At 44.3% G+C, this 124495-nt stretch overlaps 3 protein-coding genes across 6 annotated transcripts; all 3 read left to right on the top strand.

Annotated features, from left to right (window-relative positions):
- The first annotated feature begins 5875 nt into the window (after positions 1 to 5875).
- Positions 5876 to 6931, top strand: LOC139536891 (NADH dehydrogenase [ubiquinone] 1 alpha subcomplex subunit 2-like). The gene is made up of 3 exons (XM_071337595.1): positions 5876 to 6033; positions 6516 to 6622; positions 6738 to 6931. The coding sequence occupies exons 1-3, from the start codon at positions 5930 to 5932 to the stop codon at positions 6827 to 6829; spliced, it is 303 nt and encodes a 100-aa protein (XP_071193696.1). The 5' UTR covers positions 5876 to 5929; the 3' UTR covers positions 6830 to 6931.
- A 5731-nt stretch (positions 6932 to 12662) lies between these two features.
- LOC139536890 (arylsulfatase I-like) lies at positions 12663 to 18648 on the top strand. Its single transcript, XM_071337594.1, has 2 exons — positions 12663 to 13305; positions 15815 to 18648. The coding sequence occupies exons 1-2, from the start codon at positions 12998 to 13000 to the stop codon at positions 17223 to 17225; spliced, it is 1719 nt and encodes a 572-aa protein (XP_071193695.1). The 5' UTR covers positions 12663 to 12997; the 3' UTR covers positions 17226 to 18648.
- Positions 18649 to 46564: 27916 nt separating this feature from the next.
- Positions 46565 to 124116, top strand: LOC139538049 (calcium/calmodulin-dependent protein kinase type II subunit alpha). Of its 4 annotated transcripts, none has more exons than XM_071339968.1 (19): positions 46565 to 46770; positions 52593 to 52687; positions 75808 to 75867; positions 86000 to 86054; positions 89493 to 89558; positions 90563 to 90635; positions 93186 to 93288; positions 99131 to 99214; positions 101645 to 101739; positions 102504 to 102626; positions 102748 to 102831; positions 103494 to 103536; positions 106118 to 106155; positions 107528 to 107560; positions 108069 to 108117; positions 113233 to 113308; positions 114764 to 114858; positions 121566 to 121807; positions 122041 to 124116. In XM_071339968.1, the coding sequence occupies exons 1-18, from the start codon at positions 46709 to 46711 to the stop codon at positions 121796 to 121798; spliced, it is 1467 nt and encodes a 488-aa protein (XP_071196069.1). In that variant the 5' UTR covers positions 46565 to 46708; the 3' UTR covers positions 121799 to 121807; positions 122041 to 124116. The 4 variants fall into 4 exon arrangements, with proteins under 4 accessions (XP_071196069.1, XP_071196067.1, XP_071196071.1 ...); XM_071339966.1 differs by having other exon boundaries at positions 46567 to 46770; positions 121566 to 121794; XM_071339970.1 differs by lacking the exon at positions 107528 to 107560 and having other exon boundaries at positions 46567 to 46770.
- The last annotated feature ends 379 nt before the right edge of the window (positions 124117 to 124495 follow it).

The raw sequence follows: 124495 nt of genomic DNA, 5'->3' as shown, positions 1-124495 counted from the left end.
GCCTCAATACACACTATAACTCTTCTGAAGTCAAATCTTGTATACCCAAATATGTCTCTGCAGCTGCCACAACAATATATATTCTCTGTGATTTGCATTCCATTTCTGCGGTACACTTGATAACCATTGCTATGAACGCTAAGAAGCCAACCTTACAAAAGCATAACTCATTCATTGCCCTATCCCTCTGTGCTGGCACAAATCTACTACTCACTGGGATCCTCACAGGATTACTCACCCTTGACCCATCCTCCACTTTCTTCACTGACTCAGTATATGACACCCTCTTTCTGCCGTGGTCTGACTCTGGCCACTCTCGCACTGGACACTTCCGATCCCCAGCAACATGAGCACCCCTACAGTTGACACACACAACTTTATCCACCGAATCTACACCATTCTCTGTCCCATGCACACTTCCCACATCTTGGAATTTCCGTCCTACACACTGCTGCAACATGACCATAAATGTTGATCTATCAAAATAACTGATCTATCCTAACATGCTTTGTCTGGTACAGACGCGGACTCCAAAAGGACTGACAATGACTCCTCTGTTTCACCACGCTCCCCACCGGGTCGACTTCACATCAAATGGTGGGCGTCTCAAACACCAGGAATTTTCAACTTCAATTGCTCCACCTCCGCACTTAACGCTACCCCAGAAATCCCTGCTTTCAATGGTAACATTTTCCTATGACCAAAGCAAGAAACACAGGTCGCCTGCTCCCTCTGGTCAGAAGAAACACAAACATATCACAAAGTCCACTACAGGTTAGAGAAAGTGTTTTACCATAGTACCAGTAATAAAACTATTGTGGTTAGATTCTGTTATATAAAGACATTCTCACTGTAAAGGTTTTCTTCCTGGGGTGAAGGAGAGGACCAAAATGCAGCGTAGCCAGTGCTCAACATGTTTAATTATAAGAACAAGTGAACACTACAAACTTACAAAATAACAAACGTGCAAAACCGATACAGACCTATCTGGTGCAGAACACAAACACAGAGACAGGTAACAACCACCCACAACGAACACAGTGAAACAACCTACCTAAATATGACTCTTAATTAGAGGAACGCAAAACACCTGCCTCTAATTAAGAGCCATACCAGGCAACCCTAAACCAACATAGAAACACACAACATAGAATGCCCACCCAAAACTCACGCCCTGACCATCACACACATACAAAACAACAGAAAACAGGTCAGGAACGTGACAGAACCCCCCCCTCAAGGTGCGAACGCCGGGCGCACCAGCACAAAGTCCAGGGGAGGGTCTGGGTGGGCATCTGACCACGGTGGTGGCTCAGGCTCCGGACGCTGTCCCCACACCACCATAGTCACTCCCCGCTTCTGTATCCCCCTCCCAATGACCACCCTCCAACTAAAACCACCTAAATGAAGGGGCAGCACCGGGATAAGGGGCAGCACCGGGATAAGGGGCAGCACCGGGATAAGGGGCGGCAGGTCCTGGCTGAGGGACTCTGGCAGGTCCTGGCTGAGGGACTCTGGCAGGTCCTGGCTGAGGGACTCTGGCAGGTCCGGGCTGAGGGACTCTGGCAGGTCCGGGCTGAGGGACTCTGGCAGGTCCGGGCTGAGGGACTCTGGCAGGTCCGGGCGGAAGGCTCTGGCAGGTCCGGTCTGGCGGAAGGCTCTGGCTGATCCGGTCTGGCGGAAGGCTCTGGCTGATCCGGTCTGGCGGAAGGCTCTGGCTGATCCGGTCTGGCGGAAGGCTCTGGCTGATCCGGTCTGGCGGAAGGCTCTGGCTGATCCGGTCTGGCGGAAGGCTCTGGCTGATCCGGTCTGGCGGAAGGCTCTGGCTGATCCGGTCTGGCGGAAGGCTCTAGCGGCTCCTGTCTGGCGGACGGCTCTAGCGGCTCCTGTCTGGCGGACGGCTCTGTAGGCTCATGGCAGACGGGCGGCTTTGCAGGCTCATGGCAGACGGGCGGCTTTGCAGGCTCATGGCAGACGGACAGTTCAGACGGCGTAGGGCAGACGGGCAGTTCAGACGCCGCTGGGCAGACGGGCAGTTCAGGCGCCGCTGGGCAGACGGGCAGTTCAGGCGCCGCTGGGCAGACGGGCAGTTCAGGCGCCGCTGGGCAGACGGGCAGTTCAGGCGCCGCTGGGCAGACGGCAGACTCTGGCCGGCTGAGACGCACTGTAGGCCTGGTGCGTGGTACCGGAACTGGAGGTACCGGGCTAAGGACACGCACCTTCAGGCTAGTGCGGGGAACAACAACAGGGCACACTGGACTCTCGTGGCGCACTCTAGGCCTGGTGCGTGGTACCGGAACTGGAGGTACCGGGCTGAGGGCACGCACCTCAGGGCGAGTGCGGGGAGAAGGAACAGTGCGTACAGGGCTCTGGAGACGCACAGGAGGCTTGGTGCGTGGTGCTGGAACTGGAGGCACTGGGCTGGAGACACGCACCATAGGGAGAGTGCGTGGAGGAGGAACAGGGCTCTGGAGATGCACTGGAAGCCTGGTGCGTGGTGTAGGCACTGGTGGTACTGAGCTGGGGTGGGAAGGTGGCGCCGGATATACCGGACCGTGAAGGAGGACACGTGCTCTTGAGCACCGAGCCTCCCCAACCTTACCAGGTTGAATGGTCCCCGTAGCCCTGCCAGTGCGGCGAGGTGGAATAGCCCGCACTGGGCTATGCAGGCGAACCGGGGACACCACCTGTAAGGCTGGTGCCATGTACGCCGGCCCGAGGAGACGTACTGGAGACCAGATACGTTGGGCCGGCTTCATGGCACTCGGCTCGATGTCCAACCTAGCCCTCCCAGTGCGGCAAGGTGGAATAGCCCGCACTGGGCTAAGCACGCGTACTGGGGACACCGTGCGCTTTACCGCATAACACGGTGTCTGACCAGTACGACGCTCTCTCACTCCACGGCAAGCCCGGGGAGTTGGCTCAGGTATCCAACCCGGCTTCGCCACACTCCCCTTTAGCCCCCCCCCCCCCCCCCCCAAGAAATTTTTGGGTGAGCCTCTCGGGCTTCCAGCCTCTCTTACGTGCTGCCTCCTCAATCCACCGCTCCTGGGCTGTGGCTGCCTCCTTCACCTCCCGAGAGCGGCGATTCTCTCCAACCCTTCCCCAGGGTCCTTTTCCGTCCATGATCTCCCAAGACCATTCCTCCTGTGTCCAGTAGTCCTGTGTACTGGGCCGCTGCTGGTACCCGTTGCTACGCTGCTTGGTCCTGGTTTGGTGGGTGGTTCTGTAAAGGTTTTCTTCCTGGGGTGAAGGAGAGGACCAAAATGCAGCGTAGCCAGTGCTCAACATGTTTAATTATAAGAACAAGTGAACACTACAAACAACTTACAAAATAACAAACGTGCAAAACCGATACAGACCTATCTGGTGCAGAACACAAACACAGAGACAGGTAACAACCACCCACAACGAACACAGTGAAACAACCTACCTAAATATGACTCTTAATTAGAGGAACGCAAAACACCTGCCTCTAATTAAGAGCCATACCAGGCAACCCTAAACCAACATAGAAACACACAACATAGAATGCCCACCCAAAACTCACGCCCTGACCATCACACACATACAAAACAACAGAAAACAGGTCAGGAACGTGACACTCACAGAGAGGCGAATGCAGTTTCAGGTTTGGCTTTGCCTCAAATACTATCCGCTGGAGCCAAAATGACCCCTGTGAGTCTGTAACAATAATTCCACATTGGCAGGGCTGCTGAGGTAGTGAGGCTGCTCTGGGTGCCAGATCATACCATGCTGTAGCCTATTCATAGACCCTAGGTAACTATCTTCTGTCCGGGGGAGTTTTGTTAAGAGCCCAGAGGCTCGGTCTGAACATTAAAACGCATCGCTTGCGGTAGTTTTGTAAACACAAGTACCTTATCTTTCATATCAGCGATAAATTATTTTCCAAAATCAGAAGGATAAATTACTAGAACGTTTATAAGGTTAGGGTTCCCACATGGCCATATTTCCATGTGACAAGAGCATGGTGTAGTTAATTAGCTTGTTAATTGTTTACACATGTTGACTGCAGTGGCTGGCCAAAAATAACTCGTTTGAAAGTTGGATCATCTTATCCTTTGAGGCTTTAAAAGTGTTCTTAAACTATGATTTTGAACCTTCAAAGCAACTGTTTTGAGCCAGGAAATGTGAATCCAAATATAGGCAGTGAACATTGCATGAGTAATTCAACTCTTATACACAACGTGATTCAGGAACATTAGCTAACGTAAACTCACCCCATTCCGTACAAATGTGTGCAACCGCAACATTCAAACGAGGCTACAAAGAAAACTAATGGGACTGTAGCGACTGTGTTGACTTCAAAATCGGGGGTGTGAACTAGGTTTCTATTCAAGCGTTGATCGACATGGTAATGGCTCTATAGTATTGGAGAAAAGTTGAAGAAACGGACCCTCTGTTACATCGTGGCGTGTCATGTTGTAACGTACAGCACGCATAAAGCAACTATTTCTGTCTTACAATCTCTCTCCACCAGGTGTAGCACTTCTCTCATCCTTTAAAAACAAGAAATGGACAGTGACGGGGGTAAGGGGGGATACCTAGTAATTTTTTGCGTCATCATTGCATAAGATCATCATTCTCAAAGCCGCTGTTTACTTCTAAGATCACTTTAGCACCGCCCTAAAAACCCGATTCAAATTCGACACAAACCTTCGAATAGGTATGTAATCACACATTATATAAACTCTTTATAGTGTTTTATTTACATTTTAGAGGCGATAAGGTGATAAGTTGGACAGATCGAGTGAAAAAAAGCAATTTTCCCACACGACATCTCTCCTTCTCACTATCACGCATTAGTTTCACTTCCCCACCCGCCATTTTTAAAAAGACCCGACGGGGCTCATTGCCTGCTTGAATTACGCAGAAACGGGCAGTGTTTAGGTCATGTAATTGATTCTGTTGGAAAGGGGTGAAATTGTGCTTTACAGTGGTATTGACATTACAGTTGATCTGGAAGTATTACGTTTTTGGGGCGCTAAAATAAGGGCAATTGTACGGACCAAGGCGATGTACGAGTTTACGTTAGCTACTAATGCTAGTAGTAGGTCAGATGGTTAGCTAACCAGTGTAAAATTAAGTAAATACTACGTAAGTAATTTTTGGGGGTATCTGTACTTTACTTTACTATTTGTATTTTTTTTTACCTTTACTTTACTACATTCCTAAAGAAAAGTATGTACTTTTTACTCCATACATTTTCCTTGACACACAAAAGTACTCATAATTTTTTGAATGCCTAGCAAATATATATTTTTAATGGTTTGCTTAATATAAGTAATTTGAAATTATTTATACTTTTACTTTTAATACTTAAGTATATTTGAGCAATTACATGTACTTTAATTATTATTATTATTTTTTTTAAATGTGGGTGACTTTCTGCTTTACTTGAATAATTTTCTATTTATGTATCTTTACTTTTTCCACCACTGTAACGTTAGTTAACTAGCTATAAACAAGCGCCTAAACTAGCTAATGTATAACCACAGACAGAACAATGAGAACATATTTGGTATAACGTTAGCTCAAACAAATCCAAAATAAATGTAATGTAGCTTCTCTCTCGTTCTCCTCGTTCTCGTTTGGGCATTTTGAAATAAATTGGATCACACTCAAGTAACATATCAAGTTTGTGATCAACTGTTACATAATAGTTAGCATGTAGTTACATTTATAATCGCGGCTAGATTAATTTTGATGACCGAAATGACAATTGCTGCTCTGTGGCTTTGTGGCAATCTTCATCGATTGTTATTGGCTTGATGTTCTTCCTGGCCTGAATTTTACGTTCATCTTGAACGTGGAAAGTAATTGGTTCGAATTACAACACTTCTTTTAAGTGATTTGTTGTTGAGAGTGGGCGGGTTCAGGAATATTCACCCAAAGCAGAAAAACCATCATGGCCGCGGCCGTAGTACGAGGCATTGGCTCTAACCTTGCTAAAAACCTTCGAGAGATTCGTCTACATTTGTGTCAGACATCGCCTGCGAGTCAAGGAGCAAGGTAATTTCTCAAATGTGACGATAGTTATATGTTCACGGAATAGAAATGTGTTAACCAATATTAGCATTTTCACCATAGCTATGTTAGGTACTTCGCTAGCGGTCACCGCGAGACTCATATAACGTTAACTAGCACAAGCTACTGGACTGCCAGACAGGCGTTAACGTTACATATACACATAGTAGGTTAGCAAACAATTGCAATCAGCTCAACTGAAATAATTTTCAGATCACGCACCTATCTAGCTAAATACAGCTCTACAACATCCTTTTATATGATTTATTGTGATATTAATTCAACAGTATACATCTAAATGATACCGCTTTATCAGTCAGCTGCATTGCCCTTTCCCTTTACCAGTGAGATGGATTGTCTCTTGTTTAATAGCTAGCTATTTCACTACAATGGAATAGTATGTGGATAGTAACTAGTAATATGAAATGGTGAAATAACTATTTCACTGTTTATTCCATGTTCTTCAGGGATTTTGTGGAGCAGCACTATGTGGAACTGAAGAAGGCAAACCCCACATTTCCCATCCTCATCAGGGAGTGCTCGGGTGTTCAGCCTAAGCTTTGGGCAAGATATGGTGAGAGAATTGTTTCAGTAGCTAGGTGATTAACATGTTTCACTGTATGCCAATTCAACTGCAATGTTTATGGCCATGTGTTCATGTGGATCTTTCAAATGTACCTGTTTTGCAGATTTTGGTAAAGAGAGCAGTGTGGCCCTTGACCATATGAATGCTGACCAAGTGGCTAAAGCGTTGGAGACAGTTGTGAAATCAAAAGCATGACCAGTCCAGCTGCCCTGAAGACAGTGTTGATTTGGGAATTACATGTGTATCACATACATCTCTATTGCTGTTTTAATAAATCTGAGTACTGACTTGTGACAAGCTGCTGCATTGATGTGTTCATTGTTTGTGTTTTCATGTGAATTTCATTCCATTCATAGTCATGTGAAGCTTGTAGGAGTGCTGATATTGGTAAGTAAATGATTTGATGTGCACCCAATACCCTGTTCTATAGCCCTGTTCTATGTACCCAATGGTCTGAGACAATTGCAGTGCAAGGTTCATACACAAGTGTCTGTCAACAATGTAATTTTATATTCATGCTATAGATATAAACACTTCAGTAATTAGCTTTTGAGTAAAGAAACCAGATTAAAAGAGAACCATGTTCATCATTATCAATAAACGTTTCAATAATTAGCTTTTGGGTAAAGAAACCAGATTAAAAGAATCATGTTCATCATTATAAAGGTTAAACAAATATATATATCAATGAACAGTCAGAAATGACAAATGGGAGAGGAGTTCATTGTTTTCACAAGAATGTGACCAAAGTATTTTAATCCCTTTTCTTCCACAGAAAGTTGTGGAAGTGTTCATAGCTTAAAGACCAGAAAATTAAACTTGCAAGAGTACTACACTGATAATGTTATCTAGATAATGTTATCTAGCCATACTAAACCCAGCCTATATTAATACCAAAAGCATTTTAGAATTAGTTAAAACTTTGCAAACCCCATCTTCAGTGTATTTGCCAACTTCCAGGCAGTGCAAATGTGTTAGTTACTATATCCTTACTTTACTGTACCCAATTCGATCAACACTTCGAATAGGATGGTATGACTATTTTGCCTTTCCATGTCAACACATGCCTGGTTTAGCAAGGTTACTACATGTATAAAATATATGGTTAAAATGTATGTTGGACGTATCACAATACAGATGTTTCCTAAAACAAAGTGTGGGGGATCCAGGACCGAGTTTGGGGAAACCCTGCCCTAAAATGCATGTATAGAACCATAAGTACGTACATGTAGAGGACAGAACTCATTGGACTTGAATGCCCAAACACTGACTTCATGAAAAGTAGAGAACTGTATACAAAGATGGCTTGTACTAGTGAATATACTCTCTTTACCTTTAACGTTCTAATGCAGCTGTTTTTTTAAATATCAATATCAAATCATTTCAGGTTAATTAAGTACCTTACTGTGATTGTTTTAAAATAAAATTGTTAAAAAGAGACAAAAATAGCTTCTTAGCAAAGAGTAATTTTTCAAGCAAGAATTTTGCTTGGACTGTTTGCCTGCACTGGATTTTAATTATATGTGGTGAGCTTTCAGCACTGTGTGGCAGCAGTAATGTTAGCATCACCCAAGTGGGTGATACACAGAGTTATTGGAGAGGAGTAGCTAGCTAGTTAGCTAACCATCAAGCTACTAAGCCCGGAGCAAGGACGTTGGAGACAGGACAGCGAGGTGAGCTGCTGAGGCTGCGGACATGACTGTCACTGACTCTGACCGGTTCCCTCCTCCGTGACCATCCATGCCTGAAGTTCCTCTTAATGCCATCATAACCGCTTCAATTCGTCATTCATTCTTCCAGTCCCTAACTTCCCTACTGTGTTACAATGTTATTGTTTTGTAATGTGCTTTTGTATACGCAATTCAGATTTTAGCTGCCATGTATACAAAATAAAACTAAACAAGAACAACTAATCACAGAACACATGTTCTATTCTGATGTCATACCTGGCGTCTGGCTCCGGTAAAGAATAGATATGGTCTAAATCAACCCAACCAAACAACAGACTCTCAAACTCTGGTTCATGTGACTAGAAATATCTTCTCATACTAAACCATATCGCTATGATTGTCAATGAACCATTAATACAAATTTTGTCTTATTTACTCTCTGTATGTATATCGTGACAAAACCGTCAGATAATGCTGGAACAGATGTGTGAGTTTCAGTGAGTAGAGTAAATATGAACGCTAACCACATGGGCATAGTCTTGTGCTTTTCATGTCGGACACATGACACGTTTTCCTGTTGCCCTCCTCCTCTATTTTCCTTCCACCAATGCCAACTGCTCATTCCTCTGGCCCCACCATTTTAAATATAGGAAGATCTTCTAACATGAATGATCATTGGCAGATCATTGTCTGCCATTCAGTAAAAATGATATTGGATCTCAAATACTGTGAGTGTCACAACTACACTCCCTCTCAAAGCAGGTCTTTGCATTGAGGATGTTTGCACCGTCTCCTGTGACTTCATACACACTTCAACCACCGAGGACGATTAATCCATCAATTCAATAGAAAATCAGTAGCACTTTCATACTCTCTGTTTTGTTGGAACATTCCCTTTCACAAAGCTGTACAGTTTCAAAGTTGTTAATGCTACGTCTCCTTACAAATATCTATTTCCTTTTTCAGTGTGGGAGGAAAGGACTTTGAAGGACAGAAGGCAAAAACAGAACGTTTCAAAAACCTCAGTCACGAAACTATGGAAGACAGCTCTTATGAGCTAAGGTAAATAATCGGAGGCACTTCCCTCTCCAGTGGAAAACAGAGAGAGAAAATCAATGTTTCAATGGTGGAATGCTACAGAGCGGTAAAAGAAACCACTGTCTGTTTCCCAATGCCCAGGTGGACCATAAATATCCAGTTGCAGCCAAGTTAAACACTAACACTGGAGCTAACGCTAACTCCATGGCAGCAGAGACCCTCCTCTGCACTGGGGCTGGTCAACAAGGTTATCCTAGGTACACAGGCATACTTCCTATTCAAAAAAAGAAAACAGTTGATAAAGAAAACATTTGCAGGCATAGATCAGGCAACGTTGGTGGATTCTTGACACTTGACATTGTGCTATGACCCCTTTTTGGTGGTGGCGTAGCGGTGAGGCAGCAAAATCATTGCTTTGTGTTGAGTGAAATGGGATGAACTTTTGGCACACTTTAGTTGCACTGTAAAGGTAATATTGTGCCTAGGGCCATAGAGGGAAGAGGGATGTACTTGTTAGGGAGTGGTGAAAAAAGTATCCAATTGTCATATTTGAGTAAAAGTAGATATACCTTAATAGAAAATGACTCAAGTGAAAGTCACCCAGTAAAATACTACTTGAGTAAGTCTAAAAGTATTTGGTTTTAAATATATTTAAGTATCAAAAGTAAATGCAATTGCTAAACTAATACATAAGTATCAAAAGTAAAAGTATAAATCATTTCAAATTCCCTATATTAATACAACCAGATAGCACATTTTTGTTTTTTACATTTATGGATAGCCAGGAGCACACTCCAACACCCATACATAATTTACAAATTAAGTATTTGGAACATGACACATTTCCCTGTTGCCTACCATCTCTATTTTCCGCTAGATCAGAGACAGTAGTGATGACCAGGGATGTTCTCTTTTATAAGTGTGTGAATTGGACCATTTTCCTGTCCTGTTAAGCATAACAATTTTTACTTTTGGGTGTCAAGGAAAATGTATGGAGTAAAAAGTACATTATCTTCTATAGTAATGTAGTGGAGTAAAAGTAAAAGTTGTCAAAAATATAAATAGTCAAGTAAAGTACAGATACCCCAAAAACTACTTAAGTAGAACTTTAAAGTATTTTACTTAAGTACTTTACACCACTGTTGTTAGTGTGTGTGTGTTTGATTTGACAGCAGGAAGCGTACCATGTGAACACACAAGTATATTGCAGGGGCCTCTAAAAGTGACAGGTAAATCTGATTCTCCATCAACCTTACATATACAGTTGAAGTTGGAAGTTTACATATACCTTAGCCAAATACATTTAAACTCTTGTTTTTCAATTCCTGACATTTAATCCGAGTAAAAAGTCCCTGTTTTAGGTCAGTTAGGATCACCACTTTATTTTAAGAATGTGAAATGTCAGAATAATAGTAGAGAGAATTATTTATTTCAGCTTTTATTTCATTCATCACATTCCCAGTGGGTTTACATACACTCAATTAGTATTGGTAGCATTGCCTTTAAATTGTTTAACTTGGGTCAAATGTTTCGGGTAGCCTTCCACAAGCTTCCCACAATAAGTTGGGTGGATTTTGGCCCATTCCTCCTGACAGAGCTGGTGTAACTGAGTCAGGTTTATAGGCCTCCTTGCCTACACGCTTTTTCAGTTCTGCCCACAAAGTTTCTAAAGGATTGAGGTCCGGGCTTTAACTTCATGACTGATGTCTTGAGATGTTGCTTCAATATATCCACATAATTTCCCTTCCTCATGATGCCATCTATTTTGTGAAGTGCACCAGTCCCTCCTGAAGCAAAGAACCCCCAGAACATGATGCTGCCACCCCCGGGCTTCACGGTTGGGATGGTGTTCTTCGGCTTGCAAGCCTCCCCCTTTTTCCTCCAAACATAGTGATGGTCATTATGGCTAAACAGTTCTATTTTTGTTTCATCAGACCAGAGGACATTTCTCCAAAAAGTATGATCTTTGTCCCCATGTGCAGTTGCAAACCGTAGTCTGGCTTTTTTATGGCGGTTTTGGAGCAGTGGGTTCTTCCTTGCTGAGCGGCCTTTCAGGTTATGTCGATATAGGACTCGTTTTACTGTGGATATAGATACTTTTGTACCTGTTTCCTCCAGCATCTTCACATGGTCCTTTGCTGTTGTTCTGGGATTGATTTGCACCTTTCGCACCAAAGTGCGTTAATCTCTAGGAGACAGAACGCGTCTCCTTCCTGAGCGGTATGACGGCTGCGTGGTCCCATGGTGTTTATACTTGGCTGACTTGTTTTGATTTTCCCATGATGTCAAGCAAAGTTTGAAGGTAGGCCTTAAAATACATCCACAGGTACACCTCCAATTGACTCAAATGATGTCAACTAGCCCATCAGAAGCTTCCAAAGCCATGACATCATTTTCTGGAATTTTCCAAGCTGTTTAAAGGCACAGTCAGCTTAGTGTATGTAAACTTCTGACCCACTGGAATTGCGATACAGTGATTTATAGGTGAAGTAATCTGTCTGTAAACGATTGTTGGAAAAATGACTTGTGTCATGCACAAAGTAGATGTCCTAACCGACTTGCCAAAACTATAGTTTGTTAACCAGAAATTTGTGGAGTGGTTGAAAAACGAGTTTTAATGACTCCAACCTAAGTGTATGTAAACTTCCGACTTCAACTGTACCTTCTCTTTGTAGCCGCATCCTAGCCGAGGGCATGGAGTCTATAAAGGGATATATAATGTAGTGCTAGATTACTGCACACATAGACTGATTAGGAGGTAGACGTCCTGGTTCATGATTCTCCTCTCTAAAGGGCAGGGTCCATCACACAACCTTTGGAATACAGCAGTAGCCACAACATACGCCTACATGTAGGCTGACTGAAGCCTGCCTACTCCCATTCTGACTTTAAATATTAGAGTTATCATCATATCATGAAATATAAAGTCTGTCGTAGAACTTTTGAAATGCAGACAGGCTACTTAAATAACATGGGCATACTTGAGCACAAGAAAGGCCTAATTGTAGTGTGTTCACTTTAGCCTACTCCCATTCTAACTTTAATAATAAAGTGATTCTACCCATAATCCGAGATTTTTGATTTATGTTCGTTTAAAAAAACTTGTTGCGTAAAATAAATGATTTTATTTCAATGCAGGGTCTAGGCAACTTTCCTTGAGATGAGCCGCACCGGGCTTTTCTTGTACCAGGGGCAGTGGGTGGGTCCATGAAGGGGTCTTGTTTCATGTTCGGTGATGAGACGCGGGCGGAGTTAACAACCACTGAGAGGAGAAATAGTGGAAAAGATAGGCTAATGTGGGCTACTGTAAATATCAAACCATACTTGGCCGGCCAGTGTTTAGTGAGGACTAGGGAATGGTTATCAGCGTGCCTGGAAACGATGCAACTTTATAATGTGCAGTAGTAGCTTTCAAAGTTTAGAGGCCAAGTTTACAGAAGAGAAGCTTGGACGTTGTAAACGCAGAAGACCGTCGTGATGACGAATGAGAATCTGCGGCAGAAACAATGTTTCCACTCTGCATCCTAGGATCATCAATTACGCGCGTGTGTATACGTATTATTTCAAGAATGTGTGTAATACAAAAAGAAAAACCAGAGACTAGAGTGCGAGTACCCTAACGACTCTGTCCAAGTACACTCTAAAATCAGTAAAAATGCACGCAGTTACCAGCCTCTCAATGGTCAGTCTGTTAAGTTTTGGCTACCTATCCATGGACTGGATCAAGCCGAATCAAGTGGAGGAGCACACTCAAAACGATGCCTCTATTACGTTTGAGCCAAAGCAACCACCACACATTATATTCATACTGACGGATGACCAAGGCTTCAATGACATAGGTTATCACAACCCGGACATTCGGACTCCAACTCTGGACAAACTGGCCGCGGAGGGGGTGAAGCTGGAGAATTACTATGTTCAACCTATCTGCACTCCGTCACGCAGTCAGTTGATCACGGGCAGGTAAGCATAAAAGCCTCAGCATCCGGCGTTTTGACACGGATATCCTTGAAGATGTGCTTGTAATTGGTTCTCTTGATCACAGATTAAACATAACACGAATTGTTTTATGTGGGCAACATTATCGGCAATGACAGTGTACAGCCAGGTGAGTAATTACAAGTATAGAGAAACCACAAAACGTTATAATGCATCATCTCCTGATCAAGATGCTGGTTGCGTTTGGTGATAAATATGTGCATGCATGGTACAATGCATTCCTTTGTTAGCCAACTTGTGTGCCCCTTAGGGCCTAAGAGTCCCTAAGACTCAGAGTCCCTAAAAATCTCTCATTCTGCCCCTGAACAAGGCAGTTAACCCACTGTTCCTAGGCTGTCATTGTAAATAAAAATGTGTTCTTAACTGACTTTCCTAGTTAAATGAAGGTTAAAAAATAAATTTAAAAAAGACTGAACTATGCAGTGCCCTAACATATGTAGAGTACTTTGAAGTGTCTCATTCAGCACTGAAAACAACTGTTAAATGTTTGCACTAATGGTGTGTCCCTTGAGCTGACTCATCCAGAGCAACCGTAACATTTACTGGAAGTACTACTGCTGGCATCGACAGTATGTCATAACAGATGAGTTAGAGGATCATTCACAAGGTTCGGAATTCTCAGCGAATGAAGGCGAGTCGGGAAAGCGAAACAAAATTGCTTAGTTTTCCCACAGACATTGAACAGAGATTGAATACATCTACAATAGAGGTCAGGGATACTGTCATTTGCCAAATAGTCACTTATTTTACTATAACTTACCAGGAAAGAGCTGTACACTGTTGGGGGAGATCAATGCTCTAGTAGATACCTCTGTTTCTACCCAGGGTACATGAGTAGAAACATCTGCTGTTGAGAGCAACGTGGAGAGCTGCAGGATGAGGCCAGTAATTGTGAAACAATGGATGAGGGCTGTTAAAGACTGGATAAACACAACCATATGAGCGCCAGGGTAGGAAAATAATTGAAAGGGAACGACACAAATGCTTGGATGGAGTCCTTGCCTCCTCAAAGTTGTGTGTCTGAAACAAACACGGGCTATATTCCCTCTATCATAGTACTCCGAGTAGGTTGTACTTGTTGATATGTCCTAACATCTCTTCAAGTTCACAACTTGGGGGAGGTCTTACCAGGACAATGTACGTTTGTGGAAACATTTTGTGAAAATGGATTGCCAGGAACTTTTTTCATTGCAGGGTTTGCTTGACCGACTGTTCTTGAGTGGTGAAGTTGACATACCACACAGCTGCTGCACTGCATCCTGAACAATATCTGTGGGGCCGTCAGAGCACTTTGTCTGTGTGTGTGTGTGTGTGTGTGTTTGTGTGCACGTGTGTGTGTAATGGGGTTGGTTGGTAGCCTGTCACTAGGGGATCTCTCTTGCAAAGAAACAGTTCACCCCAGAGTCTGAATCTCCACAGTGTTTCTAAGAAGAATTGAATTAGCTGTTTTCTCCCCAGCAACTCTCAGCTAATGAACAACCCACAGGGGAGGGTGATGAACAGGAGCAAGACAGTTGTTTTTTTGGGCTGAGGAGTGAGGACATGACACACTCACTATGTGCCTGAAAGAGATGTGGACAGAAGGCCAAGGCCTAATAACCATCCTATTGACTGTTAAAGCTATGAGGAATGAAGAGAGAAAAAAGAGCCATGGAATGTTTCTGTATAGGTGTGTGTATATCTGTACTGCGTCACCCATTACATGAACTCTCAGTGGACTCTCTCTCACCACATGCTCATTTTGGACTTGGTGTGGGTCGTGGGAGGAAGGGACTTGTCTGAAGGAAGTGGAGTGTGTCTGCTTACTGCAGTGTAGACCACCCAGATATCAGACCACGCTAAGAACCTGGGTGGCCAGACAAACGTTATATAGGGACAAGGTGCAAGTGTTTTCATGTGGTACAATGTAACTGAAGTGCTACACGGTGATATAAATAGGTACGTGTTCAGGACTGATGAAAACTTCAATATCTCTTCTTTTACCTGGAATGTTTTGGTATTTCTGTTAGTGGCCGCAGCACCTTTTCAACATCAGTGTTTACTATAGTTCAATAGGGGGATATACTCGTTCTTCTGATTCCTGCAACATTCCTTTGCTCGCTCACCCATATCCTTGCAAAGTATCCCAACAGTACCCTTCTCCTTCCCTGGTGGGTGACAAGCTGTTGCACACTTCTGGCCGAAAACAGATGCTAATGTTTAGAAGAGTTTCCTTCAAGACTAATTGACTTAATGAATTGCCTTTAATGTCTTGAAAGCTGCAGTCAGGCTGTAAAACAAGCTTTGCCAACCACATAGTAATTTAATGGTTGGTAGAGCACAGCATACTTATCTGTGAGGAAAGTGTATCTTCAATAAGAGTGTTCTCAGCATCATGACTCTATTGATCAGCTCCAGCATTGAATGGGTTTATTTTACACAATGAATGAAGATGAATAAGATTAGCTGTTGGAAATTATTTCTCCCTACACAGATACCAGATCCACACAGGCCTCCAGCACTCCATCATCCGGCCTCGACAGCCCAACTGCCTCCCCCTGGACATGACCACACTCCCACAGCGGCTGCAGGAAGCAGGGTACGCTACTCACATGGTGGGCAAATGGCACCTTGGCTTCTACAGGAAGGAGTGTCTGCCCACGCGCCGAGGCTTCCACAGCTACTTTGGCTCTCTGACGGGCAGTGTGGACTACTACACGTATGGCTCCTGTGACGGACCAGGCCTGTGTGGCTACGACCTCCATGAGGGGGAGACCGTGGCCTGGGGCCGTGGAGGCAAGTTCTCCACCCACCTCTACACGCAGAGGGTACGCAAGATCCTGTCCACTCACGACCCGTCCCGCCAGCCCCTGTTCATGTTCCTCTCTCTCCAGGCTGTGCACACACCCCTGCAGTCGCCCAAGGCCTACATCTACCCCTACCGCGGGATGGGGAACGTAGCCAGAAGGAAGTACGCAGCCTTGGTGTCCATCGTCGACGAGGCTGTACGCAATGTCACCTACGCTCTGCGCAAGTACGGCTACTACCGCAACAGTGTGCTCATCTTCTCCACTGACAACGGTGCCCAGCCGTTCACTGGGGGGAGTAACTGGCCCCTACGGGGGCGTAAGGGGACCTACTGGGAGGGAGGGGTCCGTGGGGTGGGCTTCGTACACAGCCCCCTGCTGCGTCACAAGCGGAGGGTTTCCAAGGCCCTCCTGCACATCACTGACTGGTACCCAACCCTGGTTGGTCTGGCTGGGGGTAACGTGTCACTGACTGAGGGTCTTGACGGCTACAATGTATGGCCAACCATCAGTGAGGGCAGAGAGTCCCCACGCCTGGAGATCCTCCATAACATTGACCCACTCCACCGGCGCTCTGGCCTGGCGTCTGCGTCTGGACAGGAGGCCCAGCATGTGTGGGACACCTCGGTCCAAGCTGCCATCCGGGTGGGGGACTGGAAGCTGCTGACAGGGGACCCGGGCCATGGAGACTGGGTCCCACCACAGGTACTGGCCAACTTCCCAGGCAGCTGGTGGAACCTGGAGCGGAACACTGAGGCAACAGGGAAGTCTGTGTGGCTCTTCAACATCACAGGAGACCCCTATGAACGCAGTGACATGGCTGTGCAGAGGCCTGATGTGGTCAAGAATCTGCTAGCACGTCTGGCCTACTACAACTGCACTGCCGTCCCTGTTAGGTTCCCCACCGACGATCCCCGGGCCAATCCAGACCGCAACGGGGGGGCCTGGGTACCCTGGGTTGGGGGGGACGAGGACGAGCCGAAATGGAACGGGGTCTATAAGAAAGGGAGGAATAAAAAGAAGAAGAAATGCAAGCTGTGCAAACTGAGATCCTTTTTCAAGAAACTGAATACAAGGATAATGTCCAATAGAATATGAGGTGGGAAAGTCAATGACACTCAGTCACAAGTAGCCTATACATTTTACACTGCAAGAATAATCTGAGCCAGCAAACACTTTGTGTGTGTGTGACAATGGAAAATGATGTTTACTATACTGCATCTCGTTGAGTGTGCTTTCATATGGTTTTTGGATGTCGGACTATTGGGTTCTATTGTGTTTATTACATTTTCTATTTGATCCATTTGTAGTGTGTAGCTAAGTGAATTCAACATGTTTATGTTGACCTACTCACTCGGGGTTGTTTCAGCAGTAATGACATGAACTGACCTGTTTTTTTCTATATTTTTGAAAATATCTAAGTAAAGAAACAACTGTTCTAATTAAACAGAAGCTAATGGGTGATTCCTCATGAAATTAGAACAACACAAGCCCATGATTTTGGCGATTTTCATATCATTTAATCGATAGAAGAGTCCTTTGGAGGAAGGATTGTTGACGTGTATTTGACATTTGTATCTTTTTGGCCTTACCTGGGCCTCTTTTTAAAGCTGTGATCCGCGATAGGCAAAACAGAGCCATTGGCCGCCCCAAGCGCATTCGTTTTGGTTTGAAGAAACTAGCGTCAAGAATTGTGGTAAAAAAAAAAATCGTTAGTACATACTATACTTTTCTATCGCGCGTGCAATGATATGCTGAGGGAAAAAACAGTGTTCGTTGTTTTAAAACATCTTTGCTATTGTAATATTGCAAATGGACAATGGACCGATCGCAGCTTTAAGACTCGATAGTGTTTTACAGCTTGCTCTGCAAATATGAGTAGTATTTGGAGTTAAATTATAATTGTCTTACATTAATTAATGCATTTTGGAAAATATAGACATGTAAAATGTACCATTTTTGATTTGGCAAATGTTTCTATTGTTGAACATAATATGTTCAATGGGCATATCTAAGTTCCAGAGTGGGATCTTTTGCTCGTTTTAAAGTAATGATTCATTTTAAAGAGCAATATGTGCATGTTAGGCAGGTTTCCATTTAAGTTTATACTACAAAGCAAAAGCTATGTCGCAAAATAACACTGCAACATGTGTAATGGAAACTGCAGCTATAGGATAAATGTCCTAAAGATCAACAAAATGTTTATCCATTCGACAGGGGTGGGTTTTTTCTTTTGTCTTTCTTTGTTTATTGCGACAAATGATGTAACCTGTGTTTTTACGAATAAATGATGATTGCCGAATAATTTCGAAGGTACGTGGGGCATGTGATGTCATCACATAACTACAGTATCTTCAGAAATGATTCATCACACACTTTGACTAAATGTTACAGCCTGAATTAAAAATTTATAAAATGTCGATTTTTTTTGTCACTGGCCTACACACAATACCCCATAATGTCAAAGTGGAATTATGTTTTTCTAAATGTTTACAAATAAAGGAAAAATAAAATCCCGAAATGTCTTGAGTCAATACGTAATCTTTGCCTTTGTTATGGCAAACCTAAATAATTTCAGGAGTAAAAATTCACAGAAGTTGCATGTACTCCCTCTGTGTGCAATAATAGTGTTTAACATGTTTTTTTTATGACTAGCTCATCTCTGTAACCCACACAAACAATTATCTGTAAGGTCCCTCAGTCGAGCAGTGAATTTCAAACATAGATTCAACCACAAAGACCACTGAGGTTTTTCACCATCTAGCAAAAAAGGGCACCTACTGTTTTGTTACATGGGTAAAAATACAAATATATATCCGTTTGACCATGGTAAAGTTAATAATTACACTTTATATTGTCGTATCAATACACCCAGTGAAAACAAAGATACAGGCGTCCTTCCTAACTCAATTGCCAGAGAGGAAGGAAACCGCTCAGGGATTTCACCATGAGGCCAAGGTTGACTTTAAAACGTTACAGAGTTTAATGGCTGTGATAGGAGAGAAGTTAGGATGCATCAACAACATTGTAGTTACTCCACAATACTAACCTAATTGAAAGAGTGAAAAGAAGGAGGCCTGTACAGAATTAAAATATTCCAAAACATGCATTCTGTTTGCAACAAGGCACTAAAGTAATCTACACTGGAGTTGCTTACCAAGAAGACAGTGAATGTTCCTGAGTGGCCTGGTTACAGTTTTGACTTAAATCGGCTTGAAATTCTATGGCAAGACTTGAAAATGGCTGTTTAGCAATGATCAACAACCAATTTGACAGAACTTAAAGAATTTTGAAAAGGATAATGGGCAAATATTGTACTTTCCAAGTGTGCAAAGCTCTTAGACACTTACCCAGAAAGACTCCCTGCTGTAATCGCTGCCAAAGCTGATTCTAATACGAATTGAGTCAGGGGTGTGAATACTTATGTAAATGAGATATTTCTGTATTTCATTTTCAAGAAATGTGCAAATATTTCAAAAAACACTTTAAAACTTTTTCTTTATGGGTTATTGTGTGTAGATGTGTGATTTAATCCATTTTGAATTCAGGCTGTAATACGACAAAATGTGGAATAAGTCAAGGGGTAGGAATACTTTCTGAAGGCACTGTATAAAGCTCCACTCCACATATGTAAATGCCTACTGCTTGCTAAATCTATTTTTCAACTATAAAAAAATGATGTTTCTTTGCAGGACAAGGATTGTCTTGATTTTCAAGAATGCCAGAATTGTTCGCCTTGCTTTTCTGGTTGGCTGGATGCAATTTTCACCATCCAATTATTTCAGATATACAGGAGAGCAAGTCTCACCTTGGCACGGACCATGGCAATAGGCTAATTTGACACATGAGAATTATTAGAATACGGCAAATATTAGTCTACTCTTGCATTCTGTCCATGCTGACTTGTGTGTGCTACCAGAGACATGAAACAAATAGGTGGGAAGGCATACAGGCTGTCACAAATGGGATAATTTGTCTATAAGTAGCAGAGATCCACTCCAGAACGTTGATATGCATGTAGAGTGTATTATGGTCAACAATATATTGAAAAATTAGTCAGATACATTTTTTGTATATTTTTTCAATATTTATAAATGTATGTAAGAAAATACTACTCATATTACATAGCAAGTGGTGAAGCTTCATATGAGACCAATTTCTGCTTTGTAGCACCTACAGATGAAACATTATGGAGTCTTAACGGACTTAACAGACATTTAGGTAAGGCCAAAATATCACAAACATTCCAACTTCAATTAATTATTTCCCAATTATGCTTTAAGATACAAATGTCAAATATATGTCAACAATCCTTCCTCCAAAGGACTCTTCTCTGGATAACATTTTGTGAATATCCCCAAAATCATGATCTTGTTTTGTTCTAGTTTTCACACTAATGTCATATTCCTCTTCACTTCTTTGTGAAAACCACAGACATCCTCACCTTGACAACAGACACAGACCATTGGTCGCTTCTTATACAAGTCACTTCCTTGAATGTACTGTATGTCATCCTACACCAGCTGATAGGCCAGCCTGGTCTCATAGACTAGACGTAACATAGTAAATGTCAGTACAGGACACTGAAATTAGTATGATATGTTACGTTTGGTGTGGTTAAATAAGACAGATGGATACTTAAGGCAAAGGAAAACTTAAAAGAAGAGTGTTGGTAAAATACTTAGTCCGTAGTTATTATTTTCTGATTGCTCTCTTAATGTCACAACCGTCTGGAAAAAGTTGTTAAGGGTGCTGTGCTGATAGTGTCTTGTCTCCAATGGAAACCATTAAACTCTGTAGTTAAAGATGCACTATGCAGAAATCTCTCAGCCATTTCCTGGTTGGAACAGATCTACCACTTCAAAGCTGCAATATGTAACTTTTTGGGCGACAAAAACAAATTTACATAGAAATGTTGTCTAATTGAAAGCAAGTCTAAGAAGCAGTAGATCTGTTCTATGTGCACTATTTCTATGCTTCCCGTTCTTAAGTTTTGTTTTTGAGTCTTTTACGTTCGGTTTTGTTCACCAGCTTCAAACAGCTGAAAATACTATCTTTTTTGTTTATGTAAAATATATTTCACAGCGGGTTTAGATGGTACAAAGATTCTCTGCACTATACTTGCTTGTTTTGTCACATAAACTGAAATTAGGTGAACTATTAAAATTTTAGCAACCAGGAAATGGCGGAGTGATTTCTGCATAGTGCATCTTTAATGATTTATTCAGAAGTCTACCAAGAAAGTACTGTAAGTGGAGCTCTTAGCATGGGTGGAATGTTATTAATATTTTTCAGAATTAATAAACTTCTTTTTTTTTAACACAGAAAATCTGGTGTTTCTATGTCAAACGCTTTTGTTATATTTCAGTCTTCTGTAATGTATATAAAGTGTAATATTGGGATGCAAACTCAAAATGGAATATATTTCAACTCTATATCTGACATGGTACAAGGTGTCTTCTTTTTTCTAAGCCCATAACCATGTGTGTGAAGTGTATACTTTTCTTTCAAAGTAGATTTGTTTAAGACCCTGATTTAGCCCACTGCAGCAAAAGGTTAAAGGCAGCTGGGGACTACTTCTTCTACACACTATAAATCATGTTTTCACCAAAACACTACAGTTTTAGACTGACTCTGCTCTCCGCCTTCCAATTTCCCAGAGAACAGCTTGACACAAGCTTTCAGGAAGCTAACCAAGAAAACAACTTAACTGTAGTAGAAAGTCAAAGTATTTACTGTGGCTTTCAAAAAGACTAAAGATCGTTAGAGGAGTGAATACAGAAAGACTCATCCAAACGTAATTACCGGTATCTCCTGACCTAATCGTAGGCGTCCAAGAAAAACAAAATGTCCAGGAAAAATACTCGGGCCATTATCTCTTATCTGCAACTGTTCAGTAAACTAGATGTAAATTGATAGCTGACAACATGCTTGGCAACTTAAGAAATATTGAATCTGGCAACTTAAGAAATATTTTTGGTTTTTCTAACAGAAATTGATTTATCCATTTAATATCATTGGGCTCATGCCCAGAAAAGATATACATTATGTTTTGGAACAGATTAATCACACTAAAAAGTTTCTCTAGATTATTGTTGTTTCTTAAAAGTCTTCCCTCTCCCTAACTTTGGCTAAAAGGTTTATTATTTCTGTCACAAATCAAAACATTTCGAAAATGCATGCTAATTTAGAGCTTGTCACAAAGACATAGTTTGTAACCGAATGTCACGCCCTGGCCTTAGTATTCTTTGTTTTCTTTATTATTTTAGTTAGGTCAGGGTGTGACATGGGTATTTATGTGGGTTTTGTAGTGTCCAGGGTGATTGTAAGGTTTAGGGGGTTTATTTAGAGTAGTTGGCTTTATGTTTAGTATAGTTGTCTAGCTGTGTCTATGTTGTGTGTAGTTGTCTAGGAAAGTCTATGGTTGCCTGAATGGGTTCCCAATTAGAGACAGCTGGTTTCTGTTGTCTCTGATTGGGAGCCATATTTAAGGTAGCCATAGGCTTTAGTTTGTTGTGGGGAATTGTCTTGTTTAACGTTTGTTGCTGTTCTGTGCACTTGCGTTATTTAGCTTCACGATCATTTGTTGTTTTTTGTTTGTTTGTATAGTGTTTTCGTTTTATGTTCATCTTCGTTCATTTATTAAAAGAAGATGGCTTATTTTCCTCATGCTGCGTTTTGGTCCGTCTCTCCTCCACACGATCGTGACAGAATTCCCCACCACAACAGGATCAAGCAGCATGATCGGAACCAACAACAGCGGCAAAGTAAACAGGACTCATGGACATGGGAGGAGATCCTGGACGGCAAAGGACCCTGGACTCAGCCAGGGGAATATCGCCGTCCCGGAGCTGGAGGCAGCGAAAGCGGAGAGGCGGTTTTATGAGGCAAAGGCAAGGCAGAGTGGCTGGAAGCCCGTGAGTAACACCCAAAAATTTATTGGGGGGGGGATAAAGGGGAGTGTGGCGAAGCCGGGTTGGATACCTGAGCCAACTCCCCGGGCTTGCCGTGGAGTAAGAGGGCGTCGTACTGGTCAGACACCGTGTTATGCGGTAAAGCGCACGGTGTCCCCAGTACGCGTGCTTAGCCCAGTGCGGGCTATTCCACCTTGCCGCACTGGGAGGGCTAGGTTGGGCATCGAGCCGAGTGCCATGAAGCCGGCCCAACGTATCTGGTCTCCAGTACGTCTCCTCGGGCCGGCGTACATGGCACCAGCCTTACAGGTGGTGTCCCCGGTTCGCCTGCATAGCCCAGTGCGGGCTATTCCACCTCGCCGCACTGGCAGGGCTACGGGGACCATTCAACCTGGTAAGGTTGGGGAGGCTCGGTGCTCAAGAGCACGTGTCCTCCTTCACGGTCCGGTATATCCGGCGCCACCTTCCCACCCCAGCTCAGTACCACCAGTGCCTACACCACGCACCAGGCTTCCAGTGCATCTCCAGAGCCCTGTTCCTCCTCCACGCACTCTCCCTATGGTGCGTGTCTCCAGCCCAGTGCCTCCAGTTCCGGCACCACGCACCAAGCCTCCTGTGCGTCTCCAGAGCCCTGTGCGCACTGTTCCTTCTCCCCGCACTCGCCCTGAGGTGCGTGCCCTCAGCCCGGTACCTCCAGTTCCGGTACCACGCACCAGGCCTAGAGTGCGCCACGAGAGTCCAGTGTGCCCTGTTGTTGTTCCCCGCACTAGCCTGAAGGTGCGTGTCCTTAGCCCGGTACCTCCAGTTCCGGTACCACGCACCAGGCCTACAGTGCGTCTCAGCCGGCCAGAGTCTGCCGTCTGCCCAGCGGCGCCTGAACTGCCCGTCTGCCCAGCGGCGCCTGAACTGCCCGTCTGCCCAGCGGCGCCTGAACTGCCCGTCTGCCCAGCGGCGCCTGAACTGCCCGTCTGCCCAGCGGCGCCTGAACTGCCCGTCTGCCCAGCGGCGCCTGAACTGCCCGTCTGCCCAGCGGCGCCTGAACTGCCCGTCTGCCCTACGCCGTCTGAACTGTCCGTCTGCCATGAGCCTGCAAAGCCGCCCGTCTGCCATGAGCCTGCAAAGCCGCCCGTCTGCCATGAGCCTACAGAGCCGTCCGCCAGACAGGAGCCGCTAGAGCCGTCCGCCAGACAGGAGCCGCTAGAGCCGTCCGCCAGACAGGAGCCGCTAGAGCCTTCCGCCAGACCGGATCAGCCAGAGCCTTCCGCCAGACCGGATCAGCCAGAGCCTTCCGCCAGACCGGATCAGCCAGAGCCTTCCGCCAGACCGGATCAGCCAGAGCCGTCAGCGAGCCATGACCAGCCAGAGCCGTCAGCGAGCCATGACCAGCCAGAGCCGTCAGCCAGCCATGACCAGCCAGAGCCGTCAGCCAGCCATGACCAGCCAGAGCCGTCAGCCAGCCATGACCAGCCAGAGCCGTCAGCCAGCCATGACCAGCCAGAGCCGTCAGCCAGCCATGACCAGCCAGAGCCGTCAGCCAGCCATGACCAGCCAGAGCCGTCAGCCAGCCATGACCAGCCAGAGCCGTCAGCCAGCCATGACCAGCCAGAGCCGTCAGCCAGCCAGGATCCGCCAGCCAGCCAGGATCCGCCGTCCCTCAGCCCGGAGCTGCCGTCCCTCAGCCCGGAGCTGCCGTCCCTCAGCCCGGAGCTGCCGTCCCTCATCCCGGTGTTGCCCCTTATCCCGGTGCTGCCCCTTGTGTCGATGTTACCCAAAAGATTAAGTGGGGGTAATATGAGGGTGGTCATTTGTAGGGGGAGATATAAGCTGGGATTGACTATGGTGGGGTGGGGACCTCGCCCTGAGCCTGAGCCACCACCGTGGTCAGATGCCCACCCAGGCCCTCCCCTAGACTTTGTGCTGGTGCGCCCGGAGTTCGCACCTTAAGGGGGGGGCTATGTCACGCCCTGGCCTTAGTATTCTTTGTTTTCTTTATTATTTTAGTTAGGTCAGGGTGTGACATGGGTATTTATGTGGGTTTTGTAGTGTCCAGGGTGATTGTAAGGTTTAGGGGGTTTATTTAGAGTAGTTGGCTTTATGTTTAGTATAGTTGTCTAGCTGTGTCTATGTTGTGTGTAGTTGTCTAGGAAAGTCTATGGTTGCCTGAATGGGTTCCCAATTAGAGACAGCTGGTTTCTGTTGTCTCTGATTGGGAGCCATATTTAAGGTAGCCATAGGCTTTAGTTTGTTGTGGGGAATTGTCTTGTTTAACGTTTGTTGCTGTTCTGTGCACTTGCGTTATTTAGCTTCACGATCATTTGTTGTTTTTTGTTTGTATAGTGTTTTCGTTTTATGTTCATCTTCGTTCATTTATTAAAAGAAGATGGCTTATTTTCCTCATGCTGCGTTTTGGTCCGTCTCTCCTCCACACGGTCGTGACACCGAAAGGACAGTTCATATCAAAGTTTTTTTGTGTGACTGATAATAGAGACATCTGCCATTGGAGACCTCTCCAGTTGACAGCGAGTTGAAGAAGTGTTTGTTTGCACTTTGAAGAAGGTGGCATGGAGCAACACACAGTCAGGCATTTTTTTTTTTTTGCAATGGATGCATCTCAATCCACCACATCCATTGTACACAATTTCACGTGTACAACATCTACAAAATTGGGTTAATTCCTTTTTACTGGCCAACTAGACAAGATGTAATGCAACAGACGATTGTAGTCTACAACAAGGTGTGAAAAGGAGAATACCATTTAAATGTATTCAGCTCTTCTAGAGTACAAGTAGCCTAGGGAGGGTAGGACCGCTAGGGCATACATTTACAATAAATACTGTTATGGTTTCAGCAGAGTTTCCTGGCAGGGGGCCAAGCAGGCATCTGGTTAAGGGTTTTTAATGATATCCCCCTCATCGCTTCCTTCCCAGGGATCTATCTAACACACACAAACACACACAAACAAACAAACAAAAACCTGTATTTGTTAGTTTTGTGCTTACCCAAAAAAGGGGTTAAGTATGTGTAAAAATATATATATATATATTTATTTCCTGAGCTTTCTTATATCTCCTAGATATAGGACAAACACTTCAAAACCTAGTTTCTTATGATTAAAATCTTTACTGTCTTTTTTGCCATTCATGAATGTGTTATTTTTTTATATACATAAAGGGGTCCTGAAATTCAAAATCCATAGTATGACCATCTTAACCCTCCTGCTGTGTTCCGGTTCAATTGGACCGATTTACAAGTTTTCTCTCAGAGAAATGTAGTTAATTTAATCTGATTGTCATAATGTTCCATGACTTTGTCCACACAGGGCATTACATTTTGGGTGTTTTATTTAACTTTTGTACACCTGTGGTGTTCCCGGTCAAAAATGACCGGTCATTTGAAATGAATGGGTGAGACTACAATTAGTGTATAAAATTGAGTTCGGGCACATGCCCATTCATCAGATGGACACACTTCCTCTCCCAGACCCCCACATGCATGTGTGTTTGAGCTCCCAGACCCCCACATGCATGTGTGTTTGAGCACACACACACACACACACACACACACACACACACACACACACACACCTCACTCCCCTTCTTGGCTTCCATGGTAACCCCCCACGGGAACCTTTCCCCAGTAGAATCTTTCACCCACGGGAACCACACCTGTTGGCCTTCTCACAAACAATCGCAACATTGTTTCAATAATATATAGAACTTTTCTCGCAGCTCTGGTATATAAAGCTTTTTTGAGGCCTTGCTCACAATTCATTCTGTGGCAGCAAAATGACCAAACGATATACTGTATGTGAGGCTCTTGATCATATCTTTGATCATGACACTGGTGAGGAGGAGAGAGTCCTTGTTTAACTTTGACACAAAGTAGTCTCTGATAAATAGCAAAACAAAATGTTTCATCTAAGTATTTGTTATAGTGAAAATAATCCATACATTATGCTTTGTTTACTCAAAAACGACTTGTATGAGCTCAGGTCAATGAGACCTACAGGCCATAAATAGCAAGTAGAAGTTCAAAACGTGTAATGTTCACAAAAACTTAAGTTGATAAAAAGATCTAACACAACATCAGGTGATAATATATGTATTATTATGGATTTATAATCAGCTCTAATGGGGCGGTCATTTTGGACCGGGAACACAGAATTAATTAACATGAAACGAACACAACAGGAGGGTTAAAACAATTCCATATGTCATCTTTTACAATGGGAAGAGCTTTTACTATTTGAGCTCTAATCCTCCTGTGACTTTTACCAGTATGAAAATTGGCATGATTCACATAATATTTCAAATTGGCATGATTCACATGTATTTCAGACACTATCTCTTCTGTGGTATCCACTTCCGATTAGGGATGTGTTAGACAGGTATATTTGTACATCTCACCACCTCCTGTTATAATCCCCTCAGAGAAGTCATCTCCATAACGAGACAGTAGTGGCTGTCCCCCATCCAGTGGCATTAAAGAGCGACTGACTTTAAACAGCAACGAATCCCTTTGAATACGGCCTACAGTATGTGGCATCGATATAAGTCAGAAACAGTTATTCTAGTGTCAAAATGTACTACAAAGTGTAAATAGGATCATTTTGGTCATAAAGTCAGTCTCGTCTTAAACAGCGTTTGGAACCCCCAACGGGTAAATTAAGGTTGGTTTTCGATTTGACGATTTGACGATGTCCATTTGCCCACTAACATGGGGTGAACAGCTGCAGTGATTGCTCCCTATCCAATAGCATAGACAGTGAGACATACCTGCCCAGCAGCTCCAACTTCGTTTACACATTTTTTTTAACTTGAGAAATACTGCACCAAACACCTTAGTTGGATGTAAAATTGCGCAACTAAAACATCCGCGGGAAAAACATCAAAAATGAATGACATATTTCTTTAGTTTAGATTCATTCTGGGGGTTTTGAGGAAGTGAAATAGGCTTCTGTGTCTACATTGTCTCATAAGGGACAAACATTGTTAACCAAACGCAGAATCGGTCAGGAAACACACCTCCAAGACTGAAATCTTTTTTTTTCTTCAAATGAGCAACACATAAACACATGTGCCAATCGACGTGTTCAGTGGTTCTTTAAACACCAGCCGTGATGATAATACTCCGTACAGCCCTTTAGAATATCTTCAAGGAAAATGGTTAATTGTTATTGTCAATTCCCTGCTAGGAATATTAGACACATCGAAAGGGAAAGGGATGGACGTGGTAGAGGATTATTTATGATTTATTTCCAGATTGGTGGAACATTTCTATCAGTGAGCTCTCAGAAAATAAGCTTGTCGAAGTCCTCAGCTCAGTGCAGCTCTTAACTTCTCAGCAGACCCACTGAGCACAGACGTCAGTCAATTCAAGGTCTATTCCACGTTGGTTCAACGTGATTCCATTGAAATGACGTGGAAACAACGTTGATTCAACCAGTGTGTGCCCAGTGGGGAGGACTGTGCTGAGTGACTCATGCCTCTTTCACTCTCCATGTTCTTTGTTTAGGACCCTGACTTCCTAGTTCTCATCGTTGTGGTTCGCTCCTTATGACTGTGTCAGATTTCTATCAGGACATTTCAGTCAAGAACAGCTTTTACACGGCTAGCTCATTGCCTGCCAGTTCTCTTTCAGAGCTTGATTCTACGGTATGCTGTAGCCCTGGCTGCACTCACAGGCCCTGCAGACAAACGCAACCTCAAAGTCTCCTAATCTGATCCAGCACTCTGCTGTACTGTCATGCCTCAGTCTCATCTCAGATTACCATGCTTTATTGACTACGACCTGCCAAAGAATGTTCTCCCGTCACTGGTGGTCTGGAGACCTGGTTTGGACTATTAACATTAGTTACACAGTCACATCAACCCGTCTTGCTACCTGTGTACCACTGGCTTCTGACATCCCTCTCCCTCTCGCTCACACACACACACACACACACACACACACACACACACACACACACACACACACACACACACACACACACACACACACACACACACACACACACACACACACACACACACACACACACACACACACACACACACACACAAACTGCCTACACGTTAACATTATATTGGCATGCTGCCTACGTCATCGGTTCAGTTGTCAGTAGGTTTCCTGTCAGTGGTCATAGCTAATGATCTCACCCAGAGGTAATCTAATAATGTGGACTAGCAGATCCTACAGGCACCTAGCTTCTGGATTGGAGTGCGCATCCTGCACACCAGCTGTCAATCATGCGAGTGGCAACATGCAATAGTGGGGGAACAAGGTTATGGTGCACAGCACTGTAGAAACATACAGTACATAACTGAGGCTGTCAACATTGTTGATGTTCATGTGATTTACACTCTTCAGCATCATTAGCATCCTGGAGCCTGGGGGATAGTCAGACTTGACCTTTGCCTTGACTCGCTCTCACGCACCTCTGCTTTTTCCTCTACACAATGCACAGCCTTTCAATCATAGTCAGATTGGGGTGGAAAGATCTGCTCAGACTTGTTAGACCTGAGTTTGACTTCTGTCTACAGAGCATTCCTCGCCAATAATAGTGTAGTAAATCTAGTAAAGAGCCACATACACTTAGTGTACCAAACATTAGGGGCGGCAGGTAGCCTAGTGGGTAGAGCGTTGGGCCAGTAACCGAAAAGATGCTAAGTCGAATCCTGACAAGGTAAAAATCTTTCGTTCTGCACCTGAACAAGGCAGTGAACCCACTGTTCCTAATTGTATATAAGAATTTGTTCTGAACTGACTTGCCTAGTTAAATAAAGGTAAAAAACACCTTTCTAATATTGAGTTGCATCCCCCCTTTTCCCCTCAGAACAGCTTCAATTTGTCGGGGCATGGACTCTACAACGTGGTCGAAAGCGTTCCACAGGGATGCTGGCCCATTTTGACTCCAATGCTTCCCACAGTTGTGTGAAGTTGGCTGGATGTCCTGTGGATGGTGGACCGTTCTTGAGACACACGGGTAACAATTGAGTGTGAAAAACCCAGCAGCTGTGCAGTTCCTGACACAAACCGGTGTGCCTGGCACCTAGTACCATACCCCATTCAAATGCACTTAAATATTTTGTCTTGCCCAGTCTCTGAATGGCAAACATACACAAAATTCTTCTTTAATCTGTCTCCTTCATCTACACTGATTGAAGTGGATTTAACAAGTGACATCAATTAGGGATCATAGATTTCACCTGGGTTCACCTGGTCAGTCTCTGTCATTTTGTATACTCAGTGTATTTCTACTATATGAAATGAAATCTTCATACTTTCTATTCTAAAATCTCCTAATATCTACGTCCACTGTGGCTACAGTGTGACAGCTCTCCATTGAGTTGGCAGTGAGGGAACAAGTCTCCACAGGAGGCCCCGATCAGGAATAAATGTCAGTGGGAAGCTCTCTTGGAGACACTGAGCCTAGCATCGTACCCTGGCAGAGGTACCATTGATGCTGATTCTGTCTGTCAGGTAGCCAAGCTCCACAGGAGCAGAACTGCAGGAAGGGGCCTCGGGACTCCCTGGGGAATGCATGGCATTCAGTTCTAAAACGGGGTGATTAGATAAGCCACTGAATGTCATTAGATTAAAGGGCGGAGGATGTTATTAAGAACTTGTTGTGGGGTTTTGCTCTTGATGCGGGGGAACTGGAAGACTGTTAAAGCAGAGACTGCCGTTATCTGTATAATCACTTGTACACGTGTCAAGCTACAGTCTCTAGTGAATGTCTACACACCCCTTGCACAGTCTTCAGATTTTGCTCTCTTGAAACGAATTCTAAACGGGATTAAAGTTGTTTTCTTACCCACCCGATCTACACAACTGACCGGACATCCTCTGTATTTATCTTCTGTATTCCTCTGTGTTTTCAGGAATGTTGGTGGCAGCATCATGTTATGGGTGTGCTTGTATTAAATATTAAAGAAGCAAATCCCAGGTAAAAAGTTAAAGGAAAACCCACCTGAGTTGTATTTTTCAACCGGACAATTACATAAATGTTAATGCCAAAAGATACATCAGAATGAAGTGTTGTGATGGCTTGGAGGGGAAGGCTGCCGTCTTATCGGCTTTTAACCAACCATGCTATTTTGTTAGTTTTTTCTCGTTGTTTGTAACTTGTTATGTACATAATGTTTCTGCTACCGTCTCTTATGACCGAAAAGAGCTTCTGAACATCAGAACTGCGATTGCTCACCTCAAACTGGATGAAAAGTTTGTCTTCAATGAGTCGGACGGGAGGGATATAATAAAGACACCCGACCAGGTCCAGATCCCCGTTATTCGCTGGAGAAGGAAATGCAGATTTCGCGGAAAGAGATCAGTGTGCCTTGTGAGGAGCAGGAGACGAGTTGCTAATCTGCCGATGCCTTCCGTCCTGCTAGCTAACGTTCAATCTCTGGAAAATAAATGGGACGAACTGAAAGCACATTTATCCTACCAACGGGACATTTAAAAACTGTAATATTTTATGTTTCACCGATTCGTGGCTGAACGACGACATTAAGAACATACAGCTGGCGGGTTATACACTCTATTGGCAGGACAGAACAGCAGCCTCTGGTAAGACACAGGGTGGGGGCCTATGCATTTATGTAAACAACAGCTGGTGCACGATATCTAAGGAAGTCTCGAAGTTTTGCTCGCCTGAGGTAGAGAATCTCATGATAAGCTGTAGACCACACTATCTACCTAGAGAGTTTTCATCTGTATTTTTCGTAGCTGTCTACATACCACCACAGACCGATGTTGGCACTAAGACCGCACTCAATGAGCTGTATACCGCCATAAGCAAACAGGAAAACGTTCATCCAGAGGCAGCGCGCCTAGACTTTAATGCAGGGAAACTTAAATCAGTTTTACCTCATTTCGATCAGCATGTTAAATGTGCAACCAGAGGGAAAAAAATTCAACGGGTCAATGCAAATAGTCCGGTTGGCCATTTGATTAATAATTCAGCAGTCTTATGGCTTGGGGGTACAAGCTGTTTTGGAGCCTTTTGGACCTTGACTTGGCGCTCTGGTACCGCTTGCCGTGCGGTATCAGAGACAACATTCTATGATTTGAGTGACTGGAGTCATTGACAATTTTTTGGGCCTTCCTCTGACACCGCCTAGTACACAGGTGTCAAACTCATTCCACGGGGGGCCGAGTGTCTGTGGGTTTTCGTTCCTCCCTTGTACTTGATTGATAAATTAACATCACTAATTAGTTAGTAACTCCCCACACCTGGTTGTCTAGGGCTTTACTGAAAAGAAAAACCAAAAACCTGCAGACACTAGGCCCTCCGTGGAATGAGTTTGACACCCCTGGCCTAGTATATACTGTAGGTCCTAGATGGCAGGAAGCTTGGCCCCAGTGATGTACTGGGCCGTACGCACTACCCTCTGTATTGACTTACTGTCGGATGCCAAGCAGTTGCCATACCAGGCAGTGATGCATCTGGTCAGAATGCCCTCGATGGTGCAGCTGTAAAACCTTTTGAGGATCGTGGGACCCATGTCTAATCTTTTCAGTCTCCTGAGGGGGAAAAGGCGTTGTTGTGCCCACTTCACGACTGTCTTGGTAGGTTTCGACCATTATAGTTTGTTGGTGATGTTGACACCAAGGAACTTGAAACTCTCGACCTGCTCCACTACAGCCCCGTCAATGTGAATGTTCGGACCTCCTTTTCCTGTCATCCATGACCAGCTCCTTTGTCTTGCTCACGTTGAGGGAGAGGTTGTTGACCTGGTACCACACTGCCAGGTCTCTGACCTTCTCCCTAGAGGCTGTCTTGTCATTGTGGTGATCAAGCCTACCCCCGTTGTGTCGTTAGCAAACTTAATGATGGTGTTGGAGTCGTTCTTGGCCACGCAGTCGTGGGTGAACAGGGAGTACAGGAGGGGACTAAGCACACACCCCTGAGGGGCCCCAGTGTTGAGGATCACCATGGCAGATGTGTGGTTGCCTACCCTTACCACCTGGGGGCGGCCCGTCAGGAAGTCTAGGATACAGTTGTAGAGGGAAGTGTTTAGTCCCAGGGTCCTTAGCTTAGGGATGAGCTTTGTGGGCACTATGGTGTTGAATGCTAGGCTGTAGTAACTGAACAGCATTCTTACATAGCTGTTCCTTTTTTCCAGGTGGGAAAGGGCAGTGTGGAGTGCGATTGAGATTGCGTCATCTGTGGATCTGTTGGGGTGGTATGCAAATTGGAGTAGGTCTACGGTTTCCGGGATGATGGTGTTGATGTGAGCCATGACCAGCCTTTCAAACCACTTCATTGCTACCAATGTGAGTGCTACTGGGTGGTAGTCATTTAGGCAGGTTACCTTTGCTTTCTTGGACACAGGGACTATGGTGGTCTGCTTGAAACTTATTAGGTATTACTCACTCGGTCAGGGAGAGGTTGAAAATGTTAGTGAAGACACTTGCCAGTTGGTCCATGCATGCTCTGAGTACACATCCTCGTAATCCGTCTGGCCCTGTGGTCTTGTGAATGTTGACCTGTTTAAAGGTCTTGCTCACATCGGCTACAGAGAGAGTGGTCATACAGTCGTGCGGAACAGCTAGTGCAGTCACGCATGCTTCAGTGTTGCATGCCTCAAAGTGAACATAAAAGGCATTTAGCCCGTTCGTAAGACTTGTGTTGCTGGGCAGCTCGCGGCTGTGTTTCCCGTTGTAGTCCGTAATTGTTCGCAAGCCCTGCCACATCCGACGAGAGTCAGAGCAAGTGTAGAAGGATTCAATCTTAGTCCTGTATTGACACTTTGCCTATTTGATGGTTCATCTGAGGGCGTAGCGAGATTTCTTATAAGCGTCCGAATGAGTGTCCTGCTCCTTGAAAGAGGCAGCTCTAGCCTTTAGTGCGGATGTTGCCTGTAATCCATGGCTTCTGGTTGGGATATGTATGTCCCAACAGTCACTGTGGGGGCGACGTCGTCGATCCACTTACCGATGAAGCCAGTGACTGAGGTGGTATAATCCTCAATGCCATTGGATGAATCCCGGAACATATTCCAGTCTGTGCTAGCAAAACAATCCTGTAGCGTAGCATCCTCGTCATCTGACCACCTCCGTATTGAGCGAGTCACTTGTACTTCCTGCTTTTGTTTTTGGTTGTAATCAGGAATCAGGATTTGCCAAATGGAGGGTGAAGGAAAGCTTTGTACGCATCTCTGTGTGTGGAGTAAAGGTGGTCTAGAGTGTGACATGCTGGTAGGAATAGGTAAAACGGATTTAAGTTTGTATGCATTAAAGTCCCCGGATTTAAGTTTGTATGCATTAAAGTCCCCGCCGCTTCTGGATCAGCATTTTCTTGTTTGCTTATGGCCTTATACAGCTCATTGAGTGCAATCTTAGTGCCAGCATCGGATTGATGGCTACGAAAAATATAGATGAAAACTCTCTTGGTAGATAGTGTGGTCTACAGTTTATCATGAGGTACTCTTCCTAAGGCAAGCAATACCTCAAGACTTCCTTAATATTAGACCTTGTGCAGCAGCTGTTATTGACAGATAGATACTCACCACCACCCCTCGTCTTACCAGACGTAGCTGTTCTGTCCTGCCGATGCACGAAAACCCAGCCAACTGTATATTATCCGTGGCCTCCCGAGTGGCGCCGCGGTCTAAGGCACTGCATCGCATTGCTTGAGGCGTCACTACAGACACGATCTACAGATTCGATCTCGGGGTGTGTCGCAGCCGTCCTTGCCCGGAGACCCATGAGGCGGTGTACAATTGTTCCAGCACATTCCAGATTAGGGGAGGGTTTGGCCGGCGGAGATGTCCTTGTCCCATTGCGCTATAGCGACTCCTTGTGGCGAGCATGCACGCTGACTTCGGTCGCCAGCTGTATGGTGTTTCCTCTGACACATTGGTGCGGCTGGCTTCCAGGTTAAGAGAGCAGTGTGTCAAGAAGCATTGCGGCTTGGCAGGGTCGTGTTTTGGAGGAATTACGGCTCTCGACCTTCGCCTCTCTCGAGTCCGTACGGGAGATTCAGCGATGGGACAAGACTGTAACTACCAATTGGATATCACAAAACCTGCGGAGAAAAAGGTGTAAAAAATCTGTATAATATCCATTTCATCATTCAGTCACGACTCAGGGGAAACACAAGATATTACATTTTTTAATGTCCCGTTGGTAGGATAGTCTCGAACGGAGCTCATCCAGTTTATTCTCCAGGGATTGCACATTGGCCAATAGAACGGATGGCAGAGGCGGGTTACCCACTCCTGACGTCTTTTTATTTATATTTCTTTAATTTTCTTTCCCTTTGAAAATGTGGAGTAGGTTGTGTAGATCTACAGGAAAAAATTCTAATAGAATCCCTTTTTAGTTTTAATTTCAAACACACACACACACACACACACACACACACACACACCCACACACACACACACACAGACAGAATACATAAACAGAGTAAGAAAGACAGGGAGAGAGAGAGAGAAGGGCCAGCTGTGCTCCAGAGATCAAGTGATGATGACTCATACCTTTGCGTTGCCATGGAGATGTTGGAATTTCTCTGGTAGAGGTACTGAGTGAGTGAAGCATGCGAGCATACAACAATAGCACAACCTGCTAGGAGGCAGCCGAAACACAAACACCTATGTAGGCAAGAGGCGCAGTCACTCATCTCCTTTAGGCAGGCCAAAAATGGGGCACAGAAATGCATCTTCTTTGTTCCTTCCAGGATGGTTATATGATTCACCCTCTATGAGCTCACACTCATAGCAGTCTATGTCCTCACTTTTTTTCTTACCTCTGCTATTATTAAAAGGCAAAACTAGGACAAGTGAGATTATATTGTGTGTATTTAGCAGTTGTAGTTGTATGAGTGGTGTGCAGGACCATGACTCATTTCAGTTCATGTCAATTTGAGTGTACAGGTATTGCCTTGCTCATACATTTTCATCATCATGTCATACTATCAACAAGACACATATTTGGTTTTCTAGATACACTTAGAAAAAAAGGGTCCCAAAAGGGTTCTTCGGCTGTACCCATAGTTAAACCCTTTTTGGTTCCAGGTAGAACCTTTTTTGGTTCCATGTAGAAGAGTTCTACATGGAACCCAAAAGGGTTCTACCTACTACCAAAAAATGGGTTCTACAAAAGATTTTCCTATGGGGACAGCCTAAGAACCCTTTTAGGTTCTAGACAGTACCTTTTTTTCTAGGTGTGTAGACCTTGTGATCTAAAGCTGACTCCGTTTAAATTACAATTACAAAGGCCTAGGAAAACCTGTGATCAAATCAGATATGTGACAATAATTCATTATTCAGTTCGTCTGTATTTGTGAACCATGATTCAACGTATACTGAACAAAAATATAAACACAACATGTAAAGTGTTGGTCCCATGTTTCGTGAGCTGAAATATAATATCCCAGAAATGTTCTGTACGCACGAAAAGCTTAGGAATGTCCTACACAGCTTTTGCCAGATAATTTAATTTTCATTTCTCTACCATATGCCGCCTCCAATGTCATAAAAAAAAAATTGGAAGTACATCTAACCGGACTCACAACCGCAGACCACATGTTTCCACACCAGCCCAGGACCTCCACATCCGGCTTCTTCACCTGCATCATCGTCCAGCTGGTGAAACGGAGTATTTCTGTCTTAATAAAACCCTTTAGGGGTGAAAAACTCATTCCAATTGCCTGGGCTCACCAGTGGGTGTGTCTATGCCCTCCCAGGCGCAACCATGGCTGCGCCCGTGCCCGGTCATGTGAAATCCATAGATTAGGGCCTAGTGAATTAATTTCAATTGACTGATATCCTTCTATGTACCTCAGTAAAATAGTTGAAATTGTTGCATGTTGCATTTACATTTTTGCTCATTATAGATGCAACCCATTGATGTGTGTCATACCGCCTGTAAACACTTGGGGACAGTAATGATCTTGTGTTGTACTCCGCTCCATTAGTGCCTCATTAGTCTTCAAAAGGGGGCAATTATGATGTTTGGTGACTTAATGCAGGGTTTCCCAAACTAGGTCCTAATCCCCCACCCCACCCCCGGTACACATTTTGTAATTGCCTTAGCATAGCTGATTCAAATAACCAACTCATCATCAAGCTTTGATTATTTGAATCAGTTGTGTGGTGCTGGAGGTAAAACCAAAATGTGCACCCAGGGGAGGGGGGGAGGGGGGGGCCCAGGTCCCGAGTTTGGGAAACCCTGACTTAATGCACCTTGAGAGTCCTTGAAAGCCCCTCTTCTCACAACATGAGGCAAATTAGCAGCTCTGTGAGTTGCCTGAATAGACGAATTATATTATAAACGAATATCAACATGAGCAGGTTGCTCTGATTGGGGCGATAGGCCGCCTGCCAGAAACCAACAGTGGATCTGAGTTCATTGAGTAGATTTGCCATGAGGAAATATTCCAAACATTTCCTCTTAATGAAGACTACGAGTAATATGAAATGATTTGATCAAACCCATGCGCATCGCCATAGCCTCTTTATATAAACCTCTTCGATTTGGGGAGGGACGGAAAGAAATATAAAACTTCCCAGTTGCACAATGCCAGAACTCCTGTCCAAAGGAGGAGCTTTGAAAGAGTCTTTGGCACACTCCAAATCTAGGCCTAATGCCTTTGAGACTTGATCTGAGGGACTGAACCTAACATTAATCCCATATGCCCTGGCAAAGGCTGTCAAGAGATTGGGATTTGCAGATGAGGATCAACACTGACCAGCCTGTATCTATCCATCTGTGGGTTAGCTCTGTCCCTAGCTGCACAGATAGAGACGCCGGGTCTGACTTCATCCATAGAGATAGATAGATCTTTGTATCTTTGCTATTATGGCATCTGTTACAGCATGGGCAGTGCCATTAGGCTATCTCCATTTTAAAGTAGTAATTTACAAACCATAGGCAACCCAAATTAAATAAGAAGATAATGCTCTGATCATTGGCTGATTGCTCCCAACTCATTGGAATCCCCACCCAGTTGACTACTTTAGATGGTGACAGCACCTAATAGCAACGTCCCTGCTAAAATATGTTATATCAATCTAGATCAGGGATGGGCAACTCAGGGTCAGAGCTGGTGTCAATCAACGCAGGTGTCAATCAAAGAGGAGATTGATGCCTAACACTAAACCTTCAACCAAAGAACAATATATCTCTGTTTTGGAAAATGTTGGTGATATGGTATATTTCTAGCTGTATAGTCAATATGAATCATCCAGAGTCTTGATATTAAAGACAATAAATAGACTAAATGTACAATACATTTCCATGTCAGTTGAGAACTCTGGACATTAAATTGAACTACAATAAGATACAAAATCAGTAATCATCTGAAATTATAGAACACATATACATTAACAGTGCCTTCAGGAAGTATTCAAACCCCTTGACTTTTTCCACATTTTGCTTAAAAAAAATGTTTTGTCACTGGCTTGCACACAATACCCCATAATGTAAAAGTGGAATTCTATTTTTAGAAATGTTTACAAATGAATAGAAAATGTCAATCTGAAATGTCTTGAGTCAAGAAGTATTCAACCCCTTTGTTAAAACTAAATACACTACATGACCAAAAGTATGTGAACACCTGCTCGTCGAACATCTCATTCCAAAATCATGGGCATCAATATGGAGTTGGTCCCCCATTTGCTGCTATAACAGCCTCCACTCTTCTGGGAAGGCTTTCCACTAGATGTTGGAACATTGCTGCGGGGACTTGCTTCCCAATCAGCCACAACAGCATTACTGGGGTCGGGCACTGATATTGTGCGATTAGGCCTGGCTCGCAGTCGGCGTTCCAATTCATCCCAAAGGTGTTTGATGGGGTTGAAGTCAGGGCTCTGTGCAGGTCAGTCAATTTCTTCCACACCAATCTCAACAAAACATTTCTGTATGGACTCGCTTTGTGCACGGGGCATTGTCATGCTGAAAAAAGAAAGGGCCTTCCCCAAACTGCTGCCATAAAGTTGGATGCACAGAATCTTCTAGAATGTCATTATATGCTGTAGCGTTAAGATTTCCCTTCACTGGAACTAAGGGGCCATGAAAAATAACCCCAGACCATTATTCCTCCTCCACCAAACTTTACAGTTGGCACTATGCATTGGGGCAGGTAGTGTTCTCCTGTCATCCGCCAAACCCAGATTCGTCCGTCGGACTGCCAGATGGTGAAGCAGGATTTATCACTCCAGAGAACGCATTTCCATTGCTCCAGAGTCCAATGGCGGCAAGCTTTACACCACTCCAGCCGACGCTTGGTATTGTGCATGGTGATCTTAGGCTTGTGTGCAGCCGCCCAGCCATGGAAACTCATTTCATGAAGGTCCCGATGACGAGTTCTTATGCTGACGTTGCTGACAGTTTTGAATTTAGTAGTTCAACAGCACATGGCCTACCACTTCACGGCTGAGCCGTTGTTGCTCCTGGAACTTTCCACTTCACAATAACAGCACTTACAGTTGACAGGGGAAGCTCTAGCAGGGCAGAAATTTGATGAACTGACTTGTTGGAAAGGTGGCATCCTATGACTGTGCAACTTTGAAAGTCACTAAGCTCTTCAGAAAGGCCATTCTACTGCAATGTTTGTCTATGGAGAGTGCATGGCTGTGTGCTGATTTTATACACCTGTCAGCAACGGTGTGGCTGAAATAGCCAAATCCACTCATTTGAAGTGGTGTCCACAGACTTTTGTATATATGGCCTAAGTTCAGGAGTAAAAATGTGCTTAACAAGTTACATAATAAGTTGCATGGACTCACTCTGAGTGCAATAGTAGTGTTTACCTTGATTTTTTAATGACTACCCCACACATACAATTATCTCTAAAGTCCCTCAGTCGAGTAGTGAACTTCAAACGCAGATTCAACCACAAAGGCCAGGGAGGTTTTCCCATACGTAACAAAGAAGGGCACCTACTGGTAAATGGGTAATTTTTAAAGCAGACATTGAATATCCCTTTGAGCATGTTGAAGTTATTCATTACACTTTGGATGGTGTATCAATACACCGTCACTACAAAGATACAGGCGTCCTTCCTAACTCAGGTGCCGGAGAGGAAGGAAACTGCTCAGGGATTTCCCCATGAGGCCAATGGTGACTTTAAAACAGTTACAGAGTTTAATTGCTCTGATAGGAGAATACTGAAAATGGATCAACAACATTGCAAGTACTCCACAATACTAACCTAATTGACAGAGTAAAAAGAAGGGAGACTGTACAGAATAAAAACATGTTTGCAACAAGGCACTAAAGTAATATTGCAAATTTTATGTTTGGGGCAAATCCAATACAACATATTACTGAGTAGCACTCTCCATATTTGCAAGCATAGTGGTGGATGCATCATGTTATGGGTATGCTTGTAATCCTTAAGGACTGGGGAGTTTTTCAGGATAGAAAAAAAATGGAATGGAGCTGAGCACAGGCAAAATCCTGGAAAATGAGACAAAGGGCTGTGAGACAAAGGTTTAATCCTAGACACATGGAAAGTGGGATGTATGAGGGTACGGGGCAACAGAAGACGAACAGCGGAGGGACTAAGGACTTTAGAGATGGGGAAGGAACCAATAAAATGGGGGAAAAGTTGTCGAGACTCCACCCGGAGGGGCAGCTCACGGGTGGACAGCCATACCCTCTGCCCGGGCCGATAGCTGGAAGCCGGGGTACGGTGGTGATCCGTCTGTTGCCGATACCTGGAAGTGGTCTTAAAAAGAGCGGACCGGGCTCTCTTCCAGGTAGGCCGACAGCGGCGGACAAACATTTGGGCAGAGGGTATGCTGACCTCTTCCTCTTGCTCAGGAAAGAGCGGGGCCTGGTAACCCAATGAACACTCGAAGGGCGAGAGTCCAGTGGTCAAGCAGGGAAGGTAGTTGCGGGTGTACTCCACCCACACAAGTTGCTGGCTCCAGGTGGTGGGGTTGGCAGAGACGAGACAGCGAAGAGTAGTCTCCAGGTCCTTATTGGCTTGCTCCGATTGTCTGTTAGACTGGGGGGTGAAACACTGGAGGACAGGCTGGCCGATGACCCAATGAGGGTGCAGAAGGCCTTCCAGAACCTGGACGAGAACTGAGGACCCCGATCAGAGACCATGTCGACCAGAAGTTCATGGATCCGGAAGACGTGCTGCACCATAAGCTGGGTCGTCTCCTTGACTGAGGGTAACTTGGGAAGGGGAATGAAATGTGCAGCTTTGGAAAACCTATCCACCACAGTAAGGATGGTGTTGTTGGGAGACCAGTGACAAAGTCCAGGGATATATGGGACCAGGGGCGATGAGGAACAAGGAGTGGTTGAAGGCCGCCAGCTGGAGCTTGTCGCCGAGTCTTGTTCTGTGCACACACAGTGCAGGCAGCGATGAATGCGGAGACTTACAGAACCATGGCGGGCCACCACAAACATTGGCGGATGAAACCCAGTGTCCGACGGAAGCCGGGATGACAGGTGAGTTCAGAGGAATGGGCCCATTCCAGGACCGGGGACCGGGCCGAATCTGGGATGAACATCTGGTTACAAACATCCGGCTGTACCTTCGCGGACCCAGCTCTCAATACCCCAGACTAGACTCCCTACCTCCTGCTAGACAGGAGGTAGGGAGGATGGTCTCAGGGTTAGCTGGTGTAGTAGCGGAACTATACAGGCTTCACATTCTTGGACCCAGGGCGGTAAGCGATGGTAAAATCGAGTGAATAACGCCAACCTCCACCACAAACTGACGGGACGGGTCCAGATAGATTAGGATGGGGGTGAAACGGTGCTTCAGATCCAGAAACGCCCGTTCAGCAGCTGGGGACCACGTGAACAGAACTTTGGGAGAGGTGAGTGCAGAGAGGGGGGAGGCCAGGGTGCTGTAGCCCTGAATAAAGCGTTGGTAGAAATGAGAAAATCCCAGGAAAAGTTGCAGCTGCACTCTGGATGTGGGTTGGGGCCACCGCTCTCACCAGGATCTATCTGAATGTTCCCTGCAGCGATGACAAATCCCAGAAAGGAGATAGTAGAACGATGGAACTCACATTTCTCCGCTTTAACAAATAGCTGGTTCTCCAGGAGGCGCTGGAGAACTTGTCGGACATGGAGAACATGCCCTTGAGCCGACCGAGAAAAGACAAGGATGTCATCGAGATAGAAAAACAAGCCGGTTCAACATGTCACGGAGCACATCATTGACCAGGACCTGGAACACTGCGGGAGTGTTGGTCAGACCAAACAGTATAACCAGGTACTATTAGTGTCCATTAGCCATGTTGAAGGCTGTCTTCCACTCATCTCCTTCCTGTATCCAAACCAGGTGGTAGGCGTTCTGAAGGTTAAACTTTGAAAAGATGGTCGTCCCCTGGAGAGGCTCGAAAGATGAGGAGAAGAGTGGTAGCAGTTAGCGATTTTTACAGGGATGTCATTGAGGCCCTGGTAGTCGATACACGGGAGCAGGGTTTTGTCCTTCTTTTCCACAAAGAAAAACCCTGCGCCGGCAGAGGCAGAAGGACACATGATCCCAGCAGCTAGAGAGTCCTCAATGCATTCCTCCATGGTCCTGGTCTCCATGATTGACAGGGAATAAAGCCAACCTCAAGGTGGTGTGGTGCCCGGGGGGATGTCAATAGCACAATCGTAGGGTCGATGTGGAGGAAGGGATGTGGCGCGATCCTTGTTGAAAACCTCCTGGAGGTCCTGGTACTCTGTGGGAATGACCAGAGGCTTTCCCCAAGCCTGCAGAAGGATGTTCCAGGGCAGGCTGCGCCCCCTTAAGGCAATGTGCGTGGCAGAACGGGCTCCAACCCAGGATAGAATATGTAGCCCAGTCGATCAGGGGGTTGTGCCTCTGGAGCGATGAAAATTTCAAAACCACAGGTGTATGAGGAGATGAAATTAGTAGAAACTGTAAGGACTCACAGTGATTACCTGACACTCGCAGGTTAATGGGAACCGTACTGTGAGTGACCCTGCCGATGGAGCGTCCATCCAAAGCTCTTGCGTCCATGGGAATGGAGAGGAGTTGAGTACCCAGATCAGATACCAGGGTAGCGTCCATGAAGCTCTCATCAGCCCCAGAGTCAATGAGCACCTGGAGAGATTTTGACCGGTCACCACACAGAGGATAGCGTGGAGAGGAGTACGAGTAATGGGGGTTTGGAGACTCCCTGTATGGCCCACCAGCGTAACCGTACCTACTGATAAGCCTGGTCTTTTACTGGACAGGTGGCTATGTAGTGTCATGTATTACCACAATACAGGAAACTGTTGGAGCTCAGCCTGTGTAAATGTTCACTAGGAGACAATCTAGCCCGCCCAGTTGCATGGGCTCAGGAGGAGATGAGTCACCAGTCCCGGATGATCCCTGAGGGTACTCGGGTGATTTTGGATTCTCTCGGGAATGCAGATGTCGGGGACTTCCGGGGTTCTTCGGAGGCGAGGGAGAAACCGTGGACGAGCGAGTGTGGCTGAGAACAGACCTCCACTCTCTCCTGTGTTCCCGTAGGCGCCCATCGATCCTTATAGTCAAGGCTATGAGGGAGCCGAGGTCCCTAGGTAACTAGTTCATCTTTGATTTTCTCCGATAATCCATGGAAGAAGGTGTCGAACAGAGACTCTGGGTTCCAGGCACTCTCGGCGGCCAGCTTACAAAAGTCTACCGCTTAGTCTGCCACACTGTGAGAGTCTTGACGCAGACAAAGTATCTTCCGAGCCATCTCTCTCCCGGACACGGCGGAATTGAACACCTTCCTTACCCCCGCCAAGAAATCCTACTGACTAAGGCAAATGGCGGATTGTTAATCCCACACCGCCGTTGCCCAGGCGAGCACCCTTCCAGACATCAGCGTGGTGGATATCTTCGACCAATCCAAAGGAAACGAAGAGGGCTGCAGCTCAAAGATGAGGGAGCACTGGGAGAGAAATGCCCGGCAGGTTCCAGAATCTCCAGCATAGCACTCCGCAGGAGGTAAGCGGGGTTCTCGGAAAGCATCGCTAGTAGCGAGGTTACTCAGGACAGGCAGAAAGGTCGGGAACCGGAAGACTAGAAAACTTTAGAACTGGTAGCACAAGGAAAAACATGCTGGGACGACTTGACGAGACAAGACGAACTGGCAACAGACAGACAGACAGAATACGCAGGTAAATACACAGAGGATAACAGGGAAAATAGGAAACACCTGGTGGGGGGTGGACACAAGCACAAGACAGGGGAAACAGATCAGGGTGTGACATCCACCAGACACTGGGAAACAAATGCACCTTTCAGCAGGACAATAACCTAAAACACAAGGCCAAATCTACACTGGAGTTGCTTAACAAAACGACATTGAATGTTCCTGAGTGGCTTAGTTACAGATTTGACTTAAATCGGCTTGAAAATCCATGGCAAGACTTGAAAGTGGCTGTTAAGCAATGTTCAACAAGCAACTTGACAGAGCTGAAATAATTTTTATAATAATGTGCAAATATTGTACAATACATGTGCAAAGCTCTTAAAGACTTACCCAGAAAGTCTCACAGCTGTAATTACTGCCAAAACTGATTCTAACAAGCATTGACTCAGAGGTGTGAAAACTTATGTAAATGAGATATTTCTGCATTTAATTTTCAATAAATTAGCAAACATTTCTAAAGACATGTTTTCACTTTGTCATTATCGGGATATTGTGTGTAGATGGGTGAGAAAAATATCTATAATCCTTTTTGAATTCAGGCTGTAACACAACAAAATGTGGAATAAGTCAAGGGGTACGAATACACAGTAAAACGTTCTATCTCAATAATTAACATGGTGTAATACAGTCTCATGCTGTACAACCTCAACCTTCAACCATATGGTTGAAAATTGAGATGGTACAGGTTGAAAGTTGAGATAGTACAGCATGAGACTGTATTCCACCATGTTAATTATTGAGATAGAACGTTTTACTAATGATGCTCACATTATGCGGTTGTTTAAGCTCCCACACATGAAGGCACTTATAGAAGTCTCTCTAGATAAGAGCATCTGCTAATTTACTCCATTGGAAATGTATTTGGAAAGAAGGCCTATCTCTCTTCTCCTACAAGTTATTCCCCCGCTGCCCCCCCCCCCCCCCCTCTCTCTCTCTCAATGTGCCAATCATTCTTGCAATCCCCCGCATTCACTGAATCTCCTCTTATCCAGGGAGAAAATAATGGGAATCATTTTCTCATCATGCTCTCCCCTCCTTCCTTCTCATCCCCTGCTTTCTGAGGAGATGCTCTCCCACCCAGCGGACCGTGAATGCTCAGCCTTGTCCGTGCTCGACAGAAATGCTTTCACTCCAGGCAGGACAACAGAAGGCGGCAGCAGGAGCAAAGCTGTGCTGTTGACGCGTGGCCTGTAACAGAAGTGGTTCACTCACAAAGCCCTGGGCCGGGCGGTCTACTGGAGTAAGAGGAGGGGACTAGGGTGGAACCTTGTTGTTGTAACCCCCCCCCCCCCCCCCCCCAGGGTTCTGTTGAGCTGGAGTGTCAGCATTTTCAATTTTAGCAGACACTCTTATCCAGAGTGACTTACAGTAGAGTGCATACATTTTTCATACTGGTCCCCCATGGGAATTGAATCCACAAACCTGGCATTGCAAGCATCATGCTCTACCAACTGAGCCACTGGACGGAAGAGGGGGGAGGGGGGCTGGGCAGTGATGGAATCATAATGAATCTCCCAACCGTGTCAGAGGCCGACTGTGTATGTCACCAACGAGGAATGGCCTAGGCAAGCTTTTGGTTTTTAATCTGTTCCCTATGGGGTCTGCCGGTTCGCAGTGGCTTTAATGCGTTAGTGGCTCAATAGGTTGTGATTAACAAAGGGGGTATGAAGGAATCATCAATGACAAATGCAGTACTTAAGGTATCTTCTTCATGTATAATTATATACCCTTTATTCTATATGTGACATGGTTTGCACTAGACTAGCGTCTGGTCACTTGGCCATGGTGTGTAATGAAAATAATGGCAAAGCTTTGGAAGAAACGCTGACCCAACAATGAATGAGGATAAGACAGAATAGAGGAATATTCGACAACACTTTAGGAATCATCAATGACTAAAGTGTTGTCGAATATTCCTCTATTCTGTCTTATCCTCATTCATTGTTGGGTCGTAGCGTTTCTTCCAAGCTTTGCCATTATTTTCACGATTGTACACCAGGGAAATATATTCAAGCTGAAGCAATAGAAAGATCAATTATTCCGTAATAAAGTTAATTATTGATATCTTAATATCTTTGGAGCTTGACTAGTTCCGTTGGTGGATTGAAATGGCTGTATATGGAATTGTCGACTGCATTAATATTACAGTATGGTAAGTATTTGTGTGTATGCACATGTGTTTCTATGTGTTTGTGCTCATTTATGTGCTTTCCCATATGTGTGCACTGTTTAGCTGCCTCCTCTCCTCTCCTGCCCGCCTGTCTGTCTGTGAAGTGTGCACTTGGAGAGGATGGGGATGCAGTTGCCATGACAACGGGGCTGTGTATTCAGGAGTGCAGGCAGAGCTGCGATTGGAGGAACCAAGCGAAGCGGGCGGGTGAAATGCTGGAGCAAACCTGTCGGCCAGCATCCCTCATTCACTTCCACTCGGTAGATCAGGAAAAGTGATAGAGACGCTTGGCTCTCATCAAGGCTTCCAACCATCTTCCACAAAACATTTAACTAAAGACAAGGACCACCTGAAACCCACCACCTCAGATCCAGCATGGCCACCATCACCTGCACCCGCTTCACTGAGGAATTCCAGATGTTTGAGGAACTGGGCAAGTAAGTTCCACTGGAGATTTGACCTTTTTTTTTCTAATCCAAAGTGGGTTTTGGAATTGCATTTCAGGCCTGTGTGACAATGAAAGATGACCTCTTTGTTCAGTTTGAGTCAGAGGCATGTGTTTACAGCCAGTGAGGGAGGCATGGTTGATTAAATATCTGGTGGCAGAAATGAATGACATTAGGCTTCTGAGGAATCCCTTTATGGTAGGAGAGGGGAAAGGTCTTTTTAGCTGATGAAATTGAATTTTTAGGAGAGAAAGGAAGAGAAAGAATAAAAAAGAATGATGAAGAGATGAAATAGAGGAGTGAGAGAGAGAGAGAGAGAGAGTGGCTTGGTGCTGAGAGTTTAAGAGGGAACAGGTGGCAGTGGCAAGTCAGGAAGAAAGGTCTCACTTCTGATGGAACAATGTGAAACGGAAGACATTTCCCGCCTGAGAATTATTTCAGAACTCTTGACAAATTCAATTTTGCTTAATGGAGTGCGTCTTGAGAGAGGAGCATCATCAGTCAGAAGACAAAACCGTAGGTAGCTAACTGTTATCGCAGGAAGCTGGATGATGTCACTGAGTGTCTTATTGGAAATTCAGTGGAATGAGGCGAGAAGACGAGACTTTAATATTTTATATCGGTGCTCAGTGGTTCACTTTCATCCCTAACACACGAAACACACATTCTCCTTCTTTCCCATTATCTGCTGCTATGAGACAGCGCAATAATGTCGATCGTCTGATAGTTCTCAAAGAATTTACACCAGGTCAAAGAATTTTGAATTGTTCTCTACCAATCGAGAAAGAAAAGAGGACACATTGAAGTTGCTTATTCTCTGTGTATTGTGTTAATAAAATATAATGTTATTTGTCACATGCGTTGAATACAACAGGTGTAGGTAGACCTTACCCTGAATTGCTTACTTACAAGCCCTTAGCCAACAATGTAGTTTTAAGAAAATAGAGCTAAGAAAATATGTACTAAGTAAAACTAAAGTTGAAACATTTAAAAAAAAAGTAACACAATAAAATAACAATAATGAGGCAATATATAGAGAGTACCGGTACCGAGTCAATGTGCGTGGGTACAGGTTAGTCAAGGTAATTTGTACATGTAAGTAAGGGTAAAGTGACTATGCATAGATAATAAACGGGGGATAGTTCACTATTTCAGATAGTCCTTAGGTATAGGTGTTTGTGTTTGAGATGTTGGATTGTAATGCTTGTTGGTGCTATATGAAATGCTTGATGATGCTATATGTAATGATTGATGGTGCTATATGAAATACTTGATGGTGCTATATGAAATACTTCATGGTGCTATATGAAATGCTTGATGGTGCTATATGTAATGATTGATGGTGCTATATGAAATGCTTGATGGTGCTATATGAAATGCTTGATGGTGCTACATGAAATGCTTGATGGTGCTATATGAAATGCTTGATGGTGCTATATGAAATGCTTGATGGTGCTACATGAAATGCTTGATGGTGCTATATGAAATGCTTGATGGTGCTATATGAAATGCTTGATGGTGCTACATGAAATGCTTGATGGTGCTATATGAAATGCTTGATGGTGCTACATGAAATGCTTGATGGTGCTATATGAAATGCTTGATGGTGCTACATGAAATGCTTGATGGTGCTATATGCAATGATTGATGGTGCTACATGAAATGCTTGATGGTGCTATATGCAATGCTTGATGGTGCTATATGAAATGATTGATGGTGCTATACGAAATGCTTGATGGTGCTATATGTAATGATTGATGGCGCTATATGAAATGCTTGATGGTGCTATATGTAATGATTGATGGTGCTATATGTAACGCTTGATGGTGCTATATGAAATGCTTGATGGTGCTATATGAAATGCTTCATGGTGCTATATGTAATGCTTGATGGTGCTATATGAAATGATTGATGGTGCTATATGGAACGCTTGATGGTGCTATATGAAATGCTTGATGGTGCTATATGAAATGCTTCATGGTGCTATATGTAATGCTTGATGGTGCTATATGAAATAGTTGATGGTGCTATATGAAATACTTGATGGCGCTATATGTAATGATTGATGGTGCTATATGAAATGCTTGATGGTGCTATATGAAATGCTTGATGGTGGTATATGAAATGCTTGATGGTGCTATATGAAATGCTTGATGGTGCTATATTAAATTCTTGATGGTGCTATATGAAATGCTTGATGGTGCTATATGAAATTCTTGATGGTGCTATATGAAATGCTTGATGGTGCTATATGAAATGCTTCATGGTGCTATATGAAATGCTTGATGGTGCTATATGACATGATTGATGGTGCTATATGACATGATTGATGGTGCTATATGTACTGACTGATGGTGCTATATGTAATGCTTGATGGTGCTATATGTAATGCTTGATGGTGCTACATGTAATGATTGATGGTGCTATATGAAATACTTGATGGTGCTATATGTAATGATTGATGGTGCTATATGTAATGATTGATGGTGCTATATGAAATGCTTGATGGTGCTATATGAAATGCTTGATGGTGCTATATGTAATGATTGATGGTGCTATATGAAATGCTTGATGGTGCTATATTAAATGCTTGATGGTGCTATATGAAATGCTTGATGGTGCTATATGAAATGCTTGATGTGCCCCTTGTGTTTAGAGCATTGTACTGTGCTCAACCATCTGAGAGTTGTGACACATCTACAGAAAGGGTCCCCACCCACACCGCTACTCTCTCTCTCTCTCTCTCTCTCTCTCTCTCTCTCTCTCTCTCTCTCTCTCTCTCTCTCTCTCTCTCTCTCTCTCTCTCTCTCTCTCTCTCTCTCTCTAGCACGCACACACACACAAACACGCACGCACACACACACACACACACACACACACACACACACACACACACACACACACACACACACACACACACACACACACACACACACACACACACACACACACACACACACACACACACACACACACACACACACAGGCAGCCAAAGCTGCTTACATAATTTCATTTGGGGGTGGCAATCCAATAGTTTGACATGGACATATTTCATAATACATACAGTACTATACATATAATACTGTTCAAAAGTTTGGGGTCACTTAGAAACGTCATTGTTTTTGAAAGAAAAGCACATTTTCTGGCCATTAAAATAACATCAGATTGATCAGAAATACAGTGTAGACATTGTTAATGTTGTAAATGACTATAGTAGCTGGAAACAGCAGATTTTTAATGGAATATCTACATAGGTGTGCAGAGTCCCATTATCAGCAACCATCACTCCTGTGTTCCAATGGCATGCTGTGTTAGCTAATCCAAGTTTATCATTTTAAAAGGCTAATTGATCATTAGAAAACCCTTTTGCAATTATGTTAGCGCAGCTGAAAACTGTTGTTCTGATTAAAGAAGCAATAAAACTGGCCTTCTTTAGACTAGTTGAGTATCTAGAACATCAGCATTTGTGGGTTCAAAAACAGGCTCAAAATGGCCAGAAACAAATAATTTCTTCTGAAACTCATCAGTCTATTCTTGTTCTGAGAAATGAAAGCTTTTCCATACGAGAAATTGCAAAGAAACTGAAGATCTTGTACAATGCTGTGTACTACTCCCTTCACATAACAGCGCAAACTGGCTCTAACCAGTGTGTGGGAGGTGGGAGTGGGAGGCCCCGGTGCACAACTGAGCAAGAGGACAAGTACATTAGAGTGTCTAGTTTGAGAAACAGATGCCTCACAAGTCCTCAACTGGCAGCTTCATTAAATAGTACCCGCAAAACACCAGTCTCAACGTCAACAGTGAAGAGGCGACTCCGGGCTGCTGGCCTTCTAGGCAGAGTTGCAAAGAAAAAGCCAAATCTCAGACTGGCCAATAAAAAGAAAAGATTCATATGGGCAAAATAACACAGACACTGGACAAAGGAAGACTGGAAGAAGTGTTATGGACAAACAAATCTAAGTTTGAAGTGTTCGGATCACAAAGAAGAACATTTGTGAGATGCAGAAAAAATTTAAAGAAACTGGAGGAGTGCTTGACGCCATCTGTCAAGCATGGTGGCTGCAATGTGATGGTCTGAGGGTGCTTTGGTGGTGGTAAAGTGAGAGATTTGTACAGGATAAAATGGATCTTGTAGAAGGAAGGCTATCACTCCATTTTTCAAGCCATGCCATACCCTGTGGACGGCGCTTAATTGGAGCCAATTTCCTCCTACAACAGGACAATGACCCAAAGCACAGCTCCAAACTGTGCAATAACTATTTAGGCAAGAAGCAGTCTGCTGGTATTGTGTCTATAATGGAGTGGCCAGCACAGTCACTGGATCTCAACCATATTGAGCTGTTGTGGGAGCAGCTTAACCGTATGGTACGTAAGAAGAGCCCTTTAAGCCAATCCAACTTCTGAGAGGTGCTTCAGTAAGCATGGGGTGAAATCTCTTCAGATTACCTCAACAAATTGACAACTAGAATGCCAAAGGTCTGCAAGTCTGTAATTGCTGCAAATGGAGGATTCTTTGACGAAAGCAAAGTTTAAAGGACACAATTATTATTTCAATAAAAAAGTCATTACTTATCACCTTGTCAACGTCTTGACTATGTTTCCTATTCATTTTGCAACTCATTTCAGGTATGTTTTGATGGAAAACAAAGACATTTCTAACTGACCCCAAACTTTTGAACGGCAGTGTATATATATATTTTTTTTGTTAACGCTAAACTCTCACAGGTGATGGTTGTGCTGCGCACACATCATGTCTGATGAATTAGCTGACATTTTGACACCGTGAATGTAATGTGAGTGCAATTTTCCCGGGATCAGAACAGATCTGAACAATGAAAGTGGCAATGATGATTTCGGCACTGAATGATCGATGGCCGTGTCCCTTCTGTTTCCGACCTGTACTGGCCTTTTTCCTGATGTGCACTGACAGTAGTACTGATGAAATAAACGATGGTACAGTGGCCAGGGTGAAGCCCTGTCTCAATCTGGATCCATTATGGTAGGCAGCACACAATCAAGTTCATGTGTCGTTTCGAGACTCACAAGCAATTCCTAACACAGTAACTCAATTAACCAATCCTTCCAGAGCAGAGCCACAGGATTACCATGAGGAAGTGCTGCCGAAAGAAAGAGAGAGAGAGACGATGCTGTCTGTTTCATCTGGTTTGGGCAGAATGAACTGTCTTGTCTGCCCCCCCCCCCCCCCCTCCCCTCCACATACACACAGCCGATCCACAGGGCTCCTTTGATCTACTTGCTGTTTCCCTAAGGCCACTTGAGCTACGCACACAGAGGGAAAAGGCCACAATGGTTGAATAAAAGAGACGGCAGATTAGGTTTGGTTTGGAACAGAAGCTCGGGCTAGCACTGACCTCGTGTCTCTGTCTTCAGTTTGAAAGGTGGTGGTGTCTCAGTCATGTGGATTGCATGTTCTTGAACTCCAACCTGATCTATCTGGGATCGTCGGTCAATGCCTGATTTTGTTGCAATCTTGCTATTGTACAACTCAAAAGTGTTTTGTGCCTCATGGCAAGATGCCGGTTCAAATATCAACCACAGTATTTGTCAAATTTTCCTAAAAGAATGCCCACAGTGCAATTGTCAGGGAATGTATTTTTCCGAGTCAGACTGTGAATGAGTGCCATAGCCTCGGTCTGCATTTAGCTTGCAGTTTAACTTTGACCATGAAATGAATGAGACATTAACCACTTTAGGTGCAAAACCATTACGTTCAAGTTAATTGGAAAACAAAATGAATATTCACCATGACTGTGCAGTTCAATATGCATTTTTGTCTTCTGCTTTTTCCCAGGGGAGCTTTTTCTGTGGTGCGTAGATGCGTCAAGGTCCTCTCAGGGCAAGAGTATGCTGCTAAGATCATCAACACCAAGAAGCTCTCTGCCAGGGGTATGTTTTCTTACCCCACTCCAACTCCCCTAAATATGTTTTAACAGTCCCTATGGCGATTATTGCATTGTTGGGTTTTCAGTTTGCAAGAAAGGCATTTCATTGTACTCGTGCATGTGACATTAAAACTTGAAACGTGAAACTCATTTCATCCTCAGTTTTGCCAGAATCCTTTGTTCGGTACTGACCTGGAAAACGCTGCTGGCTCACATTTTTTAAAATGTTTTGAACTAACTGGATATCTGACTGTGGTTTTCCACGGTTTGATTGGCACATTCCTTTTTCAGTCCCCCCCCCCTCTAGTCCTAAAGAAGGCAGCCCCTTCTTGTGATCATTTGGTCAATGAATTATAGTTGTCACATTCTCTAACGGGATGTCAACTACTGTTGTCGCTTAGTTTAGTCTGTGATCCTACGCTTGACAGCAGGTTTGGAGTAAAACACTTCTCCGTAGACACCAAATTGATATGACCTTTACTCTTAGTATTGCTGGTCCATTGAAATGAACAACCTTGAAACTACTTGAGACAAACAAGTAGCAGTGAGATCATAATACTTCGTAAAAGTTAATAATAGTCAGTGGCACCAAGGTGCCTTAGAGCTGGAATCCTTTTGGGGTATCACAACATCAACATAAGTCACTGCAAACAACGGACACTGTTTTCTTCCCGACGACATCATTGCACGCGCGATAGAACAGCAGAACATGTACCGCAATGCTTGACGCTCGTCACCTCCGTTTCGTCTAACTAAACAAAAACAATAACAAAGTGGCTGAGGGAGGACAGTGGTTCTGTTTCCCCCTAACGCGGATTCCGTCTTTAACATTGATTAACAGGCTGGCGTATACCAAGGCAGTCTGAGGGACCACACAGCAGCCAAAGTATTCTTCTTTTCATTTGAAAAAAAATCGGATTTTCTGGTGCTGTTGAGATGAAAAACCTAGGCTGTGTCTAAAATGGCATCCTATTCACTACTTTTGACCAGGGCCCATAGGGCCCTATATAGGAAATAGGATGACATTTCAGATGCAGCCCTACTGTCCTAACCAGAATGCCCCACAGGTACGCTAGTTATCAGCAACTCACACCTCCTACACAATGTTTATTTGATATACTGTTCATCAATGTATGTACCTTATCATATAAAACAGTAAAAAATCAATATATATCTTGCATAAAAACTAGAGATAATATTCACATGCATGGCACACACACCACACGCGCACTCACTCAAGTCAAAGGAATCCATCCTAACTCAATCAAGACCTATCATGTCTCCTTGGGAAACACTGTAAGGCAGTCTGTAATAATGCATCCACTTGCATTAATTTTTGCGTTGTGCTGAGCTGAATTGGCCTTCAGGGGTCGAGCCTGAGCAGCAGCAGCAGTTGAGTGATAACACTCAACTGAAACATGTTGACATCTCTGCTACAAGGAGACTGTGAAAGAATACACAAGTAGTACAGAGGAATGGCCGGGAGTACGCAGGAATTAGAAAATGCAAATTCAACATTTGCATAATCTTACTGCCACCTATAGTCTTTTGACCTGGTGAGCCGGTATTTTGGGTTTATACTTACAGTAGCTACAGCATAGCATTAGCACTATTGAGGGAAAACCATGGAGTGGTGGTAGACTTAAGCTCCATATAGTGGGCCTTGGCTGTTAGGCTGCTCAATCAATTCAAAGGCGGTATTGGGTGAAATTCATTTCAGATTTGGGTGAATCTCCTTTTACGAGCATGTTACAGAGTGGTGGAGTGCAGGGAGCATGACTCCTCATTGAACTAACCCATGTAGCTGCACTGTATCACTGAGCTGCTGGCGGGCAGACAGGCAGAGAAAGCCCGCTGAACCAGAGGAGTGCACCAGAGAAAGAGACTAAAGACAAGCAGAGCTATTCATAAAATATTTCCTCTCCTCCTCTGTCGGCCTATTGAGAGAGAGAGAGAGAGAGAGAGAGAGAGAGAGAGAGAGAGAGAGAGAGAGAGAGAGAGAGAGAGAGAGAGAGAGAGAGAGAGAGAGAGAGAGAGAGAGAGAGAGAGAGAGGTCTTGTATTAACCGGATGGAGGATATTCTAGCCTGAGGTAACTCCTTACTTCTGAGAATGTAATGAACAATAGATAGGCGATGGAGATTTCCTCCACTTTGCGTCTATCTCTTCACTTAGATCTGTACTGTACCTACAGTTTTATGTGATATATTTCACGTTGCATCACAACATTTCATTATCTATGAGCTTTTTTGTTTTTACTTGAAAACAAAACATATAAAAATATACACTGTTTACATTGCTAACAGCCAGATGAAATTCAAACATCATGGCCGTGTATTGTAAACTGTTAATCTTAATTTGGCAATTTAATTGCTTTCGGGCCGTTCAGATTAACAGAGGAATGTGCTTGTTTTTCATAATTGTATTTCTGTATTTTTTTGTGTTTCCTATGCTCCGCCTTGATTGAAGTATTTATGTCTATAACGTTTGATGTCTAATTGCTGCTGAGCTCCCTTGCAAACGAGACGTTGGTCTCAGTGGGACTCCATGCTAAAATTAAAATAACAATACAAATAAAACAAGCACCTAATCATCGTCAGGATTCCCGAACAGATCACGGCAGCAAGCCCTGATCTCTTGTGACCCCGGGCCAAAATCCATGACTGTTTTAAGTTAGCTAAGTCACCTACTGCTGTAGTCAACAGCTGAACATAAAGTCAATTCAGAGTTGACAAGGTCCTCATCAGTAAGAGCAAAGTGACTGTGTAGCACAGCCACGCACACCCACTCACTGCCTGTGTGTTGACACACAGGACACTGTTGCCTGAGGAGGCATGAAAGTCTCAGCGGCTCCTTTGTATGGCAGCAACTCTCATCTGAAGTCATTAGGCTGTGCCAGACTGGCAGGGAATGGAAGCACAGCCACGACAACAAGTGCAATCTGACAATCTCCCCTAAACATTCCGACAGGCCCCAGGTTCACTCCTCTCATACAAGGGGGCACGGGCTGATCCAGTTTTAATTAGCTAGCTACAATATAAGCAGAATCGACACTGGTTTGAGCATGTTATTGGGTCCTCATCCCCTGGTTAAAGATTGATTCTAACAAAGACAGCTTCCTTGGCCCCCTCACCTGCCTTACAGTGGCGGTCAGTTTTCTTGAGCATGGCCTTATTTCTATTACATTTACATTTACATTTAAGTCATTTAGCAGACGCTCTTATCCAGAGCGACTTACAAATTGGTGCATTCACCTTATGATATCCAGTGGAACAACCACTTTACAATAGTGCATCTAACTCTTTTAAGGGGGGGGGGGGTTAGAAGGATTACTTTATCCTATCCTAGGTATTCCTTAAAGAGGTGGTGTTTCAGGTGTCTCCGGAAGGTGGTGATTGACTCCGCTGACCTGGCGTCGTGAGGGAGTTTGTTCCACCATTGGGGTGCCAGAGCAGCGAACAGTTTTGAGTGGGCTGAGCGGGAACTGTACTTCCTCAGAGGTAGGGAGGCGAGCAGGCCAGAGGTGGATGAACGCAGTGCCCTTGTTTGGGTGTAGGGCCTGATCAGAGCCTGAAGGTACGGAGGTGCCGTTCCCCTCACAGCTCCGTAGGCAAGCACCATGGTCTTGTAGCGGATGCGAGCTTCAACTGGAAGCCAGTGGAGAGAGCGGAGGAGCGGGGTGACGTGAGAGAACTTGGGAAAGTTGAACACCAGACGGGCTGCGGCGTTCTGGATGAGTTGTAGGGGTTTAATGGCACAGGCAGGGAGCCCAGCCAACAGCGAGTTGCAGTAATCCAGACGGGAGATGACAAGTGCCTGGATTAGGACCTGCGCCGCTTCCTGCGTGAGGCAGGGTCGTACTCTGCGAATGTTGTAGAGCATGAACCTACAGGAACGGGTCACCGCCTTGATGTTAGTTGAGAACGACAGGGTGTTGTCCAGGATCACGCCAAGGTTCTTAGCACTCTGGGAGGAGGACACAATGGAGTTGTCAACCGTGATGGCGAGATCATGGAACGGGCAGTCCTTCCCCGGGAGGAAGAGCAGCTCCGTCTTGCCGAGGTTCAGCTTGAGGTGGTGATCCGTCATCCACACTGATATGTCTGCCAGACATGCAGAGATGCGATTCACCACCTGGTTATCAGAGGGGGGAAAGGAGAAGATTAATTGTGTGTCGTCTGCATAGCAATGATAGGAGAGACCATGTGAGGATATGACAGAGCCAAGTGACTTGGTGTATAGCGAGAATAGGAGAGGGCCTAGAACAGAGCCCTGGGGGACACCAGTGGTGAGAGCACGTGGTGCGGAGACAGATTCTCGCCACGCCACCTGGTAGGAGCGACCTGTCAGGTAGGACGCAATCCAAGCGTGGGCCGCGCCGGAGATGCCCAGCTCGGAGAGGGTGGAGAGGAGGATCTGATGGTTCACAGTATCAAAGGCAGCCGATAGGTCTAGAAGGATGAGAGCAGAGGAGAGAGAGTTAGCTTTAGCAGTGCGGAGCGCCTCCGTGACACAGAGAAGAGCAGTCTCAGTTGAATGACTAGTCTTGAAACCTGACTGATTTGGATCAAGAAGGTCATTCTGAGAGAGATAGCAGGAGAGCTGGCCAAGGACGGCACGTTCAAGAGTTATGGAGAGAAAAGAAAGAAGGGATACTGGTCTGTAGTTGTTGACATCGGAGGGATCGAGTGTAGGTTTTTTCAGAAGGGGTGCAACTCTCGCTCTCTTGAAGACGGAAGGGACGTAGCCAGCGGTCAAGGATGAGTTGATGAGCGAGGTGAGGTAAGGGAGAAGGTCTCCGGAAATGGTCTGGAGAAGAGAGGAGGGGATAGGGTCAAGCGGGCAGGTTGTTGGGCGGCCGGCCGTCACAAGACGCGAGATTTCATCTGGAGAGAGAGGGGAGAAAGAGGTCAAAGCACAGGGTAGGGCAGTGTGAGCAGAACCAGCGGTGTCGTTTGACTTAGCAAACGAGGATCGGATGTCGTCGACCTTCTTTTCAAAATGGTTGACGAAGTCATCAGCAGAGAGGGAGGAGGGGGGAGGAGGGGGAGGAGGATTCAGGAGGGAGGAGAAGGTGGCAAAGAGCTTCCTAGGGTATTACAATATTACAGCATATTGGATGACTGTCATTCATATTCCGTTCACCCAGTTCAATCTAACAGCGATAGGTTTAGGCTGCTACATGATACTTGAATTTTCCCTATACCCATCATGAGGTTGCTGCAACCTAGCCTATGAATGACAATTTACAACGTAGGTGCACACAGGTTGAGAGACACATTTGAGGTGACAGACAATGACAGTGACATTCAATACCGCCTTGCACACTCTTGCCTCCATCTAGCTGATATAGGGTAATCTCATTAGTCCAACAGTTGTAAATGAGAGTTTCTATTGGACCAATTCAGGTATGTTTATCCCCGTTTTGCTTACGTTTAAGAAACGTTTTCAACAGAATCAGCGGAATGAATACACAGTTCATTTTCATAGCAGCCACGCTGTATTCCTTCACGCATCTATGCACTCTCCTCCTCTCACCATTTCCCTTCACTTGTGGACTTCAATGTATGTGACCAGGCAAAAAAATAACATTCCAAGCCAAACCACTACATACAGTCTACATCGTTGTCACCATATTAACTAATGTAACATCATAGTCAGCATAGCTAATAGAACTAACACGTTAGTAAACCCGCTACAATCATGCAGTAACGTTACAGTGTACAGTCAGTAAGCAGTCACACCGGTGGGCCCCAGTGGCAATAAATTAGTAAATCCAAAAACTTACCTTGACATGGAAGAGTTCCAGTGTTGTGTTGGAAAGTCATAGCCACCTAGCTAACATAGCATCTCTCTGTTTGAGCAGGGTGTTTGCTAGCTGAGTAACATTAAGTGAAACTGAAAGTGGAAAAGTGTCTATTTCTTCTTCTCCTTCATTTTGGAAGAAATTAGATTGTTCTAAACTGTTCAACTACTGTCTTTCTCTCTCTTTGAGTCAACTACTCACCACATGTTATGCACTGCAGTGCTAGCTATCTGTAGCTTATGCTTTAAGTACTAGATTCATTCTCTGACCCTTTGATTGGTTGGACAACATGTCAGTTCATGCTGCAAGAGCTCTGATAGGTTGGAGGACGTCCTCCGGAAGTTGTCATAATCATAAGTATATGGAAAGGGGTGAGAACCATGAGCCTCCTAGGTTTTGTATTGAAGTTAATGTACCCAGAGGAGGACGGAAGCTAGCTGTCCTCCGGCTACCCCATGGTGCTACCCTACAGAGTGCTGTTGAGGCTAATGTAGACCTTCTTTACAAAATAGTGTGATTTAATAAATTATTTGGTGACGTGATTATATTTAGTATAGTTTTATCTAAAAAGGATAACTATTTATATGAATTTCACTGAGGAGGATGGTCCTGCCCTTCCTTCTCTGAGGAGCCTCCACTGCTGCCTCACCATGTCCCACCTCTGTACTCAGTCTGGTCCCATAGACTAGACGTAACATAGTAAAATGTAAATCCGGGACACTCAAATTAGTATGATATGTTACGTTTGGTATGTTAAATAAGACAGAAGGTTACTTAACACAAAAACTAAAGTAGGGTGGTTGGTCGGGGTGGATGTGTAGGCGTATAAGGCAAATAGCAACCCTAAGGTTGCATGTTTGTATCTCATCACGGACAACTTTAGCATTTTCGCTGATTAGCAACTTTGAAACTACTTGCTACTTTTTTTAGCTACTTTGCAAGTAATTAAAATGTTTGATAAGCCTTCCCCAAACCCTTTAACCTAAACTTAACCCTAAACCTTAACCCTAAACCCCTAACCCTAACCCCTAGCATAGCTAACGTTAGGCACCTAGCTAACATTAGCCACCTAGGTAACATTAGCCACCTAGCTAACATTAGCCACCTAGCTAACATTAGCCACCTAGCTAACATTAGCCACCTAGGTAACATTAGCCACCTAGCTAACATTAGCCACCTAGCTAACATTAGCCACCTAGCTAACATTAGCCACCTAGGTAACATTAGCATGAGCCACCTAGCCACCTAGAAGTAATAGCATATTATATGTTTTGCAAATTCGCAACATATTGTACCAATTGTAATTCGTAACATATCATACAAAATGGATGATGGACATCCACAAATTAATACATATATAATACCAGTCAAAAGTTTGGACACACCTACTTATTCAAGGGTTTTTCATAATATTACTATTTTCTACATTGTAGAATAATAGTGAATACATCAAAACTTTGAAGTAACACATATGGAATCATTTATTAACCAAAAAAGTGTTAAACAAATCAGCATATATTTTATATTTGAGATTCTTCAAAGTAGCCACTCTTTGCCTTGATTACAGCTTTGCACACTCTTGGCATTGTCTCAACCAACTTCACCAACTTCACCTGGACTCTTCGGTCCAACTCATCCCAAACCAACTCAATACGGTTGAGGTCAGGTGATTGTGGAGGTCAGGTCATCTGATGCAGCACTCCATCACTCTCCTTCTTGGTCAAATAGTCCTTACACAGCCTGGAGGTGTGTTGGGTCATTGTCCTGTTGAAAAACAAATGATGGTCCCACTAAACGCAAACCACTTGGGATGGTGTATCGCTGTAAAATACTGTGGTAGCCATGCTGGTTTAGTGTGCCTTGAATTCTAAATAAATCCCTGACAGTGTCACAAGCAGAGCAGCCCCACACCATCACACCTCCTCCTCCATGCTTCACGGTGAGAACCACACATGCGAATATCAAGACAAGGCAGTTGGAACCAAAAATCTCAAATTTGGACTTATCAGACCAAAGGAAAGATTTCCACCGGTCTAATGTCCATTGGTCATGTTTCATGGCCCAAGCTAGTCTCTTCTTCTTATTGGTGTCCTTTAGTAATGGTTTCTTTGCAGCAATTCGACCATGAAGGCCTGATTCACACAGTCTCCCATGAAGCATTTATTTGGGCTGCAATTTCTGAGGTGCAGTTGAACTTATCCTCTGCAGCAAAGGTAACTCTGGGTCTTCCTTTCCTGTGCCGGTCTTCATGAGAGCCAGCTTCATCATAGTTCTTGATTGTTTTTGCGACTGCCCTTGAAGAAACTTTCAAAGTTCTTGACATTTTCCTTATTGACTGACCTTCATGTCTTAATTAAAGTAATGATGGACTGTCATTTCTCTTTGCTTATTTGAGCTGTTCTTGCCATTATATGGACTTGGTCTGTATACCACCCCTATCTTGTCACAACACAACTGATAGGCTCAAATGCATTAAGAAGAACTTCTTAGGGATAGCCCCCTTTTTTAAAATGTTTGCCTAAAATGACATACCCAAATCTAACTGCCTGTAGCTCAGGCCCTGAAGCAAGGATATGCATATTCTTGGTACCATTTGAAAGGAAACTATTTGAAGTTCGTGGTGGAAATGTGAATTGAATGTAGGAGAATATAACACAATAAATCTGGTAGAAGAAAATACAAAGAAAAAAACAACCGTTTTTTTCTTTTTCTTTCTACCACCAGTTTGAAATGCAACAGAAAGGTCCCAAATCTAGCCATCACTCTGGTTGTAATTCCGATGGTGTCCACAAGAGGGCAGCAATGTATGTGCAAAGTTTCATACTGATAACTTGAAGTATGAGCAAGCTACATGACATTTAGTGTGAAGTCACCCAGATACATTTGGGCAAATCGTGAAGGGCACATTTACATTTACATGACATTTTTCTGCAAGAATATTGTCAAATCTGTAAACCTGGACTTTGATTTAGCTTTTCCAGTATTAGTAGCCATATTGTAAGTTCAACATTTGCAAAACACCCAGTTGTCATAACTTCTTAACTCTCCATATTCTTGCAATTTTTGTCCAAAAGGAAAAGGCTTACTGTCGCACAAGGATAGCAGCCAAATTTTGCAACAGATACGGGGTTTCCGCATACTCCCATAAGCCCAGCTCATTGGCTATCTAGCTAGCTTTGACTGGTTGAAACAACGTTTAGGGTTAGATTTAGGTTTAGATTCCTTTCTTTGCAAATTGAACGAGTGGAAATACAAAATCGATCGTGCATGCTATATGGACCTTTTTAGGATACGAAAAAGGATTTTATCTAACAAAACGACACTTCATGTTATCTCTGGGACCCTTTGGATGATAAATCAGAGCATGATTTCAGAATGTAAGTACACATTTCACCTTCAGAGGTGAATTTATCAAACCTATCGCGGTGAAAAAAGTGTTTTGTTGTTAGGAGCTCTCCTCAAACAATAGCATGGCATTTTGTACAGTGCAGTTATATGAACAAGAATTTAAGCTTTCAGCCGATATAAGACACTTATATGTACCGACATTTGTTGTTTCTCTCAAATCTGCGATTGTGACACACAACGCTGCATGATTTACAACTGCTCCTATTGAAAAAGGAAAGAAATTCCACACGTTAACTTTTAACAAGGCACACCTGTAAATTGAAATGCATTCCAGGTACTACCTCATTAAGCTGGTTGAGAGAATGCCAAGAGTGTGCAAAGCTGTCATGAAGGCAAAGGGTGGCTACTTTGAAGAATCTCAAATATAAAATCTATTTTGATTTGTTTAACACTTTTTTGGTTACTACATGATTCCATATGTGTTATTTCATAGTTTTGATGTCTTCACTATTATTCTACAATGTAGAAAATAGTAAAAAATATAGAAAAACCCTTTTAAATGGTACCGTAAACGAACGTGTCTAATTGAACGTCTACCAGTCCAGGTTGCTGTGCTGTATCATCCTCCTCTCCTTTATCCCTGGCACATAACTCCCATTTCACCCGGTTTCCCATCCCTCCTCCGCACAATAGATTCTTCTTTTATCCATTCCTTTTCCACTAAAGCTCAACACACTCAGTCCTATTAGGGGATTTTAAGGGTCAATGTCTGTTCAAGATTGTGCATTTCATGTTGCCATGATTCAAACTTTGTTAAGTGTCATAATGAAGCGTTGACTTTCAACTTGGCTTTCCAGGTCTTTTGCTTCACATTTGTTGAAGTGTTCCTGAACAGCATTAGTCACTAAGGTGAGAGAGTGACACAACTCTATACCTTCTCCGTGGTGGGAGTTTGTGCAAATGTGCACATTCTTTGTAAAACCAAGTCACTTTGTGTCTTGCGGGGGAGACTTTACTGAGAAAGACTGTGATGAATCAAAAGCTCTGATGCATTAATATTAATGAGTTAACAATTCCTGCCTTTGAGATTCATCAAAGGTTTTTCTTCAGTTTGTTGTGATGCAACCCATATAACAACCAACTGAGCTGCAGAAGGAGAGGCTCCTGAGCCAACTGGAAGACAACAACAATACCAACATATTTGCTTAAAATGGTTGAAATGTACTTGTATTGCTAGGAGGAACTTATATTGTATACGGACTCATATTTCCAGAGTCAAAGTATACCTGAGCTACGGCTCTTCCAGATAAGCACCACTTGCTTAATATTTACAATGCCATTTGGTGAGTTTAAATAGATAGTGTTGTGTGTTGTATTGAAGTATCAACATTTCAAAACCATTTTATTGTGTGAGAACTACACTAAATATCTCGTCACCAGAACCACAGCACTGTGACACGGACATTGACCACCAGAAGAGACTGATATTGGCTCGATGTTCCGACCATGTCCTCCTACCGGGCTCTCGTGTGAAGGGCGCGCGGTGACACATCGTTTAAACAACAACGAGAGGCCGTGTTGGACTGCTGGGCGCAGCCTGATTGAAGGGCCCTCAGAGGACCTGGCGTGGGCCTGCTGATTCACCTGAGAGGGAGGAGGCGGAGGGAAGAGAGGAGGGAAGGAGGGAAAAGAGAGGAGCGAGGGGAGGGAGGGAGTGAAGAGAGAGTAGGGAGGAAGGGGAGGTATAGGCAATAGGAAGGGTACGGAGGGGAAGGAGATGGTGGCAGACTGAGCACATGCTGACTCTCTACCTACTGACTCTCTACCTACTGACTCTCTACCTACTGACTCTCTACCTACCATGTTTGACTCTCTATTACTGTTTTTTTTACCACATTCTTGCCTGCATGTGCTTGTTATACCTCCCGTGCACATGCAGCATTGCCGGGGAAAAGTGGTGGTAGTGGTGTGCAGATGCTGGTGGGCGTCTATTTTAATAAATCCATTGAGAGTATACACCATCAAAAATAAATCCATTATTCATTAGTTTAGACAGGTCATAAGAAACAGAAGACTAATAAGATGTATTTTCAAAAGAATAGAATAGCATATTTTGAGTATAATTAGGCCTATGTTACGGGTCTGTGCAGCCATGGCTGCCATCCAAATGAAATCAATAGTTCATTATTTTGTTCATTAACCGGACAAGACACACCTACCCAATCACATTCAACAGACATAGATTTTATAGTAAGAATATAATGGAATATAAAGTAATAAAATACAAATAATATTCTTGATTCAGGCTACATTATTCCATGCTACATTTTTCTGATGAGTGATAGATGAGCAAACGAATAGATGAGTTATATCACCTCCACTTATTTGCCCAGACAGAAACCAATGAAACATATAGCCTATAGAGATGGAGATTCAGTGAAATAAAACCACATTAAGTCACAGGCTTTTGGTCGGGAGTAGGCCTAGGCTACTAAGCGACTAGGAGTAAAATAATCAATTTGTTAAACTACATAATATGGCAAAATGTTGAAATAAATGAGACAACTAGACGAGATGCTCATGAGCAGCACTCACCTCAACCTAGCTAACATTTCACCAGCCTAATTGTAGCCTATAACCAATATCCAAATAGAGATTTAGTGAAAACAGAAATCGGACATTGATTGACTTATCAAGAAGAGTCCCCACGCTTGTCTCAAAGCAGCACGATGAGGCTAATCCAATCATATCATATCGGTGCTGATGTGATTATCATCTCGTTGACCACACGCAGGTAGGCTATTGCTTCAAATGTTTTACAAGGATTGGATGACTTTGGGAGTTTTAGTAAGCAACAATTTGATACATACGTTCAATTGGATTAGCCTACTTTATTCCAGTATTTTCCCTGTTCCATGATATTTATTCCCACAGCAATTCCAGCCTGGTATTTGGGTATTTTTGGAGACTTTGTTCATGTTTAGCCATGGCCCCTATACTGCAGAACAAGCAATGAGGAAGTCTACTGCTGGTGCGGTAAGTTTCTCAAAACCAAATGAAATCGTAAAAAACAAGCTTCTGGACCCTTCTATGACGTCCCTTTTTACATCAAAAATAGAGATTTGGTTAAAAAAAAGAAAAGTCAACCACTCCTTTAATATGACCTCCTCATGCGTTAAATCACAGGTCACAATAATATGATGCACATAATTAAGTTACTGTCTAATGAGTTGGTGTGCCTCTGTAATTGGCTATGGCAGACTTGGCAGACATTTCTTCTTGAGATAATATACATGCAGATGCTATGCTCCAAAATGATTAGTGAGGATTTTACATGTTACTATTTACTTTTTTACACAAAGCCTGCCTCTCTACTTGCTATGTAGACACTGACTTTGGGTTGGGGACCCTCAGGTGTAAGGCTCAGGTGTCAGGCTCAGGTGTAAGGCTCAGGTGTAAGGGTGAACAGAATGGATTGCATGGAGCAGGGAAAGACACTTGGCTGAGTAGCAGAGGAGGCTCATTAGCATTCTGATAATATACTGCTAGGCCAGGAGGAGTTGGTTGGAACATTTAACCCAATTTAGCTGTGAGTGAGCTTTATTTCTGACTTTAGATTTTTAAAAAGGCATCACACCAAAATGTGTATTAGTTATAGTAAAAACAAACTCAAGGCATCACACTATCCAAAAGTGTATTTATTGTGCGTCTACATGGAGACAAACTGCGCAGGTTTTCGTCCAGGGTCAGGTCCATGTTTGCCTAGATATTAACCTTACAGGTTAAAGTCCATGCAGCAAGAGTGCAAAATGAGACCACCCATTGGCATGGTGTCTGTGTCGATGTGTTAATCAATACTGTACATATGTTAAGTTGTAAATCCATCCACTGAACAGTGAACACCAATGATACTGTACAAAGTTCCACTGGTATGGTGTATTGGACATATCATTTTCTACGGCTTATGTAATTTGCTGTTTGACTGTTGTTGGGTAATACATGATTGGGAAACTGTTTTGTAAGGTTCATTGTAGTCTCACACTCTCCTTGTATATTGCCGTTGACCTGTGCTCAGTGTTGTTGAAGTTTTTATTTGAAATCCTCCCCGTTGGAGGATTTATACAGGGTTATAATAACTAAGTTTGCTGTGACTTTTCCCTCTGTAGTTTTTTTCAAACTCATATATCTTATAATTCTATTTCTGGTATATTCCGCAGCGTTGCTTAGCAACACCATTTTCAAAGTCCAGAACATATCTTTGCTTATACCTTACAATGGATACAGTACGGTACAGGAGGGCTGTACGGGGGGGAGATTGTCATACACTTATTAAAACGCTGGTACGGCAGCAAATATTATAGAAGTAAAGAACGAGGGGATATTTGTTTCATATCTCATCTGTCTAATGGTGGAACCACTGAAACATTACTCATTTATAATGACACATGTAGCTGCTACACAGGACTTGGGGTTTTGTGAAGCTTCCGCTCACACAAGAAAAGCCTGGACGATGGAGGAGGCTTGGCTTATCCAATCTCCGATGCGATCATGAACTTGATGAAGAGGGACAATGCCTTTGTACGACTTTAGGGCTGATTACGGGCCTTCTCCGTCCCCGATTGAGCTCTACAGATTGTGCAGACAGTGAAGGGCTGTATTATTAAATAGAGGGGTAGAAATTACGAGGGGAAATGGGGGTCTCCTCTTCCTCATTTGCCAATTTGGATTGCTCATTAATACCACAGAAAGCCCTCCGCTCTCACACAGGAAGGTAGCATTTATTTGGCAAAGCGGCACTGTTATTTCACTGGCTGCCCTCCCCCTCACTTTCATTAGTGAGGAAAGTGGCTCGTGGCGATGTGACCTCTCTCTTTTCCCGAACCTCCTCCTTTGCACCATGCCCATCATCACCCCCTCCCACCCTCCCACCCACACCCTCATTATACATTACCAGCACTGTTAACCATCAGCGTCTACAGTGCCTTCAGAAAGTATTCAACAACCTGAGTCAATACATGTTAGAATCACATATGACAGTGATTACACCTGTGATTCTTTCTGGGTTTGTCTCTTAAGAGCTTTGCACACCTGGATTGTACATTATTATTTTAAACAATTCTTCAAGCTCTGTCAAGTTGGTTGTCTCAGCCATTTTTAAGTCTTGTCATAGATTTTGAAGCCGATTTAAGTCAAACTGTAACTAGGCCAGTCAGGAACATTCAATGTCGTCTTGGTAAGCAAATTCAGTGTATATTTGGTTTTAGGTTATTGCCCTGCTGAAAGGTGAATTTGTCTCCCAGTGTCTGTTGGAAAGCAGACTGAACCAGGTTTTTGCCTGTGCTTAGCTCTAGTCCGTTTATCTTTATCCTAAAAAACTCCCCAGTCCTTGCCAATGAAAAACATTCCCATACCCAGGGCTCCCGAGTGGTGCAGCTGTCTATGGCACTGCCGCTCAGCGCTTGAGGTGTCACTACAGACACCCTGGTTCAAATCCAGGCTGTATCACAACCAGCTGTGATTTGGAGTCCCATAGGGTGGCGCACAATTGGCCCAGGGTCGTCCGGGTTTGGCCGGTGTAGGCTGTCATTGTAAATAAGAATTTGTTGTTGACTGACTTGCCTAGATAAATAAAGGTAAAATGACATGATACAGCCATCACCATGCTTGCAAATATGAAGAGTGTTGTGTTGGATTTGCCGCAAACGTAATGCTTTGTATTCAGGACATAAATGTAATTTCTTTGCCAAATTGTTTGCAGTTTTACTTGAGTGCCATACTGCAAATAGCGTGCATGTTTTGAAATATTTTTATTCTGTACAGGCTTTCTTCTTTTCACTCTGTCATTTAGGGTAGCATTGTGGAGTAACTACAATGTTGTTGATCCATCCTCAGTTTTCTCCTATCACAACCATTAAACTCTGTAGCTTTTTTAAAGTCACCATTGGCATCATGGTGAAATCCCTGAGCTGGTGTATTGATTCACCATCCAACTTTTAATGAATAACTTCAACATGCTCGAAGGGATATTCAATGTCTGCTTCAGATTTTTTTTTACCCATCTACCAATTGGTGCACTTCACTTGCGAGGCATTGGAAAACCTCCCTGGTCTTTGTGGTTGAATCTGTTTGAAATTCACTGCTTGACTGAAGGACCTTACAGATAAGTGTATGTGTGGGGTGAAGAGATGAGGTAGTCATTCAAAAATCATGTTAAACACTATTATTGCGCACAGGCAGAGTCCATGCATCTTATTATGCCACTTGTTAAACAAATACAATTTTCTCCTCCTTTTTAGGCTTGCCAACAAAGGGTTTGAATACTTATTGACTCAAAACATTTCAGATTTTCATTTTTAATTCATTTGTAAACATTTCTCATAACATAATTCCACTTGGATATTATGGGATATTGTGTGTAGGCCAGTGACACAACATCTGAAAGTAATCCATTTTAAATTCAGGCTGTAACACAACAAAATGTGGAAAAAGTAAAGGGGTGTGAATACTTTCTGAAGGCACTGTACAATATTTTTTCCTTCCGTAACATCAACACTGGTATTAATGGTCCAATGTAGCTGTTTTTTTTAATCTACATTTCAAATAATTTCTGGGTAACAATTAAGTACCTTACTGTGATCACCTTCAATTAAAATGGTCAAAAATAAACAAAAATTGCTTCTTAGCGAAAAGCTATTTCTCAAGCAAGAATTTTTCTAGGACTGTGTGGGTGTGGTCTAATTGAAGGAGCATAATGGGAGGGATATGTGTCCTGAAACATAGATGTTATTGGTGGAGAGGTTTGAAACTCCCTTTGTTATTTGTCTATTAACTTAAACCGCCTGGTGACGTCGCCAGGCAGGCCAAAACGCCAACTTGAGAAAATGCTGAAATTTCAGGCCTTCTTTTCAAACATCTCTTAAGGAAAAAGGGTATTAATAATAATATAAGGGTATTATAACAGTATTATTCAGTATTTAGTCATTTATTAGGATCCCCATTAGCTGTTGTCAAAGCAGCAGCTACTCTTCCTGGGGTCCACACAAAACATGAAACATAATACAGAACATTAATAGACAAGAAGATCTCAAGGACAGAACTACATACATTTGCTTTGCTCAGAGGTGTTGCTTTATCTGTTTTTTGAAACCAGGTTTGCTGTTCACTTGAGCAATCTGAGATGGGAGTTCTATGCAATCATGGCTCTATACATTACTATCTGGAGACTGTGTCAGGACTGTGTGTAAGTTTTTATTTTTTATTTTTATTGGATGTATTTATTGGACTGCCAGCCCTCCAACACCATCCGAGACTCCAGGAGGCCCCCCTCCTCAACCATCCGAGACCCCCCCCCACAGCCTCAGAAAATAAATTAATAATAATAATGGAAAATACAAAAATCTGTTCCCCACCCCAAGACCCCCCTGTGCACCAACAACCAACAGAATGAACAAAAGAGAAAAAAAGAGAAAGACAAAGGAAAACAGAAAACAACAATGCAAAAATCAACAGAGACATCAAGGACAACAACAATCATAACAGCAAGGCCAACTGAAAATGTTTGAGTGCATGTATGTCACGTTCCTGACCTGTTTTCTGTTGTTTTGTATGTGTGTGATGGTCAGGGCGTGAGTTTTGGGTGGGCAGTCTATGTTTGCTGTTTCTATGTTGGTTTTGGGTTGCCTGGTATGGCTCTTAATTAGAGGCAGGTGTTTTGCGTTTTCCTCTAATTGAGAGTCATATTAAGGTAGGTTGTTCTCACTGTTTGTTTGTGGGTGATTGTCGCTGTGTCTGTGTTTGTTGCACCACACGGTACTGTCTCGTCTCGGTCGTTCCTGTTCATGTGTTCTTCGTTTCATGTAAGTTCGTAGTTTAGGTCTGTCTAGTTCGTTTTGTTATTTTGTGTATTTAGTCAAGTGTATTTCGTGTCTGTCTTCGTCTTACAATAAAGTCATTATGTATTCATCACCCGCTGCGCCTTGGTCTACTCACTCACCGAAAGAGAGCCGTTACAGAATCACCCACCAAACCCAGATCAAGCAGCGGGTTAACGGACAGCCACGACAGCAGCAGTGGGAGAAGGAGGATTGGACATGGGAAGAGATCCTGGACGGTAAAGGACCCTGGGCAGAGCCAGTGGAGTGTCGCCGCCCCAAAGCGGAGCTGGAGGCAGCGAAAGCGGAGAGGCGACGTTATGAGGAGGCAGCACGGAAGCAAGGCTGGAAGCCCGCAAGTACTACCCTAAAATTTCTTGGAGGGGGGCTAAGAGGTAGTGGGCCGAGGGCAGGTAGGAGACCTGCGCCCACTTCCCAGGCTAACCGTGGAGAGCGGGAGTACGGGCAGACGCCGTGTTACGCAGTAGAGCGCACGGTGTCTCCTGTACGGGTGCATAGCCCAGTGCGGGTTATTCCACCTCCCCGCACTGGTAGGGCTAGATTGAGCATTGAGCCAAGTGCCATGAGGCCGGCTCTACATATCTGGCCACCAGTACGTCTCCTTGGGCCGGCTTACATGGCACCAGCCTTACGCATGGTGTCCCCGGTTCGCCTACATAGCCCGGTGCGGGTTATTCCACCTCCCCGCACTGGTCAGGCGACGGGGAGCATTCAGCCAGGTAAGGTTGGGCAGGCTCAGTGCTCAAGGGAGCCAGTACGCCTACACGGTCCGGTATTTCCGGCGCTACCTCCTCGCCCCAGCCCAGTACCACCAGTTCCGGCACCACGCACTAAGCCACCTGTGCGTCTCCAGAGCCCTGTTCCTCCTCCACGCACTCTCCCTATGGTGAGTGTCTCCAGCCCAGTGCCTCCAGTTCCGGCACCACGCACTAAGCCATCTGTGCGTCTCCAGAGCCCTGTACGCACTGTTCCTTCTCCCCGCACTCGCCCTGAGGTGCGTGCCCTCAGCCCGGTACCTCCAGTTCCGGTACCACGCACCAGGCCTATAGTGCGCTTCGAGAGGTCAGTGTGCCCTGTCCCTGCTCCCCGCACTAGCCTTGAAGTGCGTGCCGTCATCCCGGTACCTCCAGTTCCGGCACCACGCACCAGGCCTACTGTGCACCTCAGCAGGGCAGAGTCGGCCGTCTGCCCAACGCCTTCTGCACTGCCTGTCTGCCCAGCGCCGTCTGAGCCATCTGTCTGCCCAGCGCCGCCTGAGCCATCTGTCTGCCCAGCGCCGCCGGAGCCATCTGTCTGCCCAGCGCCGTCGGAGCCATCTGTCTGCCCAGCGCCGTCGGAGCCATCTGTCTGCCCAGCGCCGTCTGAGCCATCTGTCTGCCCAGCGCCGTCTGAGCCATCTGTCTGCCCAGCGCCGTCTGAGCCATCTGTCTGCCCAGCGCCGTCTGAGCCATCTGTCTGCCCAGCGCCGTCTGAGCCATCTGTCTGCCCAGCGCCGTCTGAGCCATCTGTCTGCCCAGCGCCGTCTGAGCCATCCGTCTGCCCAGCGCCGTCTGAGCCATCCGTCTGCCCAGCGCCTTCTGAGTCATCCGTCTGCCCAGCGCCTTCTGAGCCATCCGTCTGCCCAGCGCCTTCTGAGCCATCCGTCTGCCCAGCGCCTTCTGAGCCATCCGTCTGCCCAGCGCCTTCTGAGCCATCCGTCTGCCCAGCGCCTTCTGAGCCATCCGTCTGCCCAGCGCCTTCTGAGCCATCCGTCTGCCACGAGCCATTAGAGCCGCCCGTCTGTCCCGAGCCATTAGAGCCGTCCGTCAGTCAGGAGCCGCCAGAGCCGCCAGCCAGTCAGGAGCCGCCAGAGCCGCCAGCCAGTCAGGAGCCGCCAGAGCCGCCAGCCAGTCAGGAGCCGCCAGAGCCGCCAGCCAGTCAGGAGCTGCCAGAGCCGCCAGCCAGTCAGGAGCTGCCAGAGCCGCCAGCCAGTCAGGAGCTGCCCTACAGTCATGAGCTGCCCTACAGTCATGAGCTGCCTTACAGTCATGAGCTGCCTTACAGTCATGAGCTGCCCTACAGTCATGAGCTGCCCTACAGTCATGAGCTGCCCTACAGTCATGAGCTGCCCTACAGTCATGAGCTGCCCTACAGTCATGAGCTGCCCTACAGCCCGGACCTGCCAGAGTCCCTCAGCCCGGACCTGCCAGAGTCCCTCAGCCAGGACCTGCCAGAGTCCCTCAGCCAGGACCTGCCAGAGTCCCTCAGCCAGGACCTGCCAGAGTCCCTCAGCCAGGACCTGCCAGAGTTCCTCAGCCAGGACCTGCCGCCCCTTATCCCGGTGCTGCCCCTTATCCCGGTGCTGCCCCTTATCCCGGTGCTGCCCCTTATCCCGGTGCTGCCCCTTCATTTAGGTGGTTTTAGTTGGAGGGTGGTCATTGGGAGGGGGATACAGAAGCGGGGAGTGACTATGGTGGTGTGGGGACAGCGTCCGGAGCCTGAGCCACCACCGTGGTCAGATGCCCACCCAGACCCTCCCCTGGACTTTGTGCTGGTGCGCCCGGCGTTCGCACCTTGAGGGGGGGGGTTCTGTCACGTTCCTGACCTGTTTTCTGTTGTTTTGTATGTGTGTGATGGTCAGGGCGTGAGTTTTGGGTGGGCAGTCTATGTTTGCTGTTTCTATGTTGGTTTTGGGTTGCCTGGTATGGCTCTTAATTAGAGGCAGGTGTTTTGCGTTTTCCTCTAATTGAGAGTCATATTAAGGTAGGTTGTTCTCACTGTTTGTTTGTGGGTGATTGTCGCTGTGTCTGTGTTTGTTGCACCACACGGTACTGTCTCGTCTCGTCTCGTTCATTCGGTCGTTCCTGTTCATGTGTTCTTCGTTTCACGTAAGTTCGTAGTTTAGGTCTGTCTAGTTCGTTTTGTTATTTTGTGTATTTAGTCAAGTGTATTTCGTGTCTGTCTTCGTCTTACAATAAAGTCATTATGTATTCATCACCCGCTGCGCCTTGGTCTACTCACTCACCGAAAGAGAGCCGTTACAATGTACGGCACTGTTTACCTGTGTGTGTGTCCGTGTATGTGCACATGTTGTGCCTTTGAATGAGAGTGTGTGTAAATGCATGTGTACAAACACCTGCACGGCATCAGCCTCAGGCAAACCAGCATTAGCTGTAAAAACACTGCCCCTTAGTGTCATTCAAACGTACTTTTTATTATGTTTTATTTTGACTTAATTTTTTAAAATACTTTTATCTTTAACCGTCATTCTATCCCCCGCCCAACAACTCCACTCCCTCTTATCTCCAATTCCACATCCCAACCCTCAGCTTCCCTCAGCCCCTCCCACCTATCTCTGCTGGCCACCCTCTCCGGGTTTCTACACACCATGCAGTATATCTTTCAACTATGCTGTAATGTTTAACGTATCATTTCAATCTATCTAATCGAATAGAATCTACAGATTGCGAGTTGAAGATAAATACTTTTGCTAAGAGTATTAGTATATTAGTAATTGACTGATCCGGTCTCTCCAGATCTCCCAACAGTACTATTTCTAGGGTCAATTTTAGATCGATGTTCTGCATTTTCAGACATTCCTGAACCTGAGACCAGAAACAGGCTACCTGAGGGCAATTCCAAAATAAATGGTCTGTTGATTCTGTATCCTCACAACAAAATCTGCAGAGCTTCGATGATTGAATGCCCCAAATATTCAAAATTTTGTTGGTGGCAAGAATTCTATATAATAATTTTAACTGAAACGCACGAAGCCTTGCATCTTGCGTTGTTTTACTCATACAACTCATACATCATGTACCATGAAATCGGTACATTAAAAATCTCTTCCCAACTATTTTGCAATCTGTATGGCACAGCTGTCAACATCCTGGTCCTCAAATGAAACTGTCATACCTACCTATTTATGCTATTTTATTCCTTCACCAGTTTTGATCCTTTATATTGGGCAGACAGACCAGTTCCCTACCTCCTCCCGCTTCTTCCTGCCTCCTCCGTTTTTGGGGTTATGCTGTAATCAATTGGTTGTACTCTTGGATTGAGCAGACCTTTCAATACCTTCCCATACAATTCTGATAACTCCATGAAAGACATAATTCTACCGTTCCAATGTACAATATCATTTCAAAACAAAATTCAATTTTCAAACAGCTTTCCCATAAATACAGGTATTTGATCAACCAGCACATTTGAGTCCAGCCATAATATTTGTTCTATCTTTTCAGGGGGATAACATTTGAAATTGTTCCCAGCTCTGCAATGCTTGTTTGAAAAAGAGAGATACTTTGAAGAAAGTATCATTTTCATTTAATCGAAAATGAGACATGGCAATCTGCACAAAGGCAAAAAGGCAATTTTTAAACAATGGATGAGCTTTTCTTAAAAGTAAAAAGTAAAACTTTTGAATGAGTGAAGCTTTTAGAGAGGTTTAGTGCTTTTATATTTAATAATCTCAACCCACCCAGTTCATATTCATTATATAGATAGGCACACTTTCTTTTGTCTGGTTTAGCAACCCAGATAAAGCGAAATATTTTTTGCTCATATTATTTGAAAAACAAATCATCAGGAGTAGGCAGCTCCGTAAGTAAGTGAGTAAACTGAGATATGACTAAGAGATAATCAGGGCAATTTTTCCATAAGTAGACAGGTATTTACCTCTCCATGTTCTCTATTGAAATTCATTGTGGAGAGCTCATTTATATCTTTTGTGATATGAATACCAAGTTTGTCTACTTCACCGTCAGCCCATTTTCTAGGTAAACTGCAGGGTAATGTGAAGTTGTATTTTTTAAAGATCCAATACGTAATATTGTACACTTATAATAATTAGGTTTTAGTCCAGATAGAACAGAAAAGTTATCTAGATCTTCAATGAGACATTGCAGGCATCTAGCTTGCGGACTTAATATAAAACTTGAGTCATTGGCATACATGGACACCTTTGTTTTTAAGCTGTGTGTGAGTTGACTATGCAAACTATTTGGAATTTTCAACACATTAATATTATAAAAAGAAGTGATGCAGTCAGTCTCTCTTCTACTTTTAGCCAAGAGAGACTGGCATGCATAGTATTCATATTAGCTCTCTGATTACAGTGAAGAGCAAGATGTGCTACTCTGTTCTGGGCCAGCTGCAGTTTTTCTAGGTCCTTTTTTGCAGCATCTGACCATGTGACCGGGCAATAATCAAGGTTAGATAAAACTACAGCCTTCAGGACTTGCTTTGTCGAGTGTGGTGTCAAAAAAGCAGAGCATTTCTTTATCACGGACAGACCTCTCCCGAATTTTACAACCATTTAATCAATATGTTTTGACCATGACAGTTTACAATCCAAGGTAACACCAAGTCATTTAGACTCCTCAACTTTCTCAACAGCCACATAATTCATTATCAGATTCAGCTGAGGTCTAGAATGATTTCAGAGTCAGAGTGTTGAATAATCAGATGTACAGAGTTGCAGGTGTTATTGTGGTGTACAGTGAAAATCTTAGGCTTCGAGCTCCAATATGCAGGACAAAGTGAAATAAAAATATGAAAATGGTAATCACGAAACAAACGGATTATGAAAATTTGAGAAAAACACAAAGTAGAAACCATCTATCTGCAGATAACCAGCTCCATAGACAGTCCATCATCAGGCCACAGAGCTGCTGCTCCAGAGCCAGACCAGCTCCATAGACAGTCCATCATCAGGCCACAGAGCTGCTGCTCCAGAGCCAGACCAGCTCCATAGACAGTCCATCATTAGGCCACAGAGCTGCTGCTCCAGAGCCAGACCAGCTCCATAGACAGTCCATCATCAGGCCACAGAGCTGCTGCTCCAGAGCCAGACCAGCTCCATAGACAGTCCATCATCAGGCCACAGAGCTGCTGCTCCAGAGCCAGACCAGCTCCATAGACAGTCCATCATCAGGCCACAGAGCTGCTGCTCCAGAGCCAGACCAGCTCTGGCCTGACAGTTGAATTATTACACAGTTCTGTACATTGTATTTGACATGGAACCTGACAAAGACCCATGTCTGGGAAAGAGACATACTGTATCCTGCATTATGAACCCGTCTGTGTTTTTTCGTTTCAGATCACCAGAAGCTGGACAGAGAGGCCAGGATCTGCCGACTGCTGAAGCACTCAAACATCGGTGAGTTCTTTCGTTTTGGAGGCCAGTCAGGTCATGCTGGCTTCCTCATCCTATTCTCACTCTTTCAGTATATCTCAGAAGCACTGAGATCCATTCAAACATTTTTTGGTTATTCTGTCTCATTGATTGGCTGACTCCACAATAGTTGTTTTCCAATGTGTTACATGATATAAATTATTTCACACTACCTAACATGAAGTAGTTCAGACTGGGACACTTAAAAAAGATACGTCACTAAACTTGGATCAGATTCTTTTGGCAGCATAGTAAACTTATAGTTCACTATTGATTGCGTTGATGTCATCTGCTTCCATTGAGCAGAATCATGCGCCCAGTGAAAGTACGACAGCCATCCAGAGAGACAGACAGCTAGCTGACTGTTATGGTTCTTGTGCGTAAAACCGGGGAACACCACTCTGTGACAGCCTGATGTTATGCTGGTGAATGAGGACCCAAAAGCGACGTAATAGTAACAGAGTCTTTATTCCAGTATTAAACAAATAATGATTCTCCTGGATATTATCAATGGTAAATCCAAAACAGGAAACTGAAATCCTCTCGTCAATAGAGAGGAACGACTGGAGACGCGACCACAGACTGCAGGTCGCTTCAGGAAGGCACTGGCCGTAGCTGACATAGACACCTGCTCACACGCAGCATCTGAAGAAGGCAAAGAACACGACAGGGCGGAACAAGGACACAGGACAGCAAACATCAAACAAGAATCCGACAAGGACAGAAGCGGAAAACAGAGGGAGAAATAGGGACTCTAATCAGAGGGCAAAATAGGGGACAGGTGTGAAAGAGTAAATGAGGTCGTTAGGAGAATGAGAAACAGCTGGGAGCAGGAACGGAACGATAGAGAGAGAGAGCGGGAGAGGGAGAGAGGGAGGAGGAGAGAGAGAGAGAGAAAGAGGGAAAGAACCTAATAAGACCAGCAGAGGGAAGCACAGGGACAAGGCATGATGATCAAAGACAAAACATGACAGTACCCCCCCACTCACCGAGCGCCTCCTGGCGCACTCGAGGAGGAACCCTGGCGGCAACGAAGGAAATCATCAATCAACGAACGGTCCAGCACGTCCCGAGATGGAACCCAACTCCTCTCCTCAGGACCGTAACCCTCCCAATCCACTAAGTACTGGTGACCACGTCCCCGAGAACGCATGTCCATGATCTTCCGTACCTTGTAAATAGGAGCGCCCTCGACAAGGACGGGGGGGGGGGGAGGGAAGACGAACGGGGGCGCGAAGAAAAGGCTTGACACAAGAGACATGGAAGACAGGGTGGACGCGACGAAGATGTCGCGGAAGAAGCAGTCGCACAGCGACAGGATTGACGACCTGAGAGACACGGAACGGACCAATGAACCGCGGAGTCAACTTGCGAGAAGCTGTCGTAAGGGGAAGGTTACGAGTGGAAAGCCACACTCTCTGACCGCGACAATACCTAGGACTCTTAATCCTACGTTTATTGGCGGCTCTCACAGTCTGCGCCCTGTAACGGCAAAGTGCAGACCTGACCCTCCTCCAGGTGCGCTCACAACGTTGGACAAAAGCCTGAGCGGAGGGAACGCTGGACTCGGCGAGCTGGGACGAGAACAGAGGAGGCTGGTACCCAAGACTACTCTGAAACGGGGATAGCCCGGTAGCAGACGAAGGAAGCGAGTTGTGAGCGTACTCAGCCCAGGGGAGCTGTTCTGCCCAAGACGCAGGGTTTCGAAACGAAAGGCTGCGTAATATGCGACCAATCGACTGATTGGCCCTTTCTGCTTGACCGTTAGACTGGGGATGAAACCCGGAAGAGAGACTGACGGAAGCACCAATCAAACGACAGAACTCCCTCCAAAACTGTGACGTGAATTGCGGGCCTCTGTCTGAAACGGCGTCTAACGGGAGGCCATGAATTCTGAACACATTCTCAATGATGATTTGTGCCGTCTCCTTAGCGGAAGGAAGCTTAGCGAGGGGAATGAAATGTGCCGCCTTAGAGAACCTATCGATAACCGTAAGAATCACAGTCTTCCCCGCAGACGAAGGCAGACCGGTAATAAAGTCTAAGGCGATGTGAGACCATGGTCGAGAAGGAATGGGAAGCGGTCTGAGACGACCGGCAGGAGGAGAGTTACCTGACTTAGTCTGCGCGCAGTCCGAACAAGCAGCCACGAAACGGCGCGTGTCCCGCTCCTGAGTAGGCCACCAAAACCGCTGGCGAATAGAAGCAAGCGTACCCCGAACGCCGGGGTGGCCAGCTAACTTGGCAGAGTGAGCCCACTGAAGAACAGCCAGACGAGTAGAGACAGGAACGAACAGAAGGTTACTAGGACAAGCGCGCGGCGACGCAGTGTGAGTGAGTGCTTGCTTTACCTGTCTCTCAATTCCCCAGACAGTCAACCCGACAACACGCCCTTCAGGGAGAATCCCCTCGGGGTCGGTAGAAGCCACAGAAGAACTAAAGAGACGGGATAAGGCATCAGGCTTGGTGTTCTTATTTCCCGGACGATAGGAAATCACGAACTCGAAACGAGCGAAAAACAACGCCCAACGAGCTTGACGTGCATTAAGTCGTTTGGCAGAACGGATGTACTCAAGGTTCTTATGGTCAGTCCAAACGACAAAAGGAACGGTCGCCCCCTCCAACCACTGTCGCCATTCGCCTATGGCTAAGCGGATGGCGAGCAGTTCGCGGTTACCCACATCATAGTTGCGTTCCGATGGCGACAGGCGATGAGAAAAGTAAGCGCAAGGATGGACCTTATCGTCAGACTGGAAGCGCTGAGACAGAATGGCTCCCACGCCCACCTCTGAAGCGTCAACCTCGACAATGAATTGTTTAGTGACGTCAGGAGTAACAAGGATAGGGGCGGATGTAAAACGCTTCTTGAGGAGATCAAAAGCTCCCTGGGCGGAACCGGACCACTTAAAGCAAGTCTTGACAGAAGTCAGAGCTGTGAGAGGGGCAGCCACTTGACCGAAATTACGAATGAAACGCCGATAGAAATTAGCGAAACCGAGAAAGCGCTGCAACTCGACACGTGACTTAGGAACGGGCCAATCGCTGACAGCCTGGACCTTAGCGGGATCCATCTGAATGCCTTCAGCGGAAATAACAGAACCGAGAAATGTGACAGAGGAGACATGAAAGGCGCACTTCTCAGCCTTCACGTAGAGACAATTCTCTAAAAGGCGCTGGAGTACACGTCGAACGTGCTGAACATGAATCTCGAGTGACGGTGAAAAAATCAGGATATCGTCAAGGTAAACGAAAACAAAAATGTTCAGCATGTCTCTCAGTACATCATTAACTAATGCCTGAAAGACAGCTGGAGCATTAGCGAGACCGAACGGCAGAACCCGGTATTCAAAATGCCCTAACGGAGTGTTAAACGCCGTTTTCCACTCGTCCCCCTCTCTGATGCGTACGAGATGGTAAGCGTTACGAAGGTCCAACTTAGTAAAGAACCTGGCTCCCTGCAAAATCTCGAAGGCTGACGACATAAGGGGAAGCGGATAACGATTCTTAACCGTTATGTCATTCAGCCCTCGATAATCCACGCAGGGGCGCAGAGTACCGTCCTTCTTCTTAACAAAGAAAAATCCCGCTCCGGCGGGAGAGGAAGAAGGCACCACGGTACCGGCGTCGAGAGAAACAGACAGATAATCCTCGAGAGCCTTACGTTCGGGAGCCGACAGAGAGTATAGTCTACCCCGAGGGGGAGTGGTCCCCGGAAGGAGATCAATACAACAATCATACGACCGGTGAGGAGGAAGGGAGCTGGCTCTGGACCGACTGAAGACCGTGCGCAGATCATGATATTCCTCCGGCACTCCTGTCAAATCACCAGGTTCCTCCTGAGTAGAGGGGACAGAAGACACAGGAGGGATAGCAGACATTAAACACTTCACATGACAAGAAACGTTCCAGGATAGGATAGAATTACTAGACCAATTAATAGAAGGATTATGACATACTAGCCAGGGATGACCCAAAACAACAGGTGTAAAAGGTGAACGAAAAATCAAAAAGGAAATGGTCTCACTGTGGTTACCAGATACTGTGAGGGTTAAAGGTAGTGTCTCACATCTGATACTGGGGAGAAGACTACCATCTAAGGCGAACATGGGCGTGGGCTTCCCTAACTGTCTGAGAGGAATGTCATGTTTCCGAGCCCATGCTTCGTCCATAAAACAACCCTCAGCCCCAGAGTCTATCAAGGCACTGCAGGAAGCAGCCGAACCGGTCCAGCGTAGATGGACCGACAAGGTAGTACAGGATCTTGATGGAGAGACCTGAGTAGTAGCGCTCACCAGTAGCCCTCCGCTTACTGATGAGCTCTGGCTTTTACTGGACATGACATGACAAAATGTCCAGCAGAACCGCAATAGAGGCAAAGGCGGTTGGTGATTCTCCGTTCCCTCTCCTTAGTCGAGATGCGAATACCTCCCAGCTGCATGGGCTCAGTCTCTGAGCCGGTGGGAGGAGATGGTTGAGATGCGGAGAGGGGAAACACCGTTAACGCGAGCTCTCCTCCACGAGCTCGGTGACGAAGATCTACCCGTCGTTCTATGCGGATGGCGAGTGCAATCAAAGAGTCCACGCTGGAAGGAACCTCCCGGGAGAGAATCTCATCCTTAACCTCAGCGTGGAGTCCCTCCAGAAAACGAGCGAGCAACGCCGGCTCGTTCCAGTCACTGGATGCAGCAAGAGTGCGAAACTCTATAGAGTAATCCGTTATGGATCGATCACCTTGACATAGGGAAGCCAGGGCCCTGGAAGCCTCCTTCCCAAAAACTGAACGATCAAAAACCCGTATCATCTCCTCTTTAAAGTTCTGATAATCGTTAGAACTCTCAGCCCTTGCCTCCCAGATAGCTGTGCCCCACTCCCGAGCCCGACCAGTAAGGAGTGATATGACGTAAGCGATCCGAGCTCTCTCACTTGAGTACGTGTTGGGCTGGAGAGAGAACACAATATCACACTGGGTGAGAAAAGAGCGACACTCAGTGGGCTGCCCAGAGTAACATGGTGGATTATTAACCCTAGGTTCCGGAGACTCGGAAGACCAGGAAGTAGCTGGTGGCACGAGACGAAGACTCTGAAACTGTCCAGAGAGATCGGAGACCTGAGCGGCCAGGGTCTCAACGGCATGACGAGCAGCAAACAATTCCTGCTCGTGTCTGCCGAGCATTGCTCCCTGGAACTCGACGGCAGTGTTGAGAGAATCCATAGTCGCTGGGTCCATCTTGGTCGGATTCTTCTGTTATGCTGGTGAATGAGGACCCAAAAGCGACGTAATAGTAACAGAGTCTTTATTCCAGTATTAAACAAATAATGATTCTCCTGGATATTATCAATGGTAAATCCAAAACAGGAAACTGAAATCCTCTCGTCAATAGAGAGGAACGACTGGAGACGCGACCACAGACTGCAGGTCGCTTCAGGAAGGCACTGGCCGTAGCTGACATAGACACCTGCTCACACGCAGCATCTGAAGAAGGCAAAGAACACGACAGGGCGGAACAAGGACACAGGACAGCAAACATCAAACAAGAATCCGACAAGGACAGAAGCGGAAAACAGAGGGAGAAATAGGGACTCTAATCAGAGGGCAAAATAGGGGACAGGTGTGAAAGAGTAAATGAGGTCGTTAGGAGAATGAGAAACAGCTGGGAGCAGGAACGGAACGATAGAGAGAGAGAGCGGGAGAGGGAGAGAGGGAGGAGGAGAGAGAGAGAGAGAAAGAGGGAAAGAACCTAATAAGACCAGCAGAGGGAAGCACAGGGACAAGGCATGATGATCAAAGACAAAACATGACACCTGAGGCGTGGCACCGTCAGAGCCGGCTCAGGACCACAATGTATAATTTACGAGGGTTCTCCTGATGCTAGGACAGCATAGTCCCTGCCCATCTCACCGAAAACGTCTGAAACCCCACCTATTCAAAAATAATCTTAAATAAGACATCTCAGTCTTATCCACCCCCATACAAAAAAAGCGTTCACTTTTATTTTTCTACGAGCACTGACTTTGCTGATAGCCACTTTATTGAGGAAAAGTGTACTTACTATGACTGTGATATGTGGTTGTCTCACCTAGCTATTTTAAGATGAATACATTCATTGTAAGTTGCTCTGAATAAGAATGTCTGCTAGATGACTACATTGTAAATATAACTGCATTATTAATCTAAAGATGTTTTCAACCGTTTGGTGTGTGTGTGTGTGTGTGTGTGTGTGTGTGTGTGTGTGTGTGTGTGTGTGAGACTTGACTGTACAGCATGTCTAACCCAGCCTCCGAGTGGTCAGAGAGAGAATCAATACGAGTGTGGCCTGTGGATGCCCTCCGATAAGGCTGTGTGCTGTTTTGTGATCTGTCAGGGAAAGAGGAGAGAGAGAGAGGGGGAAGCTGAAACATCCAGCCTTCTATCAACATAAAACTGAATTCCTCCTGCTCCTAAACAGACAGACTGGGAGGAAAGGAATACATTATCTGCTGTCACCTCGCTGAAGATTTGCCCCTGAGGCCGTGTATGCATTTTATAGCCCTTGTGGGAAATTTGCCTGCCACAGACTGCAGCTCAATAGAATAAAGATCACCAGCGTCAAACTCTCCCCTGATAATGTAGTCAAGTTCCCGGGTTCCGTACAGTACAGGCTCTGACGTGAGCTAGCTGCCTTTTTCTGAATCAGCTGGATGGATTGAGACACACTGCCCTCACCCTGTGCTCTCCATCCCTGAGCCTAACCGACCATCACAGGCTATTAAAGAACTGGCCCACATCCAGCGTTTGTCATGTGCTCCTACATCCACCATGCTGGTTGAGACGGTGCAGAGCAGCGGATAAAACCTCCCAATTGACTTTGCAGCCTTCAGATTGACTCGTTTTGTTTATCGGCACATTCTTTACATGGCATCCTTCCTCTGCCGAAACCGGGGGCGGTTATCCGTCAAAAGAGCCAAAGTCCGCCCACATAGATCCAAGAGAGGAGAGAACCAACGTGTTGGATGAATTGGCTCTGATACTCATAATTCAGGCTCATCACGCCAAGGGCTAGGGGCCAGGTTCGGTACGTTTGGTTCCCAATAGAATAGGGCTGTTTTTTTTGTAAGTTGTGTGATTCCCGGGAATGGATTTTTGTAGAAGACCCACTCAAACCCATTACGACAGCGGTTTGGAGATATCCTAAAGGCTCATGCTTATCGTGTTTGGTGGATTGACAGCAGTCCCTACCTATACGATGATGTTGCCACACATGAAGGCATTGTGTTCTGCTAGGGATAATTGGCGTATCAGCGTAGAGGCTCTCAGCCGTGCAATAAAGCTTTCCTCAGTGTGTTGTCATATTGCTCTGTGGGAGAGACAAAGTACTTTAACCATCCCATCCCTATTCAGCTAGAATTCCTTCTTGAAATGCGGTGGTAAATGCTGTCCTTTGACTTTGGCGCCACGTAAAAACAATTTCAAATGACAAACACATGTCAAAGCATACCTTTTCTGTTTTGTTTAGCTGTTATTCAATACGAAGACATATGTACGTCCGTTGTACTGCAAAACATATATTTGTATGCATTGTAGAAACTACAGGGGGCTAGCAAATTGGCTTGTCCCACTGGATGTGTCGAGGTGTAGTGAAATGTTTTTGGGGATTTAGAGAAATCTGTTATTTTGAATGCTAGACAGTAAACAAAAGTATTTAATATATGATATAGATCAATAAAAACAAAGGCTATTCAAATATAGAATGAAATATATCACTTTTGTCAGTTATTTTTAAAGGACTGATGACCGTAGAGTTCTAGAAAATGTACCCAGCATTTCTCATTGGTGTTACTACTTCTAGTGATGGCACAATGTTATCATGAAAATATATATAAAATGCCACCGTAATTCAAGAGCGACCCAAACACATCTATATTCAGATAGCCTAACAACAGCCTGGACAAGTGATTGGTAAAGGGAAGGTTCTTAAAGAGGCTGACATCAAAGATTTCCACCAAGAGCTCTCAGGAAATACACCGTTTGGGACAACCTAGTCACAACCCATAACAGAGGGAAGAGTGTTCTCTCTGCTGATATGGAAAGCCCTGCCAAGGGAACCAAAAGCAGACAGCGACAGGCCAAAAGCACCACCACCGATCGCTAAGTAACACCAGATTGGCCTTTTCCTCTGCTAAAACCCTCTTTGTGAACCAAACAGCAGTTCAGGATCACAAGGCTATCAAAACCGACGAGGACATTTAGAATGTCACTACTTCCATGACTTCTTTTAAAAAGTTCCCTCTCTACACCTCCGTTTGGTATAGGATTTCTGCAGTTTTTGGGAAATAAGACGTACTTTAAGTGTAGACAAAAACTACAAGCAAAACCCCGTAAAAGTAAGTGGCGGGTGTTATTTAGCAATGTTGACAGCGGCGAATGGAAATCAAAGTATTTCCAGGCAACGTTAATCGGAATGAACTGAGATTGCTGTTTCAGGCTTATGCAATGGTGAGACGGTTGCTATGTGTCGGTGTTGGCAGGTGAAGGTATCTAAACTGCAGTCGTCCACTTTGTTCCCCTTTCTATCTCGGCACCCACACACAAACGCACGCGTGTACCTCTCCATCTCTCTCTCTCTCTCTCAGTGCATACACGCCCACACACATGCACACAGAGCAGCATAACACTGCCTGCTGGGGGAGGGGAGGAGTGTGGTGGGTACTGGTGGGTAGAAGAGAGAGAGAGAGAGATTCTCTCCATCGTGGAGATAACATAAGGAGAGCAACAGGACACCAGAAGCACTATCTAAGCTTGACTAAAGTAATTCATGAACAGTATGTACCACATCACTTCAGTCAGGCCTACCTATCATCAAAACCTAGATATTCTCAAAAGAAGTATGTGAACAGCTGCTCCTCGAACGTCTCATTCCAAAATCATGGGCATTAGGGACTTGCTTCCATTCAGCCACAAGAGCGTTGGTGATGTCTGGCACTGATGTTGGGCGATTAGGCCTGGCTCGCAGTCAGCATTCCAATTCATCCCAAGGGTGTTCGATGGGATTGAGGTCAAGTTCTTCCACACCGATCTCGACAAACCATTTCTATATGGACCTTGCTTTGTGCACGGGTCATTGTCATGCTGAAACAGGAAAAGGCCTTCCCCAAACTGTTGCCACAAAGTTGGAAGCACAGAGTAATCTAGAATGTCATTGTATGCTGTAGCATTAAGATTTCCCTTCACTGGAACTAAGGTGCCTAGCCCGTACCATGAAAAACAGCCCCAGAACATTATTCCTCCTCCACCAAACTTTTCAGCTGGCAGTATGCATTCAGGCAGGTACTGTACCGTTCTCCTGGCATCTGGCAAAGATGGTGAAGCGTGATTCATCCTTCCAGAGAATGCATTTCCACAGCTCCAGAGTCCAATAGTGGCGAGCTTTATACCACTTTAGCCAACGCTTGCCATTACGCATAGTGATCTTTGGCTTGGGTCTGGCTGCTTGGCCATGGAAACCCATTTCATGAAGCTCCCGACGAACAGTTATTGTGCCGACGTTGCTCCCAGAGGCAGTTTGGAACTCGGTGAGTATAGCAACCCGAGGACAGACGATTTTTAGGCGCTACGCGCTTCAGCAATCGACTATCCCGTTCTGTGAGCTTGTGTGGCCCACCACTTCGCGGCTGCGCCGTTGTTGCCCCTAGATGTTTCCACTTAACAATAACAGCACTTACAGTTGACCCGGGGAAGCTCTAGCAGGGCAGAATTTTGACGAACTGACTTGTTGGAAAGGGGGCATCCTATGACGGTGCCACATTGAAAGTCCCTGAGTTCTTCAGTATAGGCCATTCTACTGCCAATGTTTGTCTATGGAGATTGCATGACGGTGTGCTCGATTTTATACACCTGTCAGCAATGTCTGTTGCTGAAATAGCCGAATCGACAAATTTGAAGGGGTGTCAACATACTTTTGGCCATATAGTGTATTTTAGGGAATGTGAGACACTGTGATTTGACATATGCAGTGGACTGGGTGATTGAGATGTGTGATTTAGACATTTGAAGGTTATTGACTATGCATTCTAGGTGTGCAATATTAGCGCTTTCAATTCCTGCATACGTTTACTTCTTTTCTCTCTTTTCTCCATCCAGTGCGTCTCCATGACAGCATCTCAGAGGAGGGGCATCACTACCTGATCTTTGACCTGTGAGTAATGCACTGCTGTGAATGTATCTACTGCGTCATTCCGTCTGCTTTCACACACACACAGTGGGGTATGATTGACAGTAATGACACAGCGATGTTTCTAGTTTGGGTGGCAGCCTGATGTGAGTCTTGATGTGTGTCCTACTCACACTTATCAGAGCAGTCCGTATAAGACGGAACCACAGTGAATCACTATCTGCCGTTAATATAAGTAGAGGTCCTGAATTCAATGAGCTCCTCAGTAAGCTATACAGTATAGGCTGTGGTTTGGATCGAACTGCTAGTTATGGCTAAAGAGCTATGTTGTGTTGAGTGTACTCTGTTTGAGTGCACCATAATAGTTCTGTGAAAGTCACCATTATAAGCATTTCAAACACTCAAATGATGTAATACCTTTCAATGCCTTTCAAAGAACTGTTGATTTCAGTCTGCAAAACAGTGATTACAGTCCCCTGGAGGCGTTGGATGCTGTTCATTACATAAACTGGACATTTCAACATTGGTAAAGTCTTACTGTGTTGTAACTTTAAGAGAACTCTTCTTGCATCTGTTACGAGGTGTCTTCTTTTACCTGCCTCTTCCCTGTTAATGTCTCTGAATGAAAAACAGCTTTGTAAGTGTGAGACAGTGAGCAGCAGGACAAAGTGTTGCATGAGAAGAGCTTGATGACAATGCAAGTGATTCTTAACTGATTTGAAACAGCAGGCTATTGTTAATAAGCAGTCCCATGAGCCAACTCCATACAATATATTATCTTTGCTTATTGTGCCCTTATCATTTGCTATAAGGCCAAGTGCAGCCCCCAGTGTTTTATATTTCTACACTATGAGGTTGGAATAATAATGTGAAATTGTGAAAATGATGATAATGCCCTTTTTAGTGTAAGAGCTGTTTGAAGTTTCAGCCTGTTGTGGTGGGATGGAGTTTTGGTCTGCCTGGTGACATCCCCATGCTGTGAATTTGTTAATAGACCAATAAGAAACAGTTCCAAACCTCTCCGCCAATAACAGCTAGTTTTCAGTTTCCCCCTCCCGACTCGGACCACTCCCAGACAGTCCTAGCAGAATTCTTGCTTGAGAAATTGGTCTTGCTAAGAAGCTATTTTTGTTTCTTTTTGACCATTTGACCACAGTAAAATACTTATGTGTTACCCAGAAAGGATTTGATACTGACATAAAAATGCCTGAATTGGGCTTTTAATGCTATGAGATCAGCCACAGATACTTAGTGAAAGTTTCAAAAGGACACAAATGAGAGAATAGGAAAATACAAACTAAATGACCTTGGATAGTCTTTAAAGCTGACACATTTTGGAGCAAACTGCTTTGTCAGAGCCCAATCACTTTGTACTAGCAGGTTTATAAAATAGGCCCACAAATACAGTGCATTCGGAGAGTATTCAGTATTCGCTTTTTCCACATTTTTGTTACATTGCAGCCTTATTCTAAAATGGATTAAATAAAAAACGTTTCCTCATCAATCTACACTCAATACCCCATAATGACAAAGCGAAAACAGGTTTTTATGTAAATAGCTTATTTACATAAGTATTCAGATCCTTTGCAAAGAGACTCAAAATTGAGCTCAGGTGCATCCTGTTTCCATTGATCATCCTTGAGATGTTTCTACAACCTGATTGGAGTCCACCTGTGGTAAATTCAATTGATTGGACATGATTTGGAATGGCACACACCTGTCCCACATTTGATAGAGCATGTCAGAGTTAAAACCGAGCCATGAGGTCGAAGGAATTGTCCTATGAGCGCCGAGACAGGATTGTGTCGAGGCACAGATCTGGGGAAGAGTACCAAAACATTTCTGCAGCATGGAAGGTTCCCAAGAACAAAGTGGCCTCCATCGATACTTACATGGAAGAAGTTTGGAACCACCAAGACTCTTCCTATAGATGGCCTCCCAGCCAAACTGAACAATCGGGGGAGAAGGGCCTTGGTCAGAGAGGTGACCAAGAACCATATGGTCACTCTGACAGAGCTCGAGAGTTCCTCTGTGGAGATGGGAGAAACTTCCAGAAGGACAACCATCTGCTCAGCACTCCACCAATTAGGCCTTTATGGTAGAGTGGCCAGACGGAAGCCACTCCTCAGTAAAAGGCACTTGACAGCCCTCTTGGAGTTTGCCAAAAGGCACCTAAACGACTCTCAGACCATGAGAAACAAGATTATCTGGTCTGATGAAACCAAGATTGAACTCTTTGGCCTGAATGCCAAGCGTCATGTCGTGAGGAAACCTGGCACCATCCCTACGGTGAAGCATGGTGGTGGCAGCATCATGCTGTGGGGATGTTTTTCAGTGGCAGGGACTGGGAGACTAGTCAGGATCTAGGGAAAGATGAACAGAGCAAAGTACAGAGAGATTCTTGAAGAAAACCTGCTCCAGATCGCTCAGGACCTCAGACTGGGGTGAAGGTTCACCTTCCAACAGTACAAAGACCCTAGGCACACAGCCAAGACAATGCAGGAGTGGCGTTGAGGCAAGTCTCTGAATGTTCTTGAGTGGCCCAGCCAGAGCCCGGACTTGAACCCTATCAAACATCTCTGGAGAGACCTGAAAATAGCAGCGACGCTCCCCATCCAATCTGACAGAGCTTGAGAGGATCTGCAGGGAAGAATGGGAGAAACTCCCCAAATACAGGTGTGCCAAGCTTGTAGCGTCATACCGAAGAAGACTCGACTCTGTAATCGCCGCCAAAGGTGCTGCACCAAAGTACTGAGTAAAAGGTCTGAATACTTATGTAAATGTGATATTTCCTTTTCTTTTTTTTTATACATTTGCACAAAAAAAAATCTAAAAACCTGTTTTTGCTTCGTCATCATGGGGTATTGTATGTAGACTGATGAGAAACTTTCCGAATGTACTTTATCTGACTCACCAACAGCAGGAACCAGCTCCCAGGTACAACATTTGTCCCATGCAGCAGCAAGCCAGGCGGGGTGCTCTGCTCTGGAATCCACTCTTTTAGTGGAGGCTGTCTGATAGATGGATGGCCTCACACCCACCTATTAAATGGGAGCATGGACTTCATCATACTGACAAATTGACAAGACAATTTTCCCACACTTTCCCACACTGAAGGCTGCTTTGATCTTTGAAATGTCAGCACCCACGCCCTTGCACTCATTGCAATACATTACACACTGGTATGTGTTGCCCTAAGCCCTGAGAGTGCATATTTTAAAGGATTCATACTCTCATAGTGTGTACTTTGCAACAGTGAGACAACGGCTTGAGTCTTGTCAATGATTTGCCTTTTCTCACATCAGAAATGTACCATTGAGGTGCCTGTTAGGTTCCATGTCAACATGCCTCAGTGGCTGATATGAAGGGTACAGGGAAGGGTGTATTTCTCTCACATTGGCTTCATGCTCCAGTCCACCTGCATCCTTGAAACCGTCAGCCTCACAATCCTCTCTTCCTCAGAGTGACAGGCGGGGAGCTCTTTGAAGACATTGTTGCTCGAGAGTACTACAGCGAGGCCGACGCCAGGTCAGTGGAACCACCTCACAGAGCGCACAGAGTGCCTTGCTCAAAGGAACATCAGGGATTCAAACCAGGGACCTTTCGGTTACTGGCCCAACGCTCTTAACCGCTAGGCTACCTGCCGCACACCGCATACACCCAAGCACAGATACACACCGCATACACCCAAGCACAGATACACACAGCATACACCCAAGCACAGATACGTGAGAATAGCAATGTAGAGATTTCAACGTAATAATTTGAGCTGTAAAATGTATTAAATTAGGTGGATTATACAGAGGTCACCGCACTCCCAATCCAGAGAGATTAGAGAGGACCTAAAGGCATAGATCTAGAACCCTGACATATATTGTCTAAAGCTTTTCATCCCAGGCTATACAACCCTTTTTTGTGATGTAGTCAGTCAGAGGCCTTTCTTTTTTCTCTTTAATTATTGGAGTGTTCATTTGGATTGAACAGCTTTACCTGCATAAGCCCCTTCACAGATAGAGCATTTCCCCACTTCACCTAACCAGTGAAAGCTACTGGCTGAGCCATTGATTTGCAGTGACAGAGCGACAGGGCTACAAAACAAATTAATGAATAGAACCAAATGGAAACAGATGGTTGTGGAGGTGTAGGAGTGACCTCCAATCAATGTACACGTTTCGCTCCGGGCTTAGTGTATCAGTCTCTCTCTCTCTGCGGACCGGGATCTCACTGCTCCACTGCTTGATTGACAGCTGAGTGTAGTGGCTAATTAGCCTCCCACTGACGCCCAGCTCAACATGAAGAAATTCATCAGACAGGCTTTGGCCCATGCTACTGTGTTGATCGACAGCTTTAGGAAAATGAATGGCCAAATCTAACGCCTCGGCGTGTCTTTGTAGGTGCAGAGACCATTTTCACCCCCAAATGATATGTGGATTAATGCTGAAGCAAAGCCCATTTTCAATAGCACTCAATGTAATGCTGCCGAACTCCCAGCCCACTCAGTCGTTCTGTTTTCTCTCTCTCTCTTTTCATAGTCATTGTATTCAGCAGATTCTGGAGGCAGTGCTTCATTGTCATCAGATGGGAGTCGTTCACAGAGACCTCAAGGTAAGATTTAATAAGGAATACATTGAAAGACACAGACGATATTCGGCACAGTCACCGACTGTTTATCCACTGCAATACACTCACTTTGATGACATTGTTGCCATTTGTTTGTGTATCAAAATTCAGTTTATCACATTGGATTTGAATTTAAAGAAAGTATACCCGGAATGTTTAGATTATATATTTTTGAGATATTGTAAGGAATTGAAATACATTTCAACCATTCATTTTAGTCGTCCAGACTCTTTCATTTGAACCTTAGAGCGACAACCAGCAGTCAACAATCAAGCGGGTCTGCTCGCTGCTGTGTCAGTAACAAGCTGACAGAGCTATGGACGCAAGGAGTCACCATCCATGATGTCAAAAGTATAGTTTTAAACATGTTTCGAAGCTACACAGTGTTTGTTTACATTTACTTTGCAAACATTGGAGTCAAACAACCTTATATTTTGGGTTCTGGTGGGGTACGACAGTTGAACTAAGCTCATATGAGGCATTTATCAGTAATATTCTTCAAGAATCAATGCATATCAGTATATCATTCATTTATAAGTCCAAAAATGGATGTAGCAACTGCCGATTACCCCTTTAAGGACACATCTATGTATTCAATGTTTGCTCAGGCTTTAGACAACAGACCATTTGGGCTGGGATTAGAAGCTTTGTTCCTACTGAATGGTTCTGTGAGGACCACCTCTGTGAAATGTGACATAATTGCACTGTGGTTACAGTGGGGAGGGAGCGTGGGATGAGATGGGATGGGATGTTAGCAAATCTGTTTCCAGCCATCACACCCCCACACTGTTCTCACAAAGAGGTCTGACGGGAAGAAGAGGAGGAGGAGGAGGAGGAACTAGTCATAAAACATAAGGTTTAGTCAGCAGCATATGGGACAATAATAACTTTGTCAATACCTCTGCAGTCCTCAAGTCATACTTTATTCAGTTCAGGGACATTTATTTGGGGAGATTCAGCACCACAATGTCATAGCAGGGCAGTCCAGGTGGAGCTGGGACTTGATGGGTGGTTGGTTAGGGAATCCACCTATCACCTCCTCTGGTCCCCACAGTGAGTCAGGTGTTACTGAAGACTCCTGACCTGCCTCGCCTCATGGCTTCATCCTCCTGTGTGTCATAACTCTCTACAGTATCAACTGCATTCTGAAACTGTACTGCTATTTTCTCATGGTGACTTAGTGCTTTATTGATTTATAGTCCAGGCAAATCGTTCGTTAAAAAACGACGTACCACGTGCTGCAGCGGTCAATCAGTATCCACATTTATTTTCTCATCATCATATCCCATTGAGACGGATTTAGCTTGCAGGCCACAATCCTCTGAGATGGCGATTGCAACTCAAAGTCATGACTGGGGTTGTGTGACTCTGACGGCACACCCTCTTCTATCCGCTCCGTTTGGTTCTGTCTGTTCCCGTCTGTCCGGAGTCTGGATGTTACTGCTGACCTGATGGCGACCATTCAACTTCCTTCACACAACACATTGACGTGACAGACAGAGGAATTCGGGCAGTAAGCAAGAGGAGAAGCAGACCTATGTGAACAGAATATCAAAAGCCCAATACAAAACATTCAGGGGACATGCTGCTAAGTCATGTCCTCTGCACACAGTTTGACGATTATAGAATAGGCATTCACTTACAGTGCAACAACCGTCAGTCCATTGTTCTGTTGTCAACTTGTCATGTACAGCACGTGCACTTCATATCTCAATGTCAGCTCGAGGGACCCATAAAAGAATGGGGTTTCTAATTTACAGTAAAAGCGGCAACAAACCCTCACACCGTCTCCATCACATCAGACAGCATTGTGTGTGCTACAGAATCTGCTTTGTTGTTGTGTCAATGGAGGACAGATAAAGCACAGGATTGGTTCCAGTGCTGTCCCATTTATAATCACACATGTCCAAGTGTCGCGATCATAACCCACACACCCTTTCAAAGGTGCCTTTGGCTGCGTTTACACAGGCAGCCCAATTCGGATCTTTTTTCAACTAATTGGTCTTTTGACCATTTCACATCAGATCTTTTCGAATCAGATCTTTTGCAGAGCTGATCTGAAGACCAATTAGTGAAAGAAAGATCACAATTGGGCTGCCTGTGTAAACGCAGCCTTCTTGCTCAATCTTTCAAAGGTACATTTTTTATCTTTCTGACAGACTGCTTCAGCATTCACACTGTTATAAACATATACTAACAAATTCCCGTACAAAGAGATACCCTCCTCCTGCCCCCGAGGGAAGATGGAATTATAAAATTGATTTCTGTGTGTGGGTGTGTGCGTGTGTGGTGTATGTCTGTGTGTATCAGGGGGTAGATAACATCTCATAGCAGTAGCAGAGTGGGGGGGTGTCGTTCCTCCACCTGTGTGGGAGGCGGGATTTATCAGAGCTCTGTAATGCCGCAACCACAAAAGAAACTGAACACTATTCAATCAGGCCCAGAATCATGTCTGTCTGTCACCCTATTCCTGCTTGTGCTCAGGTCTCTTGTCTCTTCTCACTGACTGATTGGCTATTCTCTCTTTGTACCCAGCCTGAGAACCTTCTGCTTGCCTCCAAGTCCAAGGGTGCTGCAGTGAAGCTGGCAGACTTCGGCCTGGCCATCGAAGTTGAGGGGGAACAACAAGCCTGGTTCGGTAATGGCTAATGGCTGATATTAGTCGTAATTACACGCACAGAAAAATAAACAAACAGAAACGCAAATAAGGAATGGCTTCTAAAGAAGGTCTACTTATGCAAGATTTAAGATGTATAATCAGCAGGGAAACTGCATAGGGGGTCACAGAGAGTCATGGAAGAGGAAGAATGAGTTTTCTGAGCACAAAGAATTCCAGTCGTAATTTTCAGAGGGAAATAGATCATTAAAAGACTCCTGTGGAATCCAATCAAAACAACTCTTTGCCTCGAACATCCTCAATAAATAAAAAAAACAGCTACTCTGGAGAAAAAGCAACCACTAAAAACAAAGGGACATATCATTAAAAAGAAACACCATTGAGGTAGGAAAAATGCCTTCCGCAGCACCATACAACAGGGGAAACAGAAAACGGTCTGTTTATTGCTTGTTTTATTTATGAATTGTCATCCAGACGTAGAAATGTCACCACAGCGTCATCCAGACTCATTAGTAGTGAGGCCTGCTGTGTAAAACCGTCTTGTTGGAATAGGTTAGGTACAGCTCATTTTTCATCACTCTGCTCTAACTAACCTAACTGACTGACTGGTGCTGCCTTGGGATTGGTGCCCTTAGGTTCAGAACAGGGCCGTGCACAGACCTTTCCACACTTATTTATTTTTCATACAATTTATTTTTTGCACAGTTCTATTTTATTTCTGCAAAAACACACTCACTCATCACAAATTGTAAGCAAGATAGTTACAGTGCCTTTTAAAGACATGACGGTCACAGAAAATCTAGGATTTTTAATCCAGCCAATCCCATGAGCCCCTGGGATAGGAGCTCTCCCTTAACCAGGATGGAAGTCTCTCTGCTGTCCCAATGCTGTGGTTTTCCGTGCCTGCTTGAGGATGTCCTCAGTAATTTCTCACAGTGCCTCTCTTTCAGAAGTTTCATCAGCCTGCCCCACGGGACTGTGCTGTGTTCAAAGACACACGGAGCAGAACGTCCGGTGAACAGGTCCGGGTTCCATAGCCGCAGGCAGAACAGCAGAAACTGGATCAGCAGCACGACTAGGGCTGTGGCAGTCACGAAAATTTGCTGCACGACCACGAGTGTGGTCTCAGTAGTATGATGGGGTCTAAAACCAGACTGTCTTCAGGAAGGCAGTAAGTTGCTAAGCAAAAGCATTTTCAAAAAAATGTTAGGAGGAATGGGAGATGTGACATATGCCGATAGTTTGGCTCTTTCAGGATATCATCCAAGTAGAGGGGTGCTGCAGCACCCCCTGAAAAATCAAAAAAGAAGAGAAATCACAAAAGTGGTGCACTGGGCCTTTACTAGTCCTGTATTAACGGATCAATATAGCTGTCTGTAGCGAGGGCAATTCCCCCCCACAAAAGTGGTGCACTGGGCCTTTACTAGTCCTGTATTAGCGACCGATATAGCTGTCTGTAGCGAGGGCAATTCCCCCCTATAAAAGTGGTGCACTGGGCCTTTACTAGTCCTGTATTAGCGACCGATATAGCTGTCTGTAGCGAGGGCAATTCCCCCCTATAAAAGTGGTGCACTGGGCCTTTACTAGTCCTGTATTAGCGACCGATATAGCCGTATGTAGCGAGGGCAATTCCCCCCTATAAAAGTGGTGCACTGGGCCTTTACTAGTCCTGTATTAGCGACCGATATAGCCGTATGTAGCGAGGGCAATTCCCCCCTATAAAAGTGGTGCACTGGGCCTTTACTAGTCCTGTATTAGCGACCGATTATAGCCGTATGTAGCGAGGGCAAAAAATATATAATCCTGCAGCACCCCGTTATCAAAAATGATCAAAAAAATTGTCAAACGATGATACTTACATTATGTTCACCGCTTGCAAGATCCACTGTCAATGATGGTACAGCATCCGTCTTCAAGATTAGCTTCCTGGCAAGACCCATCGAATGTTCTCCCCAATTGATAAAGCAACTTCGCTCGAAATGTGGACTGCACACGCATGACCTGATCTTAATTTTCTGTTTGGCCTGTCCACCCGAAATGAAAAGTAGCCACTGCTGTCGTATGTCTTCATTCTTTAGAAAATAGTGTAGCGTTAAATTTACACTGACTTCGAGTAACAACGCAATGTGCTTTTGCCGGCATGCTAGCAAGTAGCTTGCTAGCTAACAGTCACGCCACATATGAAAGGTTACCAATATTTTTGGTAGTGTGTTCTGCTAGAGCTTACGGCTTGTAAACAAAGCCAAAGCAAGGCGCACGTGTTGATGGTTTTAAGCCGGTACATATTTAAATGATTAAACCATTGGTGTATTACATTTCTATCATCATCTTCAACTTAATGAAAACATGGTTTCCCATCTCAAGAGGTTAAATAAAACAATGACTATAGTAAGTGCCTGTTAAGTGCCAAATAAAGTATAACGGTTGAACGTAACAGGGTTGACGATTTCATCTTAGAGCTACAATATGTCACTTTTTTTGGGTGACCCGACCAAATTCACATTGAAAGGTGAGTTACAGATCTGTCATTCTCATTGAAAGCAAGTCTAAGAAGCGGTAGATCTGTTCTATGTGTGTTATTTCTATGCTTCCCGTTCTTAAGTTTTGTTTTTGAGTATTTTACGTTCGGTTTTGTTCACCAGCTTCAAACAGCTGAAAATACAATATTTTTGTTTATGTAAAATATATTTCACAGCGGTTTAGATGGTACAATGATTCTCTACACTACAATTGCTTGTTTTGTCACATAAACTGAAATTACGTGAACTATTAGAATTTTAGCAACCAGGAAATGGCGGAGCGATTTCTGCATAGTGAATCTTTACTAAATCAGGCATAAATCCCTTTGTGACAGGGGGAAATGGAAGGTTGTTGTGTGCAACAGGGAGGAGCAATTGAATGCAAGCTTTTTTTTTTTAAATATGACATTTTTAAAACATTTCGAGCCTGTATATCTATGGGTAACAGTTTTGTGAAGTGTTATGATCAACCAACTCAGTTTACCGCCAAAAAGAGTAGAACCAGCTCACCTGCTTTTACACCATATTTTGACTATTATACGTTCAATGTTTCTTTTGAAAAAATCATTTCAACAGGAATGGTTTGACCATATTAAAACGAGAGTTCAGTTCGTGTAACGGGGTTGACTTAAAATGAATCACAATTTGTGTTATCACTAAATCACATTTTTTTTTATTTTTTTTTTATTTAACCTTTATTTAACCAGGTAGGCTAGTTGAGAACAAGTTCTCATTTGCAACTGCGACCTGGCCAAGAGAAAGCATAGCAATTTGACACATACAACAACACAGAGTTACACATGGAATAAACAAAACATACAGTCAATAATGCAGTAGAAAAAAAGAAAACAAAAAAGTCTATATACAGTGAGTGCAAATGAGGTAAGATAAGGGAGTTAAGGCAATAAATAGGCCGTGATGGCGAAGTAATTACAATATAGCAATTAAACACTGGAATGGTAGATGTGCAGAAGATGACATCAAGGAGGTAATAATCTTCAGAAATGACTTTGTCAAAGCAACAATATAAGTAGATCTTTACAAACTTCAGGGTTAAGTCACAGAGGGTGCACGGATGCAGAAAATGCTGGATTCTGGTACTTCAGCAAGTCTTTTTTCATATTAAAAACCAGATTTATCGAAATCTCTTTGTGGTCTATATTAAAGGGCACTTCATCGAATATAACAGCCTTTTAAAATTTCAAAAGGTATTCCTTTGGTTGAACGACCCATATATGTTTTAAAACTAGAAACTAGGAATGTCTTTTAGTATTCAGTTCATTTTTAATGAACCAGAGAACACTTATCCAATACCCACAATTCATTTTTAAAGACACACCTCTCTTAAATCAGGATGATTTTCTAAACCCTTTGGGGGATACCTGGCTGGTTGCTATATTTTAAAATATTTTCTAAGAACTGCTGGTGGAGCTGTCACATCCAGCTCTGCTGCTCATTATAATCAGGGTTGGGGATTAGGTGATTACATGTAATCAGTTACATGTAATTTGATTAAAAACTTATTTTAACTGTATCCGTTACTAGCAAACATATTGTAATCAGATTACAGAGACTTTTGAAAAACAAAATAATTACTTATTGGATTACTTTTGCAAAAAAATACGTTATGAAACCGTTCTGTTTTCTCAATGACATTCAATTCAGCATTGAAAAAATTTGTAGGTTTAAGTTTGTTCCACCTGAGCTTGTCACGGCTGTTGAAAGGAGAGGACCAAAGTGCAGCGTGGTGAGCGTACATTTCTGTTTATTTAGGTAAATGTCACCAACAAAACAAAGAAACGACCGTGAAGCTTAACATAGGCTCTAACAAAGTAAACTTCCCACAAAGACAGGTGGAAAAAAGGGCTACCTAAGTATGGTTCTCAATCAGAGACAACGATAGACAGCTGCCTCTGATTGAGAACCACACCCGGCCAAACACAAAGAAATAGAAAACATAGAAATAAAGAAACTAGAATTCCCACCCTAGTCTGAGCACCAGAGACCACTATGATCATACAACAAATGCCTATAATGGCTCCTTTGGATCCTTTGCCTTTTTCTAATGCCTCTTAAGGGGAAAGTAACTGAAAGTAATCCAAAAGTAATGTTACGGATTACAATTTTGGACAGCTAACTAGTAACTGCAACTGATTCAGTTTGAAAAGTAACTTACCCAACCCTGATGTAATTATTCTATACACATTACACATACACATTCATGGAAATGAGTCTCGATATTTCAACCTCTCCTTTGTTCACAGTGTGTCAAACCACAGGCTGGTTCCATGGGTCTGGAGAGTAAATGGAAGAATGTATTCTTCTTCTCTGTTTTGATGATTGATATATACAGTAATCCATCATCTATCCAAGTAGCAAGCAACCGTGTTAACTGTCAGTGATAATCATTCCACATGATTTGCAATCCATATTCTCTACCATGGGCAAATTGATTTAGTTTCGTGGATCTGCTGTGACACAATGTCTGGAACAAAACAAGGCTGGAACATGAGAAGATGATTTGAGTCCTTAACATGAGAGTGAAATAAAAGTCTCATCACCCCTCATAAAGAGTTCATGTCCAGACTTACACTAGAACGTCAGAAACCCTTCTGGTTACGGTAGGTAATAAGGATATGGACTGCATACCACAAATGAAGCCCTATTGAGGGAAATGCGAGGCAGGCGGCCCCCAGGAACCTGTGGATGATGTTGAGTTAATTACTCTCTCTTACATTCCGGGGGAAGATAATAATCAGAGCAGGTCTCTCTAACACTGTGCTCTGTTCTTGGTTTGTGACAGAATACTAAGTGGATTTTCTACAGAGTTCTCAAGGAAGACTTCTCTTTTATTTGTTAAATTGGGACGAAGGTTGAAGTATTCTATGCATCCAAGAACTTGAAGACGGTTATCTCTCATCACTTTACTGTACTGTATTACAGTATATAATGGTTTGATATGGTCAGTGGTCACATTTAAAACAACATGTGCATTTGATCGAAGCCTATATCAATATGTATTGTATAGCATTACGATACCAGTATTTAGAGTGTTATATTGAGCTATACTTTATCACCCTGTTCTTCTACTTTCACTGAGCGTATCCCTTCTAGAGCTTCATAAAATGGTCCGTTTGGATCCTGGATGTTGTTCAAGATAATCCACGATTAATGTCTGCGGTTTATCAATCCCCTGTCTCACAGCCCATCCAGGCAATTCATAAACTTAATCTCCAATGGGAAAAAGCATCTCGACATTATTTCCCATTGCTTATTGCCTAGCATTAGATTTCAACAGAGCTGTATTATCTGTGACTCATTGCCTCTGTCTGGATGTGATGCAGGCTTTGCAGGGACACCTGGCTACCTTTCACCTGAGGTTCTGAGGAAGGACCCATACGGCAAAGCTGTGGACCTGTGGGCTTGTGGTAAGCAGGGTGGCTTTCAGATATCCACCTCTTTCCTTGTTTGTATTTGTCTACGTCTGAGTTGCTACTGCCTACAGAAAACATGATATAGACTTCACACCTGATTTGATGAGTTTCCTCATTTATACAACTTTGTCTTTATGTTGTCTCATTTGGCCAGACTTGGGATTGCTTCAGATTCTAACCTACTAGAGTTATGTTGACAAAAACCCTATGATTTAGTGCACCAGTTTATTTATGGGGGCCTGTTGGTTTCATCCCAAGGTGTGAAGATGAGTTCTCTGTCAGAGCAGATGAGAGAAGGCAGCCGTGCGTTGATCTGATCTGAGCTCTCTCTACACTCTTAGGGTTTCAAAAGGGTACTTTTAAGTTCCAGGTAGAACATTTTTTAAATCCAGGTAGAACCCTTTTTGGTTCCAGGTAGAACTCTTTTGGGTTCCATGTAGAACCCTCTGTGGAAAGGGTGCTACATGGAACCCAAAAAGGTTCTACATAGAACCAAAAGGGTTCTACCTGGAACAGCCGAAGAACCCTTTTTGGTTCTAGATAGCACCTTTTTGTTTCTAAGAGTGTATGTCTATGTACATACTGTACCACAGGCCTCTGTGTCAAGAAGGTGACAGATATCAGGCTCCAATTGGCCCTCCTCTGGTCTATTTAGATAGAGGACCGAAATTATACCCGATGTGTGAACAACTTTTACCTAGAACATAGTACATGTATATATCAACATCATATGAATCATATGTAAACATGATATCAACTTTGACAATATGCAGGAACTTTTCACATTGCGCATTTGTCACATGCTTCCTAAACAGCAGGTGTAGACCACAGGAGGTTGGTGGCACCGTAATTGGGGAGGACGGGCTTGTGGTAATGATTGGAGCGGAATCAATGGAATGTATGAAATACATCAGAACATACTATTTCCAGGTGTTTGATGCCATTCCATTTGCACCGTTCCGGACATTATTATGAGCAGTCCTCCTTGCGGGTAGAAGCTGTTCAGGGTCCTGTTGTTTCCAGACTTGGTGCACTGGTACCGCTTGCCATGCGGTAGCAGAGAGAACAGTTTGTGACTTGGGTGGCTGGAGTCTTTGACACTTTGTAAGGGCTTCCTTTGACACCGCCAGATATAGAGGTCCTGGATGGCAGGGAGCTCGGCCTCAGTGATGTGCTGGGCCGAAAGAACTACCCTTTTTAGCGCCAAGGAGTTGCCATACCAAGCAGTGATGCAGCCAGTCAAGATGCTCTCAATAGTGCAGCTGTAGACCTTTTTGAGGATCTTTTCATGCCAAATTTTTCCAGCTTCCTGAGGGGGAAAAGGCATTGTCATGCATGTTAATTAATGGACCATGTTAATTCCTTAGTGATGTGGACACCGAGGAACGTGAAGCTCTTGACCCGCTCCACCACAGCCCTGTAGATGTGGATTGGAGCGTGCTTGGCCCTCCGTTTCCTGTAGTCCACGATCAGATCCTTTGTCTTGCTGACGTTGAGGGAAAGGTTGTTGTCCGGCGTAATCTAGAACGAGCAGTTTAACCTTGTAGTTTGATTTTTTTTTAAAGGAGAAGGCCCATCGCTATGCAAAGCTGTATTTCTCTGCCTTTTGATATTGACCTTGAGATGCATGTGGGCTTCATGGCCAATGGGTTCATGGCCAGGCTTCGGGGGAGTGAGAGGAAGTCACAGGATACATAAGGTTGATGGCAGTGTGGGAATGAAGGAGTAGAAATGGATAGGGGTTCATTCTCGTTCTCCTTACATGGTACTGGATCCACATGTGCACCCCATTTTGTGTTTGGTTAACCCATCTGAGAGACAGAGGAGGGGTGTATGGAAGACATACAGTCAAGTCCAAAATTATTGGCACCCTTGATAAAGAGGAGAAAAACAAACAATAATACAACTAACTATTTTGTGTGCAAAACTATGTTATTTTATACTAATACAATTTCTCAGATATTTTTTTTTTTAACCAAATCTAAAAGATAGTGGTCAAAAATGATTGGCACCCTTGTATTCAGTACCGTTCAATACCTCACCTTGCAAGGCTAACACACTGAGCCTTTTTCTAAATTGTCATGAGATTGGAGAATAGATTGGGAGAGATCTTAGACCCTTCTTTGCTCATCTTTATCAAGGGTGCCAATAATTATGGACCACACTGTACATACATATAGTATACACTACTTCTGCAGCACCTTTTCTTTTCAACAAACATAGAGATATTAATGTAACCACACACACACACACACACACTGTACATACATATATACATATGTGAGTGATCAAGATTCAGATGTATTGATTTTCTTTTCACCAAAGGTAGTTACTAGATGTATGTGCTATATGCTAGTTCGTTCTAGAGTAACTGGAGTGACGGACAGTCTCCTATTGTATAGTGATGTATATTATCTGTGCCAGGTGTGATCCTGTACATCTTGCTGGTGGGCTACCCTCCGTTCTGGGATGAGGACCAGCACAGACTGTACCAGCAGATCAAGGCTGGGGCCTACGATGTGAGTCACATCCCTCCTAGCTCCTGTTCTTAACAATACGATACCCCTCCATTACTTTACTGCTCACGGCTGCTGGGGAACAGTTGAAATGCAGTGTCTCTTCGGGATTGTGTAACGCACCAGTTTCCAAGTAGATGAATCATCTTAAATTCAGTGCCTGATATAATTGTGGCGTTCTGCTGGGAGGAAAAAAAAGATCTGTATGTTTTCTCTTCTTCAATTACAGTCATAGTATCCCACGGCACACTCTACCCTTTCTTGTTCAGCTACTCTGCCTACAGACTTCGGAGAAATCGTTTTGTATTGTATACCAGTACACACCAACACATTCACTGTCCCATTCATTGGAACGACATCTGTGATTTCTGTCCAAAACGGACACATTTGCAGGACATATTATTTTCTCCAGAGGCTAAAAGCTTCCAAGGACATTTTGTGTTTAATCCGTCAAGCAATAGCTTAATGATAGCAGGGAGGCTGAAAGAGGCTGGCCATCTGTTTGCTAAAAGGCTAGTTGTTATCACAATGTAGATTGTCGATTGACAAAGGTGCATGTGTTGTTTTGTAGTCGCAGCCCGTTTACTGTGGCTTACACAGCACATTCTACCTTCTTATTCCTCGACTCGGACGACAGACGTTGGAAAATCGTTTTGAGAAAGGGATTTTCGCTCATTCGAATATCATCGCCAGCTTTAATTCCCATGATTTATTTCTATGCAAAGGCCATCAGCTCTGTGCTATGTCTCCTCTTATATGTACTCTAGTTCCCCTCGCCTGAGTGGGACACTGTTACTCCAGAGGCGAAGGATCTCATTAACAAGATGCTGACGATCAACCCTGCCAAGCGCATCACAGCCTCTGAGGTCCTCAAGCACCCGTGGATCTCAGTGAGTGCAGAGCGAGCACGTCCGCACATTCTCACGACGACCACCATGTGCGGTAAGATTCGGCCCCGTATCTAACCGGGCAGGACTTTTGTTTTCTCCTTTTCTCTCTCTCTCTCTACAGCACCGCTCCACTGTGGCCTCCTGCATGCACAGACAGGAGACGGTGGAATGCCTGAAAAAGTTCAACGCCAGAAGAAAGCTGAAGGTATTGCAGAGCTCCCGGGTGCAAAATGAAGTGTCGATTATGATACTGGAACATAACATGGTCCTCTCTGTATTGCCCAGAAATATCAGTGAGGGAGTTTGAGTCCAATAGGACGGTTTGAATGAGGATGGAAATATGATCAAGGCAAAATGTCTTTCATTAGACGAGTCCATGCACGGTTCAAGATGAGAGGACGTCTCTTTGTTTGATTTGTTTCACGTGGAAGCTATCTAATGCATTTGGTTTTGTACATACGGCTTTTGTGTTTGACCTTTTACACAACCCCTTTCAGGCAGATCCATTTAATTGTAATGCATTCAGCTTCCACTTAAAAAATCTGAACGACCTACACCTTAAAACTAATGAATTGTGATATTCATGCAGTAACACCAACTGCTTTTTGAATAGAGATTGCCAATGCACATTTCATTTGGTGCTGTTAAGACACAGAAACTGTTGAAGTACTCTAGGTCATTACATTGACAGTAAGCAGCAATCCAAGCTGTTGATATTACATGTAAGCAACCTACTCAAGCTGTTAATACTATATTCTAGCCAAGCTTGGTTGCCAACAAGAACACAGTGGCATTATAAACTCACATTTTTGATGAATCCCTTTGTTCTTTCATCTTATGTAACGATCCATCTCTCTTTGTTCAAAGGGTGCCATTCTCACCACCATGTTGGCGACCCGGAACTTCTCCGGTAAGTCATGTAGAGGTGCCCTGTCGGAACGGTCCTCCTCTCCATTCATGAGTGGGCTTAATAATCGGCCATTAAGCGGATGCTTTTATCCAAAGCGACATACAGTCATGCATGCTTCCTTTTTATTTTTTTATTTTTTTATTTTTTATTTTTACATACGGGTGCCCCGGGAATCAAACCCACTACCCTGGCATTGCAAGCGCCATGCTCTACCAACGGAGCTACAGACTAGAGGATAGCTTAACGGTGTCCCTAGGGAGGTCACTATCCTAGAGGAGTGACATGGTCTCAGATGGCTGCTCCTAGACTGGGGGGCTACAAGCCCATGGAACAGGGAGGAGATGATGACAGCTTGTGGAACTCACTGGTCATGCATCAGGACACTTCCCTATTCCAGTTGACACTCCCCCGTCGGACACTTTGCTACGGATATACCAACACATTCACTGTCCCATTCATTGGAATGACGTCTGTGATTTCTGTTCAAAACGGACACATTGTAGGACATATTATTTTCTCCAGAGACTAAAATCTTTCGAGGACATTTTGTGTTTTAATCTGTCAAGCAATAGCTTAATGATAGCAGGGAGGCTGAAAGAGGCTGGCCATCTGTTAGCTAAAAGGCTAGTCGTTATCACAATGTAGATTGTTGATTGACAAAGGTGCATGTGTTGTTGTCATCCCAGCCCACTTACTGTGGCTGAGCCATCTGCTATTGGATCCTCAGTCCCTCCATGACTTCACTCGGATGGTTCTGTGCCATAGAATCCACCACTGAACTAGTGGAACATAATGTGACTATTTACCGTCCCTATGTTGCTTTAATCTGCAACGTTTTGTCAAAATCCTCTCATTTATTATACTCCTCTTGGTTACAAGGAAGGGACGGCTTGATGAAGGAGTCACAGTTGAACATTGTTTTGGGACAAAATGAAAGCAGAGATGGAGGGATCCCCTTCCAATCTCACAGTTTACACATCTCTACCAATCTCCATCCAGCAGAGTGTATCTCCCATCATAGCTCCACATAACCATTCTTATATTAAAGAAGTGAACCTGAAGGGGACAGCAGGGGAAATTAATAGCAGTGAGGGGCCATCTTTAAATGGGTACGCATTCTCATACCAGCCAGGAATAGACCCCCACCCTATATCTCCCACCTGCCAGGGAATTCTGTCCGAAAGCCAAGCCCCCACAGCATTGACCCTAGAGGCCTTGTGGACTTAAAACCATCTCAGCACCTCTAACCACTACCATTCATCTTTCCTTTTTTCCCCGGTCTATCTTTACCCTCCAGATAGCCGCTGAGAACTATAGCCCGCAGATACTGCATACGGCAAGATTTCCTTTTTCCCCGGTCTATCTTTACCCTCCAGATAGCTGTTGAGAACTATAGCCCGCAGATACTGTATAAGGCAAGATTACCACTTCATGCCTATTTACAATAAGGATAAAGTCGCTGTAGCCAAATCTCCCCGTAAAGCTTTTAATAGCCTTTTTTTCTACCCCATTAACTTTTCCCATTATGCTTGGGGTGGGTCGGAAGTGCTGTGTAAACGCTGGTCCAGGGCCAGATTTGCTTCTAAGATGGTAAATAGTGCGATTTGGATTAGGGTAGAGAAAGCGGACCTCAGGCCAGTGCTTGGGGTTACCAGAGCCATTCCGCTGCAGACGGGGAGCAGACCAGGGGGAAATCCCATCGGCGTACAGCCACAACCCCTCACAGCCCCCAGCAGCAGGAGAGATTGGGGTCACAGTGCCAGGGAGCTAGGGGGCTGCGAGGCGGGGATCAGGCTACGCCCCAGCTGACGAGAGGCCAGACGAGAGGCCATGCTCCACACAGCCCCGGCCCACTCCAGGGCTAAAATTAGTAGCCATGTTGATGAAAATAAAGTGGGGGAAACGCCCTGGCTCAGCTCTCATAGAGAGGACGTAAATGATTCCAGCTCAGAGACGAGGAGGAGGAGAGGAAGGGAAGAGGATAGGTAGAGGGAGCGGGCAACAAACTGGACCAGAGCACTAGGAATAACAGGACGTGATGTACTGTATGGATCATAGCCAAACTCTAGAGAGTGAGGGAGTGGGTCTGGAATGTGCCCATGGTATCTCCCTATCTCAAGTGCTCCTATATCACGGATCCCTCTCACCCACCCAGCCAGCCTCTGTAGCAGAGCCCAGTCTGGTTCCCCAGAACCTCTGGTGTTACGCTATAGAGTAAACCATTTGAAATTTGTGTTTTTCTTATTTTTTTTGCTGTGCTTTATTTCCCTAAAACCTCTTATTTGACCAGTTGAATGACCTGAGAGAATCTTCAACAACCCGTGGGGTTTGGATGCTACTAGTGACTCTTCGGCAATATCACTGTCTCGTCGAGTTTATGATCAGTGGAGAGCAGGAAGAGGGCTGGATTTGAAGAAAATATCACATTTTATTTCCCAGAGACATATGGATCTGATTTACTCCATTTTCTTCTAACTCTTTGCATTCGACTGAGTGTTGGCCATGCCCTTCGCCCTCCTCTTCTGGGCTTTCGTGCCCTTTTTGATCGCCCTGTCCCTGTTTCTCTTTGTGTCCCGCGCAGGAGGTAACAAGGCCAACAAGAAGACGGATGGTGTGAAGGTAGGGCTCCAGCTCCACAGGGTTCTCTTCTCACAGTAGAATAAACCTGACCTGGAGGAGGACTTTTGGAGGCTAGCCGTTTAGTGTGTACAACATGCGCTGTCGATAGACCGTTATCATTCCAAAATCTGGCCGTTATTCAACATTTTGTGAAAGGTGAAAGGTGCTTTCACGTCAAAAGCTTCACTGGCGAAATGGAATAATCAAACATGCTCTTTGAACACGTCTGAATACAGATCTAAGTACATTATGGGAGTTTGACTGTTTGCTCCATTCTCTGAACATGCTGGCCCCACCCAAAGCCCTGATCTCCTCCAGTGTACAGAACTGGAGCTGCTAATAGCCCCCGCTTCCCTGTTTGTTTGCCCCCGTACACAGTCTATTGTCTCGGCCCCATGCCTTGGTGTGAGACTGGGCGGTGGAGTGGAGAGGTGTTATGTTCAGTTTTGCCCTCATGTCACGCTGTTCAGATGCACAGAGACAGCTGGCTGAGAAGCAGTCCAAGTTTAGTCATCTTCCTTGACATAAGTCCAAAGTTGTAAACACACACATTTCCTGGTTTGTCCTAACGGCTGGACCGAATTCCCCTACTAACATATGCAGTAGCACACAGGAGAACAGAAGATTCATAGCAACTCTGTTCGACAACATGCTTGGCTACAACATCGTCCAATGTTCAGCATATTGTCAGTTAGATAGGTAGCTCACGAGATCAGTGCTTGGACATCTTATCTGTCTGCGATCCAAAAGGAGAGTTTGTCTGTGTATTGATGTCGTTCGTCTGTTCCAGTATTATGAGTCTGTTTTGTGAGTTAGTGTGTGTGAGTTACTATTTACATGTATCATGGGATATGCTCCACTGGTGGTACTCCTCCAGTTCCCCCGGGGGCCAGTCCAGGGTGTCTGATACTGGGATAAGTGAGGCATGCTGCTGGCCACTCAGCCCTGCCACCTCTGCCTTATCAAAGGCATTCCTCCCTGACCACAGCCCTGCCTGGCCCGGAGGTATCCTACATGACACACCGCCACACGGCCTGCCAACCACACGGCTCAGAGAGGTGTCCGGGGGAGACGACAAGGGCACCGTGGCAATACGAACCCCAAACACACACAAACACCTTCAGCCTCAAACCCACACACACACACACACACACACACACACACACACACACACACACACACACACACACACACACACACACACACACACACACACACACACACACACACACACACACACACACACACACACACACACACGTCCTCCCTCTGCAGCATGGAGGTCTCCCTCTCCTCCCTCTGTTGCTCCCTGGCTTCCGTCTCCATCTCATTCTGCGTGTTACTGTCTAACCTCTTCTCATTTCTCTTCCAGAAAAGGAAGTCCAGTTTCAGCGTCCAGCTGATGGTGAGTGTGATTTCCCCCCGTCCTCTTGACAGCGCGTCTCAGCCGCGCTCGGCTTTCCGCCTAACAGGGAAAGTGATAATAGCTTTTTAAAAATCCAAACGAACCAAAGAACAAGCGAATAAAAGCTGTCATTCAAAATGGAGCTGGACTTTCTTTTTGTTTTTGTGTGTGAACATCCCATAACGTTGCCTAATCCCGCTGCTTTTTTATATGCTCTTGTGGGGGGGGGTAACCCATCTCTCCTTTTCCAGGTTCTTCCCTCTCTCCTGTTCCTCCCTCCCATATCCCACCCTACTCCTCATACCACCCAGACCTCTGATTAACCAAATAGCCTGTTCTCTCTCTCTGAAAGGTGCAGACAGGGAGGAGGCTGGCTGTCTGTCCGAGGTGTGTGTATGTGTGTGTGTGTGTGTCTTGACTCGGATCTTCCACTCACCCTCGTGTGGAGAGAATAACACCTGCTGTAATTGAGTGTGAATCTCTGAACCTGTCTGTGTGTTGTTTCTAGGAATCCTCTGAAAGCACCAACACCACTATTGAGGATGAAGACACCAGAGGTAAGGCTATCCCTTTCCTCTCACCTCTCACAGCCTCACCACCTGCAGTCTATACGTGTTAATAGGACAGGGTGACAGCTTTCAGGAGGAATATACAGTATCTCTGCTAAACCTAACAGATACCCTATGAGCATCATGTACTGCATGTTACGCATACGCACTCACACACACACACAGCTGTTGAGATATGGCTTTCTCTGGCTCAGAAAGTGACATTCAATAATGCTATAAATAACACTAACACCAGCACAACACGGCTATGAATAGGTTCACTCTTACTTCAGTTGCAGTCCACTTACAGTGCATTCGGAAAGAATTCAGACCCCTTGACTTTTGCCACATTTTGTTACAATACAGCCTTTATTCCAGAATTGATTAAATCGTTTTTTCCCCTTATCAATCAACACACAATACACCATAATGTTTTTAGATTTTCATATTTATATAAGTATTCAGACCCTTTGCTCAGTCCTTTGTTGAAGCACGTTTAGCAGCGATTACAGCCTTGAGTCTTCTTGGGTATGACGCTACAAGCTTGGCACACCTGTATTTGGGGAGTTTCCCCCATTCTTCTCTGCATATCCTCTCAAGCTCTGTCAGATTGGTTGCTGCACAGCTATTTTCAGGTCTCAAGTGATGTTCGATTGGGTTCAAGTCCGGGCTCTGGCTCGGCTACTCAAAGACATTCAGAGACTTGTCTCAAAGCCACTCCTCCGTTGTCTTGGCTGTGTACTTAGGGTCGTTGTTCTGTTGGAAGGTGAACATTCACCCCAGTCTAAGCGCTCTGGAGCAGGTTTTCATCAAGGATCTCTCTGTACTTCGCTCCGTTCATCTTTCCCTCGATACTAACTAGTGTCCCAGTTCCTGCTACTGAAAAACATCCCCACAGCATGATGCTGCCACCACAATGCTTCACCGTGGGGATGGTGCCAGGTTTCCTCCAGGCGTGACGCTTGGCATTCAGTCCAAAGAGGTTCAATCTTTGTTTCATCAGACCAGAGAATCTTGTTTCTCATGGTCTGAGAGTTCTTTAGGTGCCTTTTGGCAAACTCCAAGCAAGCTGTCATGTGCCTTTTACTGAGGAGTGGCTTCCATCTGGCCACTCTACCATAAAGGCCTAATTGGTGGAGTGCTGTAGAGATGGTTGTCCTTCTGGAATGGAATGGAATGTTCTCCCATCTCCACAGAGGAATTCTGTCGGAGTGACCATCGGGTTCTTGGTCACATCTCTGACCAAGGCCCTTCTCCCCCGATTGCTCAGTTTGGCTGGGCGGACAGCTTCAGGAAGAGTCTTGGTGGTTCCAAACTTCTTCCATTTAAGAATTATGGAGGCCACTGTGTTCTTGGCGAACTTCAACGGGCAGACATTTTTTGATACACTTCCCCAGATCTGTGTCTCAACGCAATCATGTCTCGGAGCTCTACGGACAATTCCTTCGACCTCATGGCTTGGTTTTTGCTCTGACATGCACTGTCAAATGTGGGACCTTATATAGACAGGTGTGTGTCTTTCCGAATCATGTCTATTCAATTGAATTGACCACATGTGGACTCCAATCAAGTTGTAGAAGCTCAGGGATGATCATGGGAACAGGATGCACCTGAGCTCAATTTCGAGTCTCATAGCAAAGGATCTGAATACTTATGTAAATAAGGTATTTCTGTTTTTGCTTTTTAATACATTTGCGAAGATTTCTAAACCTGTTTTCGCTTTGTATCACGTTTCAGGTATGACTCAGATGCAGACAGTGTCGAAGAAACAAACGTTTATTTCTAAACACAGGGCAGGCAAATGACAGGTCAAAGGCAGGCAGGGGTCAGAAATCCAGAGAAGGTGCAAAGGGTCCAGAACGGCAGGCGGTCTCAGGGTCAGGGCAGGCAGAAGGGTCAAAACCGTGAAGGACTAGGAAACAGGAGCAAGAAACAGACAAGACCAGGGGAACAAACGATGGCAGGTTTCACGAACAAAACGAACTGGCAACCGACAAACAGAGAACACGGGTATAAATACACAGGGGAAGATGGGCGACACCTGGAGGGGGGTGGAGACAAGCACAAAGACAGGTGAAACAGATCAGGGTGTGACACTTTGTCATTATGGGGTATTGTGTGTAGATTGAGGCATTTTTAAAATCCATTTTAGAATAAGGCTCTAACGTAACAAAATGTGGAAAAAGGGAAGGGGTCTGAATTCTTCCGGAAAGCACTGTACATGGCTACTAACTGACAACTCAACAGAGGGGGAGAGCAGATTCTAAAATCTCTGCTGTATGTTTTTTGAGATAGGTCTACTATGACAATTGACTACTGTGAAAACATTTCAGTTCATAAAGCAATGCAAATAGCTACTGTATTGACTCCCCTTTGATACATTGACAGCGGCAGTACCCTTATGAATGAATATGAGTAAGCCAGTTAGATAACGGTTGGTGGGGGAGTTGCATTGCTATTGCTTATGTCATTAAGGGCTCCTTCAGTTTGAGCCTCCATGTTCTAGGGAATGGGAATAAATAGATAAAAAGACTGATACAAAGATAAAAAGACCTCCATCTCTTACCAACTACACTGAACAATGAATACAAGTTATTCAGTGGTACTTTCTCAGCTCTTAAGGTTCCCTGGAGAACTCTTGCCTGATAAAGAACCTTTGAGTTAATTGTGGGGTTCCTGACATGGCATCTTCGGTTCTTCAGATTTCTAAAAATAAATTACTATTTCAAATATATGTTGATTCAGAGGTGTAAAATAACCACAGTGTTGGTGTTTTAATAGAGCTTGCCAGTTTGTAGTCCTTAAAACAGGAAATGAGTTACCTCTGGTTTGTTCAGCCATTCCTATGTGGAAAATAAATGGCGAAAGAAAAAGGTTTTTGGGGTAAACGGCAAAAATAAGGTCTGAGGTTAACACAGGTTTAGGATCTCTTATACGTTTTGTTCTATGAGATAATATCAGTCAGTTAACAAGACCTTTATGAATTGTGAAGCATTTGTGTGCTTTTTATTGCATAAATGCTTCAAAATGTATAAAAAGTGACCTTAGCAGATTACGATTATTTCATAGAACAGAACATTTAAACTCTCCTAAGCCTGTGTTTACCACAGATCTTATTTTCGACATTTATCCAAAACCCTTAAACTCCATTAACTTTACCATAGGCTTTGGCCAACAAGCCATGACAGAGTTAATGCCATTACTATTGCTCTCTATGACCAGAGTTTAACCAAAACCTTGCACCTCATTATCATATTTCCCAGCATGCTCTATTGCTGGTAGATTTGTTTGTAATTGTTTGTTGTTTTTGTTTTTTTGCATGTACATTGATTGATTCATTCATCTTAGGCTACTCAAACATAAATAACATACATATTTCAAAAATATTCCAACCTGTTACTTGGATTTATCGCACCCGTTACTGATATGATTGTTCCAGTTTATATGTTTAAGGTTGTCTCATACGTTAGTCTTCCAAACCCTGGCAGTCATTCTGAATTCAGGTTGCGGTGTAATAAAACATTTAAATGTTGGATATCCCCACTCTGGCTTGATTCCAATAAGAATTACACATCACTTTGCAGGCCAGCATAATGTGACTTGCAGGCCTGATGTGGCTTGTAAACTATGAGTTTCAGGCCACTGTATTAGGGTATAACTAGGCCCTCAAAAGAAGACCTTATGAAATATGTAGTGTCTTGAATAATACAATTTTAATGACAACATGTTCACTTAGCATCTCACTTGGTGAGGGCCACAGGACTGAAAATGAAGGAATGCAACAGCCATGTCTCTGTCACTAGCAAAAATAGATGTATGGTACTGGTTACTCTAAAATTCACTCTAAAGGCACCCTGGGAAATATGCAAATAAGGGGTTAAGCCTTACAGCAGGGCTTTTCAATTCCAGTCCTGGAGGGCTGAAACATTTCTGGTTTTGGATTTCTGAACGGTTCTTCAAAGAACCATCCCATTCATGATTCTTCAGAGACCCTAAAATGGTTCCCTTCTAGCCTCGCTCTCAATAACCTTATTTGGTTCCAACTTGCACCTGTATATTTAAGAGTGTAGAAGAGAAGGGCCTGTGAGTTAAGGCTCCTCTTTGACTAGAGAGGCTCGTTGATTTTTTTTTGGGGGGGGGGGGAACAAATGTGTACATTTCAACACCTTATCTCCTTCCACAAGAGTAGTTCCAGAAAATTGCATTGTGATTTCTCCAGGGAGGAGTGAGATACATATGGCAAAACTGCAATTCGGGTGATGTAGAGAAACTGTGTGGGTGGAGTGGGTGAGACGAGAGATAGAACTGTGTTCTCTGCAGTGGTTGGAGGAGGTGCTAGGGGGCTGAAGGAAGGACAGAGAGAAAATTATAATTCTATCAGTTCTGTATTTACAGAAGAGGAAAAGTGAGTTAGGAGGACAAACTGTGAGGAGGTAACCCCTGTGAGCGACCCCTCTTTACCATATGCAAGGCGCGACCTTGCTTTCCCAACTCTGAGCTGCGACCCAGAGCTGGTGGGAGAAAAGCTCTCTCGGCACAAGCAGCTCTCCGTGTGGGCAGAGAACAGCCCCTTCACACTCAGTAAAGCACTGGGAGGCAGTAGGCAGCACACACGGACACACACATGGACACAAGGCCACACACATGCATGTACAAAGCACGCACACACACACTGACACACGTGGACACACACATGGACACACACACGGACACAGACACAAGGTCACACACATGCATGTACACACGCACGTACACATGCACGCACGCACAAACGCACGCACGCACGCACACACATACACACACACACATTACTCCTACTATATACTGTATCTTTGAAATGTTATCTCACAGTCTCATGCTACAGGAAAACTGTGTTGAATTTTAGAGGATATATAATCAAATCCCAGGGCTTTACGAAGGAGGGATCTAATTTATTTCCTCCACTGCCAGGCATATTGGAAAATAATGAATTTTACTGCAGTCCCATTCATCATGGTGGTTGTTGTCAGTAGTTTCCGTGCATAGCTGTACGTTTGTGCTGTGTGTTTGAGCTGTGTGTTTGTGCTGTGTGTCTGAGCTGTGTGTCTGAGCTGTGTGTCTGAGCTGTGTGTCTGTGTTTCACAGTGAGGAAACAGGAGATCATCAAGGTGACAGAGCAGCTTATAGAAGCCATCAGCAATGGAGACTTCGAGAGCTACACGTAAGTGAACAAATCATATACTGTACCTTCCCATTGCTGTTCACTCACTGTACTGCTGTACACTCAGAAAAAAAGGGTTCCAAAAGGGTTCTTCGGGCAATTCCCACAGAATAACCCTTTTTGGTTCCAGATAGAACCCTTTTTGGTTCCCAATAGAACCCTTTTGGGTTCCATGTATCCATTCCATCCATCTTCTGTGGAAAGAGTTCTACCTGGAGCCCAAAAAGGTTCTACCTGGATCCAAAAAAGGTTCTTCAAAGGGTTCTCCTATGGGGACAGTCGAATAAACTCTTTAGGTTATAGATAACCCCTTTTTTCCCTAAGAGTGCATATAAGTAACATAGATGGAATAGAAAGAAATGTTAGTGGCGTCTGTTTCAATGCAATTCCACTGATAGAGTCTGATGAGCTTCATTGTGACAGTGTAATTGATAACTCCGGGATTGGCTTTAGACGCTAATCTAAGATGGCATTAAGGTGGTTGTGAGGGGAGAACTCCTTAGGTCTATGTCCTTACTGATTTAGAGAGAACATCAGTCCCAGTGCATGTGTCTGGAACTAAATTCCTCTAATAAAGGAGGGGAGAAAACTGTCCGCATGACCAATCGAGGCCATTTGGAGGCTTAACAAGCTGATCCCTTGGTCATGAATAGCTTGTGCATGTCAATAATTTGCTTCCAAAATGTTGCACATATGCTGCATGGTAATATATTCCATGCAAACCATATGAATAACGTTTTATTTCATTATATGCAGCTCTTGAAATGTGTAAATGGTCAAAGTGATCAATTCAATATCCCATCTTGAAGTGCTTGAGTAGTGTGACTCTCCCCCAGCCCACTGCACAGTGCCAGATATAGATTTCTTCAGCAGCAAGTTTTTCTCCAAACTTGGCATTCTGAGGGGAGTAGCAACCCCCCAGTCTGTTCCTCGCATGTCTGTCACAACTTGCAGCCAGGGGGTCATCGGAGCACCTGTTCAAAACCAAGGGTATAAAATTCCCATCCAGGTCAGGAGGGGAATTTTTTTTCTGTGGTTGTTAGAGGTTCACAGTCATGGTAGCGATGTCTGCCAATTACCAAGGCCTGGAAAGAATCTTCTCCCTGCATGCTCAACTCTTTTACAACCATGCAGCGATCTGCCATGGACACGGAAAACACTGTGTCGAGTGAGTCACATGCCCCAAATACTGCATGAGCAGCTCTGACTGGAGGGTCAGTCTCATCGCTTCATTGAAGCACTTCAAAGAGCAGAACAGAAGATAACCTTGGCTCTATTTCTCTCCGGTTGTCTTACTGTCTCTATCCCTGACTCTGTCTGCTTCTGTCTCTCTTTATTTCTCTGTCTCACTTTTTCCCTCCCTCCCTCCCTCCCTCCCTCCCTCCCTCCCTCCCTCTCTCTCTCTCTCTCTCGTCTTTCTCCCGTCTCTCTCTCTCTCATCTCTTCCACCTGTAGGAAGATGTGTGACCCCAGTGTGACAGCGTTTGAGCCAGAGGCTCTGGGTAACCTGGTGGAGGGCCTGGACTTCCACCGCTTTTACTTTGAAAACTGTAAGCTGCTTCCTTCACTCCTACTAAATGTCTTTTGAAATTATAAATATACATTTTACATCACACACAGACAGTTTCACGCTATAGGAAAACTGTGTTGAATTTCAGAGGATATGTAATCAAATCCCAGGGCTGTACACAGGATGACTATAAACCTCTTGCTATACAGCAGTAACAATCCATTTATTGTCCCAGTGAGGGAGAGAGTGACACTATAGTATAATATATCTTTGGAATGTGCTTGAATTGCCCCTTTGTGCCAATAAATTCTAGCTAACAGTATCCATAATAAGTGACACAATGTCATTTATATTTCATTAGATGTGGTTAAGATGTTTTATTTTTTATTATAAACACAATAGAACCACAAAATGCTTCATGAAAATACATGAAAAAAAAATATGCTCAAGATAACATGAAAACAAAGCACATCTCAAATACATAAGGAGGAAACCTTGAAAATAAAATAAAATTGATTACTAGGTGACATTCATTAAAACAAGTATACTTTCTCTAAGACTGTGCAGTTGTAAAGCATTTTGCCCATAAACCATTTCTTTAGGTTTATTTTAAAATTCCCTAGTGTAGGGATGTATTTTATATGGTTTGGTACACCATTCCATTCCTCTGCACCAGTGTAATGGAAATAGCTTTTTCCAGCCATGCTTCTATTGCGCAGCGGTCTGATATTGCCAACTGGCTCTGGTGTGATGGCTATGAGAGTCTCTAATGAAATGAATATAACCAGACAGGTAACTGGGGGCAAGATCATTTATAACTTAAAAAAAAAACGTCAACAGTTTGATCTGCACCACCAAATCAACAGTTCAGTCCCCTGAAATGTGCGTCCTATGGCTGAGCATTGAGTGTAACTTTCCTTTGTTTGTTTTTGGACGTTTTAAGTTTCTTTCAGATGTTTTGTTATGCCACTGAATCATGAGATACAAGCATCGTCGTAGTGGCAATGTATTAGAGATGTTGCCAGGGTCCTCATAGAATCTGTATCCAGGAACTTGGCTACCCTTGCCAGGAACGTTGTCATGGAGTGAACCTTCCCAATGACCTTCCGAGCCATAAGTTCACCTGTCATGTGTTGGTCCAGTTCACATACCAAGTATGTGACAGAGCATTTTTCCTTCACCGCTACACCATTACACTTGACAGAGAAGTTGGAGGAGTTTCTCACGTTGTGTTTGGAACCAAACAGGATACATTCTGTCTTGCCTAAATGCAGAGGATAACCACTTTCTGACTTTAGTCAGTTCGCTGCTTAGAGTCTTTTCAACGGTCTCCTTATTCTTATGTGAAGCCAAGAGGGCAGAATATCCACATACAGGAACAGAGGGCACGAACAGGCGGAGTCTATGTCATTTAGGTAGAGCAAAAAAAGCAATGGCCCCAAAATGGTCCACTAGGAGGACACCACAGTTTATCTCCTTAGCATCAGACAATGTCCTGCCCACATCCACACTTTGGACCCTATCAGTTAAGTGTGGCTTCACCCATAATAAAGAGTTGGTGCCTAAACCAATTGCTTTCAGTTTGTACAACAAAATAGCATGGTTCAGAGCATTAAATGCTTTTTGTCCATACCACAGGCATGTCCATACCACAGAAGTTGCCCTTGTCAATTTATTGCTTGATAAAATCTGTCAAGTATAGTAAACAAGTGCCGGAAGAATATATAACTGGACTGAAAGTCCTATAAAATGTACTTTAGGATCTATTCATGGAGTGATCTTTAAAAAACCCTTTGAACAACAGACTCAAGATTGACACTGGTCTGTAGTACCCTTGCTCAACTTTGCTTCCTTTCTGGTTAAAAGGAACAACTCTTGCATGTTTCACCTCTTGATTCTGAGGGTTACATAAGGTCCAATATGATCAGCAGCATCACTCAAGAATCCAGCTGGGATGTTATCCAGTCCAGAATCTCGTGTATTTTTGGCAGTAGACTACGTACATTAAGATGTAAACAATGCCTCTGGAGGCGAGGGGCTTGAATGAGTCCACCTCAGGAAGATCCGTTTGGGGCACTTGGTTGAGTTCTCAATTGATTGGTCCTTTGTCCACTCTCTCACAACGGGTTCAACACTGTCCATCTTCACCCAGCGTTGGGCCTCCGCCTCGGATGGTGGAGCGACCACCACCTCCGCCTGGCACCTTCCGGCATTAGTCGCCGCCAGTCTCTGTAGCGTCTGCCTCACTCCTCCTCTTCTCTCTCACTTCCTGGGCTTTCCTATCCAAACATGGGCTTGCAGGTGTGGCTTGACTATATCCATCATCCCATCCATATAAGGGCACACGGCAAGACCCAGATGCAGACACAGGAGGCAGATGGTTAGAGTCATTGTAGTTTATTTATAATCCAAAAGGAGTAGGCAAGAGAATGGTCGTGGACAGGCAAAAGGTCAAAACCAGATTCTGAGTCCAAGAGGTAAAGAGTGGCAGACAGGCTCAATGTCAGGGCAGGCAGAAGTGTCTGGCAGGCGGGTACGGAATCCAGAAAAAACAGGCAAGGGTCAAAACCCGGGAAGACTAGAAAAAGAGAATAGAAAACAGGAGCACGGGAAAAACACGCTGGTTGACTTGAAAACATACAAGACGAACTGGCACAGAGAGACAGGAAACACAGGGATAAATACACTGGGGAAAATAAGCGACACCAGGAAGAGGTGGAGACAATCACAAAAACAGGTGAGACAGATCAGGGCGTGACAATCCAGCCCTGGTGGAGACTAGAATTGATGTCTTAGAAGAAGCAGGCTCTCCTGTGTGTACCGGTGTCTAGTTGCATCTTTAGTTTCCATGGTTACCACAGGTGAGAAGGACATCAAAAGCAGCAAAAAAAGCAGCTAGAAGTCCTCTGTTTGAAAGAAAAAACTCCATGCAGCAGTTGAAGCAACCATTCCGAAGCAATGTACAGAAAACTGCACGCATGAAAAACACAACGGTCTTTGGCTACGGGCAATGAGATGATTATAGGAAGATCTAGGCTGGTATTTCAAATCAAAACAGCTAGCTAGTTGATTGGAGAAGTAGTCAAATATCCAAACCAACTCAAAATGGTTGATACATTTATTTTTAAAAAAATTAAAAAAATCTGTATTCCACTTGTAACAAGGACACAGGGAGTCAGGAAGCAGGTGCAGCTGGTGAGTTTAATAAGAACGAACAGAGTGGATACACGAACAAGAGTGGCATATGAACACAGAAACAATACTGCCTGATGGGTGATAAGAATGGAGGGCTAGATAAAGGGTGAGTAATCGGGGAAGTGATGAAGTCCAGGTGTGCCTAACGATGAGGCACAGGTGTGCGTCATGAAGGTTGCCAGGTGTGTGTAATAATGGGTTGCCAGGATCGGTGGTTAGTAGACCGGAAACGTCGAGCGGCTGAGAGGGGGAGCGGGAGTAGACGTGACGATACTTGAATAGCTATCAACCAACTAGGTCCTGCTTTCAATTACGTTGAGCTAATAAAGGCTGACGTTCGTGATAGTTAAAATCTGTTAAATTTGTGAACGTCTAAATCAACATTAAACAGACAAGGGGAGAAGGACTATGTAAAGGGCTCGATTTTTGTCATTGTGAGCATATGCAACGTGTCTGTCTCCGACATAAAAAACAAATGTTTGACTTCCCCACAAAATTACTTATTTTAGGTTTAAGGAAGGGTGTAGGTCGCATTCTTTATCATAGAGCTATGAAAGTTTTGTGTTTAGATCCGCCTGCTTGAGACAAATTCAGCTATTGCTTTGCCATGTCTGTGCCCTGATGCAGACGAGCTGGATTCATGTTTTTCTAAGGACCGCTCCTTTGACATAACGTTGCAGGGAAGTTATATAAATGGATGTAATGATGCAGCTGACCACCAGATAGAGGCAAATACACGTTTATTCGACTGGGGATGTTGACATCGTCCTAGGAATGTCTGGATGGCTGTCTTCTGACTTCTGAAACGGTGGGAAACCAATAAAATAAGTAATGTAAACATATAGAGTATTTGAATATAAACATATTCGGAAAGTATTCAGACCCCTTGACTTTTTATTCTAAAATGTATTAAAATATATATATTTTTTATCAATCTGCACACAACACCCTTATCAGGTTGTATCAGGTCTGTCAGGTTGGATGGGGACCGTCACTGCACAGCTATTTTCAGGTCTCTCCAGATATGTTAAATCGGGTTCAAGTCCGGGCTCTGGCTGGACCACTCAAGATCATTCAGAGACTTGTCTTAAAGTCAATACTGCGTTGTCTTGGCTGTGTGCTTAGGGTCGTTGTCCTGTTGGAAGGTGAACCTTCTCCCCAGTCTGAGGTCTTGAGCAGGTTTTCATCAAGGATCTCTCTGTACTTTGCGCCATTCATCTCTCCCTCAATCCTGACTAGTCTCCCATCCCCTGCCGCTGAAAAACATCCCCACAGCATGATGTTGCCACCATCATGCTTCACCGTAGGGATGGTGCCAGGTTTCCTTCAGAAGTGACGCTTGGCATTCAGGCAAAATAGTTCAATCCTGGTCTCATCAGACCAGAGCAACTTGTTTCTCATGGTCTGAGAGTCTTTAGGTGCCTCTCGGCAAACTCCAAGCGGGCTGCCATGTGCCTTTTACTGAAGAGTGGCTTCCGTCTGGCCACTCTATCATAAAGGCCTGATTGGCGTAGTGCTGCAGAGATGGTTGTCCTTCTGGAAGGTTCTCCCATCTCCACAGAGGAACTCTGGAGCTCTGTCAGAGTGACCTTCGGGTTCTTGGTCACCTTCCTGACCAAGGCCCTTCTCCCCCAATTGCTCAGTTTGGCTGGGCGGCCAGCTCTGGGAAGCGTGTTGGTGGTTCCAAACGTCTTCCATGATGGAGGATACTGTGTTCTTATGGACATTCAAAGCTGCAGACATTTTTTGGTACCCTTCCCCAGATCTATGCCTCGACACAATCCTGTCTCGGACAATTACTTCGACCTCATGGCTTGGTTTTTGCTCTGACATGCATTGTCAACTGTGTGACCTTTATATAGACAGGTGTGTGCCTTTCCAAATCATGTCCAATCAATTGAATTTACCCCAGGTGGACTCCAGTCAAGTTGTAGAAACATCTCAAGGATGATCAATGGAAACAGGATGCACCTGAGCTCCATTTAGAGTCTCATAGGAAAGGGTCTTAATAACTATGTAAATGTGATATTTCAGTTTTTTATTTTTAATACATTTGCAAAGATTTCTAAAAACTGTTTTGCTTCGTCATTATGGGATATTGTGTGTAGATTGATGAGGAAAAACATTTATTTAATCCATTTTAGAATAAGGCTGTAACGTAACAAAATGTGGAAAAAGTCAAGGGGTCTGAATACTTTTCGAATGCACTGTACCTATTGTTTTGTAAATCCAGTGCGCGATTTTGGGGACTGTCAGCTTAAGATGTTTTAAGCATTGTTGTGAACACAGAAAAATCCAATTTAGTTGTTTTTCTATTGAAAAGTGTGAAAAAACTGGTGAAAACCAGAAAAAAATGGGGGAAATCCGAAACCTGTAAAAACAAAACAGAGAAAATGAAATTTGTGGAAAAAAATGGAATTCTATTTTTTTTTTTTAAATACAAATGGATTTCCTACCAATGTTTTTTGCTGTGCATGACTGCACTTTAGAGCGTATGTCATCCTGCAGCACTGCATTTTGGGGAAAGTTGAGGTCATGTCCAATACTGGCTATGCACTAAAGAGGGAAAGAGGTTGGGCCTTTCTAGAAATATTTTAGAGTAATATAAAATAATATATACAATTTACCAGATGCTTTTATCCAAAGCGACTTACAGTCGTGCATACATTTTTACGTATGGACGGTCCTAGTAATAGAACCCACTATCCTGGCATTTCAATGCTCTACCTAATGCATGAAACTTTGAAGCCTATTTAATTTATAAAGCCTTTATTAAGCGGTGCTTATGCCCCCCCCCCCCCCCCCCCCCCCTTTAAAACACAGGTTTATGTCACATTTGACATTGGTGGTTATGTCACACAGTTATGCCACATTTATAAATCCTTTATAGAGCATGACATAAATGTGTGATTTCTGACACATTGATGTAGTGTTTATGAAGACTATATAAGCTGCACGTAACTTAAAGCAGGACCAACATTTTTTTTTATAAAAACAATGCAGGAGTAAACTACCAAGGCGACAATTACAGGATTACAGGAAGTTGTAGAGAACAGAACCTTGGGGACAGTTTCTGTAAGTGAATATAGTGCTCATTAGCTGATGCAGTGGCTGTATCCAGCCGTGGCTGCAGACAGCACGCTTTTGGCTCATTTGCTCCCTGATTTCTCATTTGTGGTGAGTAATGGACCAACCCTGCTCTGCTCTAATCCTCTCATATCAGCCACTGTTCTCCCAGGCAGTGGAAACGGCTCTAATGGGCTTGATTGGGCTATTTGGGAAAATGACAGAGCGGGAAAGAGGAAGAGAGAAATGGAGAGAAAGGGAGAGAAACATAATGAGAGTGTGGCAGGCTGAGAGAGACATGCTGATATGATAACATGAATGAACCCACTCAAATATGAATTCCATAAAGCATTGGTAAGGGAAAAGTGGCATCATCAGTGAGAGAGAGCATGGCGTACCTAGTCATAAACCACTGTGACAATTCCTGTAGAATGACTTATTCATTGACTGACTATTGTCTTGTTTGTTTGCTACTCCTCACCCCAGTGTGGTCTAAGAACAGTAAGCCTGTCCACACCACCATCCTGAACCCCCACATCCACCTGATCGGGGAGGAAGCTGCCTGCATCGCCTACATCCGCATCACCCAGTACATCGACACCAACGGCATGCCTCGCACCGCCCAGTCTGAGGAGACACGCATCTGGCACCGCCGCGACGGCAAGTGGCAGATAGTCCACTTCCACCGCTCTGGATCACCCTCCGCCATCACCAAGTAAGTCAGTCTGGTGAGTCTCCTCACCGCTCTTCAACTGTCTATACTGGAGACATTTATCGCAGATCAGGGCCTGCCATCTGGCGGGAGATGTTGCAATTGCATGCAGGTCTATTATTACTCAATGCCAGAGATACATTAGCTGGACAGGCATAGACTACTTTTTCATCTCTTTAATTCCCTCCTATTTGTTTTTGAATGAGGTAAGTCAACCTTTCGTTTCTCTGTCTCCTCCCCTGCGCCCAGCTGAGCTCGAGAGCGGGAGGGTTTGAGTGAGACGTCTCTCTGAGTGACACCGGTGGGTGACCAGCTGGCTGCGTGGGGACACAGAGGGATGCCCACCGGCCGGCCTGAGGAAACACGAGCCCACTGCGTCTCATCTCTTTACTTGAAATCAGATTACTCCTCTCAACGCCGTCACAAGCAAATCACATAAATGTCACACCATGTCAGGCTCTCATGTATGTATATATGCTGTGCGTTTCAGGAACATCTCGGCCCTTGTCATTCTGTCTCTGCTCTGACTTTATTTTTTTCTTGTCATGTTTCATTGGCAGAGGCACAATTAGTACAAATGGATGCATGAGTGGGGTTGAATCTCTAAAGCACTTGCCGTAATCACCGCCTAGATTTTTTTTACACGTGACTTGGCCTTTTCAATGCAGTTGCACTTACACCATACCGTTACACACCGCCATGCAATCCTCTGAACCCGGACTTGAAAGCTATGATAGAAACATTAAAGATGTACCATTTATCATTGAACCAAAATATCTACTGTACATGTTTGTTTAATTTGACATGGATTGGATTATGAGAAGTGGGCAAGCATTCACGGACAGTGAAATGTTCCTTTTGATTATGAATGTCTTATGGTGTATTCCACAGTTGATAATCCACCACCACATGGTCATAGTGCCTCGAGCACATTTAGCGTAGACAACAGAGGAAACCGTACTTTCCCCTCACAGGTTTAAATGATTAAATGGTGGACCGCTGGTCTGAATAGCCACTCACCTCATGTGATTATATGACTAGGGCAACAAACTGCCATTTCTGGGCTTCAATACTATACACAAATACATCTTTACATCTACAGAAACAGCTATATTTAACATGGGTAGGGTACTGTACGTGGAAGTAATATTAAAGCACTTGTTTAGGTTCTTCCAATGAGGACTGTGGGTGTACAGATCTTCCCTACCTATTAGTGCTATCAATACAAACCCTCTTGCTTGTTAGAGCAGTTTAACTTACTTGCAACGGATAGTGTAAAGTACAGTATTCTGCCTACTACAGTCCAAAGTAAGAAGCAATTTGCAAAAGACCACTAACATTACCCCAGGATTTTCTGCAATAAGTTTTTTTAAATACTGAATAGTGTGTTCTGATAAAGATTTGGTGTGGATTTTAAAATGGCAATGATTTTAATTGACTTTTATTGATGTGTTCCATTCCTTCTGTTTCTTTCCCCTCCAGTGTTAGCATCACAGTATATTGCATGCAAGTGTAAAATGAGCATTGGTTCTCTCCGCTTGGGCTTGTAGTCCTCCAAAATGTGTTAAATGGGACATTTCAGATGTACTCTGAGATTTTACAAGTGTTTTTACTGTCAGAAGAATGTAAATACTGGACAAATTAGACAATTATATCACCTCTATAAGCTACGGTATATGTTTCCCTATGTGCTAACAATGAATTCCTCACCGAATGTTTGATTGTGCTGTGAAAATACTGCCAGAATGGGATCAAGCTTTTTTCTCTTCAAAGTTGTATACTATTGGCAGTTCACTATAGATTAATATCCCACTTTGTACTGTAAAGCAATTTGTGAACAAATCTGCTGAATATGGCAAATGTTTTCCTCAAAATATTTGATAGGGAAGGATACACCAAGAACTCCAACAGCCAAATTCTCTGTGTCTTTTTCTAGAACTGATTCTACAGAATGTATACTTGTTTTATACAGTAGTGTAGTCTTATTGTGATAATGGCCAGGCCTACTGCCACTTTAACACAGCATTAGAACTTCAATCACGCTGTTGCTCTGATGCTGCTGCTGTTCCTATCCTCGCACCGTTGACAGGAGCACATTGAGGACCTTATGGTACTGTACAAGAGCACGGCATATTAGTACGCTTTTTATTATTCTGGGTGAGTTACGCGTTCTTTCTGAGGCATGCAAGTTTGTAACGTACCGAAGTTGACGTGTGTGTGTGTTTAGAAAAATACATTTTCTAAAGGGTCAAAGTAGTAATTTGCCATCGTTATATAATATATTGTGAACGTGGGGCTGTAAATAAAATGATATTATCATGTAAAGGTATTGCACATCTTTTACAGTGTTTTAAGGGATCAGAGTTTTTTTGTAACGCGATATTTAGGCCTTCGATCGTTAGTATTATTTTAATAAGGGAATTGATTTGATTATCAAGACACATTCCTGTTGCTGTGGAATAATGTTACTTTTGTTGACCTCTCTTTGAAACTTTTACCTATTTTCTCAATGCAGGAGGCCATTTCGTTTCAAACTGCTCCACGCTTTGAGCAGGCCCAGTTTTATGAAATCACTTCTGAGAGACGGAAAATGAGACCCATCACTCCAGTTACACTTTGGCGCTCCTCCCACTCTGTTTTCATGTTTAGGCCTACAGTGTCTGGTTTCCTTCCTGTATTGAGAGTTAGATGAAAGTTCATGTTT

The sequence above is a fragment of the Salvelinus alpinus genome, chromosome 13 (genome assembly GCF_045679555.1).
Source record: "Salvelinus alpinus chromosome 13, SLU_Salpinus.1, whole genome shotgun sequence".
In the NCBI taxonomy this organism is placed as follows: domain Eukaryota; kingdom Metazoa; phylum Chordata; class Actinopteri; order Salmoniformes; family Salmonidae; genus Salvelinus; species Salvelinus alpinus.
Note: the sequence above shows the minus strand (reverse complement) of the source record. Positions and strands in the feature narration are given on the sequence as shown.

Excerpts from the sequence above, each read along its gene's own strand:
- LOC139536890 (XM_071337594.1), top strand. The coding sequence starts at position 12,998 with ATGCACGCAGTTACCAGCCTCTCAATGGTCAGTCTGTTAAGTTTTGGC. Across the intron at positions 13,306-15,814 it reads AGTCAGTTGATCACGGGCAG|ATACCAGATCCACACAGGCC; the intron begins GTAAGCATAAAA and ends CTCCCTACACAG.
- LOC139536891 (XM_071337595.1), top strand. The coding sequence starts at position 5,930 with ATGGCCGCGGCCGTAGTACGAGGCATTGGCTCTAACCTTGCTAAAAAC. Across the intron at positions 6,034-6,515 it reads CCTGCGAGTCAAGGAGCAAG|GGATTTTGTGGAGCAGCACT; the intron begins GTAATTTCTCAA and ends CATGTTCTTCAG. Across the intron at positions 6,623-6,737 it reads TAAGCTTTGGGCAAGATATG|ATTTTGGTAAAGAGAGCAGT; the intron begins GTGAGAGAATTG and ends CCTGTTTTGCAG.
- LOC139538049 (XM_071339968.1), top strand. The coding sequence starts at position 46,709 with ATGGCCACCATCACCTGCACCCGCTTCACTGAGGAATTCCAGATGTTT. Across the intron at positions 99,215-101,644 it reads TGTGGACCTGTGGGCTTGTG|GTGTGATCCTGTACATCTTG; the intron begins GTAAGCAGGGTG and ends TATCTGTGCCAG. Across the intron at positions 107,561-108,068 it reads GTTTCAGCGTCCAGCTGATG|GAATCCTCTGAAAGCACCAA; the intron begins GTGAGTGTGATT and ends TGTTGTTTCTAG.